Source organism: Pezoporus wallicus, unplaced genomic scaffold (genome assembly GCF_028554395.1).
Source record: "Pezoporus wallicus isolate ANWC-B61680 ecotype Strahan unplaced genomic scaffold, APGP_CSIRO_Pwel_v1 contig_7505, whole genome shotgun sequence".
Classification (NCBI taxonomy): Eukaryota; Metazoa; Chordata; class Aves; order Psittaciformes; family Psittacidae; genus Pezoporus; species Pezoporus wallicus.
The window spans coordinates 3,850,432-3,994,610 of record NW_026638908.1 but is presented as its reverse complement, the minus strand read 5'-3'; the positions used below and the strand labels follow the sequence as shown (position 1 = coordinate 3,994,610).

The 144,179-nt window shown below is 39.4% G+C and overlaps 5 protein-coding genes across 10 annotated transcripts; 3 read left to right on the top strand and 2 right to left on the bottom strand.

Annotated features, from left to right (window-relative positions):
* Nucleotides 1–31,441: 31,441 nt before the first annotated feature.
* Nucleotides 31,442–70,669, bottom strand: RFX6 (regulatory factor X6). Its single transcript, XM_057413196.1, has 19 exons — nucleotides 70,465–70,669; nucleotides 70,027–70,183; nucleotides 68,425–68,548; nucleotides 66,126–66,187; nucleotides 58,469–58,546; nucleotides 55,353–55,380; nucleotides 50,213–50,320; nucleotides 47,761–47,838; nucleotides 47,554–47,667; nucleotides 44,363–44,412; nucleotides 43,722–43,881; nucleotides 41,798–41,942; nucleotides 40,457–40,566; nucleotides 38,210–38,327; nucleotides 37,012–37,134; nucleotides 35,438–35,647; nucleotides 34,296–34,805; nucleotides 33,088–33,306; nucleotides 31,442–32,214 (listed from the first exon to the last, which is right to left on the bottom strand). Exons 1-19 carry the CDS (start codon nucleotides 70,646–70,648, stop codon nucleotides 32,051–32,053), a joined length of 2,742 nt encoding a protein of 913 aa, XP_057269179.1. The 5' UTR covers nucleotides 70,649–70,669; the 3' UTR covers nucleotides 31,442–32,050.
* Nucleotides 70,670–88,586: 17,917 nt separating this feature from the next.
* GPRC6A (G protein-coupled receptor class C group 6 member A) lies at nucleotides 88,587–101,175 on the top strand. Its single transcript, XM_057413176.1, has 6 exons — nucleotides 88,587–89,028; nucleotides 90,626–90,929; nucleotides 92,689–93,516; nucleotides 96,722–96,934; nucleotides 97,857–97,980; nucleotides 99,351–101,175. The coding sequence occupies exons 1-6, from the start codon at nucleotides 88,835–88,837 to the stop codon at nucleotides 100,469–100,471; spliced, it is 2,784 nt and encodes a 927-aa protein (XP_057269159.1). The 5' UTR covers nucleotides 88,587–88,834; the 3' UTR covers nucleotides 100,472–101,175.
* A 4,561-nt stretch (nucleotides 101,176–105,736) lies between these two features.
* FAM162B (family with sequence similarity 162 member B) lies at nucleotides 105,737–110,350 on the top strand. Its single transcript, XM_057413195.1, has 4 exons — nucleotides 105,737–105,851; nucleotides 106,229–106,340; nucleotides 109,879–109,987; nucleotides 110,203–110,350. Exons 1-4 carry the CDS (start codon nucleotides 105,737–105,739, stop codon nucleotides 110,299–110,301), a joined length of 435 nt encoding a protein of 144 aa, XP_057269178.1. The 3' UTR covers nucleotides 110,302–110,350.
* Nucleotides 110,351–110,750: 400 nt separating this feature from the next.
* Nucleotides 110,751–131,096, bottom strand: KPNA5 (karyopherin subunit alpha 5). 5 transcript variants are annotated; one of them, XM_057413178.1, is made up of 14 exons: nucleotides 131,065–131,096; nucleotides 128,812–128,945; nucleotides 126,396–126,497; nucleotides 126,215–126,314; nucleotides 125,332–125,426; nucleotides 124,412–124,543; nucleotides 123,632–123,720; nucleotides 122,317–122,416; nucleotides 120,876–121,039; nucleotides 119,713–119,791; nucleotides 118,061–118,186; nucleotides 116,778–116,905; nucleotides 114,976–115,154; nucleotides 110,751–114,419 (listed from the first exon to the last, which is right to left on the bottom strand). In XM_057413178.1, the coding sequence occupies exons 1-14, from the start codon at nucleotides 131,066–131,068 to the stop codon at nucleotides 114,232–114,234; spliced, it is 1,620 nt and encodes a 539-aa protein (XP_057269161.1). In that variant the 5' UTR covers nucleotides 131,069–131,096; the 3' UTR covers nucleotides 110,751–114,231. The 5 variants fall into 5 exon arrangements, with proteins under 5 accessions (XP_057269161.1, XP_057269162.1, XP_057269164.1 ...); XM_057413179.1 differs by having other exon boundaries at nucleotides 120,876–120,945; nucleotides 122,322–122,416; XM_057413181.1 differs by lacking the exon at nucleotides 124,412–124,543.
* Nucleotides 131,097–131,278: 182 nt separating this feature from the next.
* ZUP1 (zinc finger containing ubiquitin peptidase 1) lies at nucleotides 131,279–139,575 on the top strand. 2 transcript variants are annotated; one of them, XM_057413184.1, is made up of 9 exons: nucleotides 131,279–131,594; nucleotides 132,633–132,743; nucleotides 133,684–133,793; nucleotides 134,519–134,687; nucleotides 136,144–136,332; nucleotides 136,650–136,818; nucleotides 137,362–137,402; nucleotides 137,863–138,080; nucleotides 139,285–139,575. In XM_057413184.1, the coding sequence occupies exons 1-9, from the start codon at nucleotides 131,279–131,281 to the stop codon at nucleotides 139,330–139,332; spliced, it is 1,371 nt and encodes a 456-aa protein (XP_057269167.1). In that variant the 3' UTR covers nucleotides 139,333–139,575. The 2 variants fall into 2 exon arrangements, with proteins under 2 accessions (XP_057269167.1, XP_057269166.1); XM_057413183.1 differs by having other exon boundaries at nucleotides 137,362–137,513.
* Nucleotides 139,576–144,179: the final 4,604 nt, after the last annotated feature.

Sequence of the window (144,179 nt, the reverse complement as noted above, 5' to 3'; positions counted from 1 at the left end):
GCAAACAGAGGAAAGATCAAAAGCAAATGGAAATAATGATTGGGAAGATGATGGGAGAGAAGGAAAGAAAAAGTAGAGTCAATAACAAAACATTAGATCAAAATATTCTCACTTTGGCAAATGTGTTTTCTTTATATTTTACTTGTAAACCAGTGATTAATACTTTACCCATCAGTGAGAAGACAAATACTGAAATAACCTGTAAGGGATAGCGTGGTAAGAAAATTCTCTCACTCATTCCTTTTACAAAAGCTATAAAAGCTTTGTTACTAGCATCATAAAATATCTATTAGAAATCAGGGGGATTATGGACAGGTACAGTAGGATTTGTTTATCCCTAAACATTCATGCAGCACTAGATCCATCTTGAATGTAATTACTTAAAACTTTAAATCGTAAGGTGCCCTGCACTGATGATGTCTTTGTAGAAGGCTGAAATGTCTTATTGCAGCACACCCTTCTCCAGTTCTATCAGACAAATTAATTCTTCTCTTAATTCCAACCTTCAGGGTGCAATCTGTGCTACAAGTATCCATCACTTTTCTTTTGTGAGTTTATCCAGTTCACAGAGGGATTTTATGTCAAGTGCCATTTGAGCTTGGTTTTGGTGCATGAGCAAGACACAGTAAAGCTGGATCCAATACTGGGCAGGTAAGAACTAGGAGAGGCTTACTGAGCATACGTGGGCTGACTGAGGAAGGCCTGTTCATCTACACACTGCATGATCACAGTCCTGAACCACATGGACTGAAGTTGGAGTGAGTCTTTCCATTGACTTCATCTCAGAGTGTGGACCCAGAGCTGTTGCTGAGGATTCAACACTGGCTAGATGTTTGGTGTTGAAATATGTTATCTTAATTTCTTAGCAAGAGTTTCACATTAATTTTCATTTGCTGTACTGATAGATTAGAAAAAATTGTTTGCCTCCTGAGATTAATGTATAATGACATCTATCCAAAGAATGCTTAAGTATTCACACTTCAGAGAAACTGACCTTTAAGCCACACTTAGTGAAAGTAAGCTAAAATCAGTATTGCATTCTTGTTACCAAGGACACTTATAATCATCTTCTTAATTGTCCTCGACAATCTTATCATTAAAGATCTTGGCATTAATTAACTATATAATGTCCCTTGCTTGATAAGATCAGCCTTGCTGGCACAATAGGTATTGTATTCACAGGCATTCTTTGTAGAGACTGTATCTATAGCAGGGGTCGTTCATGGTACTGATGTTGCCGGGATGACACACAAACATTTGGAGCACTTAATTGTCCGAGAAGTGAGCTGAATGAAGGCAGTGGTGGTGCTGTAAAATATGTTCCAGCTTCGTGTTTGCTGAGGGAGCTTTTATGCCAAGATTAGTATCAGTGTTTAATTGACAGCCTCTTCACTTAGTTAATTACTTGGGCTATTGTAGCAGAAAGAGAGAAATGGACAAAGGCGTTTGTGATATGATTCACTGCCAATACAGAAACAAATATGTGAGTGCCGTGAAGACCAACAGGAAAAATACTGAGTCTTATCTTTCTCCTGCTGGAATATGATCTTCTTTTAGCATTTTCAGAGGAAAACCTGAATCAACACAATAACACTGCAGGTTCAAAGGTGGTCAGGTTCAATGGGCTTGTAATTTTCAGATGGCTGTCAGGAAGGATTACAAGTTGAACACTGAAAGTTCAATCTCTCTGTCATATATCAAAACACAGTCAGACAGAAATTGCATGTAAATCCATATCTACACACCCAAAATAGGTGTAATTAACAATAAAGCTCCACTTTCACAAATTGGAATCATCTTTAAATAATGAAAGACTTGAAAGAGCTTTTGTGCTTTGCCCTTTTCTTCAAGCACAATACCTAGCAGAACTGTACTCGGGCTATCTCAGACATCAGAGAGATTCTTTTGTAATATATGGTTTCAGTGCTTATGCAACCACTACTTTCCATTTTAAAAAATGAACAGACTAGAATTTTGAATTTGGTCTGTAAATCTTTCACACCCTAGTGCACTGACTCTGGTTATGCTTAAAATGTGAGCATGCACAAGATCTTTCAAATAAAATCATGGAAATACAGCAGTCATGTGGAGGATGATTTCTGGAAGACAGAGTCATCTTGGTGTCTTCCGCCTGACCTCTTGGGTGTTCAAGCAGTATCCATCTCCAGCAGTACCACCAGCAGATACTAGCCAAAAGCACGCAGCTGCTGAAAGGAAGCAGTTTCTAGTGTTGTCCTGTATGGCGCTGAGCTATCCAGTCCTTGGAAGAGCAAATTTCTCCTTCTGTCCTGTAGTCAGGACAATTAGGGTGAATTAGGGACATTGCCCATAAACTAAGGGAGCCAACAAACCTATCAGGTTTGGCAGCAGTGATCTTGGGGCACTGTGTTGACTCCCAGCCAATGGCCAAGGCAGAAATCTTCATAACTGCCAGTGGCAAATTTCCTGTCCACCCCTCTAAGCAGAGCTATAGGAGGCAAGACTAGAAATGCTCCTTACATAGCAGGATGCCCGTGCCCTTTGTGATACTTTGTTCTGTGGTGTTGCATAATCTATTTCCTACCCAAATGTTGTGTATCACCACGAAACCTCAAAGAACTTAAGCAGTGACGTGGGAAAGGCTGTGAAACCTCCTTCCTTTGACAGTGTCACTGTTCTTCCACAATGAACAATCAAGGCACGATGAAAATTTTTGGGCATGAACTCTGAAATTCCTTTGGACCATCTCCAAAAGATTGGGAATCAAGTGCTGGCCTGCCAAAGCAAAGAACATTTTAACAACATTAGTTAGCACTAACAATCCTCTAAATCATACCAAAAGCAGTGATCATTAGCAATTTTAATTGGAGATCCTGACATGAACACGCTTCTGTGAACAGCAACAGCTCAGGCCACTAAGAGTATTCTATTTCCAAGCACAAAGTTATCAGTTCCCCATATCATGTTATAACTGGTAACTCTCAGGTGCAGTTTCACCATCAACTTAACGTTATGAGCTGCTAATGGAGAAAGAGGACAGCTCTCCTCCTCTCTGGGCCCAGGTTACTTGTCCCCCCCTCCCTGATTGCTAGTACCCAGCTGTTGTATGGACAGGCTGAGAAACCTGGGTGCTCTGGCTGGAAGCTGGCAGTGAAGAGCAAAGCAGTTGATGGATGAAGTGACATGGGTTACTGAACCGACAAACAGGATGGGGCAGGATACACAAAGAGGGAACCAGGGACAGCAGATTTGTCCTTCTAGGGAAGAGCCAGCATCTAGATTGGCCTCAGCACATTATGAATCCACGTGTTGGTTGTGTATGTAATGTGTCCGAATGCAGAGGGGCCCAGTAGAAGTTTACAGAAATGTTCAGTTAGAAGAATTGTGGTTAATTTCAAGCAGAGAAGTTTCAACTCAATGTGCCTGTCAAACTGTACTTGTCTATTAGCATTTTTCCAGTCAAGCTTCCTTAGGCATAGTTTTTAATATGGAAATTGAATTGCTTATGAAAATGAACAGAACTTTATGGCATGCTGTCTCTCTTGATGATCATCTGGAAAGTCATCATTCCCCACTAAGGAAACTGGGAGCAGGTGCTGAGCAGAGGTGAAGCTCCATTCCTGCTGCCACTGACTGAACTGGATGCAGAGATCTGCAGGTATACCCTGTGAATCTCCGAAATGCTCCTTCCTCATAAAGCATCAGGACATGCAATTTTCCCATACAGAGCATTAATTTCCTTTTCCTCTCTGACAGAATAATTCATATTCCTATATTCAAGCAATTTTTATTTATTTTTTTCTTACCTGGCTCTGGTTTTACTTTGCACCTTTCTTTTCTTCCTAGACATTTTCTTTCATCTCTTTGTAACCTTTTTGCAGAGCAGATTTCACAAAACATTGCATATTCCAAGGCAAACAAAAGAGAGCTTTAAAAGCTTGGATTCTCCACCACTCCCTTCCAGATACCCAGGAGAGGATTTGAGTTAATACAGGAGTTTACTTTTCTCTCTCATTCCCATTTTTCACAAGAGAAATGTGACTGCTGATGAATGAGCTCAGGAAAGCCCACAGCTGAATACATGGGAAGACTTGGGTTCCAGTGAAATTCAGCAGTAAAGCCAGATCACTCCAAAGATTTTGTGTTTGAATCTGAACAGGGACTGAAGAGAGGTCCTGAAGGCCAGTGATGATTGAACTTTGACTTGCTGTAGGCTGAAATATGCCTTCCAGTTCATTCAGGGGCAGGGCTGTATTTCAAGGTTTTGGATACAGCTCACAAGCTTCCATCACCCTCAGTCCCTGCCAGATACATAACCGAAGCCAGATTCCTGTTATTTCAGGTCACTGTCATTTCATCTGCCTTTAGACGCTGTGTTTTCATAACTTTGAGGAATGCTACATTAGCTGTCTCTTAACAGTTAGGCTTTTGCCCTGACTGGTCATTTTGGAAGTCATCACGTGTGTCATAAAAGTATACAAAACTGTCAGGATTTGGTGGATGGGCTGAAACTGAAGACCAGAGGTATAAGGATGTGAGTTTAAATGGTAGCACCTGACCTGTAGGAGTAAGCACAGCCAATCCAACATCTTGTTGTGCATCAGGTTCATTGAGATGTTTTGTGATATTGTAGTATATTAAGGAACCACTTTTCCTGCTTTTCTATTTTACTATTTTATTAGTCTCATAAAAGTTCAGAGACTCAAAAATAATTTATTTTGAAATTACATGCACTCAGAAAAGAAATAAACTTTGAAAGGATGTGTTGAGGATAAGAATAAGCTTTTTTCTGGGCTGGTCTTCGGGGAAAAAGTCATGATGAGGAGATGCAAGTCTTGGCTATTTGTTGTCCCTGTAGACACAACCACTGATAGAGCTGAGTTCTCATTTCTGTCCAAAAGCTTGACTTGGTAGCTAACTGCAGCTGGGTGTTGATTGTCATAACACCCGTTGACACAGGGAAATCTTATTGTTCTGTGAGTCAGATTATCCCAAACATTCTGCTTGTTCTCATTGTTGAGGTAAACAAAATGAAGCTTTAGAAAGAAAACAACTCATGACTCACAGAGAAAAGGTGACAGGATGATAAGTATGGTACACTTTGCTGCCTTAATCAAAGAATCTTTACTTAGTCCTTCTACAAGTAGTAGCTCTGCCTGCATCCTTTTCTTTAGTTCTCTATTCTCCACCTTGCAGAACTGCCACTGTTATTTTCTCTGGCAGCTTACTATAGCCTTGGAGTAAAAAATAATACAGGGGAAAGTCTAGACTGGAAAGGACAAATTCTATGGAAAAGTGCATCTGTTAGTCTCTGGAACAGTCTTCACAGGCAGATTCTGCAAATGTTGTGTTTCAAACAGAACCAGTCACTGGTAAAGAACAGTCCAGAAGTGGTTCAAAGAAGATAGATAGATAATTTTAAGATTTTTTGTCTAGCCCTCTTTACAGGCTAGTGTCACCTGAGGCAGTTGCAGTGACAGTCACCATTGCATAGCTAGCAGTTGGATCTCAGTTTCCCATAAGACTGGTCAGTTGGAACATGTATTTTTGGCTTATTAGCTGTAATTATAAACAAAGCAACACAGATATGTGTTTAGCAGATTTGTTCTGAAACCACAAAAACTGGACTTTCTTTAAAGAAAGAAATGCACAAATTGCTGAATATGATCAAATCTCCCAAAGAGTTCTGGAGCTACCTTCTTTGTATTCTGTATTCCAGCTGCTCTTTCATAAAGTGCTGAAGACACTATACATACTTATTTTAGTTTCAGATTATGTGTTGTGATGTCATTGAACATCTTGATGTAAGACAGCTCTTTGGGCAGTCGCTGCTGCAAGGTGAAACTTGGCTAAAATAATAAATGTTAAAAATTTTTGAATTAGAAATTGAAGCAGTAATTTATCATGTGTACATTGAAAGCCACAGCAGGTATCCACAAGACATTATCTGCTGCCTGCATATGAAAAGCACTATTACTGTATGCACCAACATAAAGCAGCATACAATAAGCCTTGCATACTGACAATGGGAGCTGGAAGGGAGATGGTGGATAGAAGTGCAGCTTTCATTCAGTTTACTTCTGGTAGCTATTCTTTGCTAGTCAAATGTTATGACTACCTTTCTACATAGATCTCCTGATGCTCAGTGCACATACTTGGTCCATAGTCAGTGCACATGTGCAACCACAACAGCCTGCCTACAGTACAAATAAATGCTCTGCTATGTAGATGGCTTGACAGCCACAGTGTACTGCTCTGTGTGCTACTCAAAAGGGAGGCTTTTCAGAAGTGCAGAGGACATCAGAGATTTCAGCTGTCCCTGATGTTTTTAAAAGTCTTCCACAAACCCAGTGTCCTAGAGAGAAGGCGTATCTGCCAGGTTTTGTATAGTTGCCTGCTACTTTGCCTTTGTGATGAGATAAGCAGTTGCAGGCCAGAAGAAGTTGGGATACTGTGTAACTATGTCAGCATGCTGTTGAGTGTGGTCTAATAAGCCTTGCTGAGAGGTAGCATCTGTTGCCTCCGTCTCAGTGTAACACTAACAGGGATACATCTGCTGACTTATATCTGGCTGGCTTGGTACCTGAGATGAATGACTGTCAACATCTGATTGTTTACAGCTTAAAGGAGGATTTTATCCAGCACAAATCATAATTATTATTTACTTTCTAAAGAATTAGGTTTTTTCTCTTATTAAGAAAATACACAAGTCATTTAGGAAACTTTTATTATGAGAAAAACTTTATTATCATTCAATCGCATGCACCACAGAAGCCATAGACATCCCGGGTTACCATGTGATGCTCTCTGTAAGGATGGAAAGTGCTCAGGCCTCAAAGCCAGCAGGTTCAAACAGGACAAGTATAAAGTAGCAGAGACCACTACCTACCTTCTGAAGGCTGAACATTGTAATACAAAGTATAGCTCTAAGTGAATGTCATCTACTCCAAGGCAAGCTGGAAGCTTGAATGTCTGCCAAGGATGAGCCAAGCCAAGGGACATGACTTGGCTCTCTCTTCGTCTTGACGGGGCCAAGGGAACTTGTTGTACACGTATGGCAAAGCATATAAATTAAATGTTTTTTTGACAGTGGATACCAGAAAGCAGTGTCAGCATCCTGTCACTTGGCTCTGCTCTAGCCCTGTCTCACAGGCTGCAGCAAGAAGCTCAGGGTGAAGGGCACAAATAAGTGCATTACGTCTGAATCCGCCCATGCCTACTGCAGGTCATGAGTCCACTTTTGTATGGCAAGGAATAAAAACAGAAACAGCCTTAATTTCTCAGTCCAGGCTTTTATTTTGCCAAATATTGGCAAGTAACCATGGAAGAAAACATGACGGCTTTTTCACTTGTTGCTTTATTTTCAAAGGAGCAGTTTCCAGTGCAATCAAGAGTGTGTGAGGACAAGAAAAATGAGGTATCAGTGTTGGCCTTTGTGAATAACAGTCATCGGCAGCACTATTTAATATTTCACACCACAAATCTGTTTGAATCAGAGACAAGCCTAAATCCCACAGAACAGGAGGCGTGATCTCCCTGGGATTAGTGAGCACACTCTGTTAATATATGTCCTAACTTTTGGAATCTGTAGCTTTAATAATATTTATACAAAAAGAAATGACACTGCTAATTTGAAACTAATGGCAGATGAATGTACCATATTTTATCTCTAAGTTGTAGCTGAGCATAAGATTTACAGTGCCAAAAATGCAGACATTTCACAGATATTCACCACCAATGAGAGAAGTGCCAGTAAGGCCTGATGGTGGAATTGGCATGCACAGCTCCATCACCCGGCGCTCTGCTCAGGTTGGGAGGCATGTGATGGAGGCAAGTGGGTGATGATCCACTGTAGAGATCAGACTATGCTTTCAGAATATACTGCCGAATTACACAGTACTTCTCCGAAAGTCATTCTTCCTCTTTCCCTGAATAGTGCCTGAAAAATGTGTGTGAATAAAAAACCCCTCTCATATAGCTGTTGTATTACCACAGTTCGATGGTTAGACAATTAAGGATTTAAAAAAAAACAACCAGAAATGTCAATCAATAGGCTAAATTTTTGGTTTAACTCAGTTAAAGAAGAAATGAGCAAACCCTGGAGTTACTTCAGTTGAAGGAATTCAGAAATTTGCAGTCTTTTTGGAAGGGGGTTGATTCAATTAATTTTTAATGTGCAAGGCCTTACATAGTGCACTTGGACCTAGATCTGGGGGTGAGTGCTGATCCCATCCTGCATTTGCAGATGTTTTAATCAGGAATTTTAGTGCTAGCCCAAAGAACTAGAGCACTGTCTTTATTGAAGAGGTAAGGTATAGCAAATGGTTCAGGTTTGAGAAATGACAGCAGGTACTAGTGTTCAAAAGACCTCACTGGATCATTTCATCAGCTACCTTGTTAAAGTCCAGTATCTTCTTTAAACCCACTTAACTTCTTAGTCAACCCTAATAACTTTACAGATCGGTCTAAACGCTCATAAATAAGGTTCAGGAGACTTTGTTTTTTTTAGACAAGGAATTTGGAAGATCCATCGTAGACCACATTAGTGTTTGATCTGAAGCTGAGGGTACTGACTCAATCATTTCACATGAAATGAAACTCTTTAGATCGAGACACATCTCACCCTGAGTGGCTGTCTAAAATAGATTAGATGAATTGACCTCTGCAGAAAGGAGTGCAGAATGATTATTTAGCAGAGGCTACATAATTAGGGTTTTTGACTTTTAAAGTGTATGAGATGAATACTATGCTGGAGAACTGTAGTTTGCAGTATGCTACGAAAAAAGCCATGGATTGAAGTCTACGTGCAAATTGAGTATTTTAAATATCCCTTCATCATAACAACGGAATCAGAGGAAAAGCATGTTGGGGTGGGAGAGAAGCAACACATGGTGATTGATGTACTTCAAGACTGTGCCACAATGTGTATGTACAATGAAGGGGAGTTAAGATTGTTTAGGCAATTTTATGCTTTAATTGATAACATGAAGTCATTGGCTTACATTGGATTTCCCCCAATATAACAGACCATAGAAGAACTTAAATTATCTTTTAATGAGCTCCATCTTCTCTGATGACCCATGAAACAGTTTACAGTGTACAAACCAGTGTTATTAATGTGCTCAGCAAAGCTACTCTTTTCACAGACTGCTCATGAAGCACTGTAACAGAAAAGGTCGCGTCAGAGGAATGCTTCCTCAGATAGTTAATCTACAAAATACTTTTTCTCCTAGGTTTTGCACACTGGGTGATATAGCTCAGGAAGTCCCACTCTGTCTTCCTCCCACCTTCTCCCCTTTTTAGTTCTGGGAAAAAAGCTCTCCCTAAATTGCTAGTGGAATGTGTCCCTAAATGTCCTATTTCCTTAACAGGTGATAAAGTTCTGGAAGAGACAACTAGCCCCAAATGATGAAACATTTTGAAGACTGACTGTACTAACCTTGTGAGGAAACTCCAATCAGTAGTCCAAATATAAAGTTACTTCTAGCCCCTTTGTTTTGAGAACTGCTTCACTTACTACCACATGGGCTTAAGCACGCTAAGGAATTTTCTCCTCACAGGCATCAGTTTGATAGACCATTTGCAGGATTGATAGTTTTGTAAGCTCAAAGCAGTGATGGACCTGAAGGGGTCAGTGGTAGTGTAGCTATATGCTAAATGTACGCAAACATAAAGGCATCATATGGAAAAATCTGTCTGCAGTCAAGTCTTTATTGACAAGGAAAAAGGAGAGACTTAAATCTAGTGTTTTCCTCTTCAAAATTCCTTCTGTGAGACTCTGACTTCCGTCTTCACTGACTTTTAGCATGAAGAGAAAATTATTTTGGGGGAAATGGAAAGCCCTTCATTTAAGTAAAATTTTCAGAAACACAGATACCTATTCATCTTTGTGATTTTCTGATATCTTCTGTGACAATATGTTATTTGCCTTATTTGTAATAATGCACAGGTACAGGTACAGATACGTGGAGTCGTAGACTCATAGAAGAGTTCGGGTTGGAAGGGACCTTTTTAGTTTTCTTTTTTTTTTCTCTCTGTCTCCCGTAAGAAAGCCTTCACTGTCATGTTTGCAGATTACATTGTTCTTTCATTTTTTGACTCTATTCAACACATTTTCTTCAAGGCAAAATCAAGAACTAGACTGACTAAGGTTTACATGTACACATCTTTGTTCATCTTCCCCCTTTAAATTTCAAAAGTGTAAACAAATTTATTGAAAATTTATGAAAATGTGCCCCAGTTTTCTTCTGCTATTTACCCATTCTGGGTTGTGGGTTTTTTGGTGTTTTTTTTTTCTGTCTGTTACTGTGAAAAGTTGAGGATTTCAGCAGGTGACGAGAAAAGGTTTTGATAGAAAGTACCTTGCTGAGTGTCACTGACAACCAGGGAGAAGTGGGGGACATACGTATCTTGGAGACTTGTGTTAGGAGTTTGGCACTATTGGAACAATGTAATTTGGATTATGGAACACAATATAAGGCATTCAAAGATTTACAGTAGAGTTTGTTCTTATGTGCATTTTTATTTTAACAAAGAAAACTATCATACAGTGTCAGGCAAAAAGAGCATAAAATTAAAGTTTTATCATAAATGCTCCATTCCTGGCAGCATTCAAGGCCAGGTTGGACAGAGCCTTGGGTGACATGGTCTAGGTTGAGGCATACCTGCCCATGGCGGGGGGGGTTGGAATTTGATGATCTTAAGGTCCTTTCCAACCAAAACCATTCTATGAGTCTACGATTCTATGAGAGAAATATCAACACACACTTTAGAAATACATTCCTCGATTGAATTTGGCCTTAAGTCAATGCAGGCACAAGGGTCACAAGCAAAGAGAACACAAGGCTCAAGTGAAGCTTAGTGAGATACTTTCAAGCTTTGTAGTACATCTCCTAGTAATAAATTTATGCCTGAAAATACCTCTTTGCTATCATACAGCCTCTGTCAGATTGCTATCATACAGCCTCTGTGAGATAAGGATGTATTAGCTATTCCATTAACCCTTCCATGTTACCTCTGTGGTTATTTTAACAACAAAATCATGAAAAAAAAAAAAGGAAAGTTTGGGGCTGAAAGTCACCATAAAAGGCTTAATTGTCATGCATGAGCCAGCATGCCCAGAGAGTAGCTGTCAGTTGCTCATCTTCCTGGATGGTACTCAGCAGGTAGGAGTCAATCTTTTGCAGACTGATGAGCCTTGAGGGCAAAATGGAAATGGGAGCCCCCATCCTGCCAGAGCAGGCCAGACAACACAAGGACAGTAAGGGAGGCATCGCTGTTGCTGTGTGGTGATGCTCTGTGCTGAAGCCATGTGGGACATTCATCAGAGGGTAAGAGGAGTGTCCTTCTGCAGGGAGAGATGGAGCGAGCAGGGCAGCTGGGAGGTGTGTAGGGCTCCGAGTGGGGGGAGATGAAAGGAGCAGAAACTGAAAACAAGTATGCACGCCTCCGGGTCTCCAAAGGCTAAAGCTGTTAAACTTTGGAACCACACTAGCTGCAGGAAATAGCTGAAGTTCACATCCTATCCCCACAGTCTGCATTTAGCTGCACATTTACTCTTAAGTTTATTTTTAATTTTATGGCCAGTCCAGATGCCACCAGTTGGCCTATGCTCCTGGCCCTGCCATGTTTACTTGGGAGATACACGTTTTTATTTAGTTTTCTTTTTTTGGTAGTTCAGTGCTAAACCAAGCAGAAACTGATCTCCACATTCCCCAATTTTCCTTAACTGTGAATGTTTTGGGTTTTTTTTTTTCAGATTTCTACACTAAATTTTACTTTAGGAATATACAAGATGGGAATGTAAGCAAGCTGGTTAAAAATGTTAATTATGTTTATTAAATTATAATAACACAGGAATCTGTTGCATCATTGACAAAATGAAGTGGTTTAAATCATTATGAATCCAGGAGCTGAGGACTTAAGCACATGATGGAGTAGTTAAGTCCCAGCCCTTCCTAAAACCATGAACCTCAGCTGGCACATCTAGGTCTGGCCTACCCTACACACAGCAAGGATCCTGCCAGGGAAGGCTAATGCCAAGGGAGGAGGAGGATGTGGCAGGAGGTGTCCAAGATGTCCAGACTCTTAGCATTGCACAGCAGAAGGAGGACAAAAAGCAAGCATCAGATGTTCCCTTACGCTTTCTTGATCCACTATGGGACTACAGGAGGAAATCCATCACCCAAGGGAACATCTGTAGCAGATGGAGTTTCCCCACAAAACACTAGAGGAATCTGAAAACCCACAGTAGCTGTAATGATGGCAGTTTTCACAGTAATATTCATCTTGGCTGAGGTCAGGAACACACTTCTCTGAATGTGGAACATTCAGAGGGAGTTAGTCATATAAACCCAGACAGCAAAGCCAGCTACAGCACGGAAGATTTTACTATAGAACAGGATTGGAGCTATGGTGAACTCTTAGCACGTAGAAAAGAAGATGTCTTTGGTGCATCTCAGATTAGTACTCACATAAAGCTAAAAGCCTTTGCACATTTGGTAACATCTTTTTAAAAAAAATATGCCTAGTTTATGCTAGCATTTTAAAATTGGTAAGTTGCATTTTCATCAAACAGGACATTTTATGATAGCTGGATGTGGTTTCAGGAGCAATTTTTAAAGAAATGTCCTTGTCCAGATCCTTCAAGGATCCTGTATTACGTGTATAGGAAACTCTCACAGGCTCATCTCTGTCATTAGCTCTAACACCTCTCACCAAGCCCCTGTAAATAGTGCCCTGTTTGTGTGAAGTCAAATGTGCTGATTTCTGCTGGATTTTGCTAAGTGCCTAAGTACGTGGTAGAAATCTGGCAGATAGCGGGAAAAACAAAGGTTTAACTGGCACCACAACACAACTGTTAAAAGGGGGATTAGTATTAGCATGTGCTTTGAATTCAGAGTAATAGAAGTAAAACCAGACGCGTTTTGTTTGGCATCTATTTCATGTTCCAGTGAAACTGGCATACCACCATTTGATCAGGCACGAAGCCATCCCAACAGATGGTCTCCAGCAGCAGCAGCCAAGAGACCATGTATGAACATCAAATGTGTTTACGAAGGGCAGGACTCCAGGCTGCCAATATCAAAATTGTTTTCCATTCCCAGCTTCCGTGCCGATGGCTAGCAGGGCTATGCAGCCGCTCCACTAGCCCAGGGACCAACCCAGCGCCATGGGGAGGTATACAAACAGGAGTGTTGTCAGACCTTTTGTGCCCACCTCCCTCTGGCCTTTTGGAGGAGGCCTTCATCACATCGACTTAAAAAAGCTCATGACACACTGTTTGGGTTTAAATAAAAAGATGGGAAAAGCGTGGGCTTCTGCTCCACGTTTTTCTCAGGAGCTGTGTAGGCATAAGGGCACCAAAAGTACTTACAGAATGGGCACATCTGGGAGGCAATGAGACCTTTCTTTAAAGACCAAACAAGGACAGACCAATAGAGTTACTGTGCCAGCCACTATGTGTTGCAAGGAGAGGATATTTTTTTTCCAGTTCCTAACTAGATGGCTCCTGAGCAAATCTGTTGTTCATGTTCCTGGGTTATAGCTGACATAGGTTGTGAGTTTAGTTTGCAGAAGTTTAGTTAATCCACTGTGGATCTGAATGATCCCCAGCTCTTCCCTCTCCCAGTCATCACACTTTTATGCCAGAGTAAATGTCACTGGGGCTCTGTTGAACTATTTGCAGTCACCAAGTACCTTCCCCCTATTGTACCTGTGTGGTCATGTGCTTCAGTTCCCAGGAAAGACTGGAGCACTGAGATTACAGCCAAAATCTCTGCTTCTCTTTCCCTTGTCTCATGCTGCTCCAAAACAGGTGTTTATGCTGTCAGGCTAAATGCTCCATCTCTATCCTATGGCAGAAGAAAGAAGGAGGCAAGCAAGCCCAAAACTTTGGAAGAATGACTGTAAGGCCAGTTCAGAGCACTCCCCACTGTGCCCTCCAGTGCCTGGCCTGCCCCTGGCAGACATACAGGCACAGAGCAGGAGTGGCAGTAGGAGCTGCCTCCAGCCAGCTCCCCACAATCACATCCCTCACTGGTGCACCATGCAAGAAAAGGAGACCCTCGAGGTCACCTGGTTTTACCCACGTAGGGGGTCATTGGCTGTGAACAGGATTTTTCACCTCTTCTTCATCTTGTACTGTTTTTTTTTTCTGCTCCACAGGAGCATTTATCCTTTCGAATTACAAAAATACTCCTTTGGAGTTCATGGTGTTGATGATCATCCTCTCTTTACTCAGGTTCATTAATGGCTTAATTGCCATCCACTGTGTACCATGGTGTTGTCCATCAAAGAGCTTCCTAGAGCTTAACAAGCCAGACGTGTAAGCTTCACAAGCATGCAAATATAGATGTATGTATTCCAAATAACTTTGCTCATTGCTGAAGTGCAGCCACCCTGCCATGAATTGTGGCAATTTTTCAACAATGTGCAGCTGCATTACAAAACCGTGCAGGATAGGAAGTGAAGGATACCTCATTTCAAGGAAACCCAGGAGGAATCTGAAGTTGGCGCCCTAGTATTAATCTCACGTGAATTTATCTCCTGACCAGGTTAAATAGTTGGCAAGTAGAAAGGAAACGAGAGCATATTTCATAAATACTGGGGCTTTAATTTGCTTATATTTGAACCCATTTGTGTGTATGAACCTTGAAAATAGCTTGTGATTCAACATCAAACGTTTTTGTGCAATTGTCCTGCCAAGTAAAACTTGTTTGCTCTCCATTGATGTTCCAATACCAACAATTGATACAATCTGGCTAAACCTTAAATTTCCATTTGCTATGCTCTTTGAATGTTTTCAATACTAAAAAAAAAAGACAGAAAATAAGATGGATCTATGAACATGTTGGAGAGCAAAAAAAAAAAGGGGGTTACATGCACTTATTTGTGTATTCAGTGAATACCAAAAGGTTCTGACTCTGGCTGGGGTGCCAGAGTTGGTTTTAAACAAACTCCAAACAGCTTTTTCAATAGCATCTCCCCTCATCAAGAACTCAGGTGGACGAGCTGTAGTAAACGCTGAAAGGGTCAACACGATGGCACTTTCAGCAAAGTCTTTCAGCACCACCTAATGAACTGCAAGGGGTTTTCCTGGCAACACCTGCAGGACTGTGGGAATTCCTCAGTCACAGGCTCAGCAAAACTAGAATCTGGGGCAGGAGAGGAGCAAAATTCATGGCTTGAAAATGATACCTCTGCCTGCAGCTGCCAACTGAAAGCTCATCAAGGAGTAAGTCAGAAAAAGCCCATCTGCAGTGACTGTAGTTATGCCCAGGCTGGTTTGACTTACAACAAGCTCACTGCAGGTACTTCATGTTTTCTACAGATTTGTGGTGGTTTGTTTTGTTTTTTTTTTTGTGTGTGTGTGTGGTTTTGGGGGTCTTGTTTTTGTTTTTTTGGTTTTTTTTTCTTTTGGTATGAAATTAGCAAAGATTACAGCAAAACTGCATCAGCTCTGTGTGCATCTAGCAACAGATTCCTTGCTGGTCTGACATAAAGCCCTACTTAACACATTGACAGATTTTTTAAATAATCTTTTTTTTGCACCCATTCAAAGCAAATACTGGAAATGAGGGGAGAGAAATTTCAGTTTTACCTTTGTACTGTAAAGTTTTATAGTTCTGTCAGCGTTATGTCCATACTTCCATACAAATAAAAGCAGCAGTGAAGCAAAGAAGTCTCCAGTGGTATCTGTGGGCCTTCTTCTTTTGTGGGATTTTTTCTCTAGTTGCAATGTTTTGGAGAAGGGCGTGCTGCCAGCATCATGCTTAAGGACTCCAGTGATGCACAGCAGCATTTTCAGTTTTGATCTTTAAATGTGTTCTTTGCAATTCAGTTAAAGTACTTCCTCGACACGAACGTGTTTCCCCCTTTTACATTCTACTTTCAGTGGGCACAAGGGTGCTTTGCTTCCCTGAGCCTCCCGCCATTTTTCGAACAGGGGGTGTTAGCGTGGGAGGTTTTCCAGCTTTCCAGGACGGTGCTGCCATCTCCTGATCAAACCTGAGGCTTCTCCTGCTGAAAGCCGGCCGGGAGCAAGGCTCCCAACGTTCTTCCTTTCCAGAAAGGACAGTGAATAGACTTTGACCCCTGGCTGTGCCGGTACCTGTTCTGCAGCGCGCTGCATCCCTTCCCCTCCGCCGGTGCTGATCGGCACGGGTGTCTGTGCAGCGGGATCCGGCGGATGAGCTTGGGGGGACGAGGGCTGCTGTGATCAGGACTCCCCCCGTTTGCCCCGGCAGATGCAGGAGAGGCTGGGCAGAGGCTTTGCTCTTTCTGGGAAGATGAGGAACATTTTCTCAATTTAAGCTTTCGGAAAACTCGACGCAGATTTTTAGAAATGGGGTTTTCGACCTTTTTTGATGCACTCGCGATTTGCCCACCTCCGAGGCACAACTTTGAAGCCTGCAGGTCTTTCTTTGCCTGATCTCCTCCCTGCTCCCCACCTCAGCACTGCCACTTTTATCTTTTTCTTCCTCCCTGCAGTCGCGCGATGCTGCACCAGCCACCTCCCTACCGCTTGTGGTCTTCCTTCCCTCGGCCTGGAGAAGCCGCTTCGTTGCGCCCCTTTTCCCCATGACGCCAAAGGCGCTTTTCGGGTTCCCCCCCGTCGGGAGGCCCAGTCGGGAAGCCGGCAAGCACCGGGGGCAGTAAGATCTAGCAAAGCTGCTGCCGGCGGTGAGCTTCTCTCTTCCGCCCCTCCGGCGGCTCCTCCGCGGCGCCGACTGCACGGTCCTGAGCTCCGCGCCGCGCTCCGCACCACCCTCCGGGGGCCGCCAGTGCCGCATCGCGCCCACTAAGGGGCGCCGCAGGGCCGAGACGGTATCGTCTGCCCCGGCTGCCTGTGATGCCAGCGCTTATTTACCTTTAATTAATCTATTTTACTTTATTTTACTATTTTAGTTTAGTTTTGGTTTATTTTGTATTGTTTTGTTAAAAATGTATTTATTTAATTAAATAATATTTTATTTTATTAAATTTTATTTTATATTTTATTCCATTTTATTTTGTCTTTCAGGCAAAACCCCCATGCCTACATTCGGTAGGCCTAAGAATGCCTTTTGCAGTATTGATTTAAGGGATGCACTTGCTAGCTTGAAAGAAACAAGTAAAATGTTAACTGCCCCCTCACATTTCTAGTGGCAAAGTTTTTCCTTCTCAGATATTCAGTGTCTCTCTAGCATCCCAAACCAGATTGATGTTTATTCTGTAGCTCCTACTCCTCCCCCTCCCCCCTTATTTATTCAGGTTGCTTTATCTCAATGAGCCATTATTGGAAAATCTTTTTAGCAATAAGGCATGAATTTGCTACTATGTTTCTTCTAATACAGGAGTAAAGATTTAATGGTAGCATATCACCTCTCTTAGAGTATGTTTTCTGCCACTAAAGTAATGGCAAGTGGAATAAGAGACAGGTGGTAGTATCTATAAACTCTGCTAATGGCCTCATCAACATACGTTTAATGTATTCTAAACTATACTTCATATCCTACTGTTGCTAATACATTTCCTCTGGCACCTCTCCTCAACAAAGAAATTTGGAGAGGAAAGGAAACATTAATAAAACCAAAGTGTTTAATTTAAAAGCAGATATAAAGTTTAACACTGCTCATAACAAAGTTTATTTGACAAGAGATCAGCTCATTATAAACCTCAACAATTTTGTTGCCAGCATTAGTGAAAGGCTTTGACAAAACAAAGGCTTTTTAGATATAGTTATGGCCTTTCTGCTGCATTTGGTGTTTGATCATGTCATGCAACAGCATCACTTTCTAATGGATTACAAAAGTCGACCAGTCAGGAGATAGCCCTGGGTAATTGTTTGTTAGGACAAAGAACAGTCAGGTCTACAACAACAGGCTTTCCGCTGCTTAACTTTTAAAAACATATCTTCCTCTACTAAAAATGCATTTTTTTTCCTGACACACAGGTGTATTTCAGGCTGAATTCAGATCCCCTGCTTTTTGGTGAGGCCTTCAACAACCCTACACAGCCATTCCCCCTCCAAACTTCTGGAGGGTGAGCTTTGGGTGGTGACAACTTGCCTTCATTATCCTCCTTCCTGCACCTGAGGAGCTGCCCACACAGGAGGGCCATAATCCCTGGCACTGTCACCAGGCAGTTTGAGAGCACCGATAACAGCGATGACAGCACTGGTAGTCCTTGTGCTGACAGTATGCATCCAAAGCCTTGCTGACAAATTAGGAGCAAAATCAGATGTCTTCAGAGTGCAGAGCTCCCATGAAGACACAAACCTGTAGGTTCTGCTCTGGCCTAAGATTTTTTGCAATGTTGTGTCCGTGTCTTATTTCTTTGGATTTATTTCCTATGTTACAAGTACATGCTCAGGGTAAAGAACAGAAGGAAGTATGAGAATAAAAAGAGATTACTAGAAGTTCAGAAGGCCTCTACAAGATGCTCTAAAGGGCTATTTGCTGTTACAAATAGTAACAAAACCGTTTCTTGCCATATTCTAGGAACAAATACAAATATCTTATACTCATGCAAAGAAATAATTTAAATTGCTTATGTGTTGTCAGTGCTATGCCAGAGTCATGGTATGATTTCCAACAGAACATTAGTTTATGGTTTTTTCTGTTACTACAGAAGATCATTTCCGCACTGATGAAATGAAGCACTTCAACCTGCACTTACTCTTAATTGGAAGTCAGTGCATCTACTTGTATATGTAAATTAAACTTGAGGAAAGCAGGTTTGGAATATGCAGCAATCTGCATGATCAGGACTTAGGAATGTTTCCTCTTTCCTCTTAATGATTAAAGAGGATTTTCCTTCAGATTCACTAGGGTGGCCCTTTTCCCCCATCTTAGCCAATGCACCTCTCTGTCCTGACTGTTGTTAATTATAAAGAACCCCAGAGAAAGAGATTGGCTACTAGAAACTGTTATTTGACTTAGCAAATATGCTCTGAGACGCCCAAAGTTACTCTTTGTCTCTCAAACTCTGTAAAATGAATTATAAAGGGGTAACACAATTGTGAGAACTCCTCCATGTTGAAGTGTCATTGTTTGAGACTGTTTTCCCCCTTTCTTTAAGTTCTCATTTTATTCTAGGGGTCAGTGAGGATGAGTGGTTAGAAAAGCTGTTGATCCCTAGTTTTGCTTTTACTTTCATGAGTTCATATCTCTTTGTCACCAGGTTGCCAAACCCTACTTTTACCCATGGAGGTTGGTAACAGAGCAGTGCCTCACAGCACTTTGTATGTAGCATGGATAGTGAGTATCTTATGCTATATCATGACAGAAGCAGATGGGACTGGATTTTAGTATATTGCAAATAAAGAAGAGCCAGACTTCCTCTGACTTTTTGGGCTCCATGTTTGAGTTAATGTTTATAAGGATTGCAAGCCAACAGAGGGAGGGTTTGTCACTGTTAAAGAATACATAGAATACATACACACTCAGCAAAGACCAAGAAAAAAGCTCTCAGCTGCAAGAGCACAGCTTAGCAAGGCTTTCCTACAACATGCTGTAGAGTTGCTGTTTTCCTTGCATGTGAAAGATAAAATCTGTGCCATTTGAAATCATCCTCAAATTGTCCTTTCCCTGTACGTTCCCATGTCGTTTTATTTTTTCTATAAAATCCAGTCTAAAATAGAGCATTGCTTATTTCACTAAATTTTATTTTCATTTTATATATGAAAACTTTACCAGAACAGCTTTTTTGCCTCTGTATTCATTCCTGGTAAGGTGCTAATAACTGTCTCATTTGTATGCTTGTAATATTGGACTTTACATACAACATTGCTGAGCCCCAGCTTGCAGTATTAGTCTTGCAGTTTGTTTCCTTAAAGTTGTTTGTGGCTCTCTCACAGCCATTGATACTGAAGCAGAGATGGTTAACAAATAGAATCTGGGAAAATCAGTTGATCTTCCGTTTGCTGAAGGCCTGATGGAGAGCTGTACTGCAGTAGCTAATGCAAAGTTCTGGTTAAATATTGTCCTACCATTTGCACTATACCGTCTGTTGTTTTTACACTGAAGGCTTAGCAGAGGTTGGAGGCAGTATTGACTTTGTAATTAAACTATTTTAACTTCAGGATTTTGTAATCACCGAACTTAAGCCATCTGTTATAGTACATGGACAATTTCCCCACCCCCTGCTTCACCCCTCCTCTCTGGGAAAAAAACACAATCATGTTTTTAATGGCAAAGCCCCTCATGTGATGGGGGTAGAAAGGGAAAATGAGCATAATTTCCTTTTTCTAAGACAATATGCTCATGGAGCTTTCACTCCTTGCGAGAGGAGGTGCAGGTAGGACTTCCATGGCTGGCTCCTCCTGTCTCCCGGTCCTAGGAGCAAAGCAGAAGGCTTCTTAGTGGGGGAACTCCCTTTCACGACTCACCAGGGGCTTCCACTGGGAGAATTAAGGAAAGGGGATGGAGCCTGAGCTCTAACAAGTTAGAGCCTGGCAAGTGGGGCTGTTCATGTGGGGAACCACTGAGCCCTTTGTGCTTAGGGAAAGAAAACAGAAGAAAGAGTTAAGACAGAAAACAGAGCAGCAGTTTCATGAAGCTATTTGTGTCCTTTGACCTACCTGTGTTTCTCCCTTGCTGACCAGGATATCCAACACCTTGCATCTGAAGCTCTTAATGCAGCTCAAGCAGCAGCACCATTGCACATATAATCTTGAACAAATGTTTTAGGATTTGCCTACTCCTGCAAGTCACAGTAAGTGTGGAGAAAGTCATAGCAAATGGTTCCAGAGGTATAAAAATCCAGCATTCCCAGTCAAATAAACACTAGCATTTGGCAACACCAAATTCACCAGTGTAACTGTCAATGCTGAAAAGATGATCTTAGCTGGATTACTTATGATGGTAATACCAATAGGTATTAAAACATGGTCTGTCTTTCTATGCATTGGTAAACAAATAAACAGCCCCTTTGCCTTTCTCCTTGTGTGGGATACTTTTGTTTTGTTTTGTTTCACCATATTGGTTTGGTCTGCAGTTTCATCAGATCCAAATGCGTGCTGAATGTGTGCTGAGATAAAGTAGGGGTTTTCCTGTTTTGCAAGTGTAAATTTAATCAGAAGTCTGGCTCCTTGATTCCTGGTTTGCTGAAATTAAATCACTAGGACAGACATCTTTGTGCACCCCGTAGTTAAAAATGTCTTTTGCTTCACCTCACCTCAGTTTCGCGTGTTCACTGAAATTTTCTTACTGGCTCTGCTTGGCAGAGCTCTTTTGACCCTTGCATGAGAGAAATGCACTCTCACATCTTGTCACATAAAACAGAGGTATTGAAAACAAAGAGCAAGGTACAAGTGGCAGGGAATTTTCCCAGTTATACTGAGCAAAATTCACTTTTTTCTCTTGTTCTAGTTTCCTAGAGACAATTTTTCTCTCAGGACAAGCAAAACTGCTAAATTAGGCATCAAAAGTTCTATCTACCTAAATATCAGATTCAATTGTTCTCCCATTTATCATGCCTATCATACAAGTCGTGTAGATCTGTGCTTTGATCTCAGCCCAAGTTTGTTTGGCATCATAGCTTCTGAAGCTCTGTTTTGGGGACAGCAGATGAAGCGGCTCTTGTGAGAAGCAGACTTTTGCTGTTAAGCACAACCAGGACTCCTGAGGCTGCACTTGTGCATATAATAGGTAGAAGGCTGGCCACTATTTGGTGTGTCTTATATGGCTTTCCCCACCAACTTAATAAACCTGTCTCAGGAAAATTATGGTTCCTTCAAAATTCCCTTAGGCTGAAAGAAAACTGGTCAATGCAGCATGATTGTAGGTGCGTGAAAAATTCCATGTGATTCAAACCTGCCTGACAATAATAACCACTGTTATCAATGATACTGGGTTTCACTGGTTTCTATGCCCCTTTTAAAGATATTGCATGTTTCTATTTATTTCTTTTCCTAAACAAGGACCCTTGTACCATGCTGTAGTAGTGAAAAAGTAGCATTTTACACAGTGCTGCTGTAGACCAGAAACAAGACCAGGTCTTGCTCCCACCAAGCCCCACTCTGTGAATTTTGTTTGTATCTCTGTGGCTCTTCAGCATGCACTTGCCTGTCAAAGCCATGTCGTTAATGCCAGTCAGCAGGAGCTGCTGAGTGTGCAAAGCTTCAGGAGAACTGTTTGCTTACTTAAGAAACTAAATGCAGATGTGGAAGCCTTGCCTTACCTTTCAAACTATCAATAAGCTGAAAAGAGGATAGCATTTTCAAGCTTTGGACCAGCAGTCTCATGGGGTTTTAACATGTTTTCATGTGTTGTTTTCCTCAGCATTGCAAGGGTGAAGTTCTGTTTCTTTAAAGATAGATGGGCATGTATTGCTATAGAAGTAAGTTTTCTATGAATTAGATGCCGGATATTTTTTAGAAGGTGTCTTATATTACTTTTGGGATTAAGGATTAGGTCCTCCTATGTATCAAAATCTCTCTGCACCCATCAGCGTTAATAAAGCCAGACTTCAAACTCCATTTTAAAAAATACTTTGGCACTTGTTACCTTACCTCTGCTCTCTGGGCCTCTCTCAGCTTAGCCACCAGCACATGTAACACATAGCCAGATGTTAATTAAACGCATCTTCTCTACTGCACGCTATCTGAACATCATCCAGCTCCAGGTGAAAGGCTGTGTGGTGCCCAGTGCAATCTACTCTACTTAGTGACTAGTATTTCTTGGAGGTTGGTGTTAAATCTGTGGGGCTGCAGCTAAGCTGGGGCTGGGGCTCACAGAGTAGCTCAAGCAGGTAGGCAAACATCACACCCCAACTTCACAGACTGCACTGAGACTTTCCACGGCCAACAGCCATGAAGGGACATAAAGCTTGTCATGTACTAACTGCATAACTACCACATGTCCTGTTGCCAACCAGACTTTTCAATCTCAAATAAATCATAAAGGATTCCCACAGGATGCAATGGAGAGGCTCATGTTTCACATGGAAATCATGTGAGCCACAATCCTAAGAATCTGTCTGAGCAACAAGGACTAAGCAAAGGGCTATGCTGAGCAAAAGCGTTCCTCAGGGACTGCCACCTGCCAAACTCTATTTTGCCTGGAGGTAAATGAGAGAGTGACACAGTTTCAATCCTAAATAGTTCAGCTTTGCTTGTATATGGGTTGTGCAGGACCTGGGGGCATATCACTTACGATAGATCATGCTTTGACTGCTGGCGGAAGTAGTGTGAACCTCATTCCCAGCTTCTTGAAGAGATCCCAAGACCTGTTAGACTACTCTTGGAAGTGTGTGAAGGGGTAGTGAGGAAAATGTGGTTCACATCCATGATGTAGAACATATGTGGATCCTGGAGAGATAAACTTTTGACTTTTACTATTTTCCAGCAGTGAGGACTGTCTGGCTCAAGGATGAAGCCATATTCCAGCAGTTATATGGGATGGACTGTATAATAAGCTGATACCACTCTACAAAGAAAAGGAGCAAACCAAGCTGACTATAAAGACTGTATAGTGTTTAGTTTCTTCTGATAACACTGTTCCACTTCATGTAAACTTTGGTGAGGGATCAGGGATCTGATTTTCTTCCAGGTGAGCAAACATCATGATCATCTGGAATACCTCAATGTCAAAATTGATCTGTGGCTTGGTTCATATTTATTTATTTAAGCAAAGTGTTTCACCTCCAGTGCAATGAACTGAGTCCATTTCAGTCTCATCCTTGATATTTTACTGTTTTAAAATTTAATTTCCCTAGAATTTTCCACACATCCTTCATTTAGAATGAAATTCACACTTCAGTTTTAGAAGGCACTTAGTAGTGTAGGTAGCTTTTCATATTCTCTTCTACTATCAGTTATACAATGACAAGTATTTTTGTGGTTTCAGAAATGGAACAGAAAGAGAACTGTTACATCTAGGGCACTGAATGTAGTTCATCAGTTCTTCTTCAGCAGCCAGAAGCTCTATAACTGCTGTCTTAAGGATGCCCGGAGATCAGACATGAGATGTCTAAAATGAAGATACTTACTAAGAACTGGAAGCTGGGGGCTGAAGCTCAGAGCTGCTGTGGATTGGGTGTGGAGAAGGATAAAGCCAGTATATCAGCCAGTGGATGGCACACCTACGTGGGAAACAACATGTAGAGTCAAAGTAAAGATTCTGTTAGAGGATGCTGTATATCTGGGCTAATTTTTGAAGGCTGATCATACTTTAAAGATGAAGCTTGGTAAAGGCAGTATTAAGCAGAAAGGAAGTGTGATTTATTGTCCACCTCTATTACATACAGTTGGTATTTTTACTGTAGCTGGGATTTTCTAAAACATGTCATTTTAGTTAAATTTTTAATGATCTCTGTGTATCTTGATGCAAAATAGGTGACTAATCAATGAAGTCATCTTCTGTACAGAATGGAATGATATGAAAAAATTAAATATGACAAGAGTTATAAAGGCATATAATATCAAATTCTAAATGTACCATTTCACTGTATGTCTCTTTTTACTGTAGCAACCAGGGCACAAGGGCAGTATGAACATGTGGCTCTTTATTTGATCAAGGATAATAATCAACTAAGGCAAAAGGAAGGGAAGTAGATTTTCCTAGTTCAGCTGCTAATATAATCTTTTACGTGTTTCCAATTGTGTCACCATTACTCCATGCAGCATTGTAACATACAGATATTGTTAAATGGGGAAAACCTGTGCAAATAAAGAATCCAAAATGTAGAAAAAACATATTTGGTGTCACTAATCATGCAATGGACATGATATTTTGCCTCCCTCCATTTCAGATCCCAGCCCTGGTTTTATCCTCTTTTGCCTGCTCATGCCTTCATTGGCAAGCTCAGGCTCTGGTGAGAATTGATTTTGCTGAGCCTTTAAATTGCTGCAAAATTCTGGTGACCATGGAAGCTGCATAGTTTGTGGTAGAATCTCTGCTTTCCTGATTTTTCATCATCCCAGTAATGTTGATCACTTGAGATCTGATCATTAACAATGATGCAGCAGCTCTAAAGGCTACAGATCTTATATTCCTTCCGTTAAATATAGTGTTCTTATCTTAGCCTGTGAAAGATGCATCTTTTCCATCAGAAAGGTTTCAGCTAAGGCATTCATTGATCCTGGTTTATGCAATTACTGACCTAGTCCTAGCCTTTTATTCCAGCTCTTAGCTGAAGATAATGACTATGTCTGTGACTCTTACTAATTTCAGTAATGAGCACAGATCCTGGCAGGTCTTAAATCCATCATTAGTTCATTGCTTCATGTTGGCCTGAACCCCAAACATGACTTTAAATTCCCCAATGCCAGTACCAGAAGTATGATTGAGAATGTGGTCTCCATCTCCCAAAACCTCAAATCAGTCTCACTCATTTCTTCTAGACCTGGCTTTAGCCTAAGTGGCTCATCTTCTTTCATTTCCAAATGTAAATTTTGAATAAACCTTAAGTCTGCTTTTAGGACTTGAGATAAGATATCCTGAAAGAATCATACGTAGATCACCTGGTCTGGCAGTAGGTTTCATATGAGCTCAACAATTCTTTGTAAATGCAGAAACACTTTCATCAGTTTCTGCTCAAGTGAATCTTGATTTTAATTCTGACTACAATATTGATCTATACTGGTCTCCCTGCTGTCTGTTTTATGTAGAACTAAGCATAGATCATGAGTCCGTCTGAGCAGTAGGATTAAGCCAAGCTCAGTGGCCGCTTCTAAACCCAATATTGATTCATGGTCTCAGCTTCATGTTGACACAACCCCTGAAGTTAATCCTAATGCCAAAGCTAACTCATATTTAAGCTCCATCCTGAGTTCATCACTAAGAAGAAAGCAGCAAACTTTCCTGAATTAACTATGTTAAGTTAAACACGCCATGCAGGCCCTACTGGCAAGAGCCAGTAAGACAAGCTCAGGCATTATGCAGATTCATTCAACATTGTAGCCTGAATCTAAGCCTATAAACTCAGTTATAGTTGTTCCCAAATCCTACAAACAGACTTCTCATAAAAATTAGACCTGTGACCTGTTTCAGACAAATGGTTTAGTATAGATTTACAGGCCCTTATTTGTGACAGTCATAAGGTCCATACTAACCAGCCCACCCTTGGCCAGACTCCATCCCCAAGACTAATATCAAATTTAGTCCAATCCCTAAAGCTGCATTACTGATTCCAATTAAACTGTAGCCCAAAGCTGTTAATACAAAAAGCTGTTACAACCTGGGGCATATTAGATATAAAACTAACTCTAATCTATCTCTTCCCAGTCATCAAAACCAGGTAAGGCTTCTTGCATTACTAGCAGGCAGCCTCAGCAATTTTAAGCTTGGCTTGGTGGCCTCTTATATTTTAGTACATTAGTGTTGGCTGCTGTGGGACTCCTGGCGTCTAGCAGTACATATGTGTCCAGAGATAAGTCATTAATACTTGTACTCTTGCTCTCTTGCCTCTACAGATCCTTGTATTTCTCTGCAGATTCTTGCATTTCTCTGCCTGATCTTTGGTTCTGTTCCTAACAGACTTAGCTTCTTTAGCATCAAATACCAGCTTTTCCAAGAGTAATAAAATCTCCACAGTTTTGCTTCAAGTGCTGTAAGAGCAGTAAGGTTTTTTTGTCATTGTTTCTTCTCTGGACTGCTTACTCCATAAGCCTAAAGTCCACTTAGTTCTCATCCCACACTGAGGGAAACAGCCCTGTGCTGAATCATATAAATAATCTGTTCCTATTCCAGCATATCTGTAATATTCTAATAGTCTGCTTTAAGTATAAAGTTGTGCTAAATGGCTCATCTCTACTCACTTCACTGAAGGCTCCCTTCCTCTCTGTAACCACTGATTACTCACATACTAGATGGAGATAGCTGGCAGGATGCTGATCTGACCTGTAATATGCATGTGGCATAACTGATGACAGTATGATACACAGGCTCAATTTTTAAGAATAATTTCACTGTGTTTTCACTACACATGTAGAGGTAAAGACAAACTTTCTTTTGCTAATTTGAGTCTGGAGCAAAATTTCCATAGTCCTAATGGTCAGAGATGAAGAGCTGCGCTTCTCTTCTAGCACAAATTGTACACTACTAGGCACACTAGGCAATCAGTTCTCTGATATTGCTCTGTTCTGGTTGACATAATTTAGCATTACAGAATCATAGAATCAGCTAGGTTGGAAAAGACCTTTAAGATCATCAAGTCCAAGCATTATCCCAGAACTGCCAAGACCACCACTAAATCATATAACTGAGGGCCTCATCTACAGAGTTTTTGAACATTTCCAGGGAGGGTGATTCCACCACTGCCCTGGGCAGCCTGTTCCAATGCCTGATCATCCTCTCGGTGGAGAAATTTTTACTAATATCCAATCTAAACCTTCCTTGGCACATCTTGAGGCTGTTATCGTTTGTCCTATCACTTGTTACTTGAAGAGACTGACCCCCACCTCAGTACAACCTCCTTTCAGGTAGTTGCTGAGAGCGATCAAGTCTCTCCTGAGCTTTCTGTCCTCCAGATTAAACAACCCCAGTTCCCTCAGCCATTCCCTCATTCCCAGTTCCCTCAGTCTGGAGACCGATTCTCCAGACCCTTCTCCGGCTTTGTTGCCCTTTTCTGGACCCACTCCAGCACCTCAATATCTCTTCCATAGTGAAGGGCCCAGAGCTGAACACAGGATTCAAGGTGCAGCCTCACCAGTGCCCAGTACAGGGGGATGATCACTGCCCTGGCCCTGCTGGCCACACTATTTCTGATACAGGCCAGGATGCTGTTGGCCTTGTTGGCAACCTGGGCACTAGCTGGGTCATGTTCAGCTGTCATAAATCAGCATCCCCAGGTCCTTTTCTGCTGAGCAGCTTTCTGGCCACTCTTCCCCAAGCCTGGAGCATTGCATGGGGCTGTTGTGGCCCAAACACAGGACCCAGCAGTGAGCCTTGTTGAACCTCATATCATTGCCCACAGCACATCGGTCCAGCCTGTGCAGATCCCTCTGCAGAGCCTTCCTGTCCTTCAGCAGACCAACACTCCCACCCAGCTTGGTGTCATCTGCAAATTTACCAAGGGTGCACTCAATCCCCCCATCCAGATCATCAATGAAGATGTTAAACAACACTGGCCCTAACACCGAGCCCTGAGGGACACCACTAGTGACTGGTTGCCACCTAGATGTGATGCCATTTACCACCACTCTTTGGGCTCGGTCAGCCAGTCAGTTTCCAACCCATCAAAGAATACACCTATCCAGGTCATAAGCAGCCAATGTCTCTGTGTGAGACAGTGTCAAATGCTTTACTTTAATTAAATCCAAATCAACAATGTCTACAGCCTTTCCCTCATCAACCAGGCAGGTTACCTTATCATAGATGGAGATCAGGTTGGTCAGCAGGACCTGCCCTTCATGAACTCATGCTCACTAGGCCTGTTTTCCCACATGTGCTTTATGATCTCACTTAGAATCATCTGCTCCATGACTTTCCTTGACAACGAGATCAGGCTGAGAGATCTGTAGTTTCTGGCATCCTCCTTCCTGCCCTTTTTATAGAGGTGTCACAATGGCCAACCTCCATTCCTCAGAGACCTGCCCACTAGACCAGTACCACTGACAGATGATGCAGAGTGGCTTAGAAAGCTCCTCTGACAGCTCCTTCGGTACTCCTGTGTACAGCTAAGTGGAACAGGAGGTGACTAACCATTTCAGCCTGAATTATGGAGAATTCAATCAGGTCCCCATCTCTGCTATCCAGCTCAGGAAACTGAGTACTCTTAGGGCCACCCACGTGTCTATGAAAGACTGAGGCAAAGGCAGCAGTAAGTACCTCTCAGCCTTTTCCTTATCCTCAGTCACTAGGATTCCCCTAGTATCCAGTAGAGGATAGAGGTTCTCCTTGGCCATCCTTTTATTTGTATAAGAATCCATTGTACTTAGAAGAGGAAGCAGATTTGACCTGTTCATCCATTTCTTTTGCCTTTTCTAACACCAGTTCAAATTCACTGATATTGGCAAACAGATGAAAAGGATTTCATTTTTCATCTTTCCTGCTCAGGAAAAAAAAAAAAAAGTTGTTTTTTTTTTTTCTTTATGCAATATTGACACTAATTGTACTCTGTACAATTTTTTGTCACAGATTTTCTGGCATGTATATATTAAAACCAATTTATTAACCTATCCACAAAAATCCACCTGAACTGAGTAATACAAAACCATTAAGTGGCGACTTCATTGATTCTTCGTATTATTTACTGTAAGGCTGCTATACTACCAAAGGTAAAAATTTTCCCATGGAAACCCATGAAAGCTATGAATTATTTCATTTCCCACAGACAAAGCCTCCTGAATTAATCAAACCACGTATTTGACTGAACTAATGGGTTATAAACTGGGAATTTCTGATTTGTTTTTGCTAGTTACAATTAGTATGGGTTTGTTTTGTTCTGCAACGCTATGAGAGATTTCTCTTAGCCGGCTATTTGTATATTTGAATATTTTTTTACTGCTCTTTGCTGAGGATTGATTGATTCTATAATGAACTGCAATCTACAACAGTGTGGTACTTCATGATACTCTGTGTTATGAGCCATCACAAGAAACTGCACATCTAATGATTTAATATTGTTTCTTATCTCAGATAAAGCGTAGATAAAGTAATTTACATCAAAAACCCCACCCTACAATGCAAAATGGTTCACATGAAAAAATGGAAAATGACTGGAAATGACACATATAAATCACATATGAGTCACTATGTACCACAAACTGTGCTTTTTATGTAGGGCCTGAATGACTAGGACCCTGTCTGCTAGTGGCTGCCTGCTTCCTCTAAATTCTACACATTGCTCTCACATAAATTCAACAATGATGTGAAAGTTTCCATCTTAATTACTTATGCTGGGCCATTTGTCAGCAGAAGAAGCCAAGCACTTCTGGGTAGTCACATATCCCTTCCCATAATGACACATCCCTTACCTTCACACTCTCCTTCCCCATCTTAAATCACTTGGAATGGGAAAGATCTATCTCTTCATTGACTATAGACGTCACTCAGTTACACAGAGAGCCTGACTTTTATAGGACTAATTTTAGGGGCAAATATATCCTGCTCTGAATAATCATGATGAAGTAACTCTTTTGCAGTACTTATTTCACTTGCTGTAAAGCCTTGCACAATATATATTTATTTGAACAGCCTGTATTACCACTCCATGTCATTGGAAATTTGTATTGAAACCAAAGCTTTTTTTTGCATCATTATGGCATTTTTGGTCACAGCAGAAGACTTCACCCTGAATTAGGAAGCATAGAGCTCAAGTCTTCTACATGTCAATTGCTGAAGTATGGTGTCTCATTCTGCATAAAAGTTTTTCATATCAGGAATTATTAATAAGCTAGCACAATCAGTGCTCCTTGTGATGCAGTCAGATTTCTCATGATAGAAACTAAAGTTATACAGGATTAGGAGTACGAAACTTACCATGATACGCTACTATCAAAGTCCACAATATTCAGGATATATTGAGTAGGCTGAATGGAATACAGGTATCAACTAACCTCAGAAGACTGGATTTAAATGCAAATCTGAATCTGATATTGAGACAGTATGATTATAAAATAGCACCTGTTACTTCATGAATGGGTAGCAAGAAGCTTGCTTTGTAAGTGTGCGTTCTTCGTCCTCTTCAGTATCAGTAGTGAATATTCTTCACCTAACTTCTCCAGAAGTATACAGAAATGCATGTTTGTATATAGAATATCATGGCACTTGTAAAATATTTTTCTATTAAAATAGCCAGTTGGGAGGGTTGCAGTATTTTTTAATCATTGCTATTTCTGGTCTCAGTATACAGTTGCCCTAAACCCATGAAAGCTGATGGATGTTTTTTTGTGGATTTACACCAGCAGAAATTCTGGGTGCATAGCACAAGTAATTTTGAAATCCTGTGACATTTTGTGGCAGGCTGAGGAAGTTGGGGCTGTTCAGCCTGGAGAAGAGAAGGCTGCTTGGAGACCTCATAGCAGCCTTCCAGTATCTGAAGGGGGCCTATAGGGATTCTGTGGAGGGGCTCTTCTTCGGGGACTGTAGTGACAGGACAAGGGGTAGTGGGTTAAAACTGAAACAGGTGAAGTTTAGATTGGATATAAGGAGGAAGTTCTTTAGTGTGAGGGTGGTGAGGCACTGGAATGGGTTGCCCAGGGAGATTGTGAATGCCCCATCCCTGGTGGTGTCCAAGGCTGGGTTGGATGGCCTTGGGTGACATGGTTTAGTGTGAGGTGTCCCTGCCCATGGCAGGGGGGTTGAAACTTGATGATCTTAAGGTCCTTTCCAACCCTAACTATTCTATGATTCTATGATTCTACGATTCTGTGATTCTATGATTCTATGATTGTTTTGTTTGTTTCAGTTATCCGGCTACAGTGGCAGGCTACTGCAATTAGATTGCTTATATTTTAATGTTTTGTAGAGTTTGTTAAGAAAATGTGGTTTATTTTATAAGAAAGAAAGAAAAAAAACACAACAGAAAACAAAGCTCAATATCTTTTAGTTATTTCCTGAGGACTTTCACTTACACAAGTAGGCAGTAAATATTTGAAATTGACTTTCCAGAGCACAGCAGTAAAAAAGTAAGAATTTGGCTTAGTTTCATTTAAAACAGTAAAAATTGACCTTGTAAACATTTCCATAGGAGGTAGGATACATATATTTGACACTCTGTCAAATAAGAGAAAGTAAACAGTTACTCTGTGGTCCTAATAAATAATGAGCAACACAGGCATTAAATACACATTTTTATACAAAAAGATGTAAGTGAAAGACTAAAATAGCATTTTTAATAAATTAGGAATAGATGTAATCATTTCTTTACAACTTAAGTCTGTGCTTGCAAGAATCACTGGCTCTTTCTGCTCACCCAGAATTTTTGACTGAAAAATTGTAATGGTGAAAACAATCCTGAGTGATTCACAAGCAGGACCCAATTTGAATATAGCATTTTTTTCTCTGTGCAGGACTGCTAATATCCCTCCTTTAACACCTATATGTAATACTTTTCTATTCCATCAACTTGGAGGGGATTGTATCATAGCCTTAATATCTGGATTTGGAATGTAAGCTTAAAGGCACTGACATGACTCTCCCAGTTAAGTTCCTCCAGCAGCTGCTCCCATGAATACAGTGTTGATTGGTGGTAAAGATGACACCGTATCTCTGCTTGGTGGGCCATGGGGCTCCAGATTTTCCTGAGAAGGGAACTGACCAAGTGTTCCATACATGCACTGGGAAGATGTGGTTTGCATGTTTGAAGCTGTGGGGAAAAAAAAGGTTACCTTAATTGCAAGTTTTCTATCTCCTGGATTTAACAAAAAAAACAATCCAATTTGATCTGATGGAGACCTTATCTACCAGGCACACTATCTGAAGGGTGGAAACGTCAACACTTCTGTACTACACTCAATTTACCTATACTTCAATAAATTTTCTTCAGTGGCACTGAATTCTTGCAGAGCCTTAATGGGGTAAGTAATGTCTGATCTTTTGTGCGAGGCTAACAGGTAAGCAGTAGGAAGAGGTAATCAACAACAAAACAAACAGTGCCTTAGTTTATATCTTCCATGTAACCCTTTTTTGGAATGTGAGACAAAACTCAGATGCCCTTTATTTAATGCACATACCAAAACAAACCCTTTGGGGTTAGGTAATTTCACCTAAAACTCACTGTCAGTGAGAGCTTTGCCTAAGACACACAGTTATGGAAGCACAGGACAGGAAGGGACTATGCCATAAGCAGCATATGTCTAGACATCTCTGACCCAGGGTTCATTTGATCTGTGTGACAGTGAGTATCCTTAAGAGCCCTTAGAAGAATTCAGTCCATTATTAGGTCACTTAATAGATAGTAAGTGTTTTCTAATATGGATTTTTCTGCAACTGAGACCCAGGCCAGTCATTCCAGTCCTCATAGACAACGTGTCACAGTCCTCCTTATGGAAGTGAAGAGTTATTAAACCCACAGTCCTGCAATATTAAGGAAAACACATCTTATGATGCCCTTGGTACTGAGCCATTTTATCTCAGTATTGCATCCTATATGCTATATATATGAGCTACAGTTTAATACTCATCACTTGTTCAGATGCTAAAAAGTTCATAGCTCTTCCTAGTCATTGGCTATACTTACACATAGGAGTCCGACAGGTGACTGAAGGTGAGGACTCTGTGTAGTATGAGCCTGTTTGTTTTCTTTCACTGTCATCCAAGATATTCAGTGGATCATGTATATCACTGTATGATGGCAATGATCGAATGCTGCTTACACTGCTGATTACAGAAACATGTTGATCCACCATTGTTCCAAGTCTGTGAGATTCTGGATAATTTATATTGTTTCCATAATACCCTATTGATAGGAGATTGGAAAAGAAAGCGGAGTGAAAATACAGCTGAGGAGAAAGGGTAGGGTAAGAGCCTGTGACAACCTGGGACAAAAGTTAATTGTTACCGGCTGAGTCCCTTGAGAGTAAGATTATTTATGTACTCATACATCCTAATAACATTAGAAACGTATGCAGTGATTGACCCAAAAGAGGGGTGGTAACATGGGAGTATAAAAGATCCTAAGAGTTCAGTCACGCCTTCAGTACAGAATTGCCCTTCCAGTCTAAGATCAAGAATCAAACAGTAGCCTACAGTTAGTGGCCATAAGAGACACCATGGAGACTCCTATCTACAGTTCTGTGCTCCCTTCTGAAGTGCACCGTCAAGGAAAGTACATGTGGAACAAAAATCTGCAAAAAAAATATACAAATCCATACAAATTCAATAATTACACTGTCTTTTTCTTCCAGAAGAGGGGGATAGCTTTGTTGACCATATCTCTAAAGCAGATTGGTGCAATAACTTTATGCTTGAAACAAGAGAAATATTAGGGATGATGTCTCAAACTAATTCTAATGCACATATTTGTACTTTGTCTCACCACCCTGACCTTGTGACTAGAATGGTCCATTATGCTGATCCCAGAGGTAAGCTATCTTATTCCTTCTCTGTTTCATAGTAGATGTTTGGGGGGCTTTTCAAGAGATTGTTAAATCACAAGGTCAGCCTGGTTTTGCTTCCTTTGTGCAAGACATGGCAGTGGTTCCAAAGTAAGATTAGCATAGGCACAGCAGATGCATTTGAGGTCTACCATGAATGCACCAAAGGAAAATACATTCTTAAGTTGCTTGTTAAGCTACTTTACAATCTCTGTGTGTCATCAGAGAAGTGCAAAACAGGAAGGTATAAATAACAGCTGAAAAACATCTTCTATAGAAAAAAGCAGATAAAAGGTGGTTTACTCCAGCAAGGAAGAGAAACAGAAGGGAAAAAGAAAATATCTATTAATACCATTGGAAGCATTAGCAGGATATGCTGGTGCTGGGCATGTAGACATGGAGTTGCTCAAGAAGTTGAAACTCCCAGTGTTCAGAAACTGCGTATTGTGTGCGTCCTGAGACATGGATGAGGGACCATAGCTAGAAGGGGATCTGGCATTGTATGGAGACACAGCACAACTGTTGCTGAAGTAGTCTCTGGAGAACTGCTGTTCACTCAAGGCACTGAAGCGGCTGTGCTCTGCTCTGTGGTGGTAAACTCCCGGAGTGGAATGGGCCTGAGTTCTGAACATCATCTGGTAATTGGAATTGTTTCCATAGTAATTCTGATTAGTTTGTGACAGTGTCTGGTAAAGGGGTTCTGAATAAGAAGAGCATTGTGAATGTGTAGATAACACTGGATCTACACTTGGAGGTCTCACAGCCATCGGCCCCTGGTTGATAACGCTTCCTCGGCTGACCATGGCTGGTGAAATAGGTGGAGTCATCAGGTGACCAGTGCTTTGAGACAGTTCCATCTGACCTGGAATAAATAAGCATTAGCTGCAATCAAAATTCATACTGCAGTACTGCTGAATAGAGCAGATCTGTTAAGGCACTGTCCCTCTAGTGACCCCCACCTATACAACCAATGCTTTTTAATCCATGGCTTCAGGGTACAAAGCTTCCCACTTTCATTCTCTGGCTTAGAGGCTGTCACATTCAATGACAATGTCCAGCAATTGGTGGAGTCACTAAACCTGGAGGTATTTAAAAGATGTGTAGATGTGCTTAGGGACATGGTTTAGCAGTGGACTTGGCAGTCCTAGTTTAACAGTTAGACTTGATGATCTTAAAGGTCTTTTTCAACCTAAGTGATTGTATTGTATGTATGTATGAAATACAAGTCACATGTGCTCCAGGTGTTACTGTTCATTCTGCCTTCACAAGAACCAGCCAAGAAGTATAGAATAGTTTTGCCACTGTTCCAAGAGGACCTGTTACTGGCAAGGCTCTACAATTGCCATCTTCTGTAAATCAACACAGAAGGTGAGTTCATCAAACATTATTTACTAGAGGTCATTATAAATGCATATGGTCATTACAGCAACATATTACTGTGGACTGAAAGCCTAACAAGCAAGAGAAGGACAAACTACAAGAACTGTTACGTACCTGCCAGATGCATATTCCCACTGTCTCCTGCGGCAAAAGGGTTCAGACCAGAAGATACACTGCTTGGCTGACTAGCCGACAAGGACACGTAGGTTTGCTCTGCTAGACACTCATTTTTGACTGAAGTGTCACTGGGCAGAGGAGCAGCTTTGTTACGATTTGCTAGGAAGCAAGAGCTGGGTGATGCAGTAAAGGTGGCTTTGCTTGCATCTGGAAGAGTAAGTGAAAACTCTTGGTGGCTGTTATATATGCTCATTGCACATAAATTCACCACGAGTATATAGACAACATATGAGCAGCCTGATTTGTTCATATTTTGCTTATTTTAAAACATAGTGACACCTCCATGTTTTGCATGTAGCCAATGAATACAAATATTGACCTAGTCTTAACCTTCTCAGTGGAATTGTTTGTATCATATTCCCTGACCACAGATCGACATCACAGAGTATCAGCTTCTTACTGGAGCCATCATAGTGAAGGTACAAATCAGACTGATTCCCTTGTAATAGGAGTCAGCAATGAAGTCAAGTAAATTGCACCAAGAGTGAACCAAGCTTATGACACTTCATCCTAAAGAATTAACAATAGGAATTTTAGAATGCTTGAACTCTGTTTTCATACTGCTATCTAGAGAAAAGCATTTGTTTTACTCAGTAGTTGTACAGTTTTGTGCAGATTATTGAAAAAGTCAGTGGAAGTTTTGCTATTCTTCAGTGGAAACCAGGACTTTATGGTTTCAAGGACTTCACCTAAATATCCAAGCATAAGGCAACTGCTACACAGAACAAGTTTTTTCCTGAATGATGAATTAAAAACATCGACTGTCAGACAAATTCTATGCAAGTTTCTTGCAGCAAAGGGCAGATTTAGAGTAACAACAACCAAAAAGTTAAAGAATGATTGCTGGTTCTAATGTTAATAAAAAATATTTCAGCAGAGCTATTTTTATACAGTCAAGTTTCACTGAATTTTTGGGGATTAAGTTGGACTTAAATTTGATCCAAATTAAACTTCATTTTTATAGCAAAGCGCCTGGAGAATATGACTTCAAACTGACTAACCTTGAAGAAGCCTGGTAGATGGAAAGTGTTAAGGTTTTTAAATTCATTTTGTTTCTCTTCCACACTGTAATACTTCAGCCAGATGCTAAACAGGGCCCCAAATTTGTGTTCCAACCTTGCAGGAACAGTTACATTTTAGCAACATTTAATATGTTCCTCGTTCCAGGCCCAATTGAAGCTTTGGCAGAAAAACTGGATTAGGAATTTCTGCCTTTTCTGCTAGTTATACCTCTTTTCATACTTCAGTTTGTGGCCCTTCAGATGTACCTACAAGTGTTTGTTGTACCCACAGATCCAGTGTATTCACATTCCCACAAAATGTTATTAAGTGAACTATGGTTAGGAAGGTGGGAATGAATTGCTGAGGGGTCACAAGCTTTTCAAGTGAATTTGACAATGTTGAATATAGCTAGACCTTCAGGAGAAGACAGTAAGCTTGTTTCTGTTTAAACAAATAAGCCAATTTCTAAAAATAAAGGAGTACATTTAAAAGAACCAAGCTCTAGTTACCTAAATTCTTCATGTATTTGTCCAGTAGATTTTGGAGTTCTTGTTCTTTGTCATTGTTGAACTGTGTCTCCATGGCGAGCAGGATGTACTCATCTAGTAGCATGCGGATCAAATGAAAAGAACCTTTGGGAGGAGAAAGAGAGAGAGTAGCTAAGTTATCTTTGTGACCATCTCTCACCACTCTACAAGAAGTGAGTGAAACAAACAAATAATTGTGGACTTTAAATGACCCGGCAAGACCAACATGGTATAGTGCCTAAGTTCTAGCTCTAATCTCTCTTTGCACTGGCCCACCTAGCTCAATTGTTTACTGTCCTGTAGGCTATTTGACCACTAATTACATCAAAGAAAAATACTGATGAAAGTGAGACATGCTTTATACTTGAAGAGGGCACACAGTGGAGCTAGATAAGGCCAAAGTCTGCTAGAATGCCTCTGCTCTGCTTCTGTTTGCCTTGTGCTAAATAACCAGACAATAACTGGTGAAGTCTTTGACCTTATTTCAAGGATTCACATTAAAAATGTGTGTCTCCTTACAGCCATTTAAAATGCACTCTGAAATTTTAAATTGCAATTTACCTGCAGCCAAACTTAGGAAATCATGTACTAGATTCACAGTGAGTTTCACTTGCTCTACCATCTTCTATTTTATAAAAGGTTCTTTCTGAAAATCTCCAAAAATGTAAACACTTCCAAAGACGGACATGTGAAACTTACGTTTTAAAAACCACAAACTGTTTAATTGACTGTCTACTGATCCCAGAATTACATCAGTGGTGATCTGCCAAATTTATTGTGCTTGTGTTAAAACGTAATATGCACAAGAACTTCTGCACAGCAGTATTTTAATTATTTTTTTTTTTGGCAACTGATCCACATGTAAAACTAATGATTTAAATCTTCTGTCGCCTACACTGAGGTATGCAGCTATATTTCCATTGCCATGTCAAAACAAACACAGCTTTTCAAATGCAAAAAAAAAATACCTTTTAAAAATGAACATGACACTGCTCACCAACAAAATATTGCTAGCATTTACAATGAAAGGCTAGTTTGAAAAGCACATTATACAGTATTTGTGGCTTTAAACAAAGAATCTTTAGACTGGGATATGTTCCTCTGCTCAGGAAATGGTGGAAAGCTGGTAAGTGTTAGCACATATGTACAAAACATGAGAGATTTTACAAAGCCTAGGTACCAAAACTTGATGCGTTGTTTAGAGTTAGATTATGCATCACTCGAGCACCAAAAAAACTCCATTTGAGAAGGAAGTCTTGAGCTCTCTTCTTTAATGACCTCCCATTTTGCTTGCTTGCCTGAAAGAGAGTAGTAAGATACTGGTAAATATGCCAACTTGTTTTCTGCACACACAAGAATTGAATGTTTGTGAGAGTTCAAGGAGTCTTTGACTTGAGCTGATGTGACAGGGTTGGATCAAGCTGCCTCGTTCAAACTATCTTCATAATATGTGTCCTAAAGTGATAAAGAGCATCATTCATTTATTTCAGTTCAACCACAGCAGAGGTCTGACAACGTCAGATGATGCAAACAGCTTAGTGCTTGGGCTCTGCTGTGCCCTGAAGGCATACAAATTGCCTCATATTCTAGTATTAAAGATGCCAAAATGTTCTGTAAATATACAGGTGTACAGGGCAGAAATAAATTTTAAAAACCCTACCCTCTGCCACTATGTTATTCCATATAAACAGGGAGATAAGTCTTTGTACTTGAATGTAGTCTAACACTGGCCAGACTCTCTTACAAAATGGTATGCTTACTAACATAATACTGACACTTTTAATGCTGCTCATTTCATGCTGTCACTTCGCTCTGGCAGTGATTTTTTCGTGTGGTAATGTATGCCCTGTTGCTTTCTCAAACAGCAAGCAGAAAGAAGCTGTTGTGTGAATTTGACAGTAACTGCAATTTGGCATGAACAGAAGGCAGACAGCAACGGAAGGATTACATGTTCTGTAAATTATTAGCTTCTGCTTATTTGACCTAGCCTCCTATCAGGAATCACTGGTATTTCTTACCCTTAACTACAGGAAAACAATGCTAGGAACCATACCTGTTAACTTTAATAATAACATATCACATAGTAGAATGCTGAATGAGAGAGAGTGTCACCCTTTCTGCCTGGCTTCTTTATCAGAAATTGTCTTCTGAAATTGTGGAATGAATTTTAGACCATAATCATTCAGTTGTTTGGATAAGTTGTGATTGCTTAGCTTCAGTGGGAGTTTTGAGGACTTGCTTTGGCTCTGCTACCCTGAATCATTCGAAGCTCCCCACTGTGCTGATCACTTATGACAGCAAATATCAGGAAACTCAAAGAGCTTTAAAGGAAAGAAATTATCACTGTCTCCATTGAAATTTGGGAAAACAGGTGAAGAAAGGAAAAATGATTGTTTTGTAAGTGGCAGAGTCACTGTCCTGCAAGTCGGTCAAAGCTAACTGCACTGCCTCCTCATCCTGCATCCATTCATATGAAGTGCTCCCTTAAATGGCAGACAAAATATTCCATTTCCAGATAGAACAAGACCTGATGAGAAGAACAGTGTTCAGCTCTAGCAAGCAATGGGTAACAATTTATTCTGCTAGTTCACATTAATTAGAGTTATGTATTGGTAAATATCTCTTACTTGAGCTATAACATAGAATTCAATTATTTTGTTCTGAGCCATAGTATAATCATTTATACGTAACTACATGCATATAAAATACTTGTGATTATAAAGCATCTTGTAAATCAGGAGTTAAAAAAACAATCCCATCAAAACCATCAATTACCGTGTTAAGAACCATAACAAAGCTACAAAACTGCATCATTTACCCTGGTCTGTAGAAATCCTTCTACAGGTTAGCTACTTCTGAATCCATCTGCTACATTAACTTACACCATTCAAATACCATGAAACCACAGAATGGTAGAATGGTTTCGGTTAGAAGGACTTAAAAGATCATCTAGTTCCAACCCCCCTGCCACAGGCAAGGACACCTTCTACTAGACTAGGTTGCTCAAAGCCCCATCCAATCTGGCCTGAACCTGGAAATAAAGAACTGATTCTCGAAGGAACAGCTTCTGCTCATTCGCTGAGCAATATACCTGTGTTTCTGCATACACGTATAAGGTGGATGGATTTCTTTCATGTACACTGATACTTTCATGTTAAGATACTTCTTAAGTTTGTTGCACACATAAGACCACTTAACAGCACTCAATATGATTAATTGGAACTAATGGCACTGGAACCTTTCTCACCAAATGAAGAACTTCCCTGTTACAATAAGGAGATGGGAGCAGAGATAAGAATTCCACAAAGGTAACCAATAGGACTACCTAAATGTAAAGGAACTGTGTAAGTAAGCGGACTGTCTGACTGTGTAAGGAGTAAGGGCAGTAGGATTTGGTCTTGAGTCAGACAGAACATTTGAAAGGTACCTTGATAACCCTTTGCTCAACCACAGTATCCAACCATTCAACAAATGATTCCACAGTGGCATTCTTCTTTAGAAGGTCCTTCAGTTCTTGGAACACTGTAACAGAGTCATCTACCATGTAAAAAGGAGAACATATCATTTCATGCCATTCTGAATGTGAGAAAAAGCCACTCACCAGCAATATGACAATACTGTAGCATGGAAAGGAAAAGCAAAGAATTAGAGCAGTAAAGAAATAAGCAATTCCCCAGCAAAGCAAGCAGATACACATTCATCACACATACATATTTAAACTACTTAAGCATTACAGTGATACAAGTTGTAAGACAATGAAGTTTCACAATAAAAGAAAAAAAAAAATCTGTTAATTTCAATTCCTTTTAAGATTCAGCCTTGAAAACATTTTTATTAGTCTAGTTGTAAAGCTTTATCTGTGACTTTGCAGATTTGTACACTTTTTTAGGTTTACCTTATATTTTACAAGTTTCTCACAATATAATGTAAATCTAACTCCATAAACTCCCATTTTCAAAAAAAGTGCCTGAACAACCAGTTAGGTCTCTACTTTTCTCTTTTTTTTTTTTTTTTTTAAACCAGTGTGGAAGAGCACAGGGAACAAAATAGAAAACAATTACACCAAATGTAGGAAATGGGCAACTGAAATGAAAATATGAATAGGTTTCTGAACTATTAAAGACAACAAACTTTCATGATCAAGTAATAATATTTACAGGACAACACACTGCTATTCCTTTCAGCTCTCCAAACTCTGATCAACATGATTCCTATGACAAAAGTTACCCTTTTAATAGAGAAAAAGGGTATTTCTTTTTAACAACAGGTATGTAATATGAAAGTTAACACTCTCCACTCTAATTCTGTGTATGAAAATAGCTGTTATACTTCATAGAAAATTATGTATTTTGTTAAAGAACAACATGCATAAAAAAAAAATCTGTTCATAAAAAGAAATGTAAAGTAGCTCAAATGTTCATTAAATTAAGCCATAATGATGTGGAATTTTTGAGACATATTTCAAAAATTGATCTGTGCTAATATGCTCATATCATTAGGACAAAACTGAAGAGATTTGATTACACTTAGCAACTGACATGTGAATGATTTCTTTAGCAACTGTTTGTGACTTCTCAGCCAAGCTTCTGTTCTTGTAGGACATCCTAGGGCAACTAACTGGTTTTCTTGAGATACTGAAGTTAACACAGAGCTAGACTAGAGGATGTAGGGCATCTGTGTGCCTTTTCTCAGTCCAAGTAGGCTAGCATGGTATGGAATGAAAAAGCAAATTACTTTTAATGATACATATATATCACCATGAACTTACATTCACTGTAGACCTCCCCATCAGAGTCTGCGCTCCCTGAGACTGCAAGGAGTGCCTGAGATGCAATACTATTCAAATCAACTTTTTCAATGTCTGACACCATGGAGTTGACCACATGCTGATCAAAAAGGGCTGGCCGAGCAATCTGGAAGAGAAGTAAATGTAAAATGTTGTGACTCTGTCATGGTTTAACTGCAGCCTGCAACTAAGCATCACACAGCCACTCATTCATTTCACATACCTCCGCGGGATGGGGGGAGAATTGGAAATGTAAAATAAGAAAACTCATGGGTTGAGATAAAAACAGTTTAACAATCTAAAAAAAAAAAAATAAAATGACAATAACAGTAACAATACCAATAATAGTAATAATAGTAAGGAAAAGGGAAAAAAATAACAGAAAATACAAACCAAGAAAGACGAGTGATGCAAATGAAAACAGTTGCTCATCACCAACCAAGTCCCTGGGCAGTGTCCCCTCTGCCACCCTTCCCTCAGTTCTTATTGATGAGCATGATGCCATATGGTATGGACTATATTCCTTTAGTCACTTCGGGTCAGCTGTCCTCGCTGTTTCCCTTCCCACATTCTTGCCCACCCACCACCTACTCTATGGTGGGATGAGAAGCAGAAACGGCCTTTGCTCTCTGGAAACACTGCTCAGCAGTAATGAAAACATCTCTCAATTATCCACACTCTTTCCAACACAAATCCAAACCATTAACTCTATTCAAGCCAAAACCAGCACACACCCACAGCTGGGGATCACCTCAGGGAGGGAATAACCCCTCAGAGAAGAATCACAGAATCATAGAATAGCTAGGGTTAGAAAGGACCTTAAGATCATCTAGTTCCAACCCCCTGCCATGAGCAGGGACACCTCACACTAAACCATGCCACCCAAGGCTCTGTCCAACCTGGCCTTGAACACCACCAGGGACAGACCAGTCAAAGCTTCCCTGGGCAACCCACTCCAGTGCCTCACCACCCTAACAGTAAAGAACTTCCTCCTTATATCCAATCTAAACTTCCCTGTTTAAGTTTTACCCCTTGTCCCATCACTACAGTCCCTAATGAATAGTCCCTCCGCAGTCTCCCTATAGCCCCCCTTCACATACTGGAAGTCTGCTATGACTACTGTGTTTGTTACTGCGCTCAAAATTTAAACATATTCTGTTTAATCATGGCTGGGGTTTTCATAGAACAGTTGAGAAAATGTTTCCCTTCCACTAGACTTCTAATGCTTTCCTAATGCATCTTTCTATCAGATTATCTTCCTGATGTCACATATGTGCTACTTCTGTCTTAATATTCATGAAAGAGAAAACTAAGTTAAGATGAATATATGGTGCATGAGGATTAACACCTCAAAGGCCAAGCTGTTAGCACTTAAGTTCCCAAAAGACATTTTATCCTTTTGTATAATCTACCAAACCATCACATGGAGGTGCCTTCTAATTGCAGATCCCTGTATCCTAGCCAAGACAGCCTTGGAGCCCTTGGCTACCTGTCACTAACACATTCTCCTTCCAGTCAGAACTCAAAACCAAATAAGCTCACTAAAGGACACCATGGAAAAGACAGCAAACCTTTGCTAGGCAAGAAGGATGCTTGCTATTTTCCAATTTGGAACTAAAACAAATACAGATATATTACGCTTCATCATTTGATTGCCTAATGTTCCCATGAAAGTATTTCATTATAACCATGGTCTTTTCTCTCTTTTCCACTAAAAAAGTTTGAAGTTTTGGTCAGATCTATTTATCATCATTTCCTTCTTGTGTGGTTAATACTACAAGATGTTAAGTGTTCCATAGCTGAAGTCGAACCTTGAAAAAATAACGCATTGTATCTCCTAGCCTGAAAGGTGCATGAAATATAATTGACTTTTATTTATATATATATATAGGCTTATTTTTTTTACCTGTGCTAGGTGTAGGAATGATGTCTGTCGTTTCAGGGAGGAAACAAATCTTCGCGCAATAGGCAGTTTCTTATCTGTCAGGTTTTCTGGTAGGTTTTCCAAAGAGGAAACAACCCACTGTTCCCAGTTTTTTGCAAAATTTCTTATATCTGCCAGTAAACTATAAAGGAAAAAAAAAAAGTGTTTTAGAGAAACATCAATAAAATTTGCCTTGCATTTATTTAAATAATTTATTTAAATAATTCAGAGACAATTTATAATAATGCTTAAATATTATTGCGGTGCATAGGCTACAAACCTGAAAAATAGTCTGGAAAAAGGTAACAATTATTTTTCTTTAAGCACCACATGTACATTTATTTCTTTTTTGATCTTACAGGGCGTTAGTGTAGAAGAAGCCTATTACAATATATCCAACAAGCCAGTAAAATGGGACATTAAAATACTGTGTAACGTTCAATATACTGTGTAATGTTCTATAACTGTCTTCAGACCCAAGTGTACTTTGCCATACATGTGCTACTGTTCTGAAAAAGAGAATAAATATTTTAAGAACATTTATCTGGGATATAGAATTTCTGCTCTTTACCTTGAATATGCCTAACAAACATCATTTAGCATTATTACTGACAAATACCTACCTTTCTGGCATTTCTTGCATTGTTGCAGGGATAAGTACATCAGTAAGGACCTTCAAAAAAGTAACAGAAAATTATATCAAGCTTCCACTGGCCATTTATTCACTCATATCTTTCTTGTCTACTTAGATTGCACAGTGATAAGAACAGGAAATTAATGCAGAATAAACCCATTCAACTTATTTTCCAGACACTTGAAGTGTTATTTAAAGCAGTAATTATTTGAAGTGATTAAGTTATTTAAAGTGACAGGTTATTTAAAGTGATACTGAAGCGTTTGAGGCCAGTTTGGACGGGGCTTTGAGCAACCTGGTCTAGTAGAATGTGTCTCTACCTGTGGCATGGGGGATGGAATTTGATTATCCTTAAGGTCCCTTTCAGCCGTCAATGATTCTATGATTCTATGATATTTATATACCTAGATTTCTCCCATCACTATTAGATAGGAACATATGAGATATTTTTATATTTAGGTAGCTCCCATGCTTAATGTATGCCAGCATGCCAGTAAAACAGGAAAGTGCTATCACTCCCATGATAGGGAAATCAGTAGAAGTGAGATGCATAAACACTTCGTCCCCTCTAGAATCACTGTGAGTCTAAGTAAAGCATGTCCTAAGTCCTCATGTGCTATTAGCCACTTGACTCTTCTCTCTGCCATACTGAATGTGGCACTGAATGGGTTCAGAGTTTTGGACAAACCCCTGATAGCTAAGTATGATGTAGAGCTGTTTAGGAAAAAAACTACGCCATCTGGCATGCCTTCTGGGGAATGTTATTGCAGAGGGCAAAGCTGTCAGCTTATATCCTAAAAATCTGTTTCCACTACTGATGTAATTGGTTTGATAACAACACAACAAAATTTCTCCTTCTTTCTGCCAGCTGTGCTGTCAAGAATATCTAACATTATTATAAGTGAGAAACAGTAAGACACAAAGAAGACACAATAGTAAAATGATGAACTTTTGAGAAATTCCGTCTTACTTGATTTATAACTTAGGGCTCCTGTAGTATTTCTTCTTCTGTCACATTAAAAACTTATTACAAATAAAATTAATATTGGCAGCACTTTTAGAGAAAGGAAAACCTCATAAACTTAAGGTACATTATAACCTCTACAAGTAATGAGGCTTAATGGCTCATCTCCAGGGCAGTAATTATGATTCTTGATGCTAATTACTGTTACATCTCCCTGCCAGCTAAAACACCTCTTCTAACTTTACAGTTTGATATGTTTTTAGTAAATACATAGTTTCATCTTTTCTGGATTTTTTCCACCATGTTTTTGTACATTAAAGAATGAAATAGATGGCTGTGACACACTCAGTGATAAATAGTCCCAAGTCCCTTGCTTTGACTGCTTGGTGTTCTACCATTAGCCCTTATAGTTATTTCTTCCCATTGATATGTGGTCCTGAAATTTGTTAAAGAGATGACAAAACTTTTCTATTCATATGGCATGTCCTACCAAAGGAACTTAAAGTACTTGGCAGCTATTAATTAATGAACTGATCTGATGTTCCAAATTAAAAGCTCCAGTGCCATTACATTTTTTTCCCCAGTGTTCTATTATAGAATCATAGAATCATAGAATAGTTAGGGTTGGAAAAGACCTTAAGAACATCAAGTTCCAACCCCCCGGCCATGGGCAGGGACACCTCACACTAAACCATGCTACCCAAGCCTTCGTCCAACCTGGCCTTGAACACCACCAGGGATGAAGCATTCACAACCTCCCTGGGCAATCCATTCCACTGCCGCACCACCCTTACAGTAAAGAACTTCCTCCTTATATCCAAACTAAAATTCCCCTGTTTAAGTTTTAACCCATTACCCCTTGTCCTATCACTACAGTCCCTAATGAAGAGTCCCTGCCCAGCATCCCTATAGGCCCCCTTCAGATACTGGAAGGCTACTATGAGGTCTCCACGCAGCCTTCTCTTCTCCAGGCTGAACAGCTCCAACTTCCTCAGCCTGTCTTCATACGGGAGGTGTTCCAGTCCCCTGATCATCCTCGTGGCCCTTCTCTGGACTTGTTCCAACAGTTCCATGTTCTTTTTATGTTGAGGACACCAGAACTGCACACAATACTCCAGGTGAGGTCTCACGAGAGCAGAGTAGAGGGGCAGGATCACCTCCTTCGACCTGCTGGTCATGCTCCTTTTGATGCAGCCCAGGATACGGTTGGCTTTCCAGGCTGCGAGCGCACACTGAAGCCAGCTCATGTTCATTTTCTCATCAACCAACACCCCCAAGTCCTTCTCCACAGGGCTGCTCTGAATCCCTTCTCTATGAACCAATACTGACCTTACAGTACTCCTCAGTTTCACTTAGTTTCAGCTATTTCTGTGATCATGCAGTTAACTAGATTAAATAACACATATGGCACAAAACCTCTGCAAAACAAATGTTCCATAGATTTTTTTAAACCCCCAAAAATTCAGAGTGCAGCAGTTTTGCTGGTACATCCAGCAGCATAGGAATAGAAGCAGAGTGTAGCAGGCAGGAGAGGCAGGAATATCTTAACCCAGTATTCTTCCCGCTTTGTAACATGAAGCCTCGGCCTGACATAACCTGTGAGTAGCAGATTTGAGTGTGGAATTACCTCACTGATTTGTCACAGACTGTCTTTGTTGGTAGAAACTGCAGCAATCATAGACTCAGAGAATGGTTTGGGTTGGAAAGGACCTTAATAACATTTAGTTCCAACCCCCCTGCCATGGGCAGGAACACCTCACACTAGACCATGTCACCCAAGGCTCTGCCCAACCTGGCCTTGAACATTGCCAGGGATAGAGAATTTACCACTTCTTTAGCCAGCCTGTTCCAGTGCCTCATCACCCTTACAATAAAGAACTTCTTCATTATGTCTAACCTGAATAATCTTTTAAGTAAAAACAAGGCTTCAGTTTCCATCCAGTCTTAATTTAGCCTTGTCGGTGAAGCAGCCAAGCAAGTAGGTCAGGATTTCACTATTACTGTACATCCTGTAGTCACATAACAAGTGGTCAGCAGAGCTGAGACTGGACTTCAGCTTTTACATGCACCAAATTTCATTATTTCAACTGAATCCTTCCTGATTTACACAAATGAGAGGCAGAAAGCAGCCACAGCATCCTGTTACTCTAACTTCAATGTTGTTTTAACACAAGCAGAAGCTGTAATGTACCCATGAAGCTAAATGCTTAACTTACCTTATACAGTATTGAGTCACAAACACAGAAGATGTCAACAATGATGGGATTTTCAAGCAGAGGAAGAAGATGGTCGGGCATTCCTTGCCAAAAATGTAATAAGAAATGCTGAATCTAAAGGAGTAAGAACGAGATTCATGGACATAAATAACACTTCCTTGTCTCCCTGTGCACATATACCAAGAATGTGTGTTCAAACAACCTTACCTCTTCGAAGTTCCCATTAATTGCATTGTCAAGGACACACTGACAGTGTGTCTTGTACATCATGATAAGAGTATCTACCTATTTTGGAAGAAAGAAAGATTAAACAGAGTTTCTTAGCTCTCCACTGCTAGTGATGTAGATTTCTGCTTTCTGTAGTTAGTATTTAAATATAGAATATAAATTGCATTACAATGAATATGCACAAATAGGCAGCCTGTATAGCCAGAAGTAATGAGGAGGTGACTCTAGATTTTATTGACATCTTTGAGTCTTGATGCTGTTGTCAGAAATGTAACATCTGAGACTCTATACACTGTGAAAATGTGGCTATCAAAGCAAAGCAATAGCTAGATTAGCCAGTCAGATGGCAAAGTAAATTCCCCTTTCTGAAGCTAAGATTAATCCCAAAGAGTAGTTCAAGTTAATCATTAGGCTACTATAGGCGTCTATGAGTGTTCTGAACCATCATCTGGTTAGACAAATGAGAAAATAGCTGCCAGTCATTTGGTCAAAGTTTAATCACGGCTTTACATGAACAGAACTTTAAAAAGCAGAACTCCCTTTCATCTCATCAGGCTAATTTATCTGAGTGGAGTGTTCCCTCACTTTAACAACTCTTCAGAGGTATTACAAGACTTTGTAAAACATAGTAAATTTTAAAATCTGTATCAGATTATAAACCAAGAAATTTTATAAAGTATCTTAAGGAGAGAAAAATGCTAGCAAAACCATTCTTACGGTCCTGAATCACAGGAAGTTTGTCACAGCTTGTGAACTTCTCTGGCAAACCAATATCAGGTTTCAAATGCGCCTAGTACCACCTTATTTCAATAGGTTTAGCATACAGATTTCTTTGAAAACAGACCTTGCTGACTTTCAGATCTGCTTCTGTAATTACATATCTTTGAAAAACACGGGCAAAGTGTGAGACTCAAGAACATTTTAGAGTTTTGTTGTTTTATTTTTTGAAGGGGTTGATGGAAGTTAAAGGTTTGGGTAAGCTTTTTTCAGAAACTTAAAATGAAGAAATTATCAATCTATTTTAGTGCTGGCTCCTACATTTATTAATTCCCCAGAGATTTCAGTTGCCTGCAGATTCTGAGGAGTTTAATGCAGGAATCAAACTTCATGAACAGGATTTCTTCAACAGAGTACCTAAATATCTTAGGTTCAGCAACCCTTGGCCAGACAAGGTGAAGGAAGTGAAAGATGGTAAGAAAATAAAACAGGACACAAGACAACAAGGAATGAGGAAAAAGCAGCAAGGAAAGAGAGAGCAGCAGGCACACAGGAATTCATCTCTCTTCCCATAGTCTTCTCATAACTCCATGAGTCTGTCCACAGCCATCTGCAAAGCTATGCTGAGCCCCTCATCGTCTGGTTCAAACATCAGAGCAATTAAATGCTTCAACCCAAAATGAAGATAAAATGAGTTGCATCTTTTTCTTTATTGTTGGAGTGGTAAAACTCAATTTTGCTTACACTGCTGTGTTGGGTCTGCATGGAATCTCAAATGTTCTTCAGATTTAAATGTTACAAGAATGCTGTATATATGAGAAATGCCAGTTCACTGATGGGAGACTGTAACAGCAGTTGATGCACACAATTCTTGTGTTTTCTTTAGGAGCTGTAAGATTTCTAGCTAAGATCTCTGTCCTACAGATGGCTCCTTTTGTTCAGTCCTCACAATAGGAATCCTTGGCTTCACCACTTTCAAAGATTAAACTTTAGAGGAAGGGATCATAAACCAAAAAGCTTTAAAGCAACATTTCTCAAGATGATAGCCAACATCATGACCTGTACTGGAGGCTAAACTGGAGAGTTCTTAATGTGTATCAAAAGGTTTCCAGCACAATTCAGGGATGTAGCCACCTGTAATGTGACCAGAAATAACACAAACGTAGCACATAGGCAAGGAGTCAAAGACCTAAAACATATGTCAGCAATACTTCTAACTGAACAGTTACTTTTAGGATGAGCAATACTAAGTATTGATTTAGGGAACAAAATTTTACTAACTAAAAAAAATAATATATGTTCAGATTTTCAGTTTCTTTTCAAGCAATTAATCAAAAAGAGCAAAGTTCATCTAATTATTTGTTGTGAATTTGTTCTGATCTAGTCAGAACAAAATTTACCTTAAAACCAAAGACATTTAGAACGAATACAACTCTCAGTTATTTGTTTGTTTTGCTCTCCCATTCTTACATACCATCAGTGTGTAAAATACCAGGTCAGTTAATAGGTAAATAATTCAACCACCTTTCCAGTGGAAAGCCAGTTAATCGGTGTTGGTAAAGGTTTGCCCCCTCTATAAATCAGTCACCTCTGTTTGATTATGGACATTTCTGGCTCTTTCATGTCAATACCTCAAAGGCTAAGATATGGAGAAACATTCTGTGGTAATTTTTGATCTGTAAGTAAGTCAGAAGAGAAGTAGCTCACATTTTACCTTGTCTTTAGAAATGCACCCTTGAAGCAAAAGGTGTTGAGCACTTGGAAACTCTGGGAGGAGAGTCCCAGTTTTGGAACTCAGAGAATATTTACGAGTGAAACCACCCTGAAATGGAAGGGAAAAAATAGGAGCATTGAAATAACCAATACAGATTCAACTGAAACCAGAAATCCATGCTAAGTTGCATATTATCTCACAAGTCTCTCAACATTCCTGAATATTTATGTTCAGATAATCCTTCAAAATACTGATTCATATCTGGATTTGAGTTCCAGCTCAGGAAGGTAAATAGATATGTGCCAGATCTAAACTCTACCAAATGCAGTTTTCAGAGTAATGCAGCCTTTAAACCACATTACTTCATGTAATTCTATGACCTTTGGGTTGATCTATGTTTAAAAACTGAAGTAAAAAATTCTCTCCTCTACAGTGTGGACTGTCATACCCTCATGAAGACCCTCATACCCTCATGGAGATATAAAACCCTAAGTTTTATTTAATATGTATCTTGCTAGTAGAAGGATCTAGAGTAGTGGAGATATTATTGTTCTTCCTTGCTCTCTTCTTGTTCCAATAGCACGGCAATAGTGACTTCTGCTGGTTTACTATGGCAACCATTATTTTAGTTGATCATGAAGTCTGATGTTATAGTGTTATGAATGTGATGGTATGTAGGGTCTACAGACACTTACGACCTAAATATTTAATATTAATCTCTTTGTGATTGTTGCAGACTTGACATGAAGCCCCAGTTTCATATATCAGTAAGAATGGTATTCTTGGACATTTAGTGTTCTCCAATTATTGCTGAGACACAGTCAATGTTGACCTTGATACAAGTTAAATTCCTCCTGAATTATGCTAAATTCTGCTGAGTTTCTTTCAGTTCTTAAGAGTTCTTAAGCCTCTTAAGCTGCTTTAGCTTGTGACACCTGAAATACTGTAGACACATCTTGTACTAGTGACAGATTGAAAAAATACCTTGAATAACTATTAGGTGCTAACCTTTGAAGAGATGGGATTGAAGGGTGAAACAACAAGCTGCCTTGTATATGTGGATACTGACTGTTAAGCAACATATGGCAAATCAACCCTTATTTAGACTCCTAATACTTGCACAGAATCTGATTCAGTCTACTTCACAGTAAAGCTGAGCAATAACATTCTGTAGTGATACAGAATTACCATGCTTATATTTATAATGCACACCTGTCCTGGGTTCAGAAGTAGCAGTCATTTTTCACCTTCTTAGTAGCTGGTGCAGCTCTGTGTTTTTGACTTTCAGCCTGGGAACAGCACTGATAACACCGATGTTTTTAGTTGCTGCTTAGTAATGTTTAGTCTGACCAAGGACTTTCTGAGCCTCATGCTCTGCCAGGGAGGAGGGGAAGCCGGGAGGAAGCAGAGACAGGACACCTGACCCAAACTGACCAAAGAGGTATTCCATACCACAGCACGTCATGCCCACTATATAAACTGGGGGCAGTTACCCGGAAGGGTAACTACTCAGTCAGGCTGGGTATTGGTTGGCGGGTGATGAGCAGTTGTATTCTCTTCCGTTGTTATTTCCCTTATCATTATTATTATTGGTGGTAGCAGCAGTGATTTGTGTTATACCTTCGTTACTGGACTGTTCATATCTCAACCCGTGGGAGTTACATTCTTTTGATTCTTCTCCCCATCCCTCTGGGAGCAGGGGGGAGGAAGGGGGGGAGTGAGAGAGAGACTGCGTGGCTGAATTTAAACCATGACAACACCATATTATGCTCAGTAAGCATTCAAATGGTATAAGTAAGATGAAACCCTCATTCTCAAGAGAAGCAATAAATTCTGTATTATGATTCTGTCCTTACTGATGGAATTGTACTTATTCTCATAGAATGGCATTCAAACCTAGAGAAGACTATTTGGCTAAAACCTTTGGTTCCATTTTAGCCCACCCAGTGCATATATCAAAGCAGTGTGCAGAGCCTTGAGAGGCCTTCTGTATATACCTGCAGTAAATCCATTACACCTGTGCAGATTCCCTTTGTACTAATGGATGGATACATAACCATGCCAAAGACATTTGAATGGCACTTGAAGCGGCCTTTTCCTACCCATTTGCATACAGTAAGATTTCACTGAAGTGGAAATAATAGGTATATAGTATAACACATAGTATAAAAGTGTGCAAAGGGGAGTATTTCCCTATAAACGTTGATTTGTGAATTAGAGGCCAGTTTCAAGGGAAATTCTCTCAACTACTGCATTTAGAAAACTATAACTAACTGACTTATTTACTATATATGTATCTCCCTATTTTTATAGGGTGAAATGTCTGCCAAAACAGACAGCAAGGAATGAAAGTATACACTGTGTAAACACACTTTGACTGCCCTATCTACTATTCAAATATGTATAAAACTCTAAGTCAAAGAAATTGAAGAAATGTAGAAACAATAGTACATCTTCCTGTCAATACTTCTGTGGTGTTACAGCTGCCTATCAGTACCAGGAGGTTTGTTTTTTCTTTTTTAATAACAGGAGTAATCTTAATGATTTTATTATGTAATTACCTATGAAATATATTAAAAGTTCTGATTAAGAGGGATTAGTTAATTTAAAAGAAGGCAGTGATGCTGGTGGGAGGTTTAAGAGAGGGTAATCTGCAATGATTTTACCTTGCTAATGGTAATGACTGTGCCTCAGTTCTAGGCTTAATATTTTAACCCACTGCCACTTGCCCTTTCAATTTAATGCCATCTGTTTCTAATGACCATTTAACATTAAGATAATGACAGTAATATTATCTGCCTAATTAACCATGCAGACTCTAATGGTGCACTAACTGGTTTAGATAAAAGAATTTGCTGATATCTCCCCCTACAGAGAGAATACTAGAAAATGTGATAAAACATGCCAGAAGTAAACAGTGTCCCTGGCACTCAATAAGTGTTCATTCAAATGCCATTTACTCAGTATATTTAGACAATCAGTGCTTTAACATCTTTTCAATGTCTTTATGTTCCTATTGAGAATTACTCCTTATGCAATCATTGTAAATCTTTCTAGAATACCTAATTGCATGTACTTTTGTCATGTGGCTGACTGCGTTTAAACCATGGCAACTTTCAAGCAAATGAATAAGGATATATAACCTGTTCACTTTTATGTGAAAGTACGCTGCCTAATCTTCAGTACACTGAGATTGTTAAAAAAGTTTTGACCATGAAAGATATTTTTGGTTTTTTTCATTTAAGACCTGCCTCAATAATTCCAGACAACACAGAGCTATCAAAAACTCATACTGATGTGCTCTTTCTTGCTTATTTCTGACAAATTCTCTGTGATTCCTTTTCTGGGAGGACAAATGTATTGAACTTTGGGAGAGCAAATGTATTGAACAGGTTTATGGGACGGTTAATTCCCAACCGGATGGGGAATGCCACATAAGAGATGGAAGTGAATGTGCATTAATTTATGCCAAGGGAGCCAAACATTTCCCATCTCAAAACTCTGAAAGAATGAATGCTGTACTAGTGCTCATGAATCCTTGAATATGCTGGGGATATCCCATGGCATAACACTATCTTTTTTTGATAAGATAGCAGATTACCTGAATGGGGAAAATGCAGCAGATCTAATCTACTGGACACGGTGTCACCAGGGGAAATCATTAGTTATGCTGGTGAGAATGGGGATTAGTACAGGAATGTAAAATGTTTAAGAAACTGACTCCAACTGAAATGCTAACAAGTTGTGTTGACAGGGAAGCTACTTGGTTGAAAAGGGATTGAAGATTGTCAAATATCAGACTTGGAGCTGATCACATTGAACATTTCATAGATTAAATTGACTGATATGAGCTAATGAAATCATCAATAAAGAGGAAGACCAAGAGGTCATGTGGAAAGATCTGGATGGCTTTGAGATAATGGCAATAAATGGGACGAAAATCAATAGAGCAAAGCTACATTTTCAGAAATAAGAATTTCTGCTACCAGTGAGAAGTTGCTTATCTGGAAATGAAAAAGACGACTTTCCGTGTATCAGTTGATCATAGAGGGTATATTTAGTCTAGTAAACTAAATGGTGCAAGGAAACATTCCCAGGCAATGCTGGAACACTGTTATGCAGAATGGACCCTGGCATTCTTTTGGCCCATGCCAATTAGCAGTCCATCAAACAATTCCTAGTAATGCCTCAAAAATACCTGCATGCTAGGGACTTTTCTCTGCGGCAATGTGGATGAGATGTGCTTATGTTGTTTTGTATGTTCAGGAGTTTAATATTAATACATGCAGGCTATGTCATGACAGTTGAACTCAGTGTCAAAGCAAAACCCTGGGAGCAATTCTTAACCCTTAATGTACAATAATCCATAATTCTCTAGTATGAATACAACCACAATGACAGTGACTATATCATAGCATACAGTAGCAAAAATGTAGGTTACTTGTGGGGGAAAAGAAAGAAGAAAAAACCCACAAAAAAAAAAAACAAACAAAACCAGAACAAAAAAAACAAACACAGTTCTAGAGTTCATCAGAAGGCACATATCTGATAGAAATTGGAGATATGCCATTTACAAGTCTCTATGATTTTTTTTTCTATAAAGATACTCAAATGAGAACAAGTAGAGTGAAAGGCTATAAGGCTGATCAGAGGTGCTTAAAAGTGTTGCTTGCTCCATCTAGCAAGTTAAAGTGGTGAAAATACATATCACAAGAAAATGTCATAAAAACCAAAAATTAGAAACAGACAATCCTGACCAAGAGGTATACAATTCTGTTTATTAAAAAAAAAATCTTTTGGCTTCCAATCAGATAAATGAGATTCTGAAAAAGCCAAAGTTACGGATGCAAAAAAGCTAATGTAGAGCTTGATCCTTTGCTTAAGAGGGTCTATTATGAGCCTCTGTGATTATGGGGAACTGGATCAGAAACAGAACCCCAGAAAGTGGGGTTAATTTTAAGAAAAATCTTATTTTTCTTTGAATATTCAGAGAAGCAAATGCTCAGCTCATGAAAAAGAGACGTTATTCAGTCTAATCTTCAATGAAAATATTGTTGTAATTTTCAAAGAAATGAAAACCAGAGATCATATAATATTTCAATTATAACAGAAGTAAAAGGAAACATACTACAACACTTACCTCGTTCTTTAACTTGCTTCCAGAGAACCTTTGAAAATAAACACAATTGGTGATTTTTTTCATAAGAGGAACTTTTTTAGAGTTTGCAGATATAAATACATATGCAATTGATCTATTAGAAAAAAGATTACATTCCTCCAAATGTAGTTACAATAAAAATCACGGGGGGTTTTGGTTTTGGTTTGTTTTTTTTTTAACTTCTTCTATTGATATGCAAATGCCTGAGGATGTCAGGACACCTACTTCTAAAACATGATGATTCAGATCACTGACTTAACGGTAAAGTATAAAACACAGTTTCAGTTTTTTCTTTGGATCTTTACAACTTCATAAATAGCAAAAGGGCAGCATAGGTGTGAGTCCTTAAGGTCTTTACCAGGAAATACAAAAAATTCTTTGACACAGCTGAGTAAATTAGAAGTAGAAAAAAAAAAATCTATTATTTACTTTTCTTATGAAAATGAAGAAATTATAGTGATTTTCTGTTCTTTTTCACCACAGCATTATTTAGATGCAGGTGAAATGCATTTCTGAGATGAAAGATTCATAAACTGGCAAAAATGTATTGCAGTATAGTGTATGTCTTATTAAGGGTCCAATTGAGAGATTCCCAGTGAAGTCATTGGACTATCAGGCAACTTTTCAGTGCAGAAATTAGAAAGCACACTTTTTAAATCATAATTACTAAACCAGACAATGTGTAATTACAGATATTCTAATGGATCAGTATAATGATAAATGTTGTTGGATTATTGTTATTTTCTGTTCTGCTAGCTGCCAACTGATAAGATACTACAGGCAACATGAAGTCTTATAATTATTAGCAGCAATATTGTGATTTCATGTTGTTGAGATGCTCTGCTGGCAGGACAGAAAATCAGAGGCTGAGCAGTTGTCCCACCCAGGCCAGCCACAGGTGCCTGACAGCTCCCATCATGTGATGATCTAGCACATGTTACCTACAGAATTCCCTTGGTTGTTGGTAGGTAAGTATGAAAGAAGGCATCACTCAGTGTGTTACAATGTGGAGCTTATTACCTTCACAGCTGATTTATTTGTCACGGCGTGTGGATTTCCACATGTGCAGCAAAATGTACACAGAACGTACACCAAAAACATGAGGCAGCACCTGCTGACATTGTTCCTTCAGAGCCTTAATTGCTAGCTAACACTGCCCTTCACACAGTTCTGTGGATGCTAATGATTTTTGGTGTTAGCATGTTAGGCATGCTCTTTTCACAGTGCAAGACTTGATATTTAAATGAACTGGGAGGTCAAAATTAGAGGGGAATTTAAGGATTCGGGCATCTGCAACCCTGCATCTAAGGACTATTGTACTCAGCTCTATTACCTAAATCTTCATGCACAAATACCAATTTAGTTTGAAATAGCAGTAGAGGCCTATATTTAGGCATCTAAAGTGAGCCCCATTGCCCATTCTAATCTTTTCACAAGCTGCCGTCTAACATGTAAGCCTTATGGTAAAGGCCTCCATATGCCTATATTTGTGCACGGACATGGTGTGACCTGATACCATTATCAACCCTTATATTTTAACTGCCTAATTCTCCCCCAGGCTTAATCCAGGAACTATATGTATAGCTAACCTACCAGAACAGACATCAAGGGAGAGATTTTATGATGGATCCTTATGTACAGCAGCCAGCAACTGGGAGATTCACTCTCAGTTTTGAATCTCTATACTGCCTGACTCTTCCCTTACCCAGAAGCTTGTTCTTAACTTCAGGCTACTGCATCATTCTCTTCACACAGAAAAATCCAACCAGACTGCAAAATGAGCATTTGAGCTTCTGTTCTAAATCAGCTAGGGAGGCAATTTCAGTGCTGGACCTGGAAAATTCAACTTCTCACACATGAGAGCACAGTTCCCACATAAAGACAAGTTTCCTAACTGGTGAATCTAGTGAGTACTCTTGAAAATCTTAGAGAGTATCTGTGCCACCTTTATGTGAGCATATACTGTTGGAAATGCAGCTGTGGGGAATTTTGCAGTACCTCCAATTTCTTTGTGTTCATTGTTGCTAGATTCTGCAAAGACAGAGCTTTACATGAAAAGGGCACTGGCTGACACAAAAGTGATGACTAAGAGTGATTATATTCCCTTAAATGAAAATAACTGTCTTTTAAGTCAATTAAATGAGCAAGTTGTTCAAGATAATTCTGTATTATTAAAGAACCTCATCTCACTGTGTCCCAAAAACACCTCCACAGCTCTGGATAAACACTGGACAAGGAAATGGCATATTCCAGTCTATTACACCTTAAATTCTGCAATGAAGAGATCCCTCATTTTAAGCATCATTTGCAATCAATTTTTACACTTGTCACATTGCTTGGAAAAAGTCTCTTTGGATATAACCTAAATATGCCACCAGCTGAATTTTCTATATGTAATCATAAACTCATTTATCCCTTTACTTTCTCAGAGTCCCCACTTAATACAGATATACTGCTGTAGACAATGAAAGCCGTCGTTCAAGCCATATGTGAACAGAGACATTTGTTTTACGAACTATTAATCTTTGGCAAACTAACAGGCAGCTATCGTAACGTATTGATCCTGCTAGCTGTCCCTTAAACAAATATAATTAGAGCTTCCTGGGTTAGGTTTAAACTGATATTAGCCAGTCAAAGGACCTGTAAATATTAATCTACAGTGACCCCTCCCTCCTGCCCCACAGGTGTCAGCTTCACACCATTCTCCAGACATTTCATAATGGGAAGGTGTCCCGGGGAAAGAACTCAGAGGGTGACACAAAAGCAAACAATATGATACAAGTGTTCTGGAAATGGTGTTTTGATGCCTCACACAAAATTGAACAAATCCTTTGCTAAGGATTGGTTAAGTTGGTACAGATCTATACAGACTAAGGAGGGGCCATACTGGAAGTCGCTACAAAAAGGTCTAGATCAACCTGTTAAAATCATTGTCTTCAGGGAGCAAGCTGCTACTTACATATAGAAATACAAGACACTGAGATATGCAGCAATACTAGTTCTGGTATCAATAAAAATTAGTGTCCTACCTATACCTTCCTAAGGGAAAGTTAAAGTTAGACCTTCACTGACTAAGTTTCAGTCTTATGTTACCATACCTGGTTAAACCTTTACCAGAATACACAGAGTGGTAGTATGCACTGCTTTCTTTAATGCCAATTCCATAATAGTGATACCTGTGGGGGAAAAAAAAGGAGTGTTTATGAGTGATATATCAAGTAAAGCAAATCGTCAAATTGATTTTCAATGCTTTCTGAAAGCTTTTCTTAACAGTGTCTATCAATTCCTTTCACTGACATGAAACAAAATCTGATCTCACAGAAAACAGTTTTGTCATGATTTGATCCAAAATTCAGGGACAGGTTCTTCTTTAAATTTAAAACACTTTCTCTCCTACAAGAATGTAGCTGGAACAATAAATCTCCCAGAAACATGTTGCATCTCTTTTTCCCTAATGTGCTTTCTCCCTCATTTTATTTATTGAAAAAGTGCTGGGTTTGATTTACAGGTTTATTTTCTCAGGCTTACCACTGTTACACTTAAGACAGTGCCACAGAGCACTTCCCAGTTGAAACTCACCAGCGTACCCTATAAATTAGTGTATAGCCTCCTATGAATTAAAATGCTAACTTGTCATTCATTCATTCATTCTTCTTTCAGCTTGCAGGCTGACTGAATTATTCAGCCACTTAAGCAGTTTTCATCCACATTTGTCTTCCTTGCTGCCCTCCTGGAGATCACTGCTCCCAAATACAGATGAAAGAAGGAAACATGTATATTGCTCAGGCTCTGCAGTGCTGAGCTCAACACCTTAACCAAAGACACTAAAAAGGGTGGGTTGGTGCTAAGGAAAGCAGCTATGCAGTAGATACTTACTGCTTTCCAGTGATTTTGCTACAAAAGAATTGACCTTCAGGAGAAGGGCAGGAGAGCAAGCTGGGGGCAGCTCTTTCTTTACCAGTCATGGCAAAGTTTGCTTGAGTTCATCTATCAAAGGTGATAGGCCCTGTCTTAAAAATTCCACTCAATAGATTTAGAAACTGATTGTGTTAAACCAAATTTGTCTAAGAATGTTATGGACAGTATACTCAGGTTCATTTGGGTTTTACTGAAGTTAGCTTGAAAACACCATGGCAGCTGGTTTAGCTGAACTGCTCCAAAGTAATACTTCTAGTTCAAGTACGTTGCACTGCACTAATTCCACGGAAATTTCTCAAAAGCTTGAAGAAATTTACTCTTACGACACAAACCCCCCAACAAATAGTCCTAGAACACATAAACAAAAGTTTTCAGCTCATCTCTGCTGTTTGCGGTGATACCCATTAAAAGAAATTATAATTTTACTGTTTGGGACAGCCATTTTTGTATGGGACAGTCACAGATAAGAACAAACCCCTCAAATGCTTATATTTGCAAAGCTGACTAAAGCCATTAGATATAAAAGATGCTTCAGAAAATGTTCATTTGTGTGACACATATTTGCTTATCCGAGGTAGCTATGAAAACCTCAGCTGAAATAGTCATTCTATTTCTGGACAGACTGTGGTATGTATTCAGGATTTTACAGCCAAGAAGTCTGAACAGAAAGTGGCTGCTGTTAAATAGCATAGCATTTACTCTTCGCCTGAAACTGATGAGCCAACATAATACCACTAGATTGCAGTGGCACTTGGTGACCCACAGGAAGGCAAATAGTTTCTCCCCTGCATCTTTACTGTTAATTTTTTTTTGCCTATAACTCTATTCTTCTGAGGGATGGTGATGTGGTGAAGTGACCACTTTTAAATACCCATTAATAGCCAGAAGCTAAGACATAGGATCATGTGCTCATAACAGTTCCCTTTTTACCCATTAAAGTCAGAGCTGACTGATCAAAGCAAAGTGACACCTCAACATGGTTTAGAATGCCAGTGGGACCTTTCATTAAATGCCCTACTGCTAGACTGCTGTCCTCTGGCTCTCATATAGTACTGTGTCATCTATGTTGTGAGCTAAAGTCCTGAATGTTTTCAACCGCTACTTTTGGTTTAGAGTATTAAACAGATAGACTTGGGCCAAATACCCAGATCTGGAAATTCCTAATATTTGTCAGAGTTCTAACATAAATGCTACAGGCATCAATATTTTTAGTTCTTTTATGAAAATTAAGCAATTTTACATGTGACACAAGAGGTATTGAAAATACACGTGTATGGATTCTTGCAAATCACAACATTTACTTCATCTTGGCATTGCAAAGCTGGTGCACTGAACAGGATGAAAAAAAAACAGAGCTGTGACTACTTCTTAACAATGTTATCTGCACATTTGTTGTTGGCCATGTAAGCAAGCAGTTGCCTGTATCTCATTTCAACAGCCTAAATCTCTTTGTTTTAACCACATGCCTTTTTGAAAATTCTAAAGCTAAAACTCCATCCTTTCACTACAAACGTGGAATTCCCTTCTGCTAAAGTTGGAGTGGGCAGAGACAAGGAAAAACATTACTTCTTTAGAAAGTTAGGATTCAGTATCTAGATTATTCAATATCTAATTCAATATTAACATATTTGGGCTAGAAACATGAACTGTTGTATGATTTGGATTTTCAGGTTTCCAGTGGTAGACAATACACTTGCTCCTCCTCCAACATATCAGAATTTACTGTTGTGACATTTTGTTATGGAGAATAGGTATTTCCAGTGCCTATTCTGTGTGTATCAAGACATAGTAGTTACCATTCCGATTTCCTTCAGCTCTTTGTGTAGTTTTTACTACTAAAAAATACAGCTTTCTAGTCATTATGCAGAAGCAATTAAAAAAGAAGTACAATCTGCACTTTTCAAGCTCTTTCAGGCATACTTTATGGAATAGTAAGTTGTGAAGATTTTTATTCTCTTAGAAGCCAAAGTTGTTAGCTGAATGGCTTGTTTTGGGCTTCCTGTTGAGAGTTGAGTATACCCATCCCAGACACACTGATAACATCCTTAACCTACTTTATGTAACTTCTTTCTGTGTCTTTATATGCATATTTCTATGTGTATGTACAGTATATAAGTATTTTACTATTTATATTGCTATTATATAATGAATAAAAGAAAAGTCATCACAAGCAACTTACTCTCAATTTTTGTAACAAACCTTTTGAAAAACAAGCTGAACTGCTTTCCTCTTTTAATTGCAGTGGTTTGTTGTAACATATGTTCCTACACAACTAGTAGCCCTGATTTTAGCATACACTCACACAAATGACAGCTGATAAGGAAATGATAGGCTTAAGCTGTTCAGGGACTTGCAATAACTTGTTATCACAGGGACAGCTGCCATATCAGTTTTATTAACCCACTAAATCACTCCTAATAAACAAGATAATAGTTTTCAGACATGACGGGTAAAAGCTAAGATTCATCATTGATCAAAGTCTACAAAAAATTAAATTGTAACTTGAGCTCAAAGAGTCTCCTGTGTGTATGGGCTGAGAGCAGTAGGTACATTTCCCAAATAGCTGCTCCAGGTAACCCATGTACCATGAAGGCATAACTGAATTCTAGCAGTGACCACCGTATGTCCAATATTGCCTATGCAAAAAGGTGTATTCAGAACCTACTGCACAGACAACTGTTGGTTATGAAATACTAATCTAAGAGAGCAGCTTGCAGTATTTATCATGCTGGATCTTCTTCCACTTAGCAGGAATATGGAAACCTTCCCCTACAATCACCAATCTGGAGTGACTAGCATGAACATGCAACGAATGAACTTAATTTAAAAATTGCATCCAGTGCATTGTACCTTCTTGGCCAAATGTTTAAATGAGTGTTTTGGTCCTAACACTTTCATACAAATATGCTGTTGGATGTAAACACAGAGAGAGAGAGTCTAGACTTGAACTTCTAAGACCCCTTTTTAAGTCTCTCTTTTGCCCAGAACTGGAGATGACAAATGCTGCTTGGAATCAGAGGAGGAACTAACATTTGTGTGTCTCACACCTTAAAACAGAACCTGTATCCCACACCTAAGAGCAGAATGTCTTTCTCAAACCCAATCCATGCTCAAAAGAATGTCTGAAAGAGCTTGGCCTTGTTTTGGTGTGGGAGAAAACCTATTTCTGTCACCTTGAAGATGATGAAAAAGAAACTGATTTTCTTTGATTTCTGAGAACAGCCAGGCTCTTTCAATACATTACTGTGTGTGCATGCAGTGCCCAGTAAGGCATCTCATTCCTTGATATATATAAAGAATAGTGATTCTGTTGGAGAGGAATTGTCTTTTTCATTTTGCAGATTCTGGTGCAGTAGAGCCCTGGACTATGATCAGAGCACCTAGGCAATGCTGTGTGAAATCATCACTGTCAGTGATGATATTACTATTACTGCTCATAATAACATTATATTGAAATAACAACAGAAAGAAAACAATGTCACTACACTACCACGCTTAAAAAATAGGAGTTAATTGCTAGTAAGAAGTGTCTCTTACCAGTCTCAGTAACCCTGCTTTGTTCCACACAGAAACAGCTTACAATATTTAGAGTTCATGTTGACATAAAAGCAGAGGATAACTAGTCATTTTCTGAAACTGATGAATAGTCCCTTAACTTGCTTATTAATTTAATTTAAATACTTCTGAAATCAGACTTATGTTACTAACTGCTACCTGGTGAAAGCAGAAATGAATTTGCTCCTCAGTGAGTCTGTGGTTCTGAGGTGAATATGGTTCACAGCATCAGAGATAGATAAATGGATAATCAGAGACCACTATTTATACTGCCACTTCTCTATGACTGCTTGCTGATCTATTCAGTCTCTGGAGATATTGTTACTTGTGCCTTTTATGAGGTCCTTTTTTTACACAGCAAGAACAATGTAGATGTATCCTAGTGGAAATGAGAATTGAAGAGGAAAAGTCTTCGAGGAAAACTCAGATGATAAAAAAAAAAAAAAAGGAAAAACAAATGCCAGATGTTCTAACAAAACCTGCCAATGCCTCATCCCTTTAAGGAAATTGTTCAAGAACAGTTAATCCGTATGAAAATATGGCACATAATACCAAGGTCAATAGAGATATGGGATTTGCTGAAGAACTGTTGGGCCTGAGGCATTTCCACGCTCGTAATGTTAAATGTCTTAGAGAAAAGGGGAATATAGTGACACACGTTTCAACACAATTAATTTTGTAGCTAGATTTCCATGCCAAAAACTCGATTTTAAATATATTCCTTTCCTTAATAGAAGTTGACTTACAATGTTTTAAATTATTCAGACACATGATATGCTTGGAAGTTTGGATCCTGACTGGATCCTGGTTATCAATTCATTAGATATGTCAGAACAAAACTATGATGAGCATTTGGAATACTTTCCCCCTTATATTATCTCATTCATTATAACTTAAAAGTGGTTCTTCAAATATGTTGGGTTATGAGCCTGTGTAAGACTTAACCAATGCACTGAGGAATTAGTAGGTTGCCAAATATTCCTGAACAGATTGTGCCAGATATCCTAAAATCTTAAACACAACACCAGCAGCAGATGTCCATCTGCAAGATTAAATCTACATGAGTTTATGCCCATAAAAATAGCTAAACTTCATCACAGGTGACAATACATGAAATCCCTCTTTTCTTCTACAAATAATCTTTCTAACAGTGACTTTCCCCCAAGCCTCTCTATTCAGCATCAATAGCTCATCTTCCAAAGAGAAATTAACTTCAGTTCCAGTTTTTCTCTATACAATGCAGACCATGTACTCTCTCTTGAAAAAAAATCCATGGATTATGAATTTGTAAGACTGTGACAGAAACTGTCCTCAGTTAAAAAAGCAAAAATACTCTATGCAGACTTTATTCCTTTTGAATCTTAATTAATGGTTATTTAAAATAAATACTTGAGACATACCCAGGAAATAGAATGCCTTTGTAAAAATTGGAAATTGAAATTCTTCCCCACCTTCATTTATACTGCAACAAACCTTAAAATTCACAAATGACATCTCCAGTGCATTCTTTAGCAAAACTACATTGGAACCGACTGGCTATTTCTTATGTTTCTACGGCAGGAAGAAAACAAAGCATTACAACATGAATCAACCTCCCAAAAATATAAAAGTAAACAATGAGTCCTTCACACATTTGCTGTATATTGCACAGCACTGGGGAAAACCACAGCCTTGTATTTATTTTCATTTACAGTCTCCATTCAATTTGAGTTTTGCTTATAAATTACTGAGAGACAATAATAACTTTGTCTTTCAAGGCTAAGTCATTCAAAACAGTTTTCCCAAACAGAATGTTTGAGTCTCTTCTGCCAGTAATTCTGGTTCTCTATCCTATTCATTAGCAAAATGCTAACTCTGGGGTTTAGTTTTGTTTCAGTAAACCATCATCCCTCCATGCTTTCTTCTATAAGTCAAGGATGGTTTCATGAACCCTATTCAGTAAGTATATAAGAATATTTTTAATTTGAAGCATGAGAAAAACCCTAGGGTTACTCACATGTTTAAAGGTATGCATCTCCTAAAATATTCGCATTAATAATAAATATTCAATTTCTGTGTTTACACTGAAAGCTGGACACAATACCTATCTTAATTTGCTCCTCATAGAAATAATTTATTTTTTGGAGTATCTATTCTGAAATAAATAAAAATACACAGATAAGGATCTGGTCTAAATATTATTTGGAATTGAAAGCCATTATGTTTCTGGAGGTTACTTTAAAAGAACAAAATTATTTAACTAGCCCTATTTTATGTTGAATAGTATCAGCACATTATTTAGGTTTAAGTATCTTTTTTTAACTGGATGTTAATAAACACTGAAATAACAGTTTAAAGCACAACACTCAGGAAATCTCAGAGCCAGACTTGGTTTCAGGCACTACAGAGAACTGTTGCATTTGTCACTCCCCAAACAGGGACAGAAGTTTTCCTAGAATTGCCTAACTCATAGCTTGACTCTAGCAACATCCTAGAGCATTATTTTGACTTTTCTACATTCCTAAGCCAACACACTAGGCACACACTAGGCAGTTTTTTCATTTCCTTATAAGTAGCATTCCCCTGTTAAAAAACAAAATCAGACTGGGGACAATTCATCAGTCCTTCCCCAGCAGTCTTGATATCAGGACATAGAATGGACGTTAGATGTAAGCGAACATGTTGCTACCACTGTTCACCACTGGTTTACTATGACCAAAAGCATAATGTCAGAACTAATACTAATATCTCCACAGGTGATATATAATTATCTGATCTATTCCTACAGCCTAATATTCCACAGATCAGATATACAAATTAACTATATACATTATTTATGAAATGACCACACTATAGGTATGTACTTTTCAGAGTTTTTATGAATTACCCACAACATAGACCAAATGTATTCCTTCTTCTCAATTTAAGGCAATGTTTTTTTCCTAGTGTCTTTAAATTAATCCATATAGTTATGTAAGGAAGACAAAGAAAGCTGTTAGGTTTGCAAAAGGCAAAGAAAACCACAGTTATTTGCAATAAACGCATGGTTCTATGAATATAATGACAAGGTTTAGAAGCTTAATTAGTTTAATTTTAGAAACTATGCCTAAAGTAATGTTTTCAAAACTCAAACTCTCTTATCAGTTTCATTATTGAACGTTATCATTTGCAGCTTGTCATCTGAATAAAACCCCCATGCCCGTCAGGATATGTTATACTAATTATATATAGTGGAGACATGGAAACACATGTCATTCATAGAATGAATTGTGTTAGTGGATACACAGGTGAAATGAGCCTTACTTTGAATGGCCCCTTGTTCCAAGCCGCCTTGTGGTAAGTAGAGGGAATTTCTGGCGAATGGTCTAAAGAGAAAAAAGCTGGGTTAATTTCCAACACCGGTATGCTTTCTTAGCAATCTGTTCATAGAAGGAGTGTTAGTATATGGTGTAATGTAGTCCATGAATAAATATTTGTGACACTTCACAACAGAAACAATTAAGCATGCAACACTACAGGCTTGGGGAAGAGTGGCTGGAAAGCTGCTCGGCAGAAAAAGGCCTTGGGGTGCGGACTGACAGCTGAATATGAGCCAGCTTGCATCCAAGTGGCCAAGAAGGCCAGCGGCATCCTGGCCTCTATCAGAAATAGTGTGGCCAGCAGGGCCAGGGCAGTGATCATTCCCCTGTACTTGGAACTGGTGAAGCTGCACCTCAAATAATATGTTCATTTCTGGGCCCCTTACTACAAGAAAGACAGTGAGGTGCTGGAGTGGATCCAGAAAAGGGCAACAAAGCTGGAGAAAGGTCTGGAGAATCAGTCTGATGAGGAACTGGGGTTGTTTAGTCTGAGGGAACTGGGGTTGTTTAGTCTGGAAAAGGCTCAGGGGGACCTTATCTCTCTCAGCAACTACCTGAAAGGAGGTTGTAGTGAGGTGAGGGTCAGTCTTTTCTCATGAGTAACAAGCAATAGGACAAGAGGTAACAGCCTTATGCTGAGCCAGGGGAGGTTTAGATTGGATATTAGAAAAAAATTCTCCACAGAGAGGGTGGTCAGGCATTGGAACAGGCTGCCCAGGGCAGTGGTGGAATCACCATCTCTGGAAGTGTTCAAAAAACATGTAGATGAGGTCCTCAGTGATACGGTGTAGTGGTGGTCTTGGCAGTCCTGGGGTTATGGTTGGATGATCTTGAAGGTCTTTTCCAACCTAGCTGATTCTATGGTTCTATCATTCCATGCTTTTATGCTTTCATCCTTTGTCCCTCTTGCTATGTAACTCCGGTCTCCCCACCCAAAAACTTCTTCCTACCCTTCCCAGATGTTCTTCCCACCCTTCCCAGCTGTTCTTCCCTTCCGCTTTCACTGCTACAGTTTAAAATCTGGTTTTCTTCACCAGGCTCCTGCTTCCTTCAGGTCCCTAAAGTGCAACCGTACCTTTTGCTTCAGAGACCTAAACAACACCAGGGAAAGGTCTGCCCTCTAGCCATTCTGTTTACAGTCAAACAACTAAAAATAAATTTATTTTTTATTTGGAAAGTGTGATCTGAATGTTAAAGCAGGCAAATATTTGTCTCACAGGTACTTCTGTGTCATTGACTATCAAACTGTTGAACAGACTTAAACTTATTCATGCTCACTAAAACCCTATGAAGTTTTCCTTTAGCTCTATGCTGCACATAAAGAATTCATGTTACATGATTCAATCCAAATCAAGCAAAACATTCTGTCACTGTAGTCCTGAAGTTGAGATTAGCGCCCTAAAAACATCCTACGCTTCCTGTGAAGAATGATGTTTAACGCAAATGTTTATTAAGTGAAAAAGTAATTCAGTAATAGAGGTAGAAGATGTATCTAACAGACAGATCACTGTGTAACAATGTTTTTATGGAAAGCTATTGACTTCCTCATTTATACTGAAACTGTAATGAAAATTAGACACTTTCTCAGTATATCCAACTTAAGAGAAAAAAACTGCTAAGTGAACATTTTATGAACTGGATTTAAACCCCATTATTATTATTTAATTAAATTAATGCATTTTGCTATGTATGAACAATTACTAGATCAGTACTGTTTAAAAAAAAGATGATCCTTGAGCATTTTTGGTTTCCTGTTTCACTAACTACTGAGAATTTAATTTGGAGAGTTCACATCTCCCTTTCATTAAATGATTTTAGGATTAATTGTAGAGAAGGGTAGAAAAGAGGATGAATCAACAGTTTTTCATTCAGGAGCTCTCTGTGTTATTAATTTTTATTCCTCTTCTTGTATTGCTTATTGTGTCACATCTCACTTTACACTGCCTTTAGTATAATTAAAAGTGTCCACCATGTCAGATCTGTTTTTGTGGAAAGAACCTGTTAACATCATCATCAAAAAGGAAAAGAAATATCTCTCTGACAGAACGTCTTTGTTTGTATGAAGTAGCAATAAATGAAAGGGAATCTCAGTTTCCTAAATCTGATGTCACGAAATCCTGTCATATGAAACAATGTAGTCTGATTCCATGTGTGTAGAAAATGTGAATTTCAATACAGGTGTACTAAATTGCGATTCCATCAAAGTATTAATACAGTAAATTATGAAGGCATTTACTCTTTACCTTCCCAAAAGTTGCAGCGCAAGCAGGTTCCAGCTTCTCTTTTCTGCAGAAGTCTAAATAATGTGCATATAGGATGCATCTTGGTAAACAAACTCCTTCACAGACGATGTAGTTTTCTTCCAACCTGTACAGAGAAAGAAACTGCCAGAGTAAGAAGCAACATTCCATGTCTCCTGATCTCATTTTTCTTCTTGATTTTGGTACTGCCCTCTTCTTTTTTAATTTTACTGAAAAATTCCATGAAAACACCCAAATAAGTTTCTCCTGAATAAGGCAGATACCACAGACTAACTTCACTCTTGATGCTTATGCTAGTTGCAGAATATGGGAAACCTGGGGCCAGGCCCCTTTTCTTAATGAGTCTTTTTCAATGTTTGAGCTTTTTGTTTTATAGAAATTATCATCACCCAAGAGCCAGCCTTTCTCTGAAAATAAGAGCACTTAGTAGACTATGAAAGGTTCAAGTCTGTCCTTTGAATAGAGCAGGGGCTTGGACTTGCATCTTCTGCCCCACTGTATTTTTAATATCTGTGCTATCATGTCTTCTTTTCCTACCTTTGCTTTTTGTTGTCCACGCTGGACCTGAATCCATTTCTTGACCAAACCATACTGAAAAGCAAAGAACTGGCTTTTTCTGAAAGGGGTGCCTTTTTTATGTAGCTTCCAAATCAGTTTACAGAATACAAGTGCCTACTGATGGTCGTTATAGCAAAACTTTAAAAACTGAAATAAAAAATGTCTGTCTTCACTTGAACTGAACTTTTGGTAACAGCTGGGTATTTCACTGTTGTCCTGTTTCTTTATCAGTTTACATTAATTGCTACTCCTGGGATGATGTGCAGTTCATTTCTTTCTCAAATTACACAAATCTGTAAGAAAATACTGTGTAGTAAATGCTGCGCACAGAATAGTTTTGCACTGACTCATCAGACCCAAATCCTTACAATTTATGCTCTAAATCAGACGTAAACTAGACTACGAAACTGAGTAACTTGGGTTGCTCTCATTTTTCAGTTAGAAGCGAAAAAGAAATCTCGATTTACAGTCTGTATTTGGTAACTAAATTCCATTTAATTCAACACCACTCCTTCCTAATTTCAAATGTGCTTTAATAGAAACATTTATCAGTTAATGTCTGCAGAATTTTACCTGCTATTTGTTTTTTTTTTCCGAGATAAAATGAAGTTAGAAGTTCCGTGCAGGGTAGATTCTGATGTAAAAATATACATTATAAGGCAGTGGAAATCTAACAGCCATAGCCTTAAAGGATAATTAAAACATTCATTCACAAAAATAATTCTTCAGTAATGCTTCATTTCTACATTTTGTTCGATAGGTTTCATCAATAGCCACATACTGTGAGAATCTGTTGGAGGTTTCAGTTAACTGATAAACCTCTGCTAGAAATTTAGGGGTGGATGTCCTTATTCGTAGACGAGGCTTATCCGAAAAAAAAACACCACTAACCAAACATCACCCCACAAACCCACAGATTACAATTATTCCTAAAGGATTTGTGAGGTGTAGCACCCCTTGCAGCCTCGGCTTTACAGGAAGGTCCCCCCGGGGCAGGGCGGCAGCGGCTCGCCTTAGCACTCCTACCATTGCAGGGTGAGCTGCGTCTGCTTCTTCTTGTCCTTCATGATCTGCGCGACGCTCCTCTTCGCAGACGGGCTCTGGTCTGCAGCTTTCAGTACGCCGTCGCGAGTGCCTGCATCCTCTTCTTCCGAGGACAGGGCTTCGCTGTTAAAGCGCGTTTCTGAGCGCCGGCGGATGAGCAAGAAGAGAAACACAAGAGCATCGTTACTGTCCAGCAGCACGCCGCCTCCTCCCGACGCGGCTGCGGCCCGGTAGGCGTCCGTTTAACCGGCCTCCCTGCCCGCCACTGCCGGAGGAGACGGGTCGGGCAGGGCCGCCCGAGGCAGGACCCCGAGCAGCACCGACGGTTCGGTGGCCCGCCCGCCGCTCCTCACCCGGGCTGCCCGCACCCGCCCTGCCCTGCGGCTGCCACAAGCGGGCTGCCGGCGCCGCACCTCGTACCTGCCTTGATACCGGCGGGCAGCGCAAGCTCCGGGAGCCCTCTCTCGGGGCCCTCCGCGGCACACAGCCTCTCCTCGGCGTAGGGCAGCAAGTCCGAGTAGCAGTCCTCCTGCGCGGCGGAGGGCCCGGCTTGCGCGGCAGGGAGGTGCAAGAAGGCGTCCTCTTGCTCGGGTCCCTTGGCCATGCTCCTCACCGCCGCCTCCTCAGCCCCATGGGCGGCGGGACGGGGCGACGGCGGCCTTAGGGAGCAGGGGGCTGCTCCTGAGCGGGCAGGGGCGGCCCGCGGGCGCCACTCCCTCCTCACGGCTGCTCCCCTGTGTCCGCGGAGGGGGCTTCTCCCGGGATTCTGTCGCTGACGGGAGGCGGCGGGGAGTTCTGCGTGTTCCTGCCTGTCCCTGCCTCCTGTCTCCCCGCCCGCCGTGGTGCTCAGTTGGGCTAGTCGCACCTGGCCGGGAGGGGACAGGGCATGGCTGGAAGCCCAGGAGGTTCAGGGGAGCCTGCCTGGAGTGGCTCTGCTGGGAACTTTAATGATTAACTCCTGCCAGCGGTGCCTCCCGCTTGCGTGAAGGTGCAGCTCTTGGCCCGCCGCCCCGTCGCGACAAAGACAAGGGGCTGCCGCAGGGGGTCCCCGCATCTCTTCAGAGCAGAGGGCTCCTGCAGGGCCTCCCCTCATGCACTCCCGGTGAGAGCAAGGGGTGCTGATTAGCAGGCACTTCCAAGGATGGGGCAGCCGCAGCTTCTCTGGGTAACCTGTTCCAGTGTCTCATCACTAGAGAAGAGTATTTCTCACCATAGAGAAGAATATTTTTCTAGTATCTAATTTAGATCTACCCTCTTTCAGTTTAAAGCCATTACATCTTACCCTGCCCCTCCACGCTCCTGTCAGAAGTCCCTCTCCAGATTTCCTGTAGGTTCCCTTTAGGCACTGGAAGCTGCTCTAAGGTCTCCCCTGAGCCTTCTCTTCTCCAGGCTGAACACACTCAACTCTCTCAGGCTTTCTCCATCCTCTGATCATCTTCATGGCCTCCCAATGGACTCACCCTCTTGTGTTGGGGACCACAGAGGTGAATGTAGTACTCCAGGGGGGTCTCACCAGAGTAGGGGGGCAGGATCACCTGCTGGTCACGCTCGTTTTGATGCAGCCCAGGATACAGTCGGTTTTCTGGGCTTCAAGAGCACACTGCCGGCTCATATTGAGCTTCCCATCAGCTGGCACCCCCAGATCTTTCTCCTCAGGGCTGCTTTCAATCCAGTCTCTGCTCAGCCTGTATTTGTGCTTTGGATTGCACCAAGTCCTTAGCATAATCAGTTATTAGTCTAACTCATTGAGACACTTCAGCTTCTGGTTTCAATGGCTTTGTTTCAAGGTAAAATCACATTTGACCCTCTGACTTCTCTGTGACTTGGCTGACCTGAGTGGTTCAGAATTTGGCCCACGAGGATCAATATTTCTACAATATAATAAAATTTCCCAGCTACTAATCCTTGTGTTGAACTTTCATGGGCAAAATCCTACGTCTTTTTGGTTGTAGGGACCTAAACGTAGTTATTTCTTAAGACCAGGATTTTCCTTTGCTATGACATCAGAATATCCACAGCGATTCTAATGAATTCTAACTACCATCAACACATGGATTAACTGAACGAGGAGTCCAGTCCAGGGACCAGCTAGTTTTCACCCTGGGATTACAGACAGGTATCATTATACCTATATGATCCAAAAATAATTTCTCTCACTTGTTCTTAAGGATGTCTAGTGGTGGAGGATCACATCATGCCCAGATCATCTGTCAATGAAAAATTTCTATTAAACAATCTCCCTTCAGCTTGTGTCCACTGCTTCTTTTTTCTATCTGTATAAGAACATGATTACCCCTGTTCTATTTTTGTCACTTTGCCAGTATTTGAGGACTGTTAGCATGTCTCCTTTCTGGCTGTCATTTCATTTCCAAAACCAAACAAGTACAACTTAAAAATCGTGACACCTTTTCACTCTTGGAACTAAACCAATTGCCCTAGCTTTGGTTTTCATCTTCTACCGTAATTATTTCACCCCTCATTACCTTCTTTCAGACCATTCTTGCTCCCATCCAGTTCCAACTGTTCTCTTTGTACCATATTGCTTCTATTTACAGGCCCATTTACCAGTCTGTTGGGCCAGATTCAACTCTGCCTTTAGTGGCATCTTTGCTATTATTTTTGTTCATTTGCCTGATTTCCCTCGAGCCTTTGCCTCACTAATGCATTCTGAAGCACCTATTCCACCATAAGCAAGTCATCACTAGTCCATCTTCTGCTTACTAGACCTTAAATGTGACAAGTTGTCGCACCTGCCTATTGAAGGTGTTGATTTGAGGCAACTGAAAAGGTCTCTTACAAAATAATTAACACACTGTGTACTACTCTTTTTACCTCAGGGAGTTAATTCCTGGTTTTCTGTTGTTTGATGTAATCTCAGAAGCATTCATCCTGATGGAAAGGTCATATTTCATATAAACAAAACATATGTTTTCATTATCACTTAGCATTCTTACCCCTGTACTCTCTTCGAAGGCTAGTATCATAGCTAGAAAAGTGCTCTGAGTCCTGAGCACAGCTATCTGAGCTGCAAACCCCAATTTCTCAAAATGGATTCCATGCTAGAAACAAATCTTCAGGATCTAACTCAAGTTTTAAGCCAATAGTCCATCTATAGCTTCAATGTAATTAGAAGAATAGGCTCTTGGACCAACCCTCCTGCAGCAGGGACTGTTTTTCCCCTGCACTGTGTGCGAATCGGCTCAGCAACATCTAACAACTAATGAAGCAGATGGGAAGAATAACCCTGTACTTCAGTTGATTACAGGTAGATGTTCTGTAGTTGGTTTAGGAGTCAAAGCAGTAATTTTATAGCAAGGTATTTCATATTTTGCCTAAAAAATATGTATATTTAAGTTAGCAATGTTATAAGAAAGAAAAGCCTTTCCCAAAGGCTAGCTCTGATTCTCATCTGTGTCTCAAAAATTTGTCATAGCTGAGAAGAGGCAATTTCCCTGGAAGCTGGGAACACGGCTGTCATCCTGTATCAATCAGAAGGCTGGTTTCTGCTAAGCAGTGCCTTAGACACAGGGCTGGGAAAAGCTGTACCAACATTTCCTGACACTAGAGTCGAACAGTGCAGTGCTGAACTGTTTGGAGAAGAAGCTGGGGAAGCTCAGGGTGGTTCATGATGGCCTGGGATATAATTTTCTTTTTATCATCATTAACTCTGCATTTGAGCTGTTGGTGACTTTATTGTTTGCTAGAGTCTGCAGAACAAAGTGAGCCAGAGGGTACTGGGACCTCCTTCTCTCTCCCATTCCTGGGATTCAAAGACTGACTGTCCCTGCACAACACCTCTCCTTCACTCGGTCCTTTTTTGAGATCTACGAACCCCCTCTGAGCAGCAACTCTGTGTGTTCCTGCTCTTTGCTGTAGCAAAGGATGGCCACCAAAAGCTATGGCAGGTGACAGTCCTACCGCACGTTTAAGCTCCCTGCTGCTGGAGTGGGCTGTGCACCCAAGATGTATGATCTTAGCCTTTGGGAGACAAAAGGGAGGGAACTGATGCAGAGCTGGGGTAGCTGGAGCCAGAAGTACCACAGGCATGACAGCATTGCTAGGGCCTAGGAATAGTTATTACCATTTTGTGGTGTGTCCACTGAGAATCATAATGCTATCAATATTGCTCATTACTGAGCAAAAACTGAATTATGAAGTAGAACTGTTAAATTATATATCCACATGTATCTATTTCTTGTCATTGTATTCAAAAATTGTATATGTGGGTGTATATATATATATATATATATATATTTAACTGAAATCATGGGCCAGAGAGGTGGTGGGTGCCCCATTCCTGGAAACATTCAAGGTCAGATTAGATGTGGCTCTGAGCAACCAGATCTAGGTGAAGATGTCCTTGGTCATTACAGGAAGGTTGAACTAGGTGACCTTTAAAGGTCCCTTCCAGCCCAAATTGTTCTGTGATTTTATGATATGTCCTTGAAGCGTGGGATCCCTCTAGTCTTTGTCTCAGAGTTAGTTTTCTGAGTCTGATCCAGTCACTCCAAGTCTCCCTTTATAGTCAGTGCAGAAGAAAAGGTGTCTCCCAGGGATGATTCATACCAGGCATGTTACCCACCGATACAAATCATCCTCTCACAAATCTGTTTCTCTTTCTTGTCTGTACTGAGAGCCTAGGAAGTCTTCCTTAGTTTAAAGTGAATTTTGTAGTGGTTCAATCCCACCAAAATTCAATAGATTCTGTTATGCAGCCTGGAGTGAAGGCTCATGCACATGTGCTCTGTAGCACAGTAGAATAATTTTTCAGTAACTTGCATGTGAAATGTCTTTTATATCAGCACTCAGGTATTGCACCATTTTATCTTGCTGCAGTGTTCCAATGTGCCAACACAGCACATTGAAACAAAATGTTTTCAACATTATTTGTATCAGTGTGAATTGCCAGTAACAATAATCTACTTGAGGGGTTCTGTGTGTTGTACTGGAAAAGGTTTGGGAGGTAAATGCAGCAATAGAAATACAGTCTGTTATTGATCTCTTCCTGTGTAACTTCATGGTGTTTGCATAAGTGTTAGAAACTGTTTCACCTCATATCCTCGCTCTGATGTGGTGTTGACATCAGGACTATTTGATAGACTCTAACACCTATTTATTTCCAAATATGCTGACAGTATATTTGGAATATTTGGACAGTATGTATGTAACAGTATGGTACATACCAGTATTCCACAAGGAAATAATAAAGAAATTTCTCATTATCATCAGTGTTTGTCATTCTCTCTGCCTTGACGTAGCATGATTCTAGCTCTCTTGATGCTCCATTTCTGGTTTCCTGTGACTCATTACAAGGAACAGTTTTAAATACCAACAATTCCACAACAATTCCAATAAGATTTTTTTTTTTAGTTTTTAAGATAATTTTTTCTCAACAACAAAAAAAAAAAAATTGTTGCACTAATCTAAAAGCCTCTCTGCATTTTGCCCTGTCACTGACAACACCTGTTGAAATGATATAACCAGGAATAAGTTCTTTAATCACAAAAATTTCTTTAGAGAAATATCTATCTAAGAATTAAAGGGTCTAAGCACTGAAGCATCCTCCATAATATCAGATTTATTGTTTCCAATAGTTATCCAATCAAACCTTTCGATGAACTAATTGTAATGATGGCTTTAGAACATCATTTGCTATCAAGAAAAATTTTTTGCCTTTCCGTGTTTATTGCAGCTTTTTTTTTCTGAGCCCTTCCCAAGGTGCTTATACCTCAGCAACTTCTTCTAAATAATTTCTCTCAAGAACTTGTTTAGTTCTGGTGGCTTGAGTCACTGCTTGTGTGAATACAACCAAATGAAACTAAAGCAAATGAGAAAGCAAAGGGAAAGAAAGAAGAGGGCCCTCAAAGTTTTACCACTTCTCCATTAGATCTTTCTTCTGCTACAGAAGAGGATACTCGTACCATCCATTTCTTCCACACAGTGATGTGGCTTCTCTGAAACTTGAAGAAAAATGAGGTGGGGAGATACAAAGTCGGATAAAGGGGGGCGAAGTATCAGATAAGTAAAGAGCCGTCCTTAACTGTGAGGCCAAGGACTTCTCTCAGTGGAGAAGAGGATCATCCTTCACTGCTCAGCTGTGCCAGCCCAGAAGCTATAGTGGAGGATTGTAACCTGCACTGATGCCTTTTGCCCTCAGCAAGCTCTGTGAGCCTCACTGCTACTCCTGATGCTGTGAAATCACACAAATAAGGCTGAACTTTCTGTGTGCAGCCAAGAGAATGAGTGGATAATGTTCAAAACTATGGAACTGCAGTCAGCATGAGCTACCCGAGGGGACAGCCGTGCAGCTCCGTGCTGTGCACGTGTGTGTGTGTCTACACAATCATACCACAAGAAAACAAACTGATTACTCAAAGGATGTCATTGCCCCTGTGCCTGACTACCTCTACCTTCTAGCTTTTAAGTTCCCATTGTGGCTTATTAACAATTTCACAGCCTGCATTATATCACCATGAACTTCTTGAGTTTGTTTTCCTAATGCTGAAAATGTTTTCCCAACTTGTCACTGAAAAGGTCCACAAACCTTTGCCTGCCAATAACTCTACAAGCAGTGTCAGACTTGTGAAAGCAGAGGCTTGTGAGACTACTTAATTCAGCACAGAAGTTTAGGGTTCCCTTTGTAAGGAAAAAATGCTGTCATCCAGTAGATGGTGATGTTTAATAATGTATTTCCTGCTCGGTCTCCAGCTGATAAGGCCAGACATGTCTGTCTGTCCCATTACATTTGGATATTTTACTTATTTCTTGTTTTTAGAATCACAGAATGGTTTGGATTGGAAAGGACCTTAAGATTATCTAGTTCCAACCCCCCTGCCATGGGCAGAGACACCTTCCACTAGACCAAGTTGCTCAAAGTTCCATCCAGCCTGGCCTTGAACACTGACAGGGATGGAGCATTCACAGCATCTTTGGGCAACCCATTTAAGTGCCTCACCACCTTCACAGTAAAGAACTTCTTCCTTATATCTAACCTGAACTGCCCCTGGCTAAGTTTAAACCCATTACCCCTTGTCCTGTTGCTAGAGACCCTGATAAAGAGTCCCTCTCCAACATCCATTCATATGCTTTTTAAAAGAAAACCCATTGTTTTGTATAAAAGTAGACACTTTTGTTTTCCTTCCCAAAGAGGAAACTTCAAAATAAATAAACTATCATTATACATTTGTGTGACACCAACCCCTTCACGATTCACATCTTTACCCTCTACAGGGAGACTCCACATTTTGTTGGTAGACAGGGTAAAGTGCAGGTGGGGACTTCATAGCCTGACCTCGTGTAGCTACATGGAAGTAAAAATTTCCCATGCTTACCTCTCTCTTGAGCTGACGTTAGACAGTTATCTGAGGTTACTTATCTCGATCTTAAAATGCCGTTTTTCAGTATGTATTCTTTTTTCCTTTGCTAAATTAGGAGAAAATGTTTGCATTCATATACCTACATGCTCCTGCAATCTTGCAGACTGAACAGCCACTTAACTACTCGTGTATTTGCACTGCGCTTTGGTGGGCAGGATCCAGGAAAAGACAAGTAAGGAGGCCAGCAGAGTTTTTCACTGGGCAGCTACACAAACATCTCCAGTTTCCCTGTGAATGACCCAAGAATAGAGCTGAAGTTAGGGAATATGTTCACTCTTGAAGAAGTGGTTTTGAGAGTTTCTGCAGATACTCCAAGCACCTCTATCAGCAGCACTTGTTCTTGTATACCTAGCCAATCTGCAAATAACTGCTAAATAGGTGTTAACAGCAGCAAATCACTAAAGTCAAGGGACTATTCTCTTTATGTAAAGCTGAGTCCTAAAGGCTCTGCCACCAGCTGGGTATACGTCACAAAGTGCTGCATTCACCAATGCTCACCAATGCTGAAAACAGGCTGTTTTCACCTTCCGTGTCTCTCTGTCCATGCTATTCCTGGCCACACACTCCTGCTGCTAACCTTGTGCCAGCTTCAGCACTTGTCAGACACTTCTTTGACAGTTTCATTCACTGAAATAACAGAAAACAAGACCAGAAAAAAAGCTAGTGAAAAGCTTCCTGACATTCCAATAAGTTAAATCAGCCAGGGAGGGTGATGGGAGCCAGGATACAGGTGGGACTGTACATCTGGGACTGAGGGAAAGGGAAGGAGGATGGGGAAGGATACAGGAGGGAGAAGGTATGTAAGATTGGAGGAGGAGCAGGATTTCCTTACTTTTGCAGCAATAAGATCTGCTTAGCTGCTTGTGGAACCACAGACTTATGAATAGTTGTCATGGGTAATGTGCATCTGGCAAAAGGTACTTTGCAGATTTATGCAGGCTTCTTTGTACAAATGATCTTCCAGTTATTGTACGACTTTACAGTTCTGTAATGTATTACTAATCTCTTCTCTTTTTTAATTTTTTTTTATATATATTTTTTTGCCCAGTCCCAGGCTTGACTTTCCATCTTTTATGGAATATTACCAATGTCCTTCCTGCTATGCATGAGTAGAATCGTGCTGTCTTAGGAAGCTGCCAAGTACTGTGATGGGGTGTATCTGATTCTGGTGTTCTGTTGCTTTGGATAATTCTGGTTTTCACTCCAGATTTTAGTTTTTTTTCCCCTCGAGATTGATTAACCACAGAAGGCCTCAGGGCCAGGCAGTGTCCTCACTTGGAAGTTACTCAGGCCCTCAAGCTGGAAACAAGACCACTGCTTGCCCTTTTGCGTATTCTTATTTGTACCATATGGTCTGTATTGAGATGCAGAAATGAGGCTTAGAATCTGTTTCCTGGATGGAGAGACATTCATGCACTCACTAGTCTCTGAGTTATAATAATTCCAGCAAGTTTTTCTAAGGTTAGGAACCACGTGTTTGCAGCCACCTGCCCCTGATTATCACTGACAAAATGGTGCTTGCGAGAAGCTGATATATTATACTGAATTATTTTTAAATTCTGGGACGGAAGAAAAAATTATGACATTTTTCTACATTACATATTTGGACAATATTTTTTAAATAATGTTTTATATGTATTATACTTAATCACAATGTCAAAGCAATTCAATGCCTGATCTAGAGGCAATAGTATTCTTCCCAATGACTTCAATGGGCTCTTGATTAGGTTTTTATTTGCTAAGTCAATAATAGATAGAAGTTCAGTTTCCCACATGTACACAATCATAGTGTTATTGTGCCCTAAGTAAAATCACATATTCTTGCCAGTAACAGATTCTGGAATCTGCTCAGGAGGAAAATGAAGTCTGATTGATGTCTGTGTCTGTGGAGTGATGCTGCTTACTGAGAAAGATCTCTTATTTTCACATACAGAGTGCTCATTTCCCTTCCAACCCTAACCATTCTAAGATTCTATGCTGTTTTCAGAACTTTTGAGCACAAATACTGGCAAAAGGCAAGATCCTTGGGATCGCTGGCATAGTGGACAGAAACCCAGCCGTTCCTTGGAGAGGGCACAGTGTAAAGCCTCACATGCCACAGGGGATCTGCGTTGAGAAGGGTTTCTTGATATTGAGGTAGTAGATCTGCCCAGTAACTGTCAAGTTCATGGTGGGCAGTGTGCTTTCCAAATCACTGACCTTAAATAAGCAAGCTTGCTCACTTCCTACTCTGTTCAACACACCAAGCTAAAGGAGGCTGAGTGTCTCCTCAGTCCCAGCCAGCCTCAGCTAGTCCCTTCCTTCACCCAGAACTCCTTCAGCACCACCTGTTCAACCTGCTAACTGTTTTGAAAACATCAGAAAGGTCTTTGCTGTGTCTCTTATCAACAGATTAAGTGAACAGAACATTTGTGTAGGATTTAGCAGTACATCCCGCTGCAATCTGAACAAATGTGAGCTTGAGTTAATGGCATACTGAAGTAATGGATGGGTTATTACAGTGGTACTCATTAAAAGCTACTAGAAGAGACAGGTCTTACTGCTTCCTTTTAGCATGTCTGATTTGCCCTTGGAAAAGTCACATGCTCTCTCTGTAAAATAAAGTTAAATGGTTCCTTGGGTTTGGTTAGCCTGTAAATCTTTTGGGGGAAGAACTGTTTCTTATTATGTGCAGTGCCTAGTGTGTAAGTGCCTATAGTACAAGTGCCTATAGATGCTTATAGTAACAAACTACGGGAGTATTACAATTATGAATTGTATATGCTGATATTTATGAAAAAGGGCCATTACAATTATCTTGTGCAGGACAAAGAAGTACTTACTTTTTTATAGGTATAGGTTTTTTCTGACTTTTCCATGCAACATTCCTATTATTCTTTACATGGACTTCACAAAAGATTCGCTCATAATACCTTTATTTCAGCAGTCAGGGGAATCCCACAAAGAACTTCGTCAATCCCACAATACTTTCTATTTTAGGATGAAAAATGATAAGATGTGGTAGCAAAGATCTGCCTTTTGTCTTTAGCTACATTTTTAATTTTTAATATACATGCATATAAACCTGCAGAAAACAGATATGGATTTATCTGCATGTTTATCTAAATTCCAATCAAATGTTACTGCTACACTTCATTAAAAACAAGGCACTTGGACATGCACGGTTTACAAATGGGAAATAACATAAATAAAACAGACCAAATAAGGGCTAGCCCTGGTAAGAACAGGAAAGCTCTAATGGGAATGAAATTAATTATAAGAAACTCTGGGGACTGTGTTTCTTCAAAACATTTTCTGTTGGATCAATGGGATGAAATAATTCTGACCCTAAGATATTCATTTAAGAAGGATTTTTTTCTCTGATATTTTATATAGGTCACAACAGGCACTTTAATGTCTACTGAAACAGCAGCAACTTCCTCAAACCCTCTATTAAAGTAGATTTGGAAAGGCAGTTCGAAGTACTTTTAAGAATTCTGTGCCTAAATTAGTCTTCAAACAAGGATATTATCTGTACTGTAAGCGTAGATGAAGCTGTGTACTTACGTGCAAAAGGGTTTAGGAGAGAGATTGCCAGTGGTGGTGTATCTGTGTTAAATCCTCTAAAACATAACCTTCCAATTAGTGAACACGAACCAAAAATGTTTTCCTTCTATCCTCTTTACTTATCTCACAGAATAAAATTATTTTTAATTGAATATTTGTTTGAATAGATCCCCTACCTAAATTTGGAATGCCTCTTCAATTTGTATTTTCTGATTACTATGTGGTTATTGTACCACAAAATGAAGGGTGACTCCAAGCCAAGAGAAGCATAACTATGGACAACTTCCAAGGACCAACATTTGAGATTTTCTAAGCAAAACTGCTGCAGAGAATTTCATTCTTCTTAGTGTAGATAGCTGTCCAGAGCTGCACAGGCCCACGGTGAGTGTTGCTTTTTCTTATCCTATTATAGAGGAGTTTTACTGTTGTTGATAGCAGCAGGGTAGGCGATACAACATTGTCTGGCTCAGTCATATCTAGTATCATGTTGGGCAGCTAGGAAAAAAACTAAATCAAGTTCACATACTCATACACCTCTTCATTCTACTTCCCTTTAGAGACTGCACTGTTTTTTTGAAGTTAAATGACTTCTGTCATCCACAAGTCCATTTAATTCTTAAAGCACTTGACAGTGCTGGTAGGGAAGGGGATGTGCTTTGCCCCTCATTTAACAGGGGTCTAGCCACTTAGGTATCAAAATAAAGAATGTATAATAATTACTCTTAAGAATATTCACTTCCAATTACAGTTGAATTGTTTGTTGTTGATTTGGGTTTGGTTTAATTTGTGTGTGAGAAACAATAATGGCGCCATTGTAGTCTGGGAATATTCAAATACAAGAAGGTAGTCTTTTACCGGCATTCAAACTTGGCATCTCATTGTCTATTGCTCTTTATGTTGTAAATCAGCCCACTACTGAGCATGGAACATAAGTCTGTGATCAGAAGGTATGATCTGTGCAAGGCCAGATGATGTATGGGGTAAGAAACTGTTTGACGTACATACACTGAATTGTGTGTCAGTAGTACTATAATATAATAGTCATACTCATAACAAAATAATACTGTAATTGTCTTCCTTGTTCTAGCTGTTTGGTTTTGCTTGCTACTTGGATACATATACAAAACTAGTATTTCTTGCAGATGAGCTATTTGCATTTCTTTTCTTTTGCTCTTCTACTAACACTTATATCTTAATAACACAATGCAGAAGTTACATTGCCATGGCAGGGGAGGACACTACATAATCTTTAAAGGTGTGTTCCAGCCCAAACCATTCTATGAGTCTGAAAAGCTGCTGCTCACATATAACTTCTTAGACAAATGTATGTTAAAGAATTCTGCATCCATGTAAACAAGAATATTTATTGTTTTTTTAGAGAAAGTGGTATCTGCATTTTAAAGTGTTTGAGGTAGATGAAAATCAAGAGGCATTTTTTAAGTTTATATTTTGGTTTTCTGAGGTGCCTCACATTTTTCTTATCATTAGGAATAAAAGGAAAACAGAACTTACCCAGTGAGTGATGGAAATCTATGTAAACAAGTTGCTGTGTGAAAAGAAGGAAACAGTACTGGTTTAAATAAAAAAATAGGTGGGAGAACAATACATGCACTAACCTCAAACTCCTGAAGTCCTTTTTAATCTCTGCCCCTCTGGAAGGGAAACTTTAGAGCAACTTGTAGTACACGGCTTTCTGCTTATCCTTTCACATTTTAAGGTAGGTCCCTCTAACAGAAAACACTGGGAAAGCAAGTAACCTTTTTAAAATAGATACTTAAATAAGATATACCTCTAGGAAAATGCTAACTGTCTTTTTTCTTTTTCAAATAAAGACTCCTTGCCTTTCTATGAAATCATGAGATTTCTGTCTTGCAGTGTGGCAATAATCATTTCATTAACACAGGTCACAATGGAAGTACCTGAAAACTGCAGGAAATCGAATGCCTGAAAATCTAGTCTGGAGAAATATAAAATAAAAACATGAAAATCCACATAGCTAATGTTTTTTTCTTTCTGTCCTTGGTTCATTCTTGTAAATTCTCACTATCTTTTGGATAGCTGCTAGCATAACTTGTTTCTTCTTCCAACTAATGAAGGTAAGGATAGTTGTTCTACAGCCCTCCATTTTTTAAAGGCAAAGGCATTTAATACCAAACTTAAGATCAGTCATGGTTTTATGTACTGTTAACTGTTTCATACTGTATTTCTAGAAGATGTGGATAAGGAGAATGCTCGGGGAAGTAACTGCAGATTAATGATCTCATCCATTTCTTGTGGAATGTCTTCAAAGACAAATTCTTGTCAGACAGCAGAAATGATTTAAAGAAAAGTCTCATTTCCTATTTTCTTATTAGTTAGTAATGCAGTGTTTCTATGTATGGGAGCTCTCCTTAACCAACAGTGTACAGTATTCTGTAGGAAGTGTGTAAAGTGATATGCTATTCTGCAGGGTTATAAAAGTGAACATTTTTAGCAAGGAATATTCCCAACAGGTTTAGTTTGTGAACCTATTTTTTTTCAGTCTTTAACTCTGAAGATTAAAGTCAGTGTCCGTAGTGACTCCTGCAGATTTGCTGTTTGGGGTTCTTTTCCTTATCTGAAAGGAATTTTTATGAGTGTCACCTGTTCTGCCTGTACTCTCTTTGCGACGTATGTTTACTTTTATAACACAATCAGTTAAACCTTGTAAGGTGAGCTGAGACCTTTTAAGATCTAAATAGAAAACCAAAATAAATAAAAAATTCCAGAATAAGGGTGACAATGACAACCTTGAATCAATTCAAAAAAAACCCAAAAACAAACGAACAACAAAAAAAAAAAGAAAAAATAATTTTAGACCTGATGTCCTAGAGTCCAAATTAGAGTCAATTTTAAATGTATTTAAGCGTTAAACCAGGACGGCCCAGGAAGGAGGCTGAAAGCACTGTCACAACTGTCCTCTAGGCTGGTGTTCCAGCACCTTAGTTTTCCACCAGAAGTACTCCAGCAAAGCTATTTGCATCAGAGAAAACGCAGCTTTCAGAGTACATCAGCAGCACATTATAGTATTGTGACCCGATAAAGAAAAACAGGGGTCGTCTTCCCTGTCATGCAGCTCGGCTGACACCCTCTAGAGGACGAACCCAGTGAACTTGAAAACTGAGGAGTTAATTTCTTAGGAATAAATGTGACTGCTTGGTTTCCATCCAAAATCCATTTCACCATTGATGTGATTTTAATTTTTAAGTTTTTTTATAACAGACCACAAATCAAAATAATGGATATTTTCCAGCCCATTCTTTAATTTTAATATTTAATAATAAGCTACATAGAGTCCCAGGAAATGAATTTTTTTTTTAAAGATAATTAAAATTAAGTAATGAAATACACATCACTTTTTTTGTTGCCTTTTTTTTTTACTCCATTGTTTAAAATTCTTTATAAGAAACTAAGTCAGAATTCTTGGGTTAAATACAGTGGTTTTGTTGGTCTAGAAAGATGGCAGTCCTAACCAATATTTACTCTTCTTGATGATTTGACCTCAATACTATTTAGTATAGTCTTTATTAGTATAAATGTAGCCTATCATACTGAAAGAAAATGGCTCCATAAACTGATTGCATGGTAATTCAAATGATTTCACAAGGAACAATTCTTTCTTCCTGGCCGGGTAGGTGTCAGTGTACTCATTTGTAATGGCTTCCCTGATGGCAACAATGGTTGCTTCCAATTGCAACCAAAGGGTATTTTTAGTTCCACACATTTTCCTTGGTATTTCTGGGTTTTAAAGTGTTCTGGCCAAAATGCTGGCCAAAGCAATAGGATACCATATTGGTTCTGGAGTTGAAGCAACATGGCAGCAGACACAGGCATTTCTACTGAGCTTCTGCAACCACAGCACTTACAGTATTGCCAGGCTCAATTACAGTTATGCAAAAAGTAATACTTTTTTGAATGGACACTTCATGCAAGGTATGTTCCTTTATTGCAGCACTGATTTTCATTTGGACTTGGATTAGTTTAACTTGTTTTCTCTTGCCAGGTTCTTATGTTATTTATTACTTGTATCAAAATACTCTATAGAATCTGGGGGACTATCATAAATGAAGGACAATAATTATTCTAAAGAATTTATGATCTGAATGGAAAGGCATTATTGTTCTATTTCACAGATATGGAATGAACCAGAGGAAGGTTAAGTCTGGAGTTTCAAGGCATTTTGAAACTACTTAATTTGAAAAGTTGAGCCCTTCAGAAACCTGGCTGCAAGCACCTGACTAGGGCTGGAAAGTCATGTGCATATCAGGCACAAGAAATCAGTGGTAGAATTTGAAGCAAACCACTTAGTTCAAAATTCTGGCTCATCTTCCTTTCTTTGGACTCATGTCTTCATCAGGAGCAATCAGAGAAGGGGTAGTCACTCTAAACTTACACGAGGATCAGCTTTCCTGTAAATGACAGCTTTTATCTGAATTCTGCTGGGTTCTCCAAATAGGACAATCTCCTTAGTGTCAGGATGGGTCCTGTCTGAGTGAGAAGGAGTTATCCCACTCTTTTGAATAATGGTGATAATATCCAAATTTCCTTTTTCTCTCCTTAATTCTTCTGTTTGCTGTATGTTGGTTTGGAAACAGGATTGCTGTATGCTGGTTGGTATAAGATAGAAAGTGATCTGACTGGATGGGCTTCAGAGAAAAGGTGTTCCTCTAGGAATCTAAGCCCTTAACTTCTCCATGAAAAACAACTGCTAAAACAAAGACATTCAGCCAAAATCTTCATGTTCGTTTCCTGCACAGTACAGTCTTTCTTTGCTCAACCAAGTTACTGACAGTTGCAAAACTTCCTTCTGCACAAAAGCAATTAACTGTCCAGGTCTAGAGGATGTAAGCCTGGGAGAGGCCGGTGGTCCATTCACTGTTATCCACTACTCTCAGAGTACACACCGCTGATTGCATACTCAAGTTCCCCTGGCTTCTCTTGCACATTTTGGATTGTGGATCCTTTCAATAGGTATGACACTGTAGCAAAAAATATACAAGAAGTCACCTACAGGTTTAGCTTGACAAGGCTGTCTTTCAGAACCCACCTATTCTTGTCCTTCTCAAAAGGAAGCTGAAGCCTATGTGGAAGAAATAGCCATATTGGCACAGCAGCAGGCAACTTTGGAGCATACAGAGATACTAACAGAGTATCTTTGTCTCCCACAAGATCCTCCAAGGCCTCTTGGAATTCATTTTAGCTCTCAGAATAGTTCCAGGTTTGGTAGGTCCTGTTTTCTGCCTTTGCACAGTCTGTTAATGGCTGTTTCCTAGAATTCCCCTGAATGTGATTCTTGATTCTATCTGCCAGGAAAAACTCCTCTGCAGACAACTGTGAAAGTCTAGCAATGTTATAATAATACATCACTAAATTTTAAGCAAAGAATTTACCACACACTTGTATCTGCTGGTATTTAAATGTCAGTGAAAAAGGATATTTTCAAACACTTCCAGTTAATTCTCCAGTACTAGCTTATGCTGAGCTATCTCAGTAAGGCGTCTAAGTACTTATCACTATCAGCAATCATGAGATATAGGTCTTGAAAACAAACAACAGCAATAAAAACCCTTCCCTGTGAAAATACTTTACATTGTGACATAAACTATGCAGTTGAATGTGAAGCACACCTCATTTTGTGGTGTTTCTATAAATAACATTAAATTATGCACCAATTAAATGTGATGTTTATTTTGTCAACTTCCACTTTGCAAAGTGACCAAGTAAGGATTTGGGGTTTTGTAGGTAAAATCCTCTTCTATAGAAATTAATAGCTTTTCAGAGACTGGCCAGAGTAAAGTTTCTTTTCTGTTTCTAATAATAAATTAAAACAAATTTGAAGTTTCAGCTTATCAGTACTGCATTTCCATCAGGTCCTTAATGCAATACTTAATACAATACTTAGTGTTACAAGTTACATATTAAAGGCACACGGTTGAATATTTTCTGTGGCTTGCTTAAGCTCCAGTCTTACGCTTTAACTACATCTAACTATACACAAGTTTTATACATAAAGTTATAGGCAGAGTCAGGGTAAAGGAAACACCCAGGGTATGTGGAGCTAGGCTTTAGGGTGCACTACATGGGTGGTAAGGAGTGAGTACATTAATATTGGCAAATGAATGTCTCACAGCTTAGGGCCAGAATCTGACAGCAGATATGCTGTTATAAGTCAAAAGGAAAACCTCTGGAATAACTGGAATTTTTGCAAGTCACTGCAGAAACAGAATAAATTGGTATTTATTCTGTGCATGGGATCAGATACCTTAAAGAGAGTGCAGGCAGCTGTTTAATATATGCCCTGACCCAGGAGTGAAAATGCCACACGGAAAGAAAGAAGGCAGATGAAAGAAACACGATCTGTTGTAAGAAAGAAGAGGCTGAATAGTAACTTCACTAGGAATTAGCATTTGCATTTGCAAGTAATACATCTGTTACATTTGCATTTGCAAGAAATGTTGTAAATGGAAACTCTAACCACAAAGAGACTTGTGAGAAAGAAAAGAAAAAAAAAGCAAAATACAATAATTCCAATAATTTATATGGAATGCATTATGCTCATTAGAAAGAATATGTAACAGACATCCCATTTCTCTCTTTTGCTTGCCAGGAAACAAATTTTTATTCCAGGGTAAGCTCCAGCTTTTTTATAATACTTTATTTAATACTTTTACTTTTAATACTTTATTTAATACTTTTTATAATATTTTTTAATAATATAATCATAGACAATAAACACTACAACGGACCCCACTGTTTGGAGAGTGTTTTGGCTTACTATCAAAAGACACAAAATCTGAAGAAACCATTATAGGAAAACAGAGAAATAAGCCAATGTCAAGAACAGAAAGGGATTATTGTCAGATCTGTGTCTTTTACATGAATTGGGATTTTTCAGTAGCATCATCATGTTTCTGTCCTACAAAGGCTCATTTTGGTGTATATGTTGGAGCTTATGAAAGCTGAGAGTCCAGACTCTGTTTCTCTTTTCCCCTAGTCCCCTTTTGGTACAGCATCTGATTCCTGCATATTTGAGGGGAATGGTGGCATCAAGAACAGCTGCATCTTGGTTCTCCTACAGCCAAGGAGCTGCTACACATGTCAAAGGGGGAAGAGAGTCAAAAAACTAGGGATAATATTATGTTTTCCCACTGTTCTGTGTTTACCAAACTAACAGACTTGGCCTAGCTTGTAAATACAGAACCTGATCCAAAGTCCACTGAACTCCCTAGGAGCTCTGTATGCATCAGAACCATGAATATCAGCTTATACAAACCGTTTTTATACAAAAATTCTAAAGCTTACAAGAAAATGGTAAGGGCTTTTTTGAGAAAAAAAGCAGTCTTTTGATAGTTTGGGGTTGCAGGTTTTTTTTTTGACCAGAGTCTGTTCTATAGCACTGTGTGGCAGGGGGATCTTTTCTCAGTATTCTTTGGACCAGACCTTAAAATACAGTTACAGCAATATCAGTTCCAGTTGGTCAATCAGTACATGATTGCTTCTTCACACCTACACTCAATTGGAAGGAATTCAAGACAAACCCAAATTTATACCGAAATATTTGCCATGTGTTTTAGGTATAATAAACTCTGAACACAGCAGAAAAGATTTTATGTCCAACACTTCCTGCAACCTCACATGCTATGTGACAGCATTGCTTCAGTACCTTCAGCAAAATAGCCTCAGCCAGTGAAGCAAATACAAGCACCTCAAGAGGTGTGGCTAACTTTCAAGCGCAGCCTTTTTCCTTTGCTGTTTTTTTTCTTTTTTTTATAGGTGACATAGGAGCCCTTGTTGGCCCTGCAGTTAACTTAATAGACTTGAAGCTGATAGAGAGCAAGTGAAACAGAAACATGGCATTTGTTAGATTTTTGATCCCCTTCTTTATGATCGGCACTGATACCGCTTTCTCTTGCCGGAATACTGATGACTTTGTGGGAGCCAGTTCTCCGGGGGACATTGTTATTGGAGGTTTGTTTGCAGTTCATAGTGAAATGATGCATCCAGAAGAACATCCCATCAAGCCAGTCATTCAGAATTGCGCTGGGTGAGTAATACTTGAAATTACATGTATAACAAAGAAGAGATCACTGATATTGGGCATGTACCCCTTACATTAAGATCAGAAAAATCTGGTTCTCTTGCACTTCTCAGTCTGTAAGACGACCTTGGACATCACATAAATAGTGTTAAATAATACACGATAACAAAGCGTGGCAAAGTTGCAATGAAAAATATTGTGGATGCCTCAGGAAGGAAATAAGCACTGGATCCTGTTTCAATCTTCATATAAAAAAAAGCAAATAGCCCTGGAGGTTTCTGAATCATATCTAAAGTACTCTACTGTGCAGTTGTTCATTATTTGTTATGAAGTTGTACCTACATGATTTGAACACAGACAAGAGTGCTCAAGCTTACCTAAGCACACACTAAAGTAATACACTCACTTCACAGGGCAGCTCAGCTGTAATCTATGATGGTACCTTGCTGGCTAGATCGTAATTACTGTTATAATTACTGTAATTATTACACTTAATATTATAATCGTGGCATTACGTTAGACTATGTAAAACACAACATGTCACATCTGCATTCAGGTTCAGACTGTACATCAGAATATTTATTTCATGGGCTCCAAATCCTACTGTGCTTGAAACAAATTATTCTGGAAACAATGCAAAGGAAGCATGGTGGGAAAATTTCACTTTAAGCGTAAAACAAAGCTTTCCTAAACCGAGGAATTCCAAAAATGCATTTTCTTTAATTTTGATACAGGTGCAAATCCTCAAATTTTCTTTGAATTTTGCATGCAACTTAATCCCACATCTGAATCTAATAATCAGCCAGACATGCAGGTATCCACGTGGATTTATTTCAAAATGGTGATGAAGTTCAAAATGTTGTCAGTATTCCATTATTCTTCTATGGAGTCATAAAGTGCCTTGGGTCCATCTGAAATTAAATTTAGTTGGCAAGATTTGTAAACTTCAGAGAAGCTTGCCTGAGAGGAGGGTAGCTCATACTGCTGACACTCTGTGCTAGCACAATGCTGATTAAGCATCTCATAGTATCTACTGGAGATAAGGGGAATAGCTGTACTAACTTCATCAGGTTTAGAGAGGATTTTGGGAAAATCAGTGCAAGCAGTAGAAGACCTCAATCTCTGAAATATTTTCTTCTCTTCTGACATATTTGGTCTTTTCTTTATTTCATGCTTTTATTTAAATAAAAAAGTAAATTTTTATATAAACTTCCTGGGCAGAAGAAGTAAATTGCAATAGCTTCACTGACTTTGACAGATTCTTCCTGAATATATCACTTGCAAATTTTCATGTAACATGAAATTTTATTTTTAGTACCTGGTTATTGGTGGTTATTGTTTGGTTTGTTTTGGGTTTTTCCCCAAAAACCACTTTTGGTCAGGTATATTTTGTGTTTATTTTCCTTAATCTCCCATTTAGGCGAGGCAAAAATACGCAGTTTCTAATCTTTGTTACACTAAAACCCATGCAAATCACACAAAACATTCTATCACTTCTTTTCAGTAGTTGTCAAATTCTAAGGAATATATTCAAAATGGACTTTGCTTCAGCCTTGTTCCCAGCAATGTTTTTCTAAAATGAAACTTCTGTGTTTCCTGACAGCTTTGAAATTCAAATTTTTCTTCAGACACTTGCAATGATACATGCTATAGAAATTATCAACAACTCAACGCTGCTCCCCGGAGTTACTCTGGGCTATGAAATCTATGACACATGTGCAGAAGTTACAAAAGCCATGGCATCTGCTCTGAGGTTTCTGTCTAAATTCAATTCTTCTGATGATGTTGTGGAGTTCAAGTGTAACTACTCAGACTACATCCCAAGAATTAAGGCTGTCACTGGAGCCACCTACTCAGAGGTGTCGATGGCAGTTTCAAGGCTGTTGGCTTTGCAACTAATCCCACAGGTAGGTTTGAGGCATTTATTTTGGTTTGATCAGAGGGCCACATTTACCACGTTTAGAATAAAGGTTTGGCTCTGATTACAGGGATTGCAAAAGCCACACCTGCTATAGAGCAGGATTTGGCTAAGGACATCAGGAGGGGTGGGATTCAGCTCCAAATGAAGGGCTTGGTTCACTTGACAAAGCAGAGGCAGTAAGGGATATTTTATATGACCAAGGCACATGCCTCCAAGTGCTATTTCAGGATGATTCTGGGCTCATACTAGCCTGGCAGTGCCATTAGTCAGTCCTGAATGACAATGTGTGAATGACTCCAGTGTGCCTTGGGTGACACTCAAGGATTTTGCTCAGGCAGCAAAGTTACACCCACCATGTCTAGACTGACTGGTGGTGAATATGACAATACCCAGTCTCAAGTGTGGGGTGGGCCAATAAGCTGGAAATTCTCTCCTGCCTGAGAGAGATTAGACATTGGAGTCTGTCATAACTGTGGGCAGGGAAGTGAGGAATATTGCTCTTAAACAGTTTTACTCCTGTTACTCTTCAAACAGTTGTAGAAGACAAAGAACACAACCCTCCAAATCCACACTAGTTCTTCACAAAACATCCTTCCCTATTTCTGACCTCTCTAGGACTAGTGGCCCCACACTTGCACTCAGGCTGGTGCTTACATTTCTACTTTCACTACTGTAAACCAGTTGCAGTCCAGGCCAGAATGAACAAGGGAAAAAGAGATGGACTTCCACACCATCCTCTGTTCCACGTTAGGCTGGGCAATTTGAGATAAATTACCTCACTGCAAAGTACATGGTAACCAAACACATGGAAAAGACATGAAACGTTGACCATACGTAACTTCTAACTGAATCTTTTCCTCTGCAGAGGTAGGAAGTAAGTAGCTGTAAGTATGAAAACTAAAATGCCACACTTGAACATCATATAGAGGCAAGTGATGAAACAAATCTGCTTGGGAATGCAGAAATGAAAAAGGTGACCCACAGAGGTTTCTCACCAATGTCATCTGTAATCTTCTGACACCAGTGAGATTTAGTACATCCCTCCAGATGGGTCACTGTCATTTTGGAAAGCATATATTTAAAGAACTGTCAAGCAATGTAGGAAAGTGTAAGAGAAAAAACCTCCTGCAAACAAATAGAAAAGAATTAAACCTAGAAAGATTTAAATAACAATGTTCCATTTACATTTTTCTAGCTACATTCACAAGAAAAAAGGCAGCAAACTGTTTATCTAAAAATGTTCTAGTATTCTGCGGTATTGGTTACTGTTTGTTTTCTGGGAGATTCTAACAGAGTTAATGATCCTTTTAAAATATTATAATTAAATCTTGGGGACAAAACATATATATATATGTGTGTGTGCATGTGTAAGTGCTCAAATAATAGTTAATGCTTCCAGTGTTTTAAATATTGTTTTGAATAGCAGGTTGATGGTATCTGAACAGAGTAGAACAAAACCATTATACCAGCATAATTGTCATACCCATTTTGAAAAGTGTTATTTTCTGCCTTCACTGAATTATGTGGATGAGAATAAAAATAGTGGAAGTGGTAGTGGACATGAGTCTGCATCCTAAGAGCAGGGGGAGGGAACCTGTTCCATTTGGATGCACCTTACTGATGCTCACTCACAGGAGTAGGGAGCCTAGGTCAGGCTGGATGAAAGAGGAATTGTGGCAGCCTCAGATCTTGTGCTGTCCATTGAAGGAGACCACCTCCATAACTGAATTGTTCACTCTTCCTAGGTCAGTCCTGCATCATCAGCTGAAATCCTCAGTGACAAAATCCGGTTTCCTTCTTTCTTCAGGACTATCCCCAGTGATTTTCATCAGACAAGAGCAATGGCCCACTTGATCTGTGAGTCGGGGTGGAATTGGATTGGAGTAATAGCCACTGATGATGACAATGGGCGGTTCGCTGTGGAGAGCTTTGGAGTCCAGGCCATGGCAAACAATGTTTGCATAGCTTTTAAAGAAATGCTGCCTGCCTACCTCTCTGACAATACCTTTCACACCAAAGTTGATCATGCAGTTGACAAGATTGTCAAGGAAACCAGAGTAAATGTTATTGTTGTCTTTATGAGACAGTTCCACGTGCTCAAACTATTTAAGAAGGCAATTGAGAGGAACGTAAATAAAATCTGGATTGCAAGTGATAACTGGTCATCTGCAGTCAAAATCAGTACAATTCCCAATATCAGACAGCTGGGAACCATTGTGGGATTTGGATTTAAAAGCAGAGACATCTCTGCTTTTCAAGACTTTCTAAGAAACCTTCATGAAATGCCCACTGACAACAACAAGTTTTTACGTGAATATATTATGCTTTTGTCAGTCTGTGCACACCTGGAATATTATGATTTTCAAGCATGCATTTCAAGCCAGTCCCAGGATGATCTACTGCAAAATGTTGAGAACAAACATCAGATCTGGAAAGATGATTTTTTGAATGCTAACATTGAACCAGGATTTATCCATAGTACTGTAATTGCAGTCTATACCATTGCTTACGCCATTAAAGGGCTATGCAAAACCAGAAACTGCAAGGATCCCTCTGCCTTCACTCCCTGGGAGGTATGATGTTAATTCTTTCAGGTCTCTTTCTCTTTGCATAACTTTCATCTCATTTTTGCTCCCACATTCGCAGATTTACTAGCTTGGTCCTCTTACTAAATCACTTTTTATTCTTGTTTCTGCTTTCCTTCACTAACTGAAATCAAAGACTTTGTGCTAGAGCAGCAGTATCTAACTGCTGCAGAGACAAGAACTAGATTCCAGATTTGTCTCCCTTTTGGCCCATGTAGCTGCAGAGGCTCCTGGTGCTAAGCCATGGCTGTGTTCTGCTGTAGATAGAGAACAATTAATGCATTTCACATACAGATAGCTAACTGATAATGAGTAACTGCGTGCTCACCATCTCCTCCTTCATAGGCACCACAGCAGTGGCTGTGAATGCATGACTCCACAAGCATTAGAAGGGATTTTTACTTGCTGGGCTTCACTAGCTACCCTAACATTTTCCCTGCCACCTTCAAAGAGCACACAGCTTGGATGAAGGTTCCAGTCTGTAGGATCCTTGCTGGAATGTCTTGCTAGCTACTCATGTGAGATAGAATAAAATGTATAGTCAATTTACAGTTGACCTGTCAGGTATTCAACTACTAGTGGTCGGTCCTTGTGATTTACAATGTCACCTTCAAGCTAGAGCCAGAGCCCATGACAGTCTACCAAGGGGCACACAGCCATGTTCCAGTGCCAGGCAGAAGGGAACCCCGTGCCACACATCCAGTGGAAAAGGAAGGACAAGATTTTGGATCCTGGCAAGCTCCTGCCCAGGAATCAGATAATGCCCAATGGCTCCCTTGTGATCTACAACACACATGTATTTACCTGTCTATTTTTTCCCTCAGCTTCCTTTTTTCCAAGACAGGAGTGGATGAAGTGACAGAAAATCAAATCCTTTGTGTGTATTTTTGTCCAAAAACTTGGAAAATTCCAACCAAAACAAAGCAGCACTTTATCCAAGAGCCATTTTTGTCAATTAAGTGCTCTGTGGAAAACAAAATTGAAACCAGCCCTGGTCCAGAAAGCTAAACTGGCTGCACTGCATCCAGTATCTCAGCAGATGTTTGGTCCACAAACCACTGCAATACACAGCAATGAGTGCTCTCAGGATATGGGGATATTGCAGGATAGGAGCATTCACCAAAGAATTTCAATTTTCCCCACTCTCAATCCTCGCCCCATCTCTCTCTGCCCCTCTTGTCTACCCCACTCTCTCTTGAATTCAGGCTATTTCCTCCATAATGAATCTTTACTTCTAAGTGAAAATGCAACAGACTATTTCTCTGTCTGATCTTAGTTTATACCGGTGACTGGTAAGAAAATTAGACAAAATCTTTAAGATAGGTGAGGTACTTGTTATCAAACTCAATTGGGTGGGAAAAGAAGAGGAAAATCAGACAAGTAAACCTGGCCTGACCTTTTACCCAAGAACCTGCTCACAAGTATTCACTTTTGCACACTTTTACTCAGAGGATTAAACAAAAGTTAATTTAAAAGTCAAACAACCACTGAAACACTGACTTGCTCTGACCTCTTATCCTAGGTCAGGGCAGGTCAGACCAAGACAGGGGATTTGAAATAATAATTACAAAATTAAAAAAAGTCAGACTATTACATGAATTTGTAAATGAAAATGGGACAAATTCAAGACTGCTCTGCAGGGGATGCAGCTTTACAGAGCTGCATGTACACCATTGCTGAGTTAAATCCCAAATCACCCAAATTAAAATTCCTCTTAAAAGGCTAAGAACTCATGAAGAACACTGAGGTAGTTATTCTCCCTGTGCTGGCTTCATAATACATTTTCTCTATGTTAAAATGAAATCCTCTAGTAAATGGATATATATGCATAGAGTTTAAGATGCAACTAATCCATATCACACATCTCCACATACAGAAAAATGAAATTCATTGGTGCCACAGACTTTGCAAGAATAACCATCAGTTACATTAAAATGTTGCTAATTAATTAGCCCCTTCTGTCTGAAGCTCAAGATGTATTGCAAAAACTCTGTTGTTCCCATATTGTTGTAGAAAGTGGAAAAGTGGAGAAGAGAAAAACTAAATGACTAGCCTGAGTATATGCATAAAAAAAAATCCTATTCAGTCCCACACAACTATGCCACATCCAGCTCAAATGCAATATTGGTTAGAAGTACACTGTGGTTCTTCAAAAATTGGTACAGATGCAGTGAGAGTACATGAATTAAAAAAAAAAAAAGAGATGTTATACATGAAAAAATGGTGTGTTATATACACCAGATGTGTCTGTACATATATGTTCGTTAAATGATACAGATATCACAAATGGATCTATCTAAGAGCTTCCTTTTCAAAGCAATTTAAATTCATTCTTTCACCAGAACCTTGGGGTTTTTTCTTGTTAATTAATCTTTGTTGCCAAAAATCACTAGACCTGCAAAAGGATAAAGTCTTTGCTTCAGTTCAGAGCCACAGTAGCTGATGAAAGCCCTTCTGTGATCTCCCTATGAACTGGGAGTGAGTTATGGGCCTTAATCTGTCCTTTTGATCTGGCTGTTTGTGATGAGGGAGACAGAAATGTACCCCTATTGAATGGAATTGGTTTTGATATTTCCTATAATCTATCAAATATTCCCTTGCTGTTTATTCCTATTGTGCCATTGATCACTTCATCTGAGCAAGCTGGCACATACTGTTTATTGAACGGTTCCAAGTCTCACCTTGCAATACACAACATCAGTCAGAGTCACAGCTGAAAACAATGTTAGGTATTTCCAGACACGCTGGGAGAGCAAATGTTACCCGTACCAATTGTGGTGACAGTAAAGTAACAACAGGATCATTGCTCACAATTGTTCCTTACAAGAAGAGGAGTTCCAAAAGACCATTAGTACTTGCAAGCAAACAAAAATCTTTTCTTTCCCATTATCACACCAAAATTTCCAAGGCTGGAAAAAAATGCTAACATGAATATTTGTACACACCGCATAGCGTTAAGAAATGATGATTCATTTTAATTGATAGATTCTTGAGGTCAACAGGATTGTCTAATTCCATGTCTAACACCAAATTAAACAGTTTTAAAAAACTGGGTTTATTTTTAAGATTGCTTTTACTGCTAAGAATCAACATTTCTTTTCAACCTGACATTCTCATAAAGGTGTTAAACTACTAAGTTTATCCCACTGACATGATACTGACGTATGTTATCATTCCTTATGCTTATGTTCAGCTCCTTGAAGAACTGAAAAATGTTACAGTCATTTATGATGATAAAGAAATCAAGTTTGACTCCAACGGAGACATGAGCACCAGTTATGATGTATTTCTTTGGAAAGAAATTGATGGCCACATGAAAATCACCACTATGGCAGAATATGACCCAGGGAAAGGCGACTTTATCTTTGAGGATGAAGAGAAAAAAAAGGCATTTCTGGATTTAAAGGTAACTTCTGATGTGAAGTTTGACATGTGAAATTTGTTTCATATGTTTTCTTCTCCCCCCAGTATTTACAACTGAAGTATGTGTCAGCTAGAAATCTCTCTTGTGATTTCATGTTCTCCTTTTAGACCAAAGAGTCCTCTCAAGGGTATATTTGACCTTTCATGCACTTTCATGCACACTGAGAAGCATGTTTTCCTGTAAGCAGGCTCAGTGATTTGAGACCAAGTTACTTCTCCAGAATGTTTGTAGGAGGTTTCCCAAGAGGAGAACTTATGTCTGTCCTAAGGATGCTATTCCCGTGTCCCTCAGGACTGTTGCTCCATTTTACGAAAATGGTCTTTGGAAGGAGGACTTGAACTGAGACCTGAGAGAAGGCCCTGATCACACATCCTGGAGTGGTGCTTCATGACTCAGGGTTGAGCTGCTGAGGTTCAGGAACATTAGATCTGCGGTGCAGGGCACACACACAGGTGTTTCTCCTGAGCCCAGATACCTCACATGGCTCAGAGCAGCTGAGCAGGGTTTCAGGATTTCACTTAGGAAGCAGTCCACTCAAATCCCTCATCAGTTGGGATTTCTTTAGAGCTGATCCCCAGGAGAACTAAGTTCTAGGTTCAAAGCTGGATGAGACACCTTGATCTGGATTTAAAGGTACAGACAATTCCACTGATTGACATTCACTGCCAAAAAGTAAAATTGCTAGGTAGGTAATGCCCCATCCTGCCACTTCTGACTGTGCAGAAAAAATGCAAGAAACATGGAACCTACAATGCCTTTCTCCAGCATTATTTTTGTATTCTCTCACAATATGTTAGATACAAATACAGAGTGCAAATTGCAGAATTCCCAGAGGCTTATTTTAATGTTTCTTAGTAGTTAGTTAAGCCTGAGCTGATGTGTTGCTGTTCTCTGCACACTGCAGAAGGTTCAATCAACATGCTCCCAGCACTGCACACCAGGGCAGATGAAAAAGGTTACAGGAAGTCCACACACATGCTGCTATGAGTGTGTTTACTGCCCAGAAAACCATTACAGCAATCAAACAGGTAAGGAATGGTGATCCAAATAAAGGCTTATTTAGACATCAATACAATGGTTTTGTTTGGGTATAATGTGCCTTGGCAACCTTGGGTATAATTTTGGAGTAGGATTAAAATATTTGTTTATGCTCAGTTTCCCAAATGTGAGTGTTCAGCCTATAAAACTCTGTTTAAATGCTTTTTAGAAGACCAAACTATAACCAATTAGATTGTCCAGCTGACTAGCATTATCCTTTGTTAGGATGGAAAGCCTGGCTGATTCATCAGAGAGAAAGACTCGTTTCCATCTTTCTGCAGTACACCCAGCTAAATAAGGAAGAATTTATTTATGGTGATGGTGAGACATTAAGTTGTGGGTGCCTCATCCCTCGCAGTGTTCAAGGCTGTGTTGGACAGGGCTTGAAGCAACCTGGTCTATTGGAAGGTGTCCCTGCCCATGGTGGGGGGGTGGAACTGGATGATCTTTAAGGTCCTTTCCAACCCAAACCATTACATAAGTCTAGAAAGTTCAAGGGTGATGCATTTTGCTTACCAGTTAGGGTTCTTTTGTCTTACCAGGGAGTACTGCAAAGTTGGATATAACTGTACAGTAATATTTTGTATTGTCAAAACTGATGTGTATTTTACCACTAGCTCATTTATAGGTTTGAGAAAAAAAAAACAAGAGGAAAATTAAATATGGAAGAGAGAGATGGAATTAAGAAAATTGTGGTGCGATGTACTTTAATACCCTGAGAGCAGAAGGAAATTAATTTTTAATTCAAACAATTGTGAAATTTCTCCGTATCAGGGGACAGGAATTTTAAAGCAAACCTAACATGTCAAAGCATAATCTAAAGCAGTGTTTGTTCTTGCTGTTTTATTTCAAAAGCTGTCTTTAAACAGAAAGCAGGGTTTTTTCTTGTCAAAATAGGTAAATGAAAGAAGCATCGTTCATATTTTTGCAGGAGAACTGATTTACTCTCAAGTCATTATTCAGGTGTTACTTAAAGTTTGCTTCTCCTGATCTCTGGCCAGGTCACTCATTGCCTGTCAGCGATTTCCAAGGCAGTTTCAGGACCCTGGTCATTCTCCCTGTCCCCTTCTTGCCCCTGGCTACAGGCAGCCCCTGCTCCCAGCTGGCAGGTATTCATCCATTGCTCCTGCTGCTGCCCCTGCTGCCACTGCTGCCACCACTGCCACCCCTGACACTGCAGTCCTGCAGCTCCGCCGCCTGGACAGCGACATCAGCAGTCGGAAGCAATCAGCCCTGTGTATTCCCCTTAGCATCCCTTCCCACATTGCTCCTGTATCTAATGTATCTCAAGCCTCGAGATTTCACTGTGGGGTTTATTTACATTTGGTTTCTAAGTTATTTTCCTTCTTTCTGCTTTCAGATATGGATTACTGCTACCAATGTGACAACAAAACCTACTGGGCTCCCATCAACAGTAGTACATGCTACAGCAAGACGATCCATTTCCTCGCATGGACTGACTGGTTTGCTATTTTCCTCCTCCTCCTCTCTGCTTTTGGGGTTGTGTTGGTTTTGTCAATTAGTGTAATATTCACTAAGAACTTGAACACGCCAGTTGTAAAAGCATCTGGAGGTCTAACTGTCTGCTACATTATTCTCTTCAGCCACTTCTTAATTTTTTTAAGCACCACCTTCTTCATAGATGAACCCACAGAATTCAAGTGTAAAACTAGGCAAGCCTTCTTTGGCATAAGTTTTACACTCTGCATTTCATGCATTTTAATCAAGTCACTAAAAATTTTACTAGCCTTCAGCTTTGATCCCAAGCTGCAGAATTTCCTGAAATGTATGTATAAACCTGTTCCCATTGTGGTCACCTGCACTGGAATTCAAGTTGTCATTTGCACCTTCTGGCTGATATTTAGGACACCTTTTGTAAAGCAGAATTTCTCAATCTCAAGAGCAATAATTCTGGAGTGCAATGAGGGCTCTGTTTTGGCTTTTGGGATTATGTTGGGCTACATCGCTGCCCTAGCCTTCATTTGCTTCATATTTGCCTTTAAAGGTAGGAAGTTGCCAGAGAACTACAATGAAGCTAAATTTATCACCTTTGGCATGCTAATTTACTTTATAGCATGGATTGTCTTTATCCCTGTCTATGCAACTACATTTGGCAAATATCTGCCAGCAGTGGAAATCATCGTTGTTTTAATATCCAATTATGGAATTCTCTGCTGCACTTTTCTTCCAAAGTGCTATATCATCATTTACAAGCAAGAAACAAACACAAAATCTGCCTTTCTCAAAATGATTTACACATATTCCTCCAAGAGTGCAAGCAGTGTTGCTGTTAGTCAGATTTCTTTGGATTCAAAGTCTTCCAGCTCCCGAGGTACTGTCTCAGACTCATGTAAATCTCAGCAAAATTCTGTGAATGGAAATGGCCATTTCCAAGTGCCTGGGCAGACACTAATAAAAGGGAAGGCTCTTCCTAAAAATACTGTAAGGACTATGGCCAGGAAAAGACTCTCCAGCATATGACGGGTCAGCGTTATAGTACTTGAAGATGAAAAGCCATTTTAGGGAGCCATTTCTCTTTCAGGTCTCTTTCCTTTTGCCATACCCAAGGAAATCAGGCCACACAAAATGCCTCCTCCCCTGGTACTTAAGCAGTTATCCATTACCAGGTTTGAAAGGTTTTCCTGGCTCACACAGTCCAGCCTTGTGGCTTGCCTTGCCTTGTGGGCATCATGAGGTGCAGTCCCCTTCAGCAGCTCCCTTTTTTTACCCTGGCTGCTCACGTAGGCCTGCAGGAACCTCTTTCGCAATCTCACTTCCCTGAGTGGGGCAGAAGCATCAGGAAATTATGATTTCTCACAGGCATGTAGGTGGGATGATATGGGTTTACCCCAATTTTTTGGCATCTCTGATGCCCAATTGTTTAAAGAGCTCTTCTCACCTCACTCTGTCTTACAGATCAAACAGAACCCTCTTCCAGCCTTTGTTTGCTCCAGTAAACAAGCCCAGTCCTTTAGTCTCCACCTTTAAGATAGGCTTTCCATTCTCCTGAATATCCCAAAGTAACCCTTTTCACCTGGTATCAGTGAATCCTTTTTTTTTCTCCCCAAAATTGCACGTCTTATTCCAGATGAGTGCTGCAGTAACTCTCAAAGTTCCTTGTATTTACCAGGATGATAACCGACCAGAGACTGGCCTATCTAAAAATCTAAGAACTTCTCTGGAGTTCTGTAGTTACCCGTATGTTCATCTACTTTTTTCCTCATACTCAAAGAAATACATTGATTCACCTCATGCACCTCCTCTGATCATGAGGAGAGACAACCCACTATGTTTGTCCCCTGAGCTGAGGATCTAATGTCAGTATGTGATGTCAAAATTTATAAACACTACTTGTTTCCTTTCAGTAGCATAAATAATGTAATGACAAGGATCAGCATGAGCACATCCTTGGAATTACAACTTTTTCATACGTATTTTAAAAATCTGATTTTCAACAAGAAAACGACAATGCACCATTCCAGTAAGCAGAAATAGCACAAGAATGAACTGACATGAGCTGTGCTGGATGAGTTTCTGCTCCACCAGTGCAGCTACGGTGTGCCTTCTGTATGAGAGGAACAGAAAGGAACGTTCCGAAGAGGAGGAACTTTTCTGACAGGACAAAAGGAATTTAGAGCTTTTTCAAGCCCTAAACAGTGGAGCTATGTTGTCAATCCAGGACCGTGAAAAATATTTTTCCGTGTTTATAAAGCCAGACCATAGAAACTTTGCTATATTAACCTCTGTGCCATGTTCCTGGGAAAAAATACTAAATCCCTTGAGTTTCGTCCATGCTTCTGTTTAGATTTGGAATAACTGGATGTTGTGCAGGCCATAATAAAGTTCAGTAGGTTTGGTGTTATACAGGCATATTGTATTATTGTTATGTACAGCATATCTATTTTTCTATCATTTCTATTTATATATTGTAACCTTTATCTATATGTTTTTTCTACTCATTTTTTTTTTAAATAGCTATGAATCACATTTCAACAATGGACACAGGCAATTAAATCATTGTGATGTGTAGATTATATATATATACACTATGTATCTGTGACGCCATTTTTAAAGTCATTTGAATGGCTAGTGTGCAACTTACACACTTGAGTAATTATGTAAGTTCTGTAGATGATTGGAAGAATGGAGGTTTATGCACATTTATTTCTATGATGAATGCTGCTCATACATCAGTTGTTGCAAATACTGTTCTGAATGTGACGGTGTGCACAATAAGGTTAAAATTCCTGCAATTTGGCTGCCAATGCAGCAAGTCTCTCCCTAGAAGAAAGACGCATAGCTTTCTCTGCGCAATGACTGTCAGCACTCAGCTGGTTAGGAAAGTTCATTTGGCTTGAACATTTTGCATGTATTTATTGTTTTCAAAAGGGTTGAACATACCATGTATTGAAGATACATTGAAAGGGGATTATTAAAGCCATATTGTTTTTTAAAATTGAGTTTGTTTTCTTAATTTCCTTATTTTTCCCATGAACTTTGGTCTTCCCTTGAACAGCAGCAACACAGCAGCTGTGCAGTGTTTCCACTGCAGATCTCAGACTGCACCTTAGATAGGTGTGTTGGGTTAAATAGGACATTTCCTTTACAGGACAACAAGGAAAGTGTCTTGAGGAACAGGGTGTGGTGATAGCAATGTGAAATCTCTACAAAGGTACCTTTAAGGGAAGACATCACATATGTCAGAATTTTGAAGGAGTCCTACATACGGTGTCTGCCGCTTGAGCTACTCAGGTCTTCACTGTCATGCTAGAGCTCAGGATGCAACAGATATGCTAGCTAGACTTGGCAGAAAATAGAGATGTGCTCTACCAAGCTGTATTACACGTGTTTTCAAATGCCTTGTCTGCAAGAAGCAAGTGTAGGTAGAACATAAGGGGCTTTTGCTACCCTATAGCATATAGATAATATGAAAAAGCTGAAATCAGGGTTCATGATACTAAAGGGAGCATTTGCAAGCATTACACTTCCCCCAACAGTAAGTATTCCAGCAATCTATTCCTGTTACCAGGCATGGGGACATTGAATGGGCCTGAAACAGATTTCCATCCTCAGAGCACAGAACAGGAATCACCTTCCAGAGTCATAACAAAGCTTTGGCACGGCCTTCCCTGACTCGTGGGTCAGACTGCAGGTTCTTTCTGGCTCAGAGCATGCTCTGCTTGCTTATGTTAGAAAGGTCCCAGCACCATTTCTCAAAGTACTAGCATCCATGTGTGCCCACCTGCACGCTTTCCATCTCCAAGAACAATAAGGGAAGGCAAAAGTCCCCAGCTACAGTGCTGTTCATGGAGAAGTGAAGTGAGAAAAAGCCATTTGTTGAGGTTAGCAGGAGGCTTCTCTAACTCTAACCACTATTTAACCTTGGGTTTTATGTAATTCATTGCTAATAATGCCAAATGATGCATTCTGAAGCCACTATTACACAGTGTGCAGTATTGTCAGGGAGAATGAAGACTATGAAGGCTAACAAGTTTTTTCCAAGTCCTTTCCTCCAGGGGATAACTCCCTCAAGATTTCAGTAGCTCTATCAGCTGTGCCTATGCCTTTAAGCTGCCTATAATCTTTATAGCAGTTTTTCGGTGAGTGCTGGGAGCTATTTATGTGAGTTGCAGGCTTCCTTCTAGTAGCTCTGCTGACAGCACTCTGAACTACAATGACTCTAAAGTGTGTGGGTTACCAGCATGACTAGCAACCAACAGTAGTATCTGGGGTGCTGCTTATGATGTATGATGCTCAGCAGCCTAGCCCTGATGTGCTGACTCTTCCTACCCCTCCCAGCTGTGCATCCAGGGCAAGAAGCACTGCTTGACACCACGCTGCTCTCTTTGAGTAGGAAGAAGGCAAGGGGGCTACAGCCAGACTCTAACCCCAGTATCACACTCTAGGTCATTTCTATTGATGTGTCTTCATCTCCCTGACAGTGGTCTGAAACAGGACAGAGCTGCTTGGGGGGGGGAGTGAGCATTAACATCAACAAGGGACTGAAAACAAAGGCTTTTTCCAGAATGAGATGTTGTCCAAATGGCATTTTAATTACAAAAAAAATAAAAAAAAAAAAAAAATCAAGGACACTAGAACTCACTTTGGTGACAATTTTTTTATTTCCTTTTCTCAACAGTTTGCTCTCAGAGAAAGCTCCTTACCTCTGGCTCTGCTCCTAAAATAGAATTTGGCTACAAATGGTTTAAGACTCCTCATTTGTGCCGTCACGCTGAGCACCGGACTTTAGCTGCTGCCGGGCAGTGATCCATCCCTGGGGAGTGGGACTTCCTCTGTTCATCTGCAGGCCTTCTGGCTTGGTTGCAAGATGTAAAATCTTCCACTGTTCAGTGCATCAGACCCAATTCTGTTAAGATACCGAGTTACACCATCACTGGTATGCTGACATCGGCTGTTGCTTACTAAATATGTATTCTGTGATGCCTTTTCTAATGGATGGATGGATGGATTTATTTATTTATTAATAAAGGTTTATTATGTCCAGAATGTGAAAGGGAAAAAAACAAACAAAACCAAAACTCTTTCAGTGAATCAGAGAATATCAGTTTGGAAGGGACCATTTGGTCCAACCTTTCTAGGCAAAGTATGACCTAGACTAGATGTCCCAGCACCCTGTCCAGCTGAATCTTGAAAGTGTCCAACACTAGGGTGTCCACCACTTCCCTGGGTAGATTATTCTAATAGCTGATTGTTCTCATTGTCAGAAATTTTCCTCTTGTGCCCAGTTGGAATGTGCCCCAGTGTAACTTGTGCCCATTACTCCTCGCGTTTTTCCATGTGACTCCTTGTAAAACAGGAGTCCCCATCTTTGTAGCCACCTTTTAAATACTGGAGCATGGTGGTGAGGTCTTCTCTGAGCTGCCTTTTCTCAAGGCAGAACAGAAACAGTTCTCTCAGCTTTTCCTCACATTGCAAGTTTCCCAGTCCTCTGATCATCTTTGTGACACTTTTCTGGACCCTCTCCAGCCTGTCCACTTCTTTTTTTTTTGTATAGCGGGAACAAAAACTGAACACAGGATTTCAGGCATGGGCTGACAAATGCTGAGTAGAGTGAGACAATGACATCTTTATCTCGGCTGGTGATACCCTTACTGTCGTAACCCAGCATCCTGTTGGCTTTCTTTGCCGTAGCTGGACACTTCACTCATACTGAGCTTATCGTCCACCAGGATCCACAGGTCCCTCTACACAGAACTGCTCCACAGCCAGGCAGATCCCAGTCTGCGCTGCACTCTTGGATCGTGTTTTCCCAGGTGTAAGACCTTACACTTGTCTCTGTTGAACTTAAGCAAACAGAACTGCATGTAATTGAAATAAACAGAAAAACATGCGATGAGAATCAGTGTTAAAACAACAGAAGCATTGATATGGGCAGGTCTGTGTTGGTTGCATAGAGCCTGCCTGAGTCTAAATCATGCCTCTGAAGCACCTCGGTGGTTCCTTTAACCGAGCTTTGCCTGGACCGCTGAGGTGCCAATGCCAAAGCTGCAGCCCAGCAGTGCCTTAGGTGAGCACGATGGCCTCTAAGGAGGGCTAGACCCCTCCTTGCCGGCGGCTGCTCCGCCTCGTCCCGCCTAGCCTCCGGGCGTGGCTGGAGGGGTCCGAGGGGCGGGACCAGGACCAGGACCAGGACCAGGATCAGGACCAGGACCAGGATAGGGGCCAGGACCGAGACCAGGAGTGGGACTGGTCCCACCGCATCGGAGGGTCCCGCTTCTCCTCGCCATGCTGCCGGCGCGCCTCCACCCAGGGCGGCTCCTGTCCGCCTCGCCGCTCCGCCTGCCCGCGCCGCGGGGAGCCGCCGCCGGGGAGCCCGCCCGGATGCCGGGCACCACCCGCGGTAGGGACGGCGGCGGGAGAGGGACGGGCACACGGACACGGCTCCGCGGCGCCGGCAGCGGCTCGGGGCTGTCGGGGAGGGTTGGTGGGGACCGGGCGGGAGCGGGGCTGGGGCCGGGGCTGCCCCGGCTCGGGTGGTCGCGGCTTTCCCTGCGAGCTTGGGTACCAGCGGGCCGCGGGGAGTTGCTGCCACTGCGTGAGGGGCTATTCGAGGGACAGCGTGGTGATATCTGCGGGGCGGACACCTCGAAGTTTACTCCGTGAGCTCCTCTTGCAGAGAGCGGTACGGGCAGGGTTTTCGCTTCCACCCTTCCTACCACCCATCATTCAGTCCTAGTGCAAAGCGTGACGGAGTGCTTTTTTTTCTCATTCTTGAAGCCGAGCAAGCTCACAGGGTGGTTGCAAGTTACAAGCCTTCGAAGTTTGACAAAAAAATCCTCGTCTGGACTGGGCGTTTCAAGACAGAAGAAGATATTCCTCAGAGGATCCCGTAAGTGCGCTGCCTTTGTCCAAGGGGAACATGGAGTTGAAGGGAAAGTGGTGGCGTGATCCTCATACCGAGCGTTTCCACAGAGCTTGAACCAGTCAGATTTTCAACACTGAAAACTTGGAAACAAATGAGAGGGCAGAAGAGTTTCCTGTCCTGGTTAGAGGTTAAGATGAAAAAATGTTCCTTACTGGAGTCCCCAGAGCCTGGGGTTAAAAGCTGGATCCATCTCAGTAGATAGCCTTGGTTACACTTACGTACTGGCTTGTTTGTTTTGCTTATTCCTAACACGCAGTTGGAGAAGGATGTTATTGGTAAACTGATATAGCTCCCAGTCTAAGGGAGATGACTGTCACTGTATAATTTACATCCAATAAATTATAATTTATTATAGAATTTGAGGAAAAATAGAGAAGGGAGGTATGAGAGAAACATACCCCACCAAGGAAAGCCAAGTACTTAATTGGCCTTAGCCTCCCATTCTTGCTGACCTGCTGGACTAGATGATCTTTGAAGGTCCCTTCAGACCCAAATCGCATTGATTGTGTGGCTCTCTGATTCACTGGAAGTTAGCATCCCCGAGGAGAGTCAGTCACCGAACACACAAACCCACTTCAATGCCAACTGCTGCCTTTTTCTTAAGATGTTGGAAAACATCTTGGAGGTCTCTCTACAGGGCGCAACATTTATCATCACAGGATGACCGTGGTCCCTGTCTTGGGTGGTGTGTTCTCTTCATCAGGGACTGCAGCAATAGGACAAGGGGGAATGGGATTAAAGTTAAGCAGAGGAGGTTTAGGTTAGATATAAGGAAGAAGTTCTTTACTGTGAGGGTGGTGAGGCACTGGAATGGGTTGCCCAAAGAAGTGGTAAATGCTCCATCCCTGGAAGTGCTCAAGGCCAGGTAGGGCAGGGCCTTGTGCAACATGGTCTAGGTTGAGGCATCCCTGCCCATGGCAGGGAGGTTGGAACTAGGTGATTTTAAGGTCCTTTCCAACCCAAACCATTCTATGATTCTATAAGCAGCATGCAGATCTGCGTCAGGCAGCAAGGTACCCCCTCTGCCTTCTCCTGATGGTTTTACTGGTGGTTGCTGGGCTAGACAGTGGCTTTCCAAATGGTCCAGCCTTTCTTGCACTGTGTTAGTTTCACCACTGTCCCCTAGAGAAAGGTTCAGACAGGTCTCAGAATCTCGTAAAGCTGTTCAGGTCTTCGGGAGGTGTTTATAATGAGACATACATTTGCCAGTCCATACACACATACACAAATTTCTGTGCGGTAGCTGGCTGAACAAAGTGAGTGTCACCACTTTGTGCTTTCTGGGTGAGCAAAGTCTTTTTTGGAGCTGTAAGATCATAACTAGTGACTTACTAGAAGTTGTGAGACATTAAAGCTGAACTGTGTTGCTGCTTTAACAATTAAAAAAGACATAACTGCAAACTGTTCTTACCTGCAAACACAATATAGCTGCTGTACTAAGGGTCAAGTCTGCTATTCAAGGTGGTTCTGGTTTGGTTTTGTGAGGTGTTTTGATCTGTTTTTAAGAAAAAGCTGTTACTGACTGCAGCTGGGTTTACCCAGAGTCTTCATTAAGGATTAAGTAGCAGAAGCCCTAATGTGCAATTAGGAAAGAACATAATCAGGTCTGTGTTACTTAAAGCAGAGGCAGAAAGCAGGGAGAAAGTGAAAATCTGCTTCAGAAGAGTTTCAATTACTGTGTTGTGAAATATAATTAGGTTAATAAGCCACCCTAATAACATTTATGGTTTTGCTTTTGTTACTACAAATGGATTAGTGGATTAATGATTTTATGTGCTGGTCTGATGTGCAGTTTGCTTTAAAGATGATTTTTACCATTGCAGAAAACAAAAGCAGTTACTCCAGGCCTTGTCAGTCACCTGGAAGAAACACAGGAGGTGCAACACATGCTTGCGTTGTGTGTGTTGGCAGAGAAGGGGGTAGTGTGGCCCAGCTGCTCGTCAGGCTTGCCCTCTTCTGTGGCATTAAGCCTTGGAGAGCAGCATGGCAGCCTTCAGCCTTGGTACAAATCTGTGTGCAGAACTTCTACTGCAGAAACCTCAGCTCTGCCCCATCCCACCGCCCATCCTCTTTGAAGTAAAGCTAAAGGTATTTTTGGGGAAAGAGATTATTACAAGATCTTGCTCACAATATGAAATCAATTATGTCTATATATCCTTTTGCCTATCTATATATTATGTATATTCTTTATCTTATGACCCTTTGTATTTATATATAAACCATTCTCATGTGACTTACGAAAGGAAAGTAAGTGCACAGCAAGTATTAGAATCATAGAATGGTTGGGCTTGGAAGGGACATTAGAAATCCATCTAGTGTGTGTCCCCCCGCCATGGGCAGGGACACCTTCCCCTGGACCAGGTTGCTCATAGCTGTGTTCAGCCTGGCCTTGAACAGTACTAGGGATGGGGCATCCACAACTACTTTGGGCAACCTGTGCCAATGCCTCAGCACCGTCACAATAAAGAATTTCTTCCTAATATCTGTCAGTTTAAAGCCATTCCCCCTTGTTCTGTTACTACATGACCTTGTAAAAAGTTCCTCCCCAGATTTACCGTAGGCCCCCTTTTAGGTACTAGGTCTCCCTGTAGGAGAGGAATGAACATCTAAAAAACTGTACTCCCAAGTACAATGTTTGAAGACTTGCTGAAAGTTTTGAGACCATTTTAGTGATGTGGGCATTTCCTGTACCACCAGTTCACAGCAGCATGCAGCCTGCCTGGAATGATGGAGGGTAGAAAGGGGAGCCTGTCCTAGGGTGGCTCACTGGGTTGTACTTTTGCAGCAACTCGTGCCAGATGCAGGTCAGGAGTTTTCATTACTTTTACCTTAGATGACAGCAAAAGTAATCATGTAGATTGTTCTTGTTTGGTTATGTGATCCTGTAACAGAGAGGAGGCTGACACCAGCTGCCCACTTTGCATAAAGCGGCTGTTTTTCTAAAGAACTAAAAACTCTTCATTTGTAGCAGATCAAGCTCTGTTTTAATCACCTACGCACATACGTGAAGTTCCTAACCAGTATTATATGGGACACTATCTAAACAGATGTGACATTAATTACTAAAGTTAATTTTGAATAAAAGGAACTTGCTTTTACCACATCTGATTGACACCATATATATGTCTCCAGCTGTTTAAAACAGATAAACCCCATTTTACTTCCACTATCTTTAAACAGAGCAAAAGGAATGATTTGTGGTAAATTTACCCCAAATATTTGAATACAAATATTTATTGCAGGAGTTCTGCTTTGGGTTGTTTTTTTTTTTTTCTCCCCAGCTTAAGAAAGAAAGAATTTCAAATCCATTAGATGTTGATTTTCCACTGGAAATGGGTTAGGGTCAGAAAATGCCAAGTCGTTGGGTGGTCCATAACCCCGTCACAGCAAGCTGGAGATGCATCTTTTAGAAACTGTTACTTTTCCATTGTGTTGTTAAGTCTGCAATGCTTTGAAGAAGAGATACTTCAGTTTTGTAATGATTCAGTAATTTTAATTGCAGGCCAGAGATGTTAGATAAGGCAAGAAACAAAGCTCGAGTTAAAGCTTGTTACATCATGATTGGACTCTCCATCGTTGCCTGTTTTGCAGTGATTGCCTCAGCTAAGAAGGTGAGTACAGCACTAGCTAATTACCATGATGGAGTTCTGTGGAAAGCAGACAACCTAAATAAACAGCAACAGCTTACACCTGTCCTCATTGTAGCTAACTCACGATTCCACTGCCCCTAACATGTAAGTAGCTGCTGGCTGTTCTTGAGAGGGGTCCCTAGGGTGCACCATTATTCCTACTGCGCTACTCTGAAGTGGATGTTCTACTTCTGCAGGCTGCTGCACGTCATGAGTCCTTAACAAGCTGGAACTTGGCAAAGAAGGCCAAGTGGCGGAAGGAGGCTGCGCTAGCAGCGGAGGCAAAGACCAAGTAACTTCACACACAATGCTGAATGTCCTTGTGGGAGCAAAATTAATGGTTGCTGAGAGTGATAAGCGAATATCCCCAGTAACCAGACAGTTGTAGCACTGTACATCCAGGAGCCAATAAAAGTACTTACAAGATCACAAAAAGAACTGGAGGGTCTCTTAGAGACGCTCAATGTCCTTGTTGCATATAATTAATCTTAAAGTGTTTTGCATATGATTGAAATTTGCTTTTAAAGGAGAAGAGGTAGTTTCTTAAGAGTGACAGGTATGTTTGGTTAAATATTTGCAAAACATATTTAAACCCCAAAAACTTTGTCTAGTGATAGTGCAGTTTTAAAATGCACAAATCAGCCACTTCGAATTCATTTGCCTCAGTGCGGTATTCAAAAAGGCAGATGCATTTTCTAGTTTAAGCAGCCACACTTATTCAACCACTAAATAAATACAACAAACATCTGTAAAATAGGTTTTATTGGTTTCTGTACGGTATTTGGAGATTTAACATTCCATAATATTGCATACTATTCATGTGTTCTGTTACAGTAATGGGCCTTTGGCCTGGATTTAAAGATGCATTATTACTATCTGAAGTTCATATAGGCAAATTTAGTTCCCACACATTACATGAACATATTGTGCCGTAACTAAATGAAATTTCTCATTCCAGATTTCAGTGAACTCCTGAGGTCACAGTTAAACTTCAGGTATCAATTGGCAGATCTATTACAAAAATCCTCAGTTGTACAATTTAGGAAATTTAAACCGAGCATTACCTGTAGAGGATAGGCAATAGTGCATCTTTTCTATTTTTAAAAAGACAGACCCAACAATAAATATTTTCCAGTTGAAAATGTGTTCTACAGCTAGCTTATTTCTGTGTCAACATTATTACTATTTTCTGATTGTTGCTAGCAACAGTGTTTAAAGCAAATACTAGGAAATTAAAAAGCTGTATGAACCAGTCCTCAGACAAAAGTGCAACAATGAAAAAATTAGGTATGATTCAGTGTGTCAAGAGTAGGGAACTAAAAAAAATAATCTCATGCTCTGCCTAGTTGCATAGATTAGCTAGTTAATATTCACATTTAAGCAGAACAAATGGTACCCTTTTAATTAAAGCCAAAACCCCAAACCCCTGTATTTTTAAAGACTTTGCAACTGATGGGGCACTTCAGAGTCCGTATCTAGAGCCAAACTTAAAAGATTTTCCTCTCACAGTTGTGGTTTTTTTTTTCTGTACCCTGGTTTCACCATCCTATTCACACCCCTGCCTGCAAATGACTACACCAGAGTTGGCCTTAAGTCATTATCTCTGTTTTTTTCATTGTTTATGTATGTGCTTTTTAACAAAGTGGGATGTAACCCCAGTGATAATACAGGAGAGGCCATCCTGTACATTTAACCTTTAAAGAGCTTTCATTAACAATTTTAGGGTAAATCATGTTGAGCTTAAATAATGATTTCTATTAGCCAAATTCATCATTTTTAGTTCCCTTTTAAACCATTACACTTAAATGTATCAGAGGCATGAAATACAGTTTATCTAAATGCGTAAAGTGCAGCCACTAACTGTTCACACATATAGAATAATATATCCACGCAACTGAAGACATTCTTTCAAAACAAATGTAATACTTTAAATGTCCCCTCTTTTCTTCATTTTCAAGTCTTTATGTAAAGATTTTTATAGCTCAGATTTGGTTTAAATTAGAGAGGCTTATAAATGCAGTTTTTACAGGGTTCTTCAAATAAAAAGCAGGCACAGCTGGTTATGTTATCAAAACAAGGTTGTTAGAAACAACAAAATACCCTGTTACCTGAATATTTTTCTTACATTAGAAGAACATTGAAATTCAGCATTTACTAGTCATCCTGGTAGATTTCCATTATTGTTACCCTGTACTTTGAACAGATGGGGGGGGGGGGGGGGGCACACAGGAAAGAAGGAAGCTCAGTATATGAAAACCTAAAACTATGAGAGTAAAAAGGGCATAAATACAATCATCTAGCATTATATGAAAATTTGGCAGCTGTACTCAAGATTATCACACTATTCAAAACTGTTGTATGCTGTACAAATCTAGGTTTAAAGTGTCATTTGCTAAAATATCTCATTATTCAGAGTTCATAAAGTAACAGCACTTCTATATACACTTCTAATCTTTCACTAAAAACACTGAAGAGGTTTCTTCCCTCCCAGTTATATCTTAGTCAAAACTGACCATTAATCTTAGAAAATCCACTTTAAGTCGCACATTCAATTACAATATAGTATATATTGCTGTAACATCAAAATGAAACATCTTAGAATCTTAACTTGCATGGTAAAAAAAATTATAACTATAAAATGGTACTGCAAATGATGCCGCCTTTAACCTGTATTTTTCAGTGCATTATAACATCGTTTAGTGATAAGCACAGTGCCATGGGGTAAGTAATTTAAGTTGAAACTGCAGCTTTTCATGAAGCATGAAATGCTGTTGTATGTCAAGGATTTCACTTAACCCAGGCGTTTGATATTAATACAGGTAATAAAAATAATCATACTTCAGTTAACCCAAAGTACTGATTTCTCCAAATAAGATATACTACTAATACACCAGAAATACTACTTATATGCAAGTCAAAGCAGAGCACACATTTTTCTGTTATTCAAAATTGTTAAGGTAAATACCAGAATTCTATTTCTTTTAGTGTTTAACAGCAAATACTGTATATTATAGAGCCTAAATATTTAGATGACATTAACTTCTAGTTAGTTTTGGTGTCCACATACTTAATGCTATTTACAGTACAACAAACTTTTCCTTCAACTGAAAAACAGTAATTCACTATTCATTCTTCACTGCAGTATTTCTATTGTCTTACCAAAAGAAAACCAAATTAGTCAACTTAAAGAGCAATTCAAATGATGGTAGTGTATTTGGTCAAAAAGACAACACCTACTGTCTAAACTTTCAAGAACCTACTGTACTAGAAAGGCAAACATTGCAATGTTTCTTGAACTAAGTGGTGCTACCACACTTTGACAGGAGACAGCTGTAAGCCATCTGCTTGGTGATTTGTGCAAATCAGCATCTCTTGTCACTCATAATCGCGGCATTCTTGTGGTAACTACAGCAACTGCTTCCACTGCAAAGTACTGTACTTGTGGCTGACTTTTAATGCCATTTAGCAGCTTTAATTACAGAGTCAACACCAAATGACCAGCAAGCTCTCTGCTGATTCCAATTGGAAAACTTCTGAAATAGTTCTCATTCCACATAATTCAGAAAAATTTTTTTCATATACTCAATATTATATTAGGTAATTAGCATTATATATGTATATCTATTATGTCTTTAAATACTTTTTATAAATAAATTCCAACAGTGTGTGGTAAAGTAAGTAATGCATAAAAGTTCCACAATTTAAATAAATATTTTTCACATTCCAATTCAGCTTCTTGCAAGCTCATCTTTAATTCATGCCTTAGTTCTGAAGCAATGTTTTTGCTTCAGTACAAGAGGTAGATTTGATAGAGACTGGGCAAGTCAAGCCTACTGCTAAAAATGCAACCATCAGTAACTGTATTGCTGATATGCAGTTTGAGACTACATGAAAATTTCAGAACCACTACCTAAAATTCTACAAAGTCTTAGCTTAACAGTTCTTGTTAAATCACATTTAATTCTTTTAGACATTATTACTCACAGTTGTTTTCTGTACATTAAGAGATAATGAAAAACACAAATACAAAACAAAGAACAGTTGTATCTAACACAATATATAAAAGTGCATGAGCTCTTTCTTCATCTATTTCTGCAAAACATACTCAACTTTTCCTCTAACTTTGGCCATAAAGAAAAGACCTCTGAGGAAGAAAAAAAACCCAAAACCAAACACCCAACCCAAAACCCTACAAGTATTTACATTTTATGCTTGCCTTCAGTAGTTTACAGCTGAAACCCCTCCATCGGAGCCTCCTGCTGTTGAAACAGAAACTGCTGCTGACTTTCATCCACCTGAGGTGCAATACTGGAGTCCTCTTCTTCAACACCAAAGTAATGTTCTATGAGTTCAAAAGCCTTTTGGTAGATCTCTTGGTTTTCATGCCTCTGGAGAAATTCAATTTTATCAAGTCCTGAATTTAAAACAAAACATTTTCAAAATCTAGTTGCTTAAAATGAATGATGAATTCAAAGTTAAATTAATTCAATAGTATTGAATTCACTTCTGAACCCATGTATTTCTAGTCTTCTATTTCTGCTGTCCAAGCTAATTTTAAAACTACGCTAAAAGAATATCAGGTAAACTAAGGAGGAGGAGAAGGCAGCAGTTCCAATACCTACAAAGAAATACGCCATGCCTACCATGTCTCCTGAGGTACATTTCATAAAATGACCACAGATAAACATTCACAGGTTTTCTGCATTTAACCACTTTCCCACCAAGTTAGATTACTTATGATACTTTAATGTCCCCATATAGAATAATTAGGGTTGGAAAGGACCTTAAGATCATCTAGTTCCAACCCCCCTGCCATGGGCAGGGACACCTTACGCTAAATCATATCACCCTCGAAGTAATTCTTATATTAAGCTTACCTACAAATTTCAAAACAGTTCATAATGGTTTTGTTTTTTACAGCCTGAAATAATGAAGTTCAGATACATGGATTATAAAAAGTAATTTCTTACCATATGCTTCCTCTATAAGGGCACAATAAGGATTAACACCCATTCCATTTTGCTTAGACTCTTGTTCTCCAAGGCGCAGAATATTTTCAAGTCCATTTAAAGCCACCTGTACTATTTTTGAATCCATCACAGTCAGGAGGTCACACAGAGGCTTGGTACAACCTAGTGCTACCAAATACCTTTATAACAGCAGAAAAACAGAGGTGTGGGAGAAAAAAGGAGGACTGATAATCCAGCACACATATACTGACATGCCATTCTATCATTACTGGTCCTTAATTTTGCTTTAAAAAAGTGACTGAAGCAAAAAAAATTCTAGAACATGTAACACCACACAAAAAATAAGCTTAGTCTGAATTTTAATGAATATTCTAATTTATCCTAATGAGAAAATGTAATGTGCATATTCCTAACTGGATGTGGAATTTGGAGTCTTTTCAACTCCTTTTCACTTATGATATTCAGATGGGTCTAACTGAACGTAAGAGAAAAAGTTCATTTTGGTAGGAAGTTCTTTCTCAGACATCCAAAATTTGGTAGTGGCAGAAATATGTCTGTTATGTGTTTACTTGATAAGAACACTGGACGCTGCTCTGTGCTAGTATAGTCCACACTGTCAGCTCACTAAGATACTAGCACTGCCTGTTATAAAGAGGACATATAAGTATTAAAAAAAAAAAGAATATTTGGACTGTGAGTATTCTATTCCTTTTTCTACTTTGCGCAAAATTGTGTATGAACTTTTGGAACTCAGAATCTGTGTCTTTGTTTCTAGTAAGAAAAATGAAGACAGTAATGTTCACCTGCATCAAAAGGTTGCTTAAATGCAGTTTATTTAGTGGTTTTAAATCATCCTGAAGTTAGACAGTAGTACCTTGAGGACACAAAAAAAGACTAAAACTTTGTGACACAGATAATATATCTGTATTTTGTAGCAAGAATTTACTTTTACCATGTTACAAACACATTAAAATTTGTTTAAAATATGCTAAATTTTAAGATGTTACATTATACGCACAAAGTAATAGCAAAAAAAAAACAACCCACCAGCAAACTTTCCTCACCTCTGATAACCATTAATGGTTTAAAAAAAAAAACCCAGAACTGTTTACATTTAAAACAAATAAGCATGCATTTATAGCAACAGATTTCCCATATGCTACGATATCACTTTCAGTTCTGGCTTCCACTGACATTTATAAATCCGTTTATTGACTGCTGATTCAAACCTGATCACTACTCTGACAGTATTCAGGGAAATTAGAAAGTATTTTATATTAGTAATTCAAGAAGTCCAGTCTCTGAAGCACATACACAGCTACTGACAGTAAAATTTTAATCAAATTCCATTTTGAAAAAGTTTAGATGCCTGCTTTAAAATAGTACTGATAAGCAAGTTTAAAATATATGAAGAAACCACTAAGATTCCTGAAGTCTCTCTACAAAGATACAATCCCATTGCAAAAGTTTTCTAAACAACTCTCACAGAGTTCTCACTTTTCAACACTGACACTGTTCATTAACTGTTCCAGTTGTGCATGTTCTCAACTCTGGAAGATAACCCTGTGAAACCTTTATGTGTAAGACTACTGAAACAAAGTAGTATCAGTCAATTTATTATTAAGTCTACTGCATATATTTCACTTTTTTTTTTTTAATTTCTACATTTTTAGTCCCTGTACAGACCATTTTAAGGAATTATAGTTGTGGTTAGGATTTTGTTGCTGTTTGAGAAGATTCAAATCCAGAAATAAAAATGCCTTAGAGAAGATACTCAGGCAGAGACAATAGTAAGAACTTACCTAATCTGTTCATGGGTTCCTCCTGACGTGGCATTAGTTATGGCCCATGCTGCTTCTTTTCTAGTGCGAAATTCAGCTTTTTGAAGAATTTCAATCAATATTGGAAAAATATTTGCATCTATAACAGCCTAAGTGATTAAATGGTAATATTTATTATTGAAGATTTAGTATACACAAAGAACACTAATACACTTCATTACAAGAGTCAACAATGTCTGTTGGTATCAATGTTTTCTTAGAAATCACCACACAAACTAGAAACATCAAACTGAAATTCAGAACTATTCCAACATTGCACTGCAGCAGCCATCTGAGTATCTTTGATTTCTTTGTCTCTGGTGGACAGAATACTGCTTATTGAACAGGCACATTTACAAAGTTCTATGACATCAGCACTAAAGCTGAGTTTCTGAACTGGAGATCAAGCCTCAGAACAAAACTTCACTTTGCCCATTTTATTCAGGTTTGTGGAATCCACAGAAGCATTGTATCTACAATTGGAGACATCAAGTAGTAGTAACATTTTCATCTCTGAGTGAAGTATGGAGAAGAAAAAAAAAAAAAAAAGTCATACTGAAGCATGTACTCTGATTCAGAATTCTCATTTTTATTGACCAGAAACTTTTTCTCAGGTAGCTCTAGACACCTGGAGCAACAGTCAGGATTTAGTAGTTTCCACAAGGATGCAAATCAACCATCATGCAAGTTTTTTATCCAAGCATGTTCAACATTACCAAATTGGTAGAACTGTCCACTTTTCCCTGGACTTTGTGGAAAATGTTTTAACTTTTTTTAAAGAAAAAATACTTATTACTTTAACATACATATTACAATGCAAAATAAAATTAAAGAGAATTTTCCCACAGGGAAAAATAACAACTATTGATCGCAGACATAAGTATCCTTTCATTTCAAGCATCAACCATATACCTTTGAGAGAAATTAATCAGCTCCTCTAGTACAAATCACGACAGCTATTTTTAAAGTATTATTCTATGATACTTTAAAAGTATCATGATACTTTAAAGTATCATAAAGTAATATGATGCTTTAATCATTTTACTCAAATTATAAAAAAAATTAGAGGAGATTTATAGGAAATTCAGAGGAAAAATTTAGAGGAAAACATTTACATTAGGTAAAATAATACAGTTAATAAAATAAATAATGCAGAATCAATGTAGTATCTACTAATGAAGGAGATGTAGTATCTACTTATGAAGGAGAACCAAGTGGACTAGTAAAATGAAAACAAACCCAAATAATGAATATACAGGCTTTACCTGAATCTGAGCTCTGTTTCCTGCAGTAATATTAGAAACAGTCCAGCATGCTTCTTTTCGAATAGATTCCTTGGGACTACTAAGTAAGTGCAAGAGACAGGGTAATGCAGAGCAGTTCAGAATCACCTAAAAAAAATTGAGAATTTAAAATTAGGTTGTAGAATACACGTATATATACACACATAGGCTTATGCAATATACATATGTGAGAAAAACACTTTCTAAAGAATAATTTGCAACTCATCTATATTATACAAAGTATCACAGATAACATCCTTCAAAATAGAAGTGTTTCATGCTGTAGTGTATGAACAGACAATCCAGCAATTTGAAAGAATCTGCCCTCATGTAAGTTCAGACCAGAAGACTGACAACAGCAAGTCTAAATAAGGCTCCCTAAGGTTAAGAATATGAATAACTGAGAGTATAAATCTAATTTGTATAGTTATGTATTAATTTGGCTTTTTGCAGAGCAGATGTTTTCTGTTAAATTCCTCAGCAAAATCCTCTCTGTCCTGGTTTTGGCTGGGACAGTTAATTTTCCTCCCAGTAGCTGGTGCAGTGCTGTCTTTTGGCTTTAGTCTAAGAATAACGCTGATAACACATCAATGTTTAAGTTGTTGCCAAGTAGTGCTTATTCTAAATCAGGGACTTTTTAGTTTCTCATGTTCTGGCAGTGATGAGGGGCACAAGAAGCCAGGAGGAAGTAGAGACCCAAAGTAGCCAAAGGGGTATTCAATACCACAGCACGTCATGCCCAGTATATAAAATGGGGGGGAACTGGTTGGGAAGGGCTGTTCGCTGCTCAGGTTGGGCTGGGTATCAGTCAGCACGTAGTGAGCAATTGTACTGCACATCAATTGTGTTTTCTGAATTTTTACTTCTCCTGTCTTTCTTGTTCCCTATTATTATTACTGTAACTATTTCTATTACTATTACATTTTACTTCATTTCAATTATTAAACTGTTCTTATCTCAACCCATGTGTTTTACCTTCTTCCAATTCTCGTCCCCATTTCACCTGGGGGAGTGGGGATGAAAGGGCATGAACAAACAGCTTCATGGTACTTAGTTTTCAGCTGGGCTTAAGCCACAACACTCTCCTATAGGCTCACAACAAATAATGTTATTAACCGATTTCCTTATTTTCCCTTTAGACTACATCTCTTAGCCTTTTAGACACCATTTTCTTTAAAGCACAAATTGACTTAGTATTTCCTGCATTTCTTCAAACTCAATTCCATTGCCTAAAATTAAAATATAAATCTTTAGAACAAATGGCATCAGTAAAACTACCACACATCAATTTATGGACAAATAAGTACAACTGCTGAAGTCAAAGTTTTCACTTGTAAGCATTTGAAGACTTAGGGTTAGGAAAAAGAAAGGGGGGGAGGGGGGAAGGGAGAAGCAACACTTAAATTACCATATGGGAATGAAGCAATCCTCTACATTTAATACTGTAAAACAATGTTCATTCTTGCAGTAACTTAACATTTAAAATAGCAGCCCATACTGTCAAATTAACAACACAGAATTATACAGAGCCCCTTTAACTGATGTATGCAGATACCTGTACTGGACACATTGTGTCACTATTTTTACAAAATTCTGTCCTGCCAATTATTTTTTCTTAAATCAAGTAGTCTTACCTGTGTTTGGATATCATCCCCAGTAACAATATTTCCGACTGCTCTTAATGCAGGGGATACCACTTTGTAATCATTATGCCTGGAGACAAATATTAAATTGCTTAGTATTACTAAGTGTTATAGTCTTTCATTTTCAGTGAACAAGGTTCACTTCAGGTGCTAAATTTTTAGTTATAAAAAACACTGTATTACTTCTCTCACCCCCCTGCTTAGCCAAATTTGCCAACTGCAAGCCCACAGCTGAATTGCCCAAGCAAAGGGCATCTCTATGGAACAGCACAACTTAAAGCAATCTATCTGTCCAGCAAATTCATTTCACCCAGCTCAAGTATTATTCAGTACAAAACTGGAACCTGCACCATTCAATAGCCAAGGCAACAGAAGGGGTGTTACTAGGGCCACACTAAAATTTTGCAGCTCCCCTTTTTAAGTGAACCCCCCTCTTTTATTCCAAGTCAGTAATTTTTATTCTAAGTCAGTAAGCCAGTACATGAAGCCCATATTCAACCATCTGAGGTGTGGGAAAGGGAAACCTGTTCTAAAAATTCTACAGAAAGCAACCTCACTGTATCCGGACAGGTATACTAGCGAGCTTTCCACAGGGAACTGTGCTGAGCTGTCAGTGCTGAGAACTGCTATCCCTGACACATTCTGCAGTCCTCATGTGAACACAGGGATTTAGTCTCCCTTTGTAGGAAAATAATGAACCATAAACCAAATACACAGGAACAGTTTAAAAGTGGCATAAGCCTGCTTCTGGACTTCCCAAGGCCAAGAACTGTCTGTATTGCAACTACATCTCCTAGAAAGGTAAGAAAATAAAATACAACAGCGAAATTTAAAAAGTTAATAGATGAGATGAGAAATTAATTTACAATTCAAACTGCGTCTTCAGTCTTCACCTTTCTATTCCTCTATGTAAATGAAATCCTACATTAAATTTTAAGCAATATAAATGAATACATTGGAGAAAACTTTTTTCACTGTCAATCTCAGGAAAAAAAAGCCAGGAGCCAAGTAACCTATCAAGCAACTTAAAAGGTTTCAGATAAATACATATTCATCACTCCACATAAAAATTCAGACTTAAGGTGAGAAAAGACAGTGCAATCTGAATCTAATACTAACAGTACTGTAAAGACATTTATTTGGTAAAGACTTACATAAGCAACTCTACCAGTCTTCGACACACTCCAGAATCAATAACAGCTTGAATTTTATCATTGGGACCATCTGAAAGGTAAGAGAGGGCCCAGCAAGCATCTGCCAAAACGTCTGGGTCACTGCTAAACAACAGTCTTGATAAAACATTCAAGCAAGGAGCAACCTAGATTAAAGAAAAATGTTGCATAAAATTAAGTGGTTTGTATTTTTCAAGTTTCAGAGAACATTCTGCAAAGGCATAAGGGTGAAAAACTTTCCTGCCAAAGCACATGAGCTTATTAATGAATCAGGACCTAAGTGGAACACTTCCCAATTAAACTAGATATCCAATTCAAACAGGCAAACTGGATAAATTCTGATTTACAGCCTACTTATTTAGATATACTACATTAGGTATATAATTGTTCATCAAAAAAAAATCTGCTTTTACAGATAACTAGATGATCAGGAATTACTGATGCTTTTTTGACTCGCTCAGTGAACACAATTTCAAAGTAATAACATTTTTTGATATTAATGTTTTGTAGGAGTGCTGGATGTTATTTGTAATAACCAATTTACAATTGCTTTACCACAAAGAAACTGAAGAGTCATTCACAGACAACTTAGCATTCACTGAACTAAATCAAAGAAACAACAGCTGACTTGGGTTCTCACTATAACTGTAGTCTCTGGCCTTAATCTCCTACAGGTTCCACACAGACAAGAGCCAAATGAACTAGAGCATCTTAACACCATCTGGAACATGACAGGTTTCATCTGTATAGCTTGGGAATTTCATATTCTTTGTTAGAGCTTAATTCTTTACCTTACATCAGTTATGCAATTCAGCCTCCTTTAGCAGTCCTGGTGCTACTGGAAAGGGCAAAAAGCAAAGGAGCTGTTCTTATTAGTAGCTGCCTACAGGGCATCCTTTTCCACTGATGCTTTAAGCATTTAAGCAGCAAAAAGTCTTGCCTTTTTCTTTTTTTACTACCAGAACAAAACACTACTGAAAGATACAACTTAAAGCAACTGTGAGGTGATTGATGAATTGACATCAGAAACTCACCATTTTTGCTAGTATCTCTCAAAGAATTATGTAGCAATGACAGTAATTACTACTTCAAGAGGTGTCAAGACATGCAAATTCTCTCCGAATTCTCTTTAACAATCATTTAAGTTCAGTCTCTTCAACCAGAACATTCAGTGTTAAGTTCTTTAAATCTTTTTAATGCCATTAACCTTATGAGAAATTAATTAAAATGAAAATGAGAAGCTAATACTCCTACTAGCCTCTAAAGTCTTCCTGTCTTTATAACCACATACTTGGAGAACACTGTGTTACATTAAAAAGATAACTTGAGTCTGTCTCCAGATTCAAAGAGTGTGTTACAACATGTTACAAGCATAGGTCGTCTTCGGCTTTCTGATTTGTAAAAATGAATTATTTTATTATACCTTACTGAAGTCTGGAGGTGGGTTCTTTCCTCTACAGAGATTTGAGAGAGCCCAGACTGCATTTCTGGTTGTTGTAAGACGATTTGAATTTGTTAACAGTCTGTCAAAGAGACAATAATAATAGAAATAATCATTTCTTATTGAAAAGGTGTTTTTGTCTATTATTACTAACAGTACCTCAAATTTGGAAAAGAAATCCTAATACTGTGTCCCAATTTCAATTTATTTCTCTTCATAGCTTGCATGCTGCAAAACATTTTTTTTTTTAGAATCAAGTGAATCTGAATAGATTATTTTGTGTGGACAACTCATTACCAAATCAGGTATATGTATATAAATTACTATTCATATGAAAAATCATTCAATTAATCTTTTCTGAGGGTTTTCAGAAGGGACTAGAAGATGGAACCCTCCCCTGAATTAATTTCAATGTTTTCATTCAGAGAGTGCATTAATAATAAGAAAAATAGTTTCATAAAAAATTAAAACTTAAGAGATCTTAAAAAAAACCCAAACAAAACCCACCAAAACCAAATGCATACAAACAAAAAAAAAAACCCACAAAAACCCAACACCCCAACCTTTACTATTGTTGCTGAACAGAATGTAAAAGATTCAGCCCCTGAAAAATGAAGTTCACTTTGAGATACATACCAAAATATCTAAAGCTGTTAATCCTCAAAATCCTCCAGGACGGTAATCACGGTCTCCTCTATTATTTTAAGCTATTTTACAAATTTCTAAGGCATTTTCTCTGATAAAGTACATTTACCTCCTATTGAAAGTGTATAGTAAATGCTGGAATGATATTCCTAGCAGAGAGAAATTTTCTGGTGGAACACAGTTCATGTAACAGCTGCTCTGTCAGGTCACCCCAACCAAGCAAATGGACAATAGCAACACTGGATCTTGGAGCTACTGGACAAAGGTGGAGAAACCAGTCTACTGCCCAGCCAGTTAGAATCACACAAATGCACATGTGAATTAAATCATCTGTCCCACCCCACATATCCAGATTTCTGCCAACACAGAGTTCTGCACAATACAGAAATTGCTGTAACAGTGAAATAACACTTCTCTCTTTTTGCAAACATTGGAAAGTTTGCAGTCATGGACTACCTAACTAAAGATAAGCATGAAGCTCAGGTAATACAAAATCATCAGATTCGTAGTAATATAATAAATGAGAAACATTCTCAATTTAGCAAAAGGTTTATATTCTTTTAAATAAATTTTAAATTGAAGTTTACAGTTATCTATGTTGATACTAATTTATTATTAATTTCATATTACAGTACTAATTTTCAATACTTACTCCAAGAGGGGTGGTAGTATTCCACAGTTCAAAACAAAGTCTCTGCATTCTGCATTATCACCAGCAATGTTACCAAGAGCCCACACTGCCTTAAAAAGCAAGCACTCAAGTGAATTTAAACAGATTTATATAGATCATATCTAGATATTTTACAGCAAATATTATAGAATTTAAGAAAAAGGTATCATTCCAAATATAGCATTTCAGAAGACTACCGATTTTTATATTTCATTTTTTGTGAACTTGCACAAAGTCAATTACCTATTCCGAAGTCATCTGTTCAAGTCTTCTGTTATGAAAATATGTTGATTCACATGGGTTGTTTGTTTTTTTGCTGGTTTTTTTTTTGTTGTTGTTCGTTTTTTTTTTTTTTACATAAAAAGTACATACTCTTTTCAATAGTTACATGTGTCACTATGTGTAATAGATGGAATAAAACTCAAAAGTTGCAAACAACATAAAAGGAATAAAAAAAGTCACACCACAAGCTTCCACCATACAAACTCTGAAGCATGCTGAATAAAAGCCAGTAAATTACAGTCTCTCAATAATAACAACCCCTCCTCACCAAAACCAAACCAAAACACAAGAGAAGTTAAATGTTTTCTTTAAATTACTCACAACATGAGATAAAACACAGGTTGAAAGAAACACCAAAGGTAAGTTTTTTAATTCTTGATGCCAGATGGATGGGCTAGTAGGCAAATGGGGCCTCAAGGCCTCTCTAAGAACATCCCCCTGAATTTATAAATTAATTTTAAGTAGTTATAAAACAGTTACCTGCTCCTGTACATCTTCATGTTCTGAACCAAGCAACTTAATAAAAATTGGAACAGCTCCAGTTTCAATCACAACTTTGGTGTGTAGAAAAGTTCCAGAGGCTATGTTTGTCAAAGCCCAAGCTGCTTCAAACTGTTTAGCACAAAGAAGACCACGTTAAACCACTGAGCAGTAAAACTTAAATTAATGAAAAACAGTTTGATGCAAGAGTTGCAGAGGTCAATCTTCCAGCTTTCTTCTCTTTCTACTGAAATGCAATTATTACTATTATTGTACTTTCTATACAATAGAATAATTGGCATTGACAAAATCTCTACTTAATAAGAACTATCAGTAGTGAAGTTAACTTTAGGTTTTGGCTTGCAGCACGAACTGTAAGGAAGATTACAAATCTCTATGAACTAGTACAAATCCCTTCTATTTACTCTATATTAAATTTAATTCTTCTAGCATGAATGTACACAGGGCCTAAGTTCCACAAGTAGACAGAACTAGTTACTTGTATTTTAATTAGCTATTCTTCAAGGGTTTTAGAAAAGGGTTTTGTAAAGCCTTTCTGTTCCCTGCATTTTTTTTTCCTTCTTTTCTAAAATTTTCACTGAAAAGTACTACAATAGACTCAACACAAACAAAACAGATTCTGCTTACACATCAGTGTCAATGATCTTAACATACCACTGTGGAAACCCTCCCAAACACATTCTGCTTTCAAAACCCAAGTATTTGAGCAGGTGAATACATAACCCTAAAGACTACTTTGAAATTGACACGAGCTCAATCACAGTTTCAGTGACAATAGCTGACATTTCAAACAACTAAAAAAATTTATAGCTTCAGTGGTTAAAAATAATAAAACATGGTTATTAAAAAAAAAAAACACATCCCGTTCCAAACCCCCAATGAGTACAAACCAAACTCACTTGCAGAGTGTAATTCTCATTCCTCTCTAGAAATTTCACAAATCTCTGTACTACTCCTGGTTTTTGTATAACTTCATCTATAGGTGGATTAGGCTCTAAGGAATAAAAGCAAACAAAAAACAAAACAACAAAAAATAACAAACCAGACAAAACAGAAATTAGTTACTTTTTCAGTATGACACAAAACATAAACATAATTCTCAGTTTTTATCATCATTTTTATCATTCAATCATTTTAATCTCAAATGAAGGTGCTAAACTCTTGACTTCAGAAGACTGCTGTATCATCTCCATAAACACCCTATTATGTATAGTAATACTAACATGTACTATTATCCATTGGCACACTAGTAACGCGTTACAAAACACTGTTCCTTCAATCAGCACCTCAGGTCAGAGGAAGAGCAATTATGTTTAGATACTATTTTAAATGACCACACATACCTTTACCCATCATGCTATACAAATACTAGCATTAATTTCAGACTGCATGTCTTACAGTCTCAACAAAAACAAGTTGCAACTGTTCTCTGGCACTATATAATTCTCCCCTCAATTACAGAATGAGAATCAGGAATTGAATCACTGCAACAAGTACTGCAAGTAATGTTAATGTGTAGTTAGTTACTGTCCTGGACGCTTCAATCAAAATATCCTTGCTTTTGTTACTTTGCCTGAAAGACTTAACATTAGAATAATGAAGCTTTCTGTATTCAGCCATTAGGTCGGAACAGATTTGGCATAGTTTCTCCACAAACAGAACTAGAAGCTTCAGCAAGCTCTATTTTAAAGTAAAACAAAACTAAAGGTTAACTGACTATGACTAAAGTAACACAAAAGGCACAACAACAACAACAAAAATAATCAGGGAATGTTTATGTACCTTTAGATAGCAATTTTCTGAATTTCTGAGTTGCTGTGAGTTGCTGATCAGGATCATCCGAGAAAATCATCTGCACCATGTCTACTGTAATAACTTCTTCCTAAAAGTGAAAGGAGGATTTCTTACATCTAGTACTATGCACATTAACAGACAACATTCTAAACACACTCTAAAGTATTACCTCTGGAATAGGTACAGTGGAGCTGACATCAGGATCCTGAATTGGACTTTCTACCATAGATTCTTCATTTCCCGGTAGAGAAACATTTCTGCGTTTAAACAACTAAACAAAGAAGAAATTTTGGGAGTCATCAGTACCCACTCTGTGGTAAGTTTTAATGACATACACCTGAAGAAATGCTTTCACCAATACTAGTCAAAGTATTTCATTTACTCACCTTCCCACTCATCCATGCAAATGGAATTCTACATGAAAGTTTAACGAGCATAAAAGAGAAAAACACTACTATATCTGTATCTTGATAAACAGCACAACGAGAGACACTTAAAAATTGAGATTCTTTTTAATTAGCAAAGATCCATATATTTATTCCACATGTAAGAAAAAGATACAGATATTTGTGCTTTTAGTCTTTTATCCCTCATAATTAGCATTTATTTTTAAGCAGGAGACAGTATCCTACAACTTACTTTCTCTGTTTTTAGTTTATAAGTTAAAATCATCAACACAGAGCCAACATTTGTATTTCAGCACACTGCATTCCTCCCTGCAATAGAAGGTTTAAGATCTATGTGCTTTCTCTGAATGGCAATTAAACAGTGCCTATATTTCAGGTACAATTGCAGAAAGATTAAAACAAAAACAGTATTTTAATATAGTTGGAGAAAAAAGCAGTGTAGCTTCAAGGTGAATTTTTAAATTATGTTACATTAAACGTTCCCTATGTCCAAAAATTACAGTGCATGCAGCCAAAAATCCATTGGCTGCTTGGACTGCCTATGCTCAAAATACATACCTGCACTTTAGTATTTAATCAGCTATGCTTTATGAATGCCTCTTCATTTTCTGGCATAAAAGCAAAATATTCACACTAGCCTGTTTTCTTCTATACACCAAACCTGAATTTTTACAGTACTACATTTACAACTACTGTAATTAACAATTCCAAGAATATTAACACTGATATCTTTAAAAATAAATGTTAGAATCTCAGTCCCATTACCAAGATTTCACTGTAAGCACAATAAAGAAACCTCCTACTAAATCCTGAAGGTTTTGTCCTGTGGGTGTCTACAGACACCTAGATTTCTACTGTTGTACATACCCAAAACTGCAGAAGCAACTCCAGTTTACATCTACCCGTATTTCAAATCAAGGCATTCTCTCCCTTCTTCAACACACTTTCGGACTGATCACAATCCTGGGAACAAAACAACTGCAGAATCCTGGACGTAACCAAGGTTTAATTCCATTTAAGCCCACAAAGGCAGAAGAAAAAACATTCCTCTTCAGGAAGACCAGCCCTTCTTTCTAGCATTCCAGTCATTCTTTCTAGCACTCAATAACGAGACAGCAGCTCTCAACTAACATGTATAAACTGTTATTGTTTAGGATAATGGTCTATCTACCAGTTATAATTTCTTCTGGAGCAAAAACAGTCTCATCTCGCTGCATAAATATGCTGTCCCCAGCTCAGGAAGAGTCAAAAAGCACCAGTCCAACATAAGATCAAGGAGAACATAACACCATTCTCATTGTTACGACACTTAGCATGGGAGACAAAACACCCATTATTTTCATAATTTACCTAGGGAACATTTACTACAACCAAAACCTTCAGCTGTTACCCATTGCAGTTACCCATTCACAGGTAAATGTTCCAGTATCATATGACTTCTTACTCTTACCTCTCTGGCCTATCTAATTTAAGTTCTTTTCCATGCAGTAACACCACTTTCCCAGGAGAAGGGTAAGCATTCCCACCTCAGAGAAGAGTGTAGATCAGTGCCTGGGACACTCCCTAGGTTGCGGGAGACAAATTCAGTCACTTCAGACCAAAGAGAAAAACAAACTACATTCCTTAATTTCCTGGCAAGAAACTACTAAACATTTGGGGTAAAAGAACTAACACTAACCACTGAATTACACAGTGCCCCATGTATTCCAATCACTAAAAATTCAATAAGGAGAACTGCAAATTATATATATCCAGGGATATATGTCCAGAGATCACTAACTGCCAGCCAACTTACTAAATTACCGTGGAAAAGCTCCTGGGCATTTGAATTATGGCTTCAAAGATGAAAATAATTCTCAACCTTCTAACAATACAACTTTGGCCCAAACTCTGGAAGAGAATGTAAGGTTTTTGCTTCTTAGTGGAAAAAAAAAGTATCCTTTCAGACCAGTCTTACATGTATAAACCAAGACTAAGGATTAAATTTAAGACACAGCTCTCTCCTCTGTGTGCCCTAGTGACTTAAGTGCTCCTGTTGACTTTTCTGAGAGATGCCTGGTGCTCCTCAAGACTGCACAGGAAACAGACAGTCAATCTGGTGCTCTGGATTCTGCTCAAATCCTTTCATGTGTCTGCATCCAGCTTCATAAGCACTTAACAGCTCACCAAGATACTCACTTGCTCTTCCCTTTTCTGTTTCCGAAGCTGGATTCCCTCCTCCTCTCTTCGTCTTCGCATTTCTTGGGGATTAAGTGCGTTATTCTTGTAGCTTTTCATTCTGAAATTATCTTTACCTGGGCTCGCCATGTTGTCTATTAAAAAATAAAAAAAAAAAAAAGTAAAAATTACTCCAAAACCTTGCAAGGCAAACATGGTATCTCTTTTAATATAACAGTACCTAGAGCAGCAGCTATATATTCCTGTAGCTGCCTGCAATACCCAGTTCATCAATAAAACCTCTTAAGGTAGAAATCAAGAGAAAAAGCTTTGCCTAGACAGGCATTTCTAAACTGCAGATTAAACTTCAGTTCATCTCACAGATCAGATTTTCCATTAAAGGGCATAATCCCCTGCAAAAAGAAATTATGGGTTTTATAAGCAAACTGAGAAATTAAAAGCAAAATTATGTTAATTTTTTATCGTCACAAGTAATTTGCTTCCTCCTCTCCTAAAGGAGACCTTAAATGTATTAGAAGATAAGGACAAATCAAAGAAGAAAACCTGCAGTAATTACTGCTTCATTTAATATACTACTGCATTGTTTCTTTTTTTTTTTTTTTATGCTTATCTTGCAAACATAACAGAGGGCCTAAAAGTTGTGCTTAATTTCCTTCTAAACTGTGTACAGAAGAACAAATTAAGGGCCAGTAGCACCAGACAAGCATATTCTTTCCCATTTTAAACTAATGGGATGATTGATTCATTCTAATTAACAGCTCTTTTGATGGATTAGAGGATTAGAAGCTGTCATTTCAGGCATATCAGTTGGGAAAAGATAAAAGTGATAAAATATGATTCTGTCACAGAAAAGATCAAACTGACTGAAAAAGGCTGTTAATAGCATGGTGCTAGCTTTTAAACTAAGATTGTAACCTTCATCTGAGAAATAACTGTCAAAAATATGATTTAAAACTCCACAGGAACTCTTGTCTGGAATTCTTCCACAAGAAGAAAGCATCTAAACTACAGCTCCTGAAATGTACACAAATCTCTATAAACTTCCATGCTGGGACCTTTTTTTCTTTCCTTCCATTTTTTAATGTATCAGCAGTACCACGGACTGTTGAGCAATAAACATAAGCTGCGAGAGAAAAGGAATCCACAGATGTACTCTGATATCAACAAGACGCTCTGAGGACTCAGCAGCCTGTTTCACCCAAACACGTTTGCTTCACAAGAAGCTTAGTAAACTACTGCCATCTCTGGACCACGGAGATAAGTGTGCCACCGTCTAAAGCAATTTTCTCCTAGTTGTCATGTAACTTTTAAGGTACTATTTAAGATCATTTTCCCAATAACAGTACTGGCTTAACTAGTCCCAGAACATCATCACTTCCTTAATCACTCGCATCTTACCAGTTCAGCTGTGGAAGTAGAACTGCGAGGCCAAGCAATGAAACAAACAAGGTATGTGTGCACTCAAAGTCACCCAGTTTAGGTCTCCACCTCTATAAAGAGTTATAAAAGCTCAACCGGAAGGAAGCTTTCTTCAGAGCTGTATTCAATAAGAAAAGCTGATGATTTTATAGCTTCATTCTCCCCACAAGGATTTCGGTATAGACATCACAAGGGCAAGAAGACTAGCAGCCCCTGATGCATTAAAGCTTCACGCCTTCTGCATCTAGATCCAAGAAAGTCCACACTTCTCTGCAAATTACGCTCGTTTTAACACTAAATCCCTCCACCCACCACATCCTGCATCTCGTCCACTTGTTGTGCCTAGACATAAGTCTTATCCTACTAGCATTTCTTTCCTCCCTGCCTACACAAGGTTCCCTAAATGCCGCGCTGCACTGTACCAGCGTCCCTTCCCAGACTTGCCGCGCCGAGGGAGGCCAGGCACTGCCTGCATGGCACCAGCCAAGTCAGACCGCAAGCCCCTCGCCGGACACCCACCCCAGCCACGAAAAGCGACTGGCGAAGAGCTTCATCCACATCCTGCGAAGAGGGGGTGAAACCCCGCCAGCAGCAGGGCCGGAAAGCTGTGGCTTGGCAGCTCTGTATCTGAGAAAGCGGCGAACAGAGTGGGAAGACCCCGTCCCACCACCGACTGTCCCACTGACTGGGACCGAGCTGCCGCGCTCGACAACGCCCCGCTGCTGCCTGCGAGAGACCGGCCTGCGCTGAAGAGCTTACAGCTAGAGGCACCGCACCCATCCTCGGAAGAAATACAGCCCCCTACCCCTTCCCACCGGCTCTCAGGGCTCTTACCCATGGAAGCAGAGACGCCCGCCTGCTCCAAGCGAGCAAACCCTGCTCAGCTCAGCGCCGGCACCCGTTCGCAATTCAAGATGGCGTGCGCCACCCGCCGCGCTCCGCACAGGCCGGGAGGGCGGGCCCATCCGTTCCCGGCATGCTCCGCGAGCAGGCCCCCGCCCCTAGGCAGAAAGGACGTGACGCAGTGCGGCTAGGTGTAGGGGATGTGATGTTGCTGTGTGGTTTGTGCGGGCGGGCGCTGTCTCCTGAGGCGGCGGCGGCGGGGAATCGCTGCCGCCACCCCTGGCCAGCAAATCTCGACCTCCGTCTCTGCTGCCCGCTCTGCGGCGCCACCGGCGGCCGGCCGCGCTGCGAGGAGCGCCGCCGCCACACCGACACGGCGGAGCTGGGGTCGCCGGCAGCCCGCCGCCCGCCGTCCCCCGAGGGGCTGCCCGAATGCCCCTTCTGTGGGGAGGCAGCGGGACGGGAGCTGGAGGCGCATCTCTGGGCTCGGCACGGGCACGTGCTGGGGGACCTGGGCCCAGGTGAGCGGCGGCGGTTTGGAGATCGCGCCTGATTGCCGCGGAGGTTGGGGTTGTGCCAGGGCCTCACCGCCCGGGTGATTCCGCCGTGTTGGGGAGCTGCCTGAGTGTTCCTTCAGCCACGTTGTCGCCCTGGAGGATGTGGCTGGAGAATCCAGAGAGTGTTGCGGGTGCGGATTAGGGGCCTCGACTGAAGGCGGTCGGGAGAAGTCACTTAGAACGTGATAGTGCGTGAAGGCAATGCAGGCGTCGCTCGAAAAATCTGCTCTAGAGCTGAAATCTGCTCTAGAGCTGAAATCTGCTCTAGAGCTGTAATGCTGACGAACCTGTAGTGTTCTGCGTTCCCAAAATATGCTGTCTGTATCAACGAAAATAAATTGTAATGCTTTCATGTGATAGGGAGGTGGTTGTTACCTATTTGGCATATAACTTTGCTCACAAAAGTTTGACTTGTCCCTTGAAGTCTCATTCTAGACAGGATCATAGAATACCAGTTTGGAAGGGACATCAAGGATCATCTGGTCCAGCCTTTCTTGGCAAAACATGACCTAGAGTAGGTGTCTTAGCACCTTGTCTAGCTGAATCTTAAAAGTGTTCAGTGTTGGTCAATCCACTACTTTTCTGTGGAGATTATTCTGATGGCTGTTCTCATTGTGAAAAATTTTCCCGTAGATCCCATAGAGCAGTTGCAGGACATGTTAGGGAAAGGTAGCTTTTGGTTTGAGGTAGGGACTTAGGAAAGCTCCAGCACTCATGTGTTATGAAGTGCTAAACGCTGGTTTGGAGACCACAAGGATATTTTGGTGAATGAAGTTGGAGTAAGGAAAATCATTATTTATTTGAATACTGTATCTTATTCTAAGCATAGCTAGAATCTTATTCTAACTGTCCAAAGTTAGTAACTATTTAAGAAACTTATTTATCTTAGACTGTATCAATTAGGGGATGATTCTCAAAAAAAAGACACAAAAAAAACAAAAAAAGAAAACCCACCCTAGGAATTGCATTAATCAAGAAACTGTATTTCTTCTTGAAATGCAGGAAATGGTGAACAGCTTTACGAATGCCCAATGTGTAGTCTTACCTGTACAAACATTCAGATTCTTGAAGAGCACGTGGATTTACACTTAGAGGAAAACAGCTTTTTGGAAGGTATGTGAAAGGATGCAGTCTTGTTAATACTTGAAAGCATTTACAAATATTTGCATGATATAGTATAGAATGTGGGACAAAAGTTAAACTAAATATTACCTTACGTAAAAAGAAACTGACACATGTATGATGAAGTTAACATAGTTAATAGCAGTTCACTTGCCCAAGTTTCTACCTACTTATACGTGCTAAAAGAAACACTTGTCTGTGCATGGTTGTTAAATAAAGTCACTGTATGTTAGCCAAAAACTAAAACTCAAGAGTGAAGAATGTTTAAGACGGCCATATTATATTTTCTTCTAATTCTATAGAAGTTTTACATACACATAGTTTTACATAAACGGAATGTGGCACATTCCAGTGGGATGAGCTGCAAATCTGTAGCTTATGAAAACTTCATATATTTTTCCAATTTTTTCTCTAAATGATTGTGCTGATTCGTTAGGTATAGCACTAAGGAAAGGAATCAAAATTATTTATTAGCATGGCTGATAAAATGCTGCAGATTCCCTATCTGGTTCTCTGATCCTAAATTTGGTTTTGTTACAGGAGTGCTGGTAGTGATCCTAGAAGCTAATAAAGGTGTATTCAAGAAGCTGGGACTTCTTGCTAACAGTGAAGTGAAACATAGCAAACAAAAGCTGCTTTTTTATTAGTAGAGGTACAGGCATTACTTGCCAAGTAATTGCTCCTGTAACTGCATGAACTGCATCCAAGTCAAGATTCTTAGTCTTGGTAAACTGAATGCAGTCAGTCCTGTTTAATGCTTGTTGCTAATAGCTCAGATTAATGTGGGATACATCTCTTAAATTTAATGCCCAGTTGTGTTTATGTATGTCCGCTTAGAAAAGAATCTTAAAAAAAAATTAAAGAAAATCTACCAAAGTGTTGTTAACCTCCCAGTCAGGTCCTCTCTCTTTGGAATGTTATTCCTGGCTAGGTGGAAACATGAGAGATCTAGAACTGGCTCAGCAGCTCCAAACTGAAGAAGATAAATGGCAGAAATCAGAAGAAGAGAAGCAAGAGAGGGAAGAATTTAAAAAGCTGCAGGTACAGTCATGTTTTTAAATGGTAAACTGGTGAACAGTTGTGCCATTAGAAGCTGATGTGCCTATGTTGGAGCTGTAATGACCAGGAATTGTCATGCCAGGTCAGACCTGTGCAGTCAGACAGGCTATGTTGAAGTAGTGACGCAGGTCTGGCTACAGGCAGATATAAGCTTCTCAGCAATGCTGATGCTTGCCTTGAGCTACTTGAGTTTACTGCTTTGAGTGATGATGGCTTGGGATGGGGTTGGATGCGCATAGGGCATGGTGTACTGCTCCCACTGAGGGCCTCAGCAGGCCTGCTGCCTCATACTGTACTCTGCCTTGCAGGGCAGCCTGGAGCATGTTGCCTGGCAGAGCGCTTGAAAGCCCTCAGTGTGCTCTTCTGGATACCATCACCTGCTCCAGTGACCATTCCCTGCTAGGTCTTGCTTTCCTCTATCCCACCTGACAGCCTTTATAGCTCATTCCCCAGTCTCGCTACCTCCTGGCCATTCACTGCCTCTGTGCCAATGGAGCAGAGGGATGTTCCTCTAGGTGTGGCTTTCCTATTCCCACATTCCTGTTCAGGACCAAAGCCTGGCAAGCTCTAAAACATAAATCTGAAGTTTCTGTGTCTCACTGTTCACTGCTTTTCAAAGTTACTGATTGTTCACACAGCTTTTCAAAATCAGTAAAGGCTCATTTAAAAAAATGTGATTTAAATCATGCACATTCTGTCCCTAACAGAGACAGTACGGGTTAGATAATTCTGGAGGCTACAAGCAGCAATTCCTAAAGAATATGGAAAGAGAAGTTGATAGAGGAAGAATGCAACCTTTTGATTATCACAAGAGGAAAGCTGACATGATGGAAAGTTTGGCTTTTGGTATAGATGATGGGAAAACAAAAACCTCAGGTAAAAATGCTGGAATTGTACAATTAAGACTGTACTTTTTAGACCTTGGTGGTAGTGGCCAAACTTGCCTTAAAGAAAGCATATAATTGAATGTTTAATATTAGTTGTATCCTAGTTCTAATCCTGATTTTCTAGATCAATCTATACTATCTTAGTCCTAAACTAATAAGGAAGTTGAAGCTTAGTGTATTTCTAATTTTTATTCTAATATGAAGACTTTTTTCATCTTCTTTTTCCTGTGGAACCTTGGAACTATGTTGTTTGGTTAAGAGCGCAAATACAAAAAGTACCAAAAGATGCAAATGTCTTATTACAAGTTGGTTGTCCTTGAGTGTATGCTTGTTTTCTACTTGCTGCTCACTGGTCCCTGACTTAATGTTGCGGTTAAAATTTACAGTTGCTTTTTGTCTTATTTCATTTAATTGTAGTAACATGTTGGTGGGTCCCAGGTAAACACAGTGTTTGATTACAAAGTCCAGGAGACCACTGGGAGGAGTAGGTATCTACTTGATACATCTTCCTTGAAATGTTTTATAATTGGTACAAATATACAGAGCCAATGGATTTCTTGGTCCCTTTCAAAAGGCTTGCTTGTCTTTACTTAACCAAGACCACAGTTCAGATGTCTTTTAGCGTATTGCTAGTTGTTCTAGCTTACAAAATACCCATCTGGTTCTTGACAGGTAAAATAAAATTTCCTCTATAAAATGTATTGAGTGGAAATAATAGATTTAAAGCTTTCATTCTTGGCAGTGATTTAGACTTCAGAGAGGAATTCAGAAAACAACCTGTGGCTGTGAAACAATTGTCTTCACAGTAGCATGGCAATAAAGGGCTTTTGAGAATTTACATTTACAAATTGGAGAAAGCATTCCCAGGTGTGTTCTTTCACGTAACACAAGAGGATTTGGAATATTCTGCAAGTGGATTTTAAAAACGATATTTGCAGTAATTCTCAAATTCTCTACCATTTTTTCGTGCCTTAGTTTCTTCAAGAAAGTTTCTCCAAGTTTGTGGGAAGTATAAGAATTACATAGTATGCATGAGTATTTCCATGGTTTTAAGAGGAGCTTGCATTGGAGGTGGCAGCAGCATAGGAATGCTCTATTGGTGATGTTATTTTTCCTATTTCACTGTAATAGTTCCTATGTGTATCACAGCTTATAATGTAGTCCAAGCTGTTTAGTTTAAAATATTCATTGTATAAGAGCAGTGAAAAAGTAACTTGAATTTTGAAAGCTTTATAGTGCATGAATTCATCAAAATAAAGACCATCAAAATGAAATAGGTGTAATGTCCACAGGTTTTGAGATTTGGGTTCTAGATATAATGTAAGATCACTTAGAAATTTTGAAATTGTCTTAACCTATAGCTGTTCCAAGCTGGGGAAAAATGTTTTCATGGCAAACTTTGTAGTTCATTTTACAGATAAACTTTGTATTTCATCTTCTTTTAGGAATCATTGAAGCATTGTGCAAGTACTATCAGAATGAAAACAAAGATGTGAGGCGTGTATGGCTTTCAGCAAGAGTAGATCACTTCCACTCATCTTTGGGCGACAGAGGCTGGGGTTGTGGTTACAGGAATTTCCAAATGCTCCTTTCCTCGCTGTTGCAAAACAGCTTGTATAATGACTGCTTGAGAGGTATTAAACAAAATGCTGCCTACTCGTTTCATGTGCACTGGATGACAACCTACTGATTGATGTTTTGCCATTTCATTTACACAGCAAGGCATACTAGGTCAATGATACCTATTAAATGCTTGTTATACAGCTGTAGCTTCCTGTGGAAAGATTCAGAGGCGTGAATACTGGCAAGGCATGATGTGGTTGAAGTTTTAGCTTTAGGTTTGTTTAGGCGCATCTTTGTAACATCAACTGCCTCTTATAAAAGAAGCTGAAGGTTTTTAATAGACTATTTCAGTAACTGTAACCACCATTCAAAACCTTTTCTGTTCCAGATACTACAGCAATTCCTAGTATACCAAAGATTCAGTCCATGATTGAAGATGCCTGGAGAGAAGGCTTTGATCCTCATGGGGCATCTCACTTCAACAACAGATTACATGGTTCAAAAGCATGGATAGGAGCGTGTGAAATTTATTCACTGTTAACCAGTCTAAGGATAAAGTAAGTAAGGTCAGAATTGCCAACTGTGGGATTACAAAGCCAACTTTATGGCTTTAAATTTAAGCAACCTATAAACAGATCTGATTTTGCACAACGTAAAGCTGTGTAACTGCTTATGCAGGTACATAAACTGAATAACTACTTAGATCTTTGAAACTTGGTGAAGACTTACACCACATGCATAAAATCAAACATGTTTAAAAACTTTATTTCTCTAGAAGAATCTGAATTTCAGCTATTCATTAATATAATTTTGAAAGCTGTTAATTGGATTCTGTAGCGTATGTGTATCACAATATTTTTTTGTTATGAAATAAATATTCCAGGTTTGAACAGTATATATTGCATCACTTTGTAATTCTGTGTCCCCTGCTTCTGTATTTAAAAAGAAAAAAGGGGAAAAGTGTTAACAGCCACTTGATGGCTGGAATTGCTGTGTTTGGAAAACATTCTTGGTGCAGAAGGAATTGAGAGGCGAGAAATGGTTTTAACAAACAACCTACTTGAAATCTTATTGTTGCTTTCCTTCTAAATGCTCTGTAGGTGTCAAATCATTGACTTTCACAAACCAACAGGCCCTACAGGTACACACCCTCGTTTATTTGAATGGGTTTTGCATTACTATTCTGCAGATAATGGAAGTGGTGCAAAGGTAGTGTGTACTTCCAAGCCACCCATCTACTTGCAACATGAAGGTCAGTATCACAATACACTGGTTTCTTCCTATTCTGTATCTTTTTTTATATGTGCTGCAAATCAGAGCAACATTTTATATTCCTTCATCATTTAATTGAAGGCATGACTTTATTTCCTTTTTTTTTAATTTTACTTAGTAAGAACAACATTAGTGCTTGTATTTTTATAGGATGAAAGAGCTGGATGTAATTGGGATCTCAACTTTTTTGACATCTGCTGTTTACTTATAATGATCTTATTAAATTTCAAGTAATGTCTTTTTTGATCTGAAAATAAGTAGTATGCTATGAAGAAGACAATGGGATGTATGTGTTTTCAAAATACTGAGTCTTGATATTTTGTAATTAGGTCATAGTCGTACTGTTGTTGGAATAGAAGAGAAGAAGAATAAAACCTTATGTTTGCTACTGTTTGATCCGGGATGTCCTTCCCAAGAAATGCAGAAACTGCTAGAACAAAACAGTGATACTAGTCTCAAACTACTTCGGAAATACTTGGGTAGCTTAAAAGAAAAACAGTATCAGATAGTGGCTGTAGATGGTGTACTTGCCTTGGAAGAGAAGGCTGTAAGTATTTCAGAAAATGGTTTCTATCTAAGAAAATGGAGAAGAATCTGCATCTCTTCTTTAATATGCATATATGGTTTCATGGTGGTATTTTTTTATCTCTTCACTTTCCTTGTTCTTTGCCACTTTCTACTTATTTGTGAATTGAGTAATCACAGGCTATCAAAACCAAAAATTGTTTTTCATGTAAATGCATGCCACTTTGATGTAACTGACAACTTCAAAGTCTTTTATGTGGCTTGCAGATGTTTGCAGATGTAAATTAGGTTTTTCTTTCATTTTTGTTACAGGGTTTTCTTCTGAATAACTTATTGTGAACATAGAAGGTATTTCCAGAGTACTCATAGTCCAGAATTATGTTCAGGGGATTTTACTGTGACTTTGTTAAAGCTATGGGGTGTCTGTCAGCCTTTGATAGTTGAAGAGTGAGGCTCACAGAAACTGAGGCTTAACCATCCCACGTCTCCTCAGCTTGGACACTATAACTAGTGCATTCTACTTTCTGAAAGTACTTAGATATTTATATATTCAGAACACAGATCTGAGCAACTTATATGTTTGAGCTGTTGGCATTTTAATAAGTCTTATCCACATGTTTCAATTTGGGCATCATAGCTTTTTAAGACTTTGGAAGTCTTCAGATGAATATCAGATATAATTTTTGTTTCTTAAGCTTTCTCTTTCTTACACTAACAAATTGATACTGAGGACCCATGTTCCAGTTCTGTGGTGTCTTCTCAGCACTATTCATCATATTTTAGCACTAGCTTCAGGATGGATGTCTGTTTAAACTGTGAAGTAACTGATGACTGTGTTACCTACTCAACTGTATTTAATGTCTGTATATTAAAATGAGGTATTAAGTGTTTTCTGGTCCTGAACATGTAAGGAATATCAGTTAAACACAACCATCCTCTCTTCCTTCTATTGGCAAAAGCTTTAAAATTCAGAAAACAATAAAAAGAAGAGTATTGTATGGGATTTGGGGGTGGGGGTGGTGGTGTTTGGTTTTTGGTGTTTTCCTCTTTTCAAAGATTTGATTTATATTTTAAAATATCAGTTCTTTGGAATTTTGTCTTGAAAGCTCCCATTTAATTATGATGAAATATAACCTCTTATATTAGTTAAGCTTACAAAATTTGGAAAATGTTCTTTAAAGCGGTATTTCTGTTCATTAAACTATTCTCTTTCCACCTTTTTTTAGGCCCGCTGCCATGCTTCTCAGGTCTTAACATCAGAGAAGATTCCTTAAAGGATGCCTTTATTACGTATTTCTGCAATTTGCTGGATGCAAAACATGAAACTTCTGGACTGTGACCCTATCTCCATGATTTTAGACTTAAACTATGTCTCCATAAATGCCTGGGGGCTCTGGAGAAGCACAGCACTGGAGCAGACCTGTTGTTTTGATCTGCAGTCAAAGCTCTGCCCTCTTGATGACTCTGTAACTCTGAAGTATAATACTGCTTGTCTTAAAAGAAAATTTGGTATTTTCTTTGTTGCTTAAATTACCAAGCAACACCTACCATTCCATAGCAGACTATGCACCACAGGTAACTGCCAGTAAGCAGTGGGTAGATACTGTGGAACTACTTTATTGGAGTGCTAGGTCATGGTTTACCTCTGTAAATATATTTATGCTGCTTCTGTGGCCAGTGCTCTATTTCTTAACCAAATTTGATCAACAAATATCTATTATGCCTCAGCAAATTCTCCTGCAGCTATTTGCAAGTACAGAGACAGTTTAGAGATTTCACAATACAATACGTTCCACAAAGGATTAGTTAGCTACTGAACTTCTTTTCAGTTAGTTAGCTGGTTCCTCTGCATACATGTGTCACATGTAAACATGAATGTGTGCTTATGGGGTGGATCAGTGTTCGCATTGGCTGTGAGGTCTAAGGTAGTGGTGTCCAAGATGTGGGGTACATGTGCTTTAGGGGCTGCACAAGGCAATCCACTGAGGTATAGTGGGGTATAGTATCCTTTTTTAATTTCTGGGTTTATGTTTTATAATGTACATCCCCCTAGGTCTCAGGGACATCTCAAAAGGATGTGTGAACTGATTGTCAAGTAGGGTCTTCATTGTGCAGGGTTAATGCCATTTAAGAGACTGCAGCTATCTGCTGAAACAAGTATCTTGGGCATTTGAGGCACCCTGCTATATCTAAGACATGCTGCTCTGGCAGATTGTAAGCATCATCCCTCACCAGCAGGGCAGCTGGAGGCTGGGAAGGATGGTTGAGTCTGTTGCAGATAGTACAGGATGCCTTTGTGTAAGCAACTGAATCATGCCATAGCATCTGTTTACTGTAACTAGAGCTTAGATACTTACCTTTTCATTTAGACTCTTGCATGTTAACATCTAGGTGTAGGTGTAGGAATCTTACCATTAACCTGCTTCTGCCATGTTTAATATAATCTGGCAATAAGAACCGGTAGTTTTTGAAAGTATGAAACACATGAACATATAAAGATATTACAGCCCATAAATCAGCAATTTTTCTGAAACATGCATGAAAGAAAAAATTAAAATATGAAAGTGGATTAATTTCAGTAGATATGTAAAAGTGGCCTTTAACCTGTGAAAGAATTAAATATTCAGAACACTAGAGGAGCTGAGACTAGGAATATAGTTTCTGGGAATTGGGGGACCATTAGCTGCCATATTAGCCCTGCTCTATGTGCATATGTTCTTAGGCCATGTCAAGTTTGGCAGCCATGTGATCATTTAACGTCTTGCAGATAGACTTCAGTCTTCTCTGTACTGTTCCTTCACCTCCCCTGTGACTGGGGCTGAGTCTGTACCTGGCTAAGGCTCTGCTAATTCCATACCAAGCGTGCTCTTTACTAATCTCACACTGTGCCCAGATATTTAAGCCTTAAGAAGCAGGAATTGTAGCTCAGCACCAGCTCTTCATTTCAGCACTTCACAGCCTGCCATTGGGACTTAGCTGGTGTTTCAATGAAATGCCATAATGTGCCAAATTTGAAATAATCTCTTTGTACTGGCTTGTGCATGCTGTTTGATTCCTATGTAATCACCGCAGAGCAGGTAGACTGTAAGTGAGCAGGAGAGTGACAATCTTGTTTGATCCAGCTGAAGATGCCATTACAAGGTCTGTTGTGATGGCAGTTCCTGGCACCTACTGGACAGAAACCAACCACTTGAGATATTTGGTTCTTTGTGTAAGCATGACTTTATGCCAAAATCCTAATAAATTTTATTGTGGTTTTTTTTTTCCTTTTATGTTTTTTGGTTGGTTGGTGGGTTGTTGTGTTTTATTTGCTTAACAAGTGCTTTGGGAGTGTCAGAGCAACACAGGCCTAATTACACATTTATAAAGGTCAGTTCATGGAGTCTCTATTCTTTCAGCTTGACCCCAGGAATGCCATGTAAAGGTCCAAACACCCAAGGTAATCATGGTATAACAAGCAATAGCCCTTTTAGGGCATTGCAGCTGGTGCAGGGTAGTGGGGTAGCTTTCAAACATTAGCTGGGCACCACTGGAAAGAAAGCAGTAGGGTAATGAAACATCAAAATAACCTGAAAGAGACCCAGAACTTCGCTTCCATTGCTACCAAAAGTTTGCCCTGAGCAAGATTGCATTTAGACTTGATGCTAACTAAATTAACTGTTGCCTCTTGTCAGACCGGGTTCACAGAAGCTGAACTTTTCATAATCTTTGTCAGAGAAACAACAGGATGCTGTTTGGATCTATTCCCAAAATCCTGAATATTTGATTAACTGAGGGGTGAAGACACTGACTGTGGTAATGAAATTCCAAGATGGACTTTGATCGACTTCCTAGCAGGCAGGCCAAGAGAAGGAGCAATACACTTCTAATCAGAAGTAAATCACAGACTTGTCATTGCTGGGGCTCCTAGCTGCTCGTGTTCAGCTGCAAGCTGTATTTTCTGAAAACAGTGCAAGAGTGTCTGCAGCCCTACACAAGGCAGAGCACAAACTGATGAATGAAAAGCTTCTGATTCTGCTATATAGCGAGTGCTGATGCAGTTTATTCTTTATGTGGATTAACTCTGATAAAAGCTTCCGGTGATTATTGTGATAATAATAAACTTGGGTTTGCCAGAAGCCGTAACTGTTCTACCATGATTCTGAAAATGTGTTCATTTCTCCTTTGGAACAGTGTCACAGCTGTGTAAATTCAAATTTGAGGGATAAAATATTTCACTTTTGTTTTTCTATTTATATTCAACTTATATGTGATTTATCAAAATACTTTTTTTATATATACCATGATATTAACTTACAAGGACTATAATGTGAACATTGTTGAAGTCATCCATCTACTTCTAGTATGCTAGTCATATTCTAGTAATTCTAGTGTTTAATTCTAATTCATATTGCTTTATAAATGTTCTTAGTTGAAGGTTCCAGTGAAAAATGTGTATTCTGGTGACCCTAGGTTTTTCTCACAGAAAGTCTTAACACATGCTAATTATTCTCTTGGGCTATATGACAGTGGATTTCACTGCACTCTCCAGCTCTGAAAGGGACTGAATGCACTTTCCTGAAAGGCGAAGGTGAGTTTTAAACCCTTGTCCCTGTTTCCTGCTATGTAGTCTACATGATCAAACCATGGTGAGACTGAATACTTTTGATTGGTATTGAATCAGTGTCCTACAACCAGCCACAGCAGGATATGATGCCTAACTTAAAAACGTTTCAAACAATCATTTTGATTTCACAAAAGGCATCTAACCTTGGCTTTCCCATTTTTATTTTTTATTGGGTAAAGTATCATTCCAGTTAACATAACTTGTTTGCTTCTTTCACTGATCCTAAGGGACCAGCTCTTCCTTATTGTCAATCCACCTATTTTAGACTTCTGATACATTTTGCTTTTTTCCTTGACAGAATTACTTCATGCAATGCACAGTTAGCTGCTTGTATTAGGCAAAGGTGATCTCATATGATTAGCCTGTAAGAATGTTTCCATGTCCTTCAACGATACAGCCAGATCATCTTTCCTTTTGGAACTATGCATCTCCCATACCAAGAAAATAAGCTACAATCCCCCATTCCCTCCTTCCCCCCTGTCGTATGTGGCTTATATAACCAGTGCTTATATAACTTACGTAACTTAGCCCATAAGGCTTATATAACTTCCCACAAGGGGACCAGAGACCTGAAGGGAAGGAAAAAGCAAAATCAGGCACATAACCTTTAGGTTTTCTTTTTTTAAAGCAGATCATAATGCAATCTTAATTTGGATGTAAAATCCTAGGCTTTGCAGCATGCCTGACATTGTATTCCTACAGCATCTTGACATGATGGGCACCATCCTCTGGATTTAGTAGAGTTTAGGCACAGACTATTCAAAAGTTCAGCATGATCAAAAACTAAACTCTGCTCATAGTGCAGTGTCGCAACTCAAAACAGTCTCCCTAGCGTAGGCTTTGGACTCAGGGAGTTAAAAGCAAGATAGAAGCAAAGTTGTCAGCATCATGATTTTGAATTACTAAAATTCAATCAAAGATTATCAATGTAATTTTATTAATACGAATTTGACTTTAATCCAAAGTGCATGAGTAAACTTTACATATTTCACCTAAACTTCTTCCACCAAAAACCCTCAGTCCACTACAGCAAACGAAAACACGCAACTACAGCCAAGTTTACTCTCAGTTAAATTCACTTTTATTTCACAGATGTTAATTGCTAACAAAGCTAAACAAATCTGAAGCTCAGATTCAGTCATTGAAACTTTTTCCAAAGACTTGGAGGAATGGAGTTTACCCATTTTTATCTTTTTTGTCACTTCAACCGTTATTTCCTCTGCTTTGAAATACAAGATGTAACAGTGAAAACGTAGTTTCAGATTTTAACTTGTTTGACGTAATTTTAAGTTTTAAGCTATACATCCTCTGCATGAAACTCAATAAATATGTTAGTGTGAAAACAGACTAGAAAAATCTCATTAATCTAGAAATACCATTAACAAGAAAATTTCTTTCATAAATAGATGATTCTTGTCCGTGACCCACTCAAAAAATATTCTCAGATTATCACATTTTGCACAGATTACACAGCATTCTTGGATTCAGTCCAGATATAAAGAGAATCAGTTTACC

What these genes read in the sequence shown, in the direction of transcription:
- RFX6 (XM_057413196.1), bottom strand. Translation starts at nt 70,648, where the DNA reads ATGGCCAAGGGACCCGAGCAAGAGGACGCCTTCTTGCACCTCCCTGCC. An exon ending in GCGCTGCAACTTTTGGGAAG is followed by an intron (nt 66,188 to 68,424) that starts GTAAAGAGTAAA and finishes TTTTCTCTTTAG; the next exon opens with ACCATTCGCCAGAAATTCCC. An exon ending in CATTCCTACACCTAGCACAG is followed by an intron (nt 41,943 to 43,721) that starts GTAAAAAAAATA and finishes CTTCTCTTCCAG; the next exon opens with ATTGCTCGGCCAGCCCTTTT.
- GPRC6A (XM_057413176.1), top strand. Translation starts at nt 88,835, where the DNA reads ATGGCATTTGTTAGATTTTTGATCCCCTTCTTTATGATCGGCACTGAT. An exon ending in CTGCCTTCACTCCCTGGGAG is followed by an intron (nt 93,517 to 96,721) that starts GTATGATGTTAA and finishes GCTTATGTTCAG; the next exon opens with CTCCTTGAAGAACTGAAAAA. An exon ending in CCATTACAGCAATCAAACAG is followed by an intron (nt 97,981 to 99,350) that starts GTAAGGAATGGT and finishes TTCTGCTTTCAG; the next exon opens with ATATGGATTACTGCTACCAA.
- FAM162B (XM_057413195.1), top strand. Translation starts at nt 105,737, where the DNA reads ATGCTGCCGGCGCGCCTCCACCCAGGGCGGCTCCTGTCCGCCTCGCCG. An exon ending in GATATTCCTCAGAGGATCCC is followed by an intron (nt 106,341 to 109,878) that starts GTAAGTGCGCTG and finishes TTTTAATTGCAG; the next exon opens with GCCAGAGATGTTAGATAAGG. An exon ending in TGATTGCCTCAGCTAAGAAG is followed by an intron (nt 109,988 to 110,202) that starts GTGAGTACAGCA and finishes CTACTTCTGCAG; the next exon opens with GCTGCTGCACGTCATGAGTC.
- KPNA5 (XM_057413178.1), bottom strand. An exon ending in ATGAGAATTACACTCTGCAA is followed by an intron (nt 124,544 to 125,331) that starts GTGAGTTTGGTT and finishes TGTGCTAAACAG; the next exon opens with TTTGAAGCAGCTTGGGCTTT. An exon ending in ATACTACCACCCCTCTTGGA is followed by an intron (nt 122,417 to 123,631) that starts GTAAGTATTGAA and finishes TCTCTTTGACAG; the next exon opens with ACTGTTAACAAATTCAAATC.
- ZUP1 (XM_057413183.1), top strand. Translation starts at nt 131,279, where the DNA reads ATGTTGCTGTGTGGTTTGTGCGGGCGGGCGCTGTCTCCTGAGGCGGCG. An exon ending in GCTGGGGGACCTGGGCCCAG is followed by an intron (nt 131,595 to 132,632) that starts GTGAGCGGCGGC and finishes CTTGAAATGCAG; the next exon opens with GAAATGGTGAACAGCTTTAC. An exon ending in CATCTACTTGCAACATGAAG is followed by an intron (nt 137,514 to 137,862) that starts GTCAGTATCACA and finishes TTTTGTAATTAG; the next exon opens with GTCATAGTCGTACTGTTGTT.